Raw genomic sequence first — 144,179 nt, forward strand, 5'->3', positions numbered from 1 at the left:
TGTGTTCTGGCTGCACTGCTTCCTTTCGGCTCAGTGCAGATGCCCACCTGCTTCACCTCTTCATTACCGTCCTGAATGCAGTGACCTTGTCATCCTGCACGGTCCCACAGGCTTCGCTGAGGTCCGACGACTGCGTCTCTACTTTGCCACCAGAGAATCCTGCACACACCCGAATCAAAGCACATCTTTCAGAAACTGGCCCACAGGGTGCAGGCTGGCACTATCTTGTCACTTCCTAACCTTAGAAATTATATTTTATCTATCCAGATTCACAACGAATAATGCTTTAACATTTTTGTCAAAGCTGATGTAATATATACTGGTTATTTCTGTCTGTGTGTATAACAGGGGAAAGTTTAAACCAGATTCATCCCTTATTATAGAGTATGTTAAAAATTTAAGGAGAAGTTCACAAACCTTCAATGGCGGAGTATTGACATGTGTCTTGCAGTGCAGCATAGGATGAGCAGTGCAGTTGGAGGCCCTTGTGACTGTAGCTGCCAGTGCCGTAGACTTTCGAGTGCAAGGATGAGCCCTCAGAAAAGGGGCTCTCAGTGTTGGTGACGCTGATGGCTTCATGGAGGCCTCTCATACCCCCACACTGTCCGATCGGAAGCCTGGGGCTCTGGAGCTGGCAGTCCCCGATTGAGCTGCCTGTCCTCAGCTCGGAGCCGTGCTGCTGAGGGCTCAGTATGACCCCTGAGGCCGCCGTGCGAGCCAGAGACCAGATCCGCGGCTTGTCCGATGCTTCAAAGTGGGACAGGGACACAGTTCCTGCCGAGGGGCTGGTCGAGGAGGGTGCCTTGGACTCCACAGGATCCATGAAGTTGGATGGGAGAGGAGGAAGAGTGGTGAGGCCTTTAATGGCACAGGGGAATGCGTGGAAGCTGTTGGCTAAACTCAAATGCAGCTCAGAGTTGCAGTCTCTTTTTTGAGGGACTCCGGATACTGCCATGGTCCTTTGGAGGTCATGCTCGTCTGCAGCTCCCTTTTCAGAGTCACTGTCCAGCTTGTCACAGTCATCTCCGTCCATGTCGTCCAGATCACTCAGATGCAGATCCTTTTCATCCTTGCAATCACTAGGATCTGCAGGTGATAGAAAGTAGATTTTAAGGCAACACATTTCAGTAGATTTATTATTAATGTACTTTGCTCAGAAACCTCTTTGCTACGGCACCTATATTTCTCAAAGTCACGTGAGAAACCAAAGTTCTATTTGGACTTGGTTACCTTTGGTGACGCAGTCTTGGTCGCTTTTCATGTCGTCCTTCCTGTCATCACCGGCCTTATTCTTTGGTGACCACGTCATCTTGTTCTCCTTCTTTAGCCTCCTCCTGGCGTTGGCGAACCAGGTGGACACCTGGGTGAGGGTCATCTTGGTGATGATAGCAAGCATGATCTTCTCTCCCTTAGTGGGGTAGGGGTTCTTGCGGTGCTCATACAACCACGTTTTCAGGGTGCTGGTGGTTTCGCGAGTCGCGTTCTTTCGTCTGGCCGTGCCATTAAAGTCTACTGTCCCGTACCTGGACACAGAAACAGACACATTAGAGCGGTTAATGAAGGATATCAGACTACTCACACTTCTCTCCCTGCAGATATCAGTATGCGGTTACACTCTGACCTTTGAACTTCATGTGGCACAAGTGAATGGCTGCTTTGATCATTGGTGAAATACTTTTTTTTACCAAGTTCACTCAAGCTGGTATTGCTCATATTTTTAGTTACCACAAAAGACCAGTCCTTACCTGTCGTATTGATACTGTCCCAGTGATGGATCATAAGGGTAGTATGCAGCGGTCTGAGTGATGCCAGAGTGTAAAGTGGATGTGCTGTCCTTGATGTCATACTGTGGATTCTGTCAAATGGAAGGAGGGTTGTTATAACAGTGCAACAAGAAATGTGACTGCAGGTTTATTGCTCAACATTCTCATGATTTTTTGATTTACATACATTTCTGACTTAATTCTTTTAAACCAAGTCTCACTATCAAACTGACATAAAATCGCAGGAATGACAAACTTTTCATTGTTAACTATAATTTAACAAGTTTAATATATAATATACAAATTTATATTTGTATTCCTAAGTTATTTTCTGATTATCCCAACACTTTTTGAATTGTTTTAAGGTCAACTATAAGCAGCCTTTTCATGGACAGTAAATTTCAAAGTTTAAAAAATACCAAAACAATTAAAGAAAAGTTTCAGCTGCTACCAAAAGCCCATTTAACAAGTCATCTAGTCCTTTATTCGCATCACAGTGAATGTGGAATCATTTCATTTTACTTTTTCCTCTTCTGCAAAAGACACAAGTGTAAATATTTTTAAACAAGTAATAAATGAAGGAGGCGGATCACTCTCTCATATTCACATGTCATTAGATTGAAGAGAGAAAGTTCCTTGGTATTCTTTCTACGATTCTGCCCTTCACCTCAGTGACAGTTCCCTTTCCTGTAACTTGTTTCAAAGAATAACAAAGACACGACTGGCTGCAGGATTAAACGGCTTGTCGTGGTGGATGCGTTAAATTGATCCAACAAAAAAAACAAACACTGTTGATCGATCAGCCCGAGCCCCCCTCCTCTCCTCCTCCCCCCCCCTCTTTACGCATCAAATCGAGGCTGAAGTAGGAGCCCACCAGAGAGGAGTAGATGGCGGATGGGTCGGCGCTGTAGGGGAAGTAGTTGGCGTAGTTCTGGCTGGCGGCGGCCGCGGCGGCGTAAGGGGAGCCGTACATCCCCAGCGCCGCGTTCAGCTCCGTCCGGCTGCTCGCCAGGAGCCGGTTCTCGTAGGACGGGCAGCAGAAGGAGGCGGCGGCGGCGGCGGCGGCGGCAGCGGCGGTCTGGGAGCCTCCCGCCGTCCCGTCAGACACCGACCTGGAAATCGAATCGCAGCAAGTCGTACTGGGGTTTGCCGACACGAAAAACTGCATGAAGAGAATCGTGGACAGACATGGTCATTGGCTGTGCCGGCTCCTATATCTGGATGTCTGTGACAAGCGCTGAAATGAATGTGGCTGGTGCGCTGCAGAAAAAAAAAGGTGCTCACATCTAAACAAGTTGTGCTGTCAGTGGTGTCGAGTCTAAAAACGATCGAGCGAAGACATGTGAAGAGAGTTTGTTTGTTTCTTATGCACATGAGAACGATTAGCTTGAATCAGGTGTCATTATTTTAACTTGTGACCTGCCTTATTTCAAGGTAAGTCACTTTTTTTTAGATGATCGTGGATGGAGAGAGATACTATCTTGTATTGGAAACGAGTGCAATACGCGATGCCACAAGATTAGTAATTTTCGTGTTTAATAAAAAATAGTACTGCATATGAAAGCAAATTACATCATATAATGGACATTTTTGAGTGAATGTTACGAAAGGAGATGTGCGTAATCCGTGCGTAAAAGTGACTTGTTCATGTTTATAATCGCTTTCAAAGTTCAACTTCTGGACTGGATGAGAAAAATATTAATCAATGTCATTGTCAAGTAAATTTCCAATGTGTTGTGAATTTAAAAGATCAGAATTTTACATTCTATCTTCTAAACATTAAAAACATTATCGGGATAAAAGTTGGCTGAGAACTTTGCCAGCTGTCCCCCCTTATCCACCTCAGCTTCTTCAAACTTGTCATCATGCGCAATAAACGTGTCTGAAAATCTAAGAAACCTATTTTAACAAGTTTTAAAAGCTATAAAACCAATCCAGTGTGTCTACATGTCCCAGCAAATTTCAAACAGAAAGTTGGCGGTTGTGTGTGGCCACAGCACGAGCTACAGCCCAGTTACACCTCGCAGTGCGCAATAGGTGACATTCATCTCTATTGTCATCAGAAAAAAAACACGTGAGTTCATTCATAATTCAGTGTAATTGGACACGGGCGCGTGTATATCGATATTTGCCTCAACAACAACTGCAGCAGGCGAAAAAAAACAAAACTGTCAATCGTGTCACAGCAGTCACTCGTCCACACATGTGTCTTACAGGAGAAAAGTGCTCAGGGAAAATAAAAGAAAACGTGCAAAAATAAACAATGTATGTGGTTACACAAAAGTTAGTAGAAATAAAAAAAGCCGAGTGTCTTACCTGTGAAGATGCATTGTACGGGTATCCAAATTGCGAGAAAGACATAGCTGCTTCTTTTGTTACCATCAGCAATATTCTTCGCCCTTGATCGATTGCAACCAATTTCTACTTCAAGTCCACCGTCTTACACACATTTCCACGCACGGCCTTTCGCTCAATAATAGATGACTTCACTCACAGGAGGGAGACTTTTGGGCTGGCACCAGCTGCAGATTGTTTTATATGAATGAATAATCCCCCCCAAAGGACCCGATAAAGAAATGAAATTAAGCGTCATTAAGTGCAAAAAAAAAAAAAATTGTTGTTGTTGTGTTAGCTGAAGGAGGCTTAAAGGATAACGTAAGACTTGCAAGATATGGACTCTGCTTGTGCTATTATTTGTGGCTCCATAGTTCTTTAGCATTCGTCCATGCAAGGGTATCAGCGTGACGTCACTGTAATCCCGCAACGGCAGGGTACCAAGGATAGAATAATGTCTTTGCCAATCACGTCCAACGCAGGGTTTTCTTAAGGTGCACTGCGCTCTGCCGTGTCTCGCTTTTATAACACACTTCTCTCCCTGAATTGCCAGAGATACAGACAACAGTGTTAGAGTTGATCATATGGAAATCACTGTGTAGATAAATAAATCAGTAAAAACTGCAGATATTTTAACCAGTATTATCACAAACAAGTCCAAATTTATTTATTTTATGGGCAAATAAGAATCTCCAAAACGTCTCTTGTGTATTATACATACATATTTTCGTTTATAATCACTTCTCTTATGTCCTACATATATTGCATATATAACACCTCCTGTTTTTTATTGTCGACCCCTTGTTTGCCTCTGGCACTCATGGCCAGAGGTCCATCCCGGAGTTAATGACGATGATGTTTCTATCTTTCTCTATTAGAGAGAAGGGGGGGGGGGGGGGGGGGGGTCCTGTAGCAGGGGAGATTTAGAGAGAGGGGGTGGGGGGTTATTTGGCAGGTCAATAGACCAGTGATTGATGCGCGCCAGGAGACCTACGTGACCATTACGCGTAATGCGTAATTGTATCAATTAACAAATGGATACATGCCCTTGTTTAACCAACGAGCTACAGAGTGAAAATATGCCTTAGAGGTGAAATCCGAAGAGCTTGTTTTAGAACAGGGGGAAGAAGAAAAAAAGACAGTGGAAGCCCTGCTCTTCGGTCTAATTAAATATCCGTGGATGGGGGCGACGAGAATTGCATTTTAATTGAATGAGGCTCACTTGAAAGATGGCTATAAGAAATGGTGCTGCTTCACATAGAGAAATCATTTTAAGCCTTATTAGATCAGCAGCTCAACCATCACCGTCTCTCTCCTATAAACATAAACAAGCGGAGCCCCCTCCTCATGCGATGTTGAGCACAGGGAGGGATGGAGGGGGGTATTATTTACCCTGTATACATTGGCATTGACAGCTATGATCAGTCTGAGTCATGTGATCTGCCTTTTTTTCCTTTCTGACTATCTGGGGTGGTGTAAGGTTTCCCTTGTCACTATTGATACCATGTGCACAAATTTTGTCTGGGCACTGTCTCTCCAAACTGCATACATGGAGCTTCCTTCCTCCCCCTGGAGACGCTGGTGCGATTACAGCCTTTCTCTCCGAGGGGCGCTAAAGAGCCGCGTGCTGGAGATGAAGATCTGTCAGAGAAGAAAGTGGACAGAGTGGTCGTGGCCCAGGCCCAGTGAAGTGCCATTTATTTTAAAGATAAAATACAATACATTATGATACAATAATCTCTCTCTCTCTCTCTCTCTCTCTCTCTCTCTCTCTCTCTCTCTCTCGCTCTCTCTCTCTCTCTCTCTCATTCTCACGCACACACAAACACACACACCAGTGTTTTGGGGTCCTGAGAAGTGCTCATTGCTTGTGACAGGCACCTAAGATACAGGAGGGAACCTGTTGGACAGAACATCCTGGTGCTCGACAGTGAGAATTATTCACTCTGTTACCAAACTGTACTCAAGCTTTAATGTGGCAGAAGTATTCTTTGAATAAAATATGCACTCTTCCAACTTGTTGATGCTTTCCACCTCCAGCCATCTCTCTTGTAGTCTCACAGATATAGATTTCTCTCCTCAGAAACACGGTCTGGCTGCTCCTAATTTATTTTCAGTAAAAAATTTCACATCCAAAAATAGGGACAGTGTAAATACCTGGAAAACAATGTGTACAAATGGACGTACATCATGATAACATGACTCTGTTTTAATTTCTTTTCAAATTAAAATAAAGCATGGCGTATACAGGCTAACTGAAAATAAAACAGCGTTACCTGTTTAATATTTGTGGTGTGTTTAAGATAAGATATCTGAACAATTAAATACAATATAAATGTCATGTTTTCATTGCACAAGAAAAACAGCATTTATTTTCATCAGCTGCTTAAACTTTTAAATTCAGTTCATCAGAAAAATTCAAGACTACAAAAATTCTCATTCGGTTGTTGCTTGTCGAAAGATGTCAACAGTAAGCAACATTTAACTAGCTTACCATTCTCTTTCCCATCAATGGTGCATAGATCATCAGAAGGTATTATCTCAGGAGGAGGCACATTGTCATGCCTGTAAACCTCTGTTACATTGGAGGATGCTCACTCGGAGAAGGCTGAAAAAAAAGCTAAATGTAATTGCATGCCGGTGGTCGATGCATTTCTACAAGGGCATGCATGATGGCTCAAGTGCATATGGACAGACTCATGCATAATGCATGTCCAGCAGTCAGTGCAGATCTCCCTGAATCAGGCCCAAATGAACACTAATTGTAATGGCAGACCGACCACGGTGCCCTTCCCCAGAAACTGTATGACAACCTGACAATGAACCATTTCTTTACACTGTTTTGTGTGTGTTTATTCATAATCTCATTGTAACAAGGTTTTAAAATGTTTAGGATGTGTCTGTGGCTCTTCACTGTATATTTAACATTAAGTAAGTCTTTCATTTAAGGGGTGTTAAAGTGTATTTTAACATTTAACAGGAAAGGCCTTCTGCACAGAAGCTACGCTGTGAGTGGGCACGTAGCCTATATGCAATTACACCGTCGAAACACTACTGGCGGTAAAGTTTCTATGCTGGTGTGTTCCGGTTTCTGGTCCGCTCATTTACAACTCCTCTGGCGTCTCTGTTTACTTTAGAACAATGGCGAGTGGATCGTGTCGGAGTTGGGCTTTAGCCATCAGGTCTCAACCCAACCACCCTATCAGCAGGCACCACCCTGTGTTTAATTTATGCAGATTTGACAAGAAGTTTGCTATTTAGAAAATGAAATTCGGAAAGGGGATGGAGTTAATCGAGGATGGTCAGAGGGGCCACTGCCAAGCGCACAAGGGAGCTCAGAGAAGAAGAAACTATTGCAAGTAAGTTCTCATGATACACAAAATTACGTTGCCTCTCTTCAAAACAGGCTGCAACAAACTCCGCCAGTTGCAGTTGTAGACCAACTTTCGACCCACAACAGATCCTGGACTATCATTTAACGACTAGCAGACAAAGGCATTCACCCCTACAGTAGATTCACTCGTGTTATTTGAGAATAATCAAGTCCAACCTCTATTATTTCTCATTCTAAATGATCCTTGTGCCTCCCAGTGAGACTGAGTTTTGCACGCAGCCTCCGTTAAAGTATCGCTGAGTGGAAGAGGAGGAAAAAAAAACTGGAAAGGTTAAGTCAACACTCAACAGCTCCCGGCCCTATTCTCCTACTTAATACATTTCCTATGCTGACTTAATGAACCACACAAAGCCTTCCTGTTTTTTCATCAGATGGGGGGTGGAGGAGGGGGGGTTTACGAAACGGTAATAAGGGCAGACAGACAGGGAAACGGAGGGAGAACCTCGAGCCGAGCGGAGGGATGATGCGCCACCTACCTGGAGGTGTCTGATCTCATTAAAGCCAAATTGGTATATGCCAATAAATCCAGGGCACTTGTGATGTGGAATTATTACGCACACACACACACACACACACTGCATACACACACAGTTCCCCCACCAAGAGCATTATTAGTACTGCTAAATTATCCAAAATGGAAAGAAAAGTAATAAATATTGTAATGAGAAATAATAGAGCGGTGGAGGATGCGGCGGTCACAGCAGTGGCCGGCTAACACCAAAATAAACATCCTTGGGGCTGGTGAATACTTAGGGCGCACAGAGGGAGTCATTAGAGTTTAATCAAACGGAGAAATAAGGGAGAGGGCGAGTATGGCGTCAGGGCGACTGTCTCAATAAATCAATCCAGTGCAGAGAGAGAGACAAAGATAATTGTACGTGATGCTAGTGTACACGTTGCGCCACTGTGCCGCGGTACGCTTTGAGTTTGAGTTTAAAAGACAATGTGTAATCTGACAGAACATAATTACAGATACTGTGGGGTATCCAAAAGTCTGAGACCACTTGGACCCCGCTGTATATCCCTTTGGTTTTGTTTCCCCACAATTTAAACACAGATCCGTACATGAATGGACAGGCATAATTGCTGTTTCATTTGTAACCCCGTCACTTTGATTGCTTGTAGTCAGATGTTTAACTCAAACAAACCCTAGGCATTTTGTGTTTTGGGAGCGGCGTATCCCAGAGGCCCCTGGGGCTCCTGGGAGAGCGACTGGGACTCACAGAGGAGAGAAAGGCAGGGAGAGAAGACGGCGTGTGCGTGTGTTGTTTGTGTGCGCTGGCTGGCAGAGTCCCCTTGAGGCTCTACTGTAAAGCTATCATCAGTGGTGGTGTCAGGGATTTGTAGCTTGTCACTGAGAGAAAGAGAGCGCTGGCAGTGACTCTGGGAAATAAGTGCTTATAGAGAGAGAGCCTGGCTCCCACAGCTTGTGTGAGTGTAGGTGTCTTTAAGAGAGAGTGAGAGAGAGGGGGCGAGTGACGGTTTCCTCCCCGGGGTGTGTGTTTGCGTTTTGTGTGTGTATGGACAAGTTGGTTGTGGGTTGATCATGTGATGTGTGGATCCATGTGCCGCCTTTTATATCAAGGCCTCAGGCTCTTGGTCTATGTGTGTGCATGTCAGCGAGCGGTACATGTCTGTTCTGGGCGCGTCAAAGCTGCGGCGGTGGCATTGTGTGTGGAGCTCCTCAAGCATTAGCATTCACATTTGGACGTGAGCGTGATCGAATATGTATTTTCACTCACCCGCATTAAGGAGCCTGTGTCGGCTACCTCCCTGCTACTACACCCGTGTTTGTCTATGTGTGGTCCTCGCCAAGATGGATGCTGACTTCAAACCTAACTTTCCCTCAAGGCGGAGCGCCAGCAGCAGCAACAATCTGAAAAAAAAAACACAAAAAAGAACAAGTTCCTCTGCAATGACGAATGGAGCGCTCATTTAAATCATTGACAACCATGTATTTCTGAAATCACATAGTGGCAGCCGACCAGGTTTCAAGGGCCTCAGGGTCATGAAATTGACTCGACTCCTAAATGATCAGCGTTCAAACGGAGGAAGAGAAAGGAGGACGAGGAAAATTCCAGTTACATGGTTTCCATCCGACTGCAGCTGCTGAATCCACGGCAGCATTGTGGGCCATCTCTACGGCCCGCAGAGGCAGAAAGACAGTTCCTATTACTGTCAGTCCAATTACCGGCCACAGCACAGCCACCGCTGTCAGCACCAGACGGGTCATGGTATGTATCGGCATCTTTTCTCTCATGTGTAGCCATATTTTTCGAGACCAGGGAACTTGAATGTTATACAGCCCAACTTTGAACTATAAGCACATGATTATCAACGTTTAACATAATGCTTTATCATAAACGAGCCGTGATGTGGGGTCAACAGTTGAGCGGAGTAGGGAGTAATCAAGGAGTATACTTGAATTACAGCCTGCTTCATCGTGCTCCTGCACTACTAACATGTACAAATTAGCGAATAAAATATTATGACACCATGCAATACAGCAATGGCAATATTTCCTTTGTAGCTTTATGTGTCCTTGTGGAAATCCCACCACACTTACAGTATACACCCAGAAGTGGGGAATGTGTTGAGAAGTGGTCTAAATATTGAAACTCGCTCTGCTACAGAAGACAGTGCCTCGGGTTCAGCGTGTCTGCTGCCTCCATGGTGTTGCACCACACTGAGAACGAAATGGCCCGGCCCCATCTGGTCTTGGTTCAGTCTGGTTTACTGGAGAAGGGTGCCAATACAAATAACTCAGCTTGATGTTTGTTTGCATAAATTGTTTTGAAAGGCTTCACCAGGAGTTTTTTTTGGGGGTGGATTATGGTGGGGAAGTTGGGGAGCCAACCGTGGTGGAATAATCCTCATTGAGCTGACAGTTAGATTTGGTCTTCTTTAAAAAAAAAAAGAAAAAAAAAAAAAATTGTTTTGGATTTTTCTTCCCGATTCCTGGCAACGAGTTTGGACTCTGAACTTTTCAGTGTGTTGTGTGTGTGTGTGTAGAATGTGGCCTTATGATGACAGAGCACGCTGAACAGCTCTCTCTTCTCTCATAGCATAGCAGTGTCAATTTCGATAATATCAACGTAGCGTTTAACACATGCTAAAAGTTCAGTTAAAAGTTCAGAGGCCCAATGCAATGAAGGGAAAATGTCTCTTTTCCTAAAGCCCTCACATATCCACTTTGATTTTTCTCCCACAGGTCAAGGCAACACTACAGGAAGGAAAAAGTTATGTAGTGAGGTGAATTAGGCTTGTGTTACACAGAGGGAGAAAAGTCAGTAAAAAATGTATCTTCCATTACTGCAGGCACTTTATTGTTTTGATTGCACACCGCCATCCTGGGGGGGAAAAAATGACATAGCGACCAATTGGTAGTCACCATCACTTAGCTCTGGATTTGCTTCAGGTAGAAGAAAATTTACCTGATTGATTTCATGTCCAGGTAAGTGTCTCTGCTTAGTGCTAACTGAAACCAGACAGGTTTTTGTCAAAGTTTTACAGATACCCAGGCCCCTTAAGTCTCATCCAGAGGTCCCGATAGGATGAAATTGCTGTTCTACCAATGACAGTTCAATCGTTCGGGCCCTCTGTTCTTCATTTGCTGCTCGGCCAGTGGAGGTCCCTCCATGGTCGACTTCAAAATGAATCCAGATGGAGCTAAAGATATATTTTTTTGCTGCAGCATTTGTCTTTTTCTTCAGCTCCTCTGCAGCCACATTGTGTCAGACGGCAGAACTAATGATGGTATTTTGTCGTCCACGCACAAATACCTCATCTTTCTACTCTGTCTTAACCCTGGTTGCAGCACATTCACAGGTTTGACAAGTTCAGCAATCAGAGAAGTAAAAGTTGAAACAAGTTTGACAAATTGCCTTTTTTTCAAATGTAAGTAATTGTGTGTTTAAGTCTCAAGGTTGTAGGTGAAGTGAAGAAAGAAGGAGTCCTATCTATTCATAGCACATAGCTCTGACTTACACAAATAAATCTCAGTGTCAACCGTCACGATGTTATGCTTTTTGCTTCCTAAAATTTCTGGCCCATGAGTTGGATTTCCACTCCAGCTCTATCAGCGGGCCTGAGAATACATTTTTTTCCGTCAGTCCATCCAACCTAGAAGCAGATGTTACATGGTTGCCAACATCAAAAGGTCCTGTTAACTGTTGAGAAGGTGGAAGCATAGACCCCTGATTAGCCTTTTTTACTGGTTAATGTAAACAAGCTTAGTACATGGTTGCCAAGTGATCCCTGACCTTGGCCTCATGACCAATACATCATCAGATTACAAGGAAAAAAAACACACATTTGTTTCAACTTTGGCATGTTAGGGCTAATTTCTGATTTGCAGATTGTCAAGCTTACTTTGGAGAAAGCGAGGGGAACTGGATCAGATCTTTGTAAGACCCCCCCCCCCCCGCTCTGGAGTAACACAGACGCCTCTAAATAAGGGGGCAGTGTGGTTGAAATACAACTTGGCTCCTGCTCAGATCCTCTCTCCCTGCTTAGATCAAGATGTTTTCCATTTTGAGGTTTAGATATACCTCCTATTTATCTCAAGGCTATTTATCCTGAGGAAGATAAGGGGGGGGGGGGGTATGGAGAGAAAGATGGTGCATGAGGGGAAGGCAGGGCTGATAGCATTCCCTTAAATATATGGTGAATGCGGGTCCTTCAACAAGTGTTGTGTTTACATTGCTTGTGGGAAAACAAATCGACACAGGCGGCGTCTGAGGGAGCCGTAAAACAGCTCTTTAGTAGGGAGCATGGCTTAAATTCCAAGCAGTGACATCCCAAGGTGTTGAGAGTAAATATGCGGTGTTACCTTTAGGCTAAATAGGAGGGAAAAAACACACAGAGATTGAAGTGCACATCACTGACAAGGTAGAGTGAGTGTTTTGCTTCGGAGCAGCAAAGAGGAGAACAAGTAATAACACTTATTTTTGCTTCACTCCTTTACATAAAGTACACACATTCAAGGGCGTTGCACCAGTGGGGGCTTTGGGTGTTGCAACATCTGCATTGTCACTCCCATCCCCCATCTTTTTATGGAGGAGGTTGTTTATAAGATACAACAGAACGTTACATTTATATGTATAAACCTATTGGTCCAATCAGATTGATGGAACATACTTTCCGATGAGAACAGCCATTTGACCATCCCACCAGCCCAGAGAAAAGTAAATAGTTGAAGTACGGTCAAGTTACGAGCGTGCATGTGAAACAGCCGGGGCTGTCACTCATCGCTGATTAGGGAATAAAACATCAAATGATCTGTGGTCAGATGGTATGGTACATGTTTATTTAACTAGTGAGTGATGAATGCAGTAATATGACAGAAAAGACGAAGTAGACAGCTTGTGACAGAAGGTTTGGGGATATGTTTGAAAATGTGCACAGAGTATATGTTAATTCCGATATGCATGGTTTTATGTTAAAAATAATATTAGTGGAATTTGTTTTATCCATGTAAAAAGCTTTGTAGGGCGTTTCTGTTTGGAATTAGGGCAAAAGCTGGAATATTTTCTCATGTAAGTGGAGCAGTCTGGAGCAAGATGTTGGACGAGCACTGTGATTGCACACTGCCAGGATTCTTTCCACAGTACCAAACAATAACTTAAGCAAATTAAACCCTTTAGCAACAGGTCCAGAGAGCAGTTCGTCCTGTCATGACCGGGCTCAAATTCATGTTACTGTTGGCTTCATTAACTTGTACATCTGTATGTGTGGTTGCTGTGTTTTGTATCTTTGTGTGCGTCTGTGTGTGTGTGTGTGTGTCTGTGTGTCTGTGTGCATACACTGCAGCCTGTGTGGATGGAGTACGTGCTTGACCTCTGCCCGTCAGAGAGCAACTGCAGTGGAAGAGTGATACCACTGTGTGCTCCTCTAATCTGTTCACTTAGCCCCGGCTTTGGAGCTCGCTTCGCTCTGCTTCATCTGAAGCTCCCTCATCACAAACTGTTGGCAGGGTCCACACAGACCAGTGCCCGGCTGCATTCACACACACTTTGTCCTGTCACTGTCTTTCTCCGTCCCCCTCTCTGTCATTGTCCTTTTATTTCTGTCTCTCTTTTCTGTTCCGCTCCCTCGGCTGTCCGTGCCACCTGACCTGTGTCTTGTGATTTGAATCTTTTGTGAGCACTGCAGCATTTCCCTTTTACACTCCAGATGAAGTGTTTGTCTCTGGGATGAGACTGACTGCACTCACATCCAGCTACTTGACTTGTTCTCTCACTCATCTCTTTCTGCTTAGCTTGTCTCAATCTTTGCAATCTTACAATCTATAGAGGAATAGATCAGTGCAGATTAAAAGTATTTTCACACCTGAAAGTTCAGACCCTGGTTCATGTTATGTTGTTTACATTTGATGCAGTTACTTTTGGTTTCACATTGCTATTTAGAGAGCGGACTTAGACTCGTGTATGGCATACCTGCATCCTGCATGTCTTGGACTGAGTAACCCAATACCTGACTGGTTTGTAGATGGGTGTTTTTTGTCCGATTTATTTTCTATAAAGTGCATAGAAAAAAAGTATTTCTAATTTGATTCAAGTAAATAAAATATCGCCACTGTAATATGACCACTGTTGTACTGCCAGTGAAATTAATGTCCTTATATGAACATTATATCTAATATCTATTTAATCCTGTGAGCCTCTTCTTTTTCTTCTTCTGCAATTGGTCCGAAAACCTGATCTCTCCAAAAAAAAAAATTCGAACCGAATAATAGTTCAGTTTCGAATAAACTTTGTTCTGTTGGTCTTGAATGGGGCCTGATTCACCATTCACACCTATTATTTTGGTTTGGACTAAACTGAAGAGTCAGAGGGTCCAGACCAAACAAGGTATGTGTGAAAGCGCCCTGAGTGTATATCCTGAGTCGGTCCCTTACAGACAACTGTATATTTTCTCTCACTGTTCGCTCAGCGGTGCTCACTGAGACGCGGCCTGTGTCAGCAACTATCCCAGACAGAGTTTACATCTGAACTATCAACAGATCCTCAAACAGCCGACACACTGTCACCTCAGTGGAGTTGATATTGAAATGCAAACACACTGTGGTGTCGTTGTTAATACATTTTTCATTATTAGATGACAATGATAAAAGAATGAAAATGAAACTGAGGAAAGATGGGACAGCACTGATGCTTTCAAGGGATCACATTTCCTCTGAAATTCTACCTCTCAGAACTGAAGCCTTAGAAGGTGGCACATTCCTTTGTCACCATGTCTACACACTAACCCATATTTATGTTTACTGTGTTTACTCATTTCAATCGTTAATTACATTAATTCCTTATTAGTTTTAGTATTGATATAAAAGCATAATTTCTTTTTTACATATTTGTGGATCGTTTTAATTACATTTGATTAATATAGGGAATATTTTATCACAAAATAATCTCTTCCAAGAACCCTTATGATATAACTACAGTAATATTAATACTTCAGTAAACTATATCCCATATTTGTCAAATATTACAGTCAAATACATCATATACATAACTAAACTTGTCATAGACACTCCTTCCATTTTTCGAGCGGGTGTTCGTTAGCGTTCTTCAATATCTGATGCCTCCAAGTGTTTTCTAGAAGAATAAGCTTTGAGTGCTTTCAAATTTGAATCGACTAATCTTAATAGTGAAAATTAATTTTAAAATGTCACCTCTATGTGTAGAATGAGCTGCAGACTCTCATCAAAACAAGAACTCCTGTAAACTACCTTTTAGTCAGTTATTGCATGTGCGTATTGTCTTGTGCCGTGGCAGTGTTGACCGAAGTGGGGAAGGGTCATCGGGGACAGTGGTACAGGGCTGAATGCTGAGGCTGAAGTCTTGTAGCCCCCAGTCCCCCCCCAGGGTGAGGGGGCCCTTGCCAGGGGCTTATCGCTTTACACACATTGTCATTTCCTCCCCTCTTTCCCTTTCTCATCCTACATCCCCATCCTCTTCCTTCCACCTCCCTGCAGTTCTTCCTCTCCTCTCTCTCTCCGCAGTACCTCCTCAATCTGTCGGCACCCTGGTTCCGAGGGTTTCCCTTCAGGAAGCAGAGGTCCGTGCTCCGAACACAGACTGATAGAAGAAGCCCTGATAACCCCGAAGCCAAGTGCTGCACTGCCAGCTGACATGAAGCAGATGTCTTTCTCACCCTTTTTCTCTTTGGGCACAGGACACCAGACCACACTAATACTGGGGCTTGGTTGTCAGCAGAGCCCCTTCGCTATACTCACCTGAGGAGGTGTCGCTTGATTCTTCAGACTCTATCAGCTGCAGGAATTGTTTCAAAATCAGTTGAGTGTTGTATGTCTTGTTCTATAGATACTATTGAAGACCAGCTTTCGATTACAGCATCAGACACGAATAATGAAAGATGTTTATTTAATAGTAAAGAAAAACATGTGCAAAATACTTTTCATATATGTGATTATTACTACTACCATATTTACAGACTCTATTTTACTGCTGACCAATTTTTCATTACCAATAAGATTGAAATAAGAGTTACGGAGAATAAAAAAAATGCTCTAATTAGAGCACTTATTGTTTCTGGTGTGTTAAATGAATGACTTTAGTTTCCTGAGCTTCCAAAAAACATGTTGTTATAGTTTAACATTATTTTAACCTATAGACACAACAGCTGTCCAATGAAAACTGATACTCCTACTACTAATCTCCACATTTTTGCAAATACATTGTCACAAAACTGACAACAGATCTGTTTTTCTTAGCTGGTGAAAAGCTGATGTTTTGCAGACAGAAAGATGCCACCACTCATGCCACCACAGTTTCTCATCCACAGTAGCAAGCTCAGACAAATCCAGCGGAGTGGTGGCGTTGATTGTCACATGCAGTGTCAGGATTATAGAATCGTCAGGAAATGATGTCATGTTTGTCACCGAGGCTATGTTATCTCCCACACATAGACACACACAGAGACAGCGGTCAGCCTCAAGGGGGAGAAAGGTGGAGTTGAGCCTGCACAGAGAACTTCCAGCTCCGTGACCTCATAGCTATTCAGAACCAGTGGTGAGAAGACGAGCAGTGCTGTGTTCCCAGTACAGCTCACCCCCAACGCTATAGTAGATGATGTGCACGAATGGGTGTGGGTGTGTGTGTGTGTGTCTGGGGGGGGTGGGCTGTCGCTTCCCCTGAACTCCACCCCCACCACTGCTACACACACACAAACTCATACATACACTCACTTCCTCCAGGGAGATAGGAGGCCTCTGCTTTCTGTCAGGGTGTCCTCGGCAGCAGACCCCTGGGGCCTCGCGCTTGGTGGGAATCTGGTCTTCTCACTCCACAGACAACCCCCTCCCTGCAGATGAGAAGGAAAACAAGACCTGAGGAAGACACTGCAGCTCCTCTTCTGCTCCCGTCTCTCCTACATTTTCTTTGCCATCTCTCTCCTGCGTCCCCGTCCCCTCCTCTCGTCTTCCGCTCTTTCTTCTGTCTTGGCGGTCGATAGCGTTAATTGGCTCACTCAGTCACCGGTACATTGATTGCGGTCACTAATAAAAGGGCTATTGATTGGCACTTTGTTTAACACTGGCCCATGCAGTGAGAGCTGCCCTCTAATACCATCCTGACAGCAACCTTTTCCTGTTTGCCAGTCTCTTAATGTCATAAATTATGTCAGTCGATTAAGGAGTTACTTTCCTCCGTTAGTGTGAGACCACCTGAAAAGAGCAGTGAGAGAGAGCTGAAACCCAACATACTGAGTAGGATGTCTGTTTGCTGTCAAACGCATCCAGTTGTCAGTTGTGGAGATTAATATCAATAACTCGCCTCTTCATCTGTCAGATATTTATCACGGCTGAAACCTCACAAATTGTCCTTTGTAAACTGTAGAGAAATAAAGGAAACACCGGCAGAGGCAGTTAACAGTCCCAGCACATTTCTTGTTCCACATTGTTGTATCTGTTTATTCATTTGCAAAGCACCTCTGCACAGAGTCTGCAGCCATAACACTGTTTTGCGGACTACTAAAGCAAGGGTATTGTTCAAAATGGGTTTTACATGTAATGACATGTTTAAGTTATTGAAAAATGTCAAGGCTCATTCCACTGCTTGCAACTACACAAATAAAACAGATTCTGAGTCACTGCTGGAGATACAGAGGTTCCATTGGAAGTGCTCCTGAAACACACATTGGAAAAGGGAGTTGTACATTTTTTGACAGGATATGTAACAAGGCAAATACAGGCAGGCTACAGTGGGACCTCAATAGACTAGATGCTAATGTCCTCAGCATTGCCTTAAGTTATGTTTTTCACTTTGAATGTAGTTTTGTACATTTGGTTACTTTGGGAACAGCGGTTGTATGCACACATTGCACATGTACGGGATGCTCTCTCAGCAACAAGCTTAGCTCATATCTTTGTGATACCTGGTGATGGCAGGGATTCCCTGCATAGCTACATGGGACTTCTGCGGTTCAGCTCTGTCAATTAGACCAAAAAAATGACATTCAATTTTGCTGCCATGGACAAAGTTCAATACTGATGAACAATATTTTTTTTAAACTCCAAGACAAGTCTCTTCACCGACGAGGAACTCACAGGTTAACTGCAAACAATCAGTACAATACAGTACATGAACTCAACAGCTAGTTATGTTACAAGTCGCCCATGGCTCTTCTTCACCGAGCGGTCCTGAAGATGCAGCGAGTCAAGGGCCAGTCTCCTGAGTGAGGCGATGAAAACTGGAAATGGGGTGTAAGTACCACCAGGAGAGATTTAATTACGCCATTAAATATTCAATGATCAATAGAATTTGTTTTAGCCAATCAATAGGTGGTCGGGCCTGAGAAGGACAATGTGCATAAGTTGCTATTTGCATTTCAAAGCAGCTTGTGTCACGTGGCCCCATTGGAAATCCATACCATTTTGTTAGGCTGTATTTCATATTTAGCTGCTTTATCCCCTTATCACTGACTGCTATCGATTCCCATCCCTTTATTTACTGCCTGCAAACTGCCTCAGGTTTAAAATGGCAAAATGTTTTTAGGGAATCCGATGTGCTTCCATCTGCCATTGTCATCTCGTTTCTACCTCTTTATTACCCCCCCCCACACACACTCTCTATCTTTAATTCCCTTGTCTCTCTCTCCTCTCTCTCTCTCTCCCTTCGCTTGTCTCAGTAGAGTTGGAAATTAAACCCTGTCATCTTCCCACCCGCCGCACAGATCTCTGCTCACTCGGGTGTGAATCTGCACATTATTCAAATAAATATCTCCGGAGTGTCAGGGGAATACTCGGAGCCACTTCAAAGACACCCACCTACTACCCCCCCGCCGCACTTCAATGTTACTTGTTCCTGCTGGGGTCCCATTTTGTTTACCTGAACCTGCTCTAATGGCTTGTTTTTCCCCGGCACCTATCACGCGTTCAAGAGCAACATTTAGCCAAGTTCAAGTGCATGTGTGTTCAGGTCTCACCCGGGCTTTTATTGTTTCTCAGCACTCGATGTGATGCCGTTTAAGTTTGGCCCTAAAACATTGTTTCGCTGCCGTCTTTCATCTGATTCTTAACCCTGTGTTTCATTCCTCTTTCTAGCTTTGTGCCTTGTTTCTTCCCCCACTGTTTTACTCCTCCTCCCTTCTCCGCCGCCTTCACTAATGCAGTTACGCTGTATTCCCCATTTTGAATGTTGTTCAAATATGCCTAGGCAGTGTTTGAGTAAGGGCAGGCCCTGAAGAGACAGAAACACTGGGGATTGGATACCATGCAAACACAACACAGAACATGGACATGTGATACGTGTGATACTCTGTAGCAGCAACGGCAAGGACTCATCCACGTAAGTGACGTTTGTGATCAAGACATCATCGCAATCATGACATCATGCAGATTCACGACACAGGCAACAACAACAGCCTATTCTCCAACTCTGTTGAGTTCAGCATTTGAGTCCAGTTCACTGAGCTTTGAATAAACAGGGGAACAGCTCTTTGTGCAGCAGTGGTGGTGCAGCTTCATGGCTCTATGGACTGAGTTCACTAGTCTTTATTGTCACTTTAACAGTTTTATGAAGAAAGTTTCAACCAGCATCACCGCAGGCCGAGCAAACAGCAAACGGCACATTGCACTAATAGCAAGTAAAAAACAAATTATAACAATAAAAATATTGTAAATAATTGAATTCAGTTATCATTAATCTCATATATCATTCCATTATAGTAAACGTACATAAAAATACACAGACTATATTAGGTATGTGCATATGTGCCAGACAAATTGAAATCTGTTTCTTTGCAATACGTATTACCTTGGACTACACTGTACAGGTGTTACAAGCTTAACATATGGGAGAATTTTAGCTGACAACTCAAACATTGATTTGGGTCATGTGAGCAGCCTGTTGGTCCTCACACTGAGCAAAATCCGAACTGCTAGAATAGAAAATATTGAGCTCCATCCATTATGAAATGTCTAACAATGGATGGATGACAGCGCTGTGTGCTCTCTTCCTCTGGACTATGTAATGTAGCACAGCCGCTCTATCTATCAGCCGCCCACAGCAGAGGGACCACAGAGGTCATGGGAGTTAACCTTCAGAGGCCTGAGGGCTGCATGGAGCATCATCAGTGCCATCAGGATACATGGCCTCAGCACTGCTGCACAGCTGGGGTGGGGAAGGGAAAATCTGGATGGCCCATTGGGTGTGTATGTGGACATGTGTTTACTTGCACATCTGCAGGTGCCTGCGTGCATCTGTCTCAGCAGTGTTAATATGAGGGTCATGAAAGATGGTTTGAATATTGCTCTCAATAACTTCAAGAGCTGGTTAGAGGAGAATATGTGAGTCTGCTGAATACATGATATTAATTTAATATAAAATAAATAGTGATGCTTAATATGATGCGGTAGTATCACTGACATTTACTTTAGCTTCCCTATCAAATATTTTTTTAGATTTTTATCTAATATAAATTAAACTTTATTTTATGTACTACTTCATGCAATGTCTCATTTGAACACCCTTTATAGATACACAATATCTGTAATAATAATAATAATAATAATAGTGATTATTATTATTATTATAATTGTCGGTTCATTCGGTCATTGATGAGAAACTGGGTGTTCCTCTGGTTCAGATTCCTGCAGGTAGTTTAATTATGTATTTTATTTGATACTATTTAAATTTTAATGAGAGAAAATGTGTACAAGTAAAACGTTTACACATCAGGACTTATAGTGGTTTTTATACAGAATCGATACAATAATAAAATAACACAACAAAATACAAATGATTAAAATAAAACAAACAGAGCAAGTCTTATTAAGGCATCATCACTCACTCCAGAGAAGAAAATAAGAGTCAAAAGCAGCCAGCAGTGACAATTGCTCCGACATGACGTCACTTAGAAAAATCTGATCACGCAGTGGATAAACACAATCCTCACGTGAGGAACGTGACTCACACATGCGCAGAGCGTCCCTGATGATACAACAAACAGGAATCAGCAGCAGAGCTGACCACGTGTTCTACCAAAGTAAGTGACAGTGGTACCAACTTTGTACACCTGCAGAGGAGACATTATTTTACTAACTCACCAAACAACAGAACTACTGACCTGACCAATGGAGACAGACGCTGTGTTTGTAGCTAACGCTGCTAGCTGCAGCTAGCTAACCTGTGTGAAGTCTAGTTGTCAAAGTGGCTCTATTTCTTTGAATATCGACTAGAAACAAAGAGAAAACATCATTAACTGTCCTTTGTACTCCACTGTAGCTATGATTAAAACATCTGTTAAACGTTTATCTGATAATATTTCAGAAACAATGACCAAGTCTTTTTCTGAAATCACTAATCTCTTTATCATCCACTTTATAGTAAGTTAGCTATTTGTTATGGCTATCACAATGTTTAAAGATCTATTTTGTATTCCCTATATAGTGGACTCACAGTATCCCAAAATGCATCATGAAAATCAGTGTACAACTTATGAACACAAAACGAGCAATGTATACCATCATGCATTGTGCTTGCGGCGTTGACAGTTAGAAAAACAGTGTAGCGATGAGAGGACAGAGGGCAACATGTCTCAGTCATTTGAAACAGTCTGTTATAATGTAGGTCCATAATATCTCTGATGGTGTTTGTTTAATTTGAATGACGGTACAGGCCCAAATGTGTGAAGTGCATCGATAAAATGAGCAATGAGAGCAGAGCAGATCGTCACAGAACTAAACAGTTTATGTCTTCATTTAAAATTGCTTGTTCAAAATGCTGTTTACCAAAAATATGTATAAAATAAACATTTAAACTGTGTTATGGGAATTTGCACCGGTTGTTGTACCTGTGTTGTTATTGTATTGCATAAACCTGCGACTATGACAGCACTCATAAAGTCACTATATAGTCAGTAGGGGGGAAGTGACTGAGTGGGTGAATCTGGAGACGCTTCTTCAGTTAATATATCAGAGCCAAAGAGCCAAAATGTTGTTATAAATCGATATATCCTTAAAATTGTTGTAATTTCCCCTTCTGTATCTTGTCTATAGATATTCTAGTCTGTCCAGTTATTTGAAATTCCATGATCCAGATACAGTGTGCCTCTCAGAGATGCACGGCGTTGGTGTGATTATACATGGTGAAACCCATCACTCACGAGTGGCCGGGACACTTCAGCTTGTATGTTTAAATTGCTCCCAGCAGTATCTTTAATCGGCGTGGAAATCAATACGCCTTTTACTGTCACACTGGATGGGCGGGGGCCGTGTATTGATGTTCAGATGTCATTTCAGAGGGATTTGAAGTTTCCGTCCTCTCTTCAGTGAGGAGATGCCACCGTGGATCAACTGATGGTGTCTGCTCACTTTCTCCAGGGTTTTACTGCAGCCCAGTGAAGCTGTGGAAGTAAAATTGGGACTGAATGTGCGGAGCTTACAAACAAACAAGAGGAAAATGTGTCAATGATTTTCCTTTTTTCAGGGAAGCTACAGAATTTGATTAGAAACCTGATATTGAAATGGGATTATCATTTTAACCTCCAAACAAACACAAACATAGGCACCACTTTATCCCTCTGTCCATAGAAATGTTGTCTCAAAACACTTTTTATGAAGCATGGCATTTTCCTACTGTGTTGTAATAGAGATGTTATGAATTTATATCAATGTTGGATGTAGATGTTGGGGTTTATAAATGCACAGATAACAGCAGGATGTTGATAGGAGAGAATGTTGAGTAAACCATGGTGCTAAGACTGGAGTTGGGGTCATGGGAGGTAATGGATCAACCAGCAGAAAGTAGCAAAGGGATTAAAGGCAACTGTAAAAGTAGGGGAGGGGATGATACTGGTATTTGGTCCAACTGAGGTCACTTCATGAAGATTGTTCAATTTTGTCTGTTTTTCCTCGTTGAGGAGTGAGTGGGGACAGTGGAAGGAGCCACAGAAACCTGGTAACATGAAGAGGAGGTGCAGGTCTTCCCGGTAAGCAACATCTCTTGCTGTGTCATTTCTGTCAGCATCACAGATTCTGATCACGGCTGCTTGTGGAACACTCTGCACACTTATCACAACTCTATCAAATGTTTAGATTAAGTACATGGGTCTGAAACTTTAGGGTATACATTTAATTTATGCTGCCTTTACATACAAAAAGAGATCAGTGTCAAAAGATGTTGCTGCAACCTGCTCACATGCTTCCATACATCCTTTACGTTGACGTAGTTGTAAAGCAACGCATCCATAAGATGGCAGCACAGAGTCCATAGTTTCTGTGGTGTTGACAGGGGAGGAGATGTGATTATGTAAAGAGGCAAAAGCAGCTGTTTGTCCCTGTGCCGGACAAAAGTAGCATCATAGTTTATTACCTACTCTTAAAATCTATCCACAAAAAGTTCTGCAATAGTTGAAATTTCGTCCTGTGTCCAATGATCCTCTCGCTCGCGTCGTTCTCACTACACTGCCCCCTACGATTTCTAGTGGTACTGCATTGTTTATTCTGTTGTGTCCATATCCGTTTTCAGAAGACATGCACAATTATAGACAAGATAGACTGTACAGAAGTCTTCAACCGTTTCCATACACGTTTTCCATAAATGAGCCTTAAGTGTCTATCTCTATCTTACCTGGCAACAAGTGATAGAGGACAGTCTTGCCTTGTTACAGTATCAAGCACAACTTTATTTTGAATTGTAGGCAACAATAATGTGACACTTATCAGAAGAAGAATTGTTTCCTTAAATCCCTGCAGTACTTTGTGCATAATTGTTTTTGTCAGCTCCCCATACCTATTCCTTTTAACTCCACAGATAGCAGCAGATCTTTCTTTATGTTGCTCTGTTTACATCTTCAAGCACACCTGCTTCCATCTCTCTCTTCCCTATTATATCTATAGGCTTATCTTTCTGCTGACTGTCACTCATCCTACCTCTCTGTCCCTGTCCCGCTCTCTCTCTCCGAGGAGTCCTGCCTCCTCCCCAGCAGCCTGTGAGCCCTAGAGTCACATTTCAGGCCTGGCTGCTACTTAAAGGCCCATAATCTGCTTGGCAAATGGCTACAGTGCGGCGGCCTGAGCGGAAGCAAATTATTCGCTTTAAGGACTCCTGCTGCTGTGGGACCCGGAGCTAGTGCCTGGTGCCGTTAACGTTAACACTCACACAGTGCACAAGCCGTCATTATTTATTTAGCCCGTTAAGTGTTTAAAGTGGAAGGGTCCACAGGGACAGAGCGTGGTTGATGAAACTATTCCCATATATATATATATGTGGTTAAATCTGTCAGGGAGAGGATTAAGGATACATAGAAATATCAAGACATTACTACATAAAAAAAAAGAAGCAAGTTCTGATAACATGATAACACACCGAGGGTGATCGTGTGCTTGGCCAACATGATAGTATTAGAGACCTCACAAGATCTGAGTTCACTGGGATGTGTGTAATGATTCCTGGGCTGTGTGCGAGAGATAGCTACACAGCACGTCTTTGTGTCAGACGAGAGTTGTATGCAAGTGTTTGTCTCGTCTGACACAGTTTTACCAATTCTAATCAACCTCAGCTGTTTAGGACGCCTTGGCTGACGATAAATATCGATATCTTTTAGCATTTACAATGTCACAGGTATCCTTGATTCACCTTTAGCGTGTGTGTGTATGTGCGTGTGTGTGTGTGAGTGAACACGCACTGTAGTTTCTATTTTGCTGTGTCCAGGTGCATCTGTTTGATCACAGTAATAGACAGAGGGGATAGCATATTTGTTTTCTCTATATGTGTGTGAAATAAGGAGACCTGGCATTAATAAGTAATCCCTGGATGTTGTCCCTCCCATAACATGTTGAGCCAGCAGCACTTGCCCCCAGTAATGACACTATTACAGGACTGAAGTAGCCAGCAGTTGTGAGTTCACCTCTGGGAATCTAATCTCTGTCTCGACTCTGCCTCACCTCCTAGACGTACGGGCTCGGAGCGTGTGTGTTGCACCTGAACTTGCAGTGTCCAGCCCTTCATACAATGTTCGTACGATCCAACCCATCTTTAAAAACTACCAGCATGTGGATGTAATCAACATTTTTGGAGAATGTGTGAATGTTTTTGTGAAAGACAATATCCCCAAATTGTGCCACTACTTATGAGATAATATAAACTATGGTGATGGGAGGGGCACAGAGAGGGGAGGGGGGCTGAACAGATTGAATGGCTAATGAAATGGGTACCTCCAGGCCTGAATAAATTCTCTGGTCTGGCGATCCCCCAGGATGCTGGCCTCCCAGGGAGATTAATGACCAGTGGGCCATGGTATAATGAAGTAGTTTGCCTTGGCAATGTGCTTGTGAATTCATCACAGTGTCCACAAGTGGGCTGGTCGAGCACAACATCTTTATAAATCCCCCTCACTCTTCTTCACTCCTGCTGCTGCTGATTTATGGTTCCGCCACCCTCAAATGGTTTCGCCCCTCTCAGCAGACCCCGCCCTGGCTGACCACCACTATTCCGCCGAAATCCAGGTCACTGCACTGATGGGGAAAAAATGGGAGGCTAATCAGATAATGGGAGGTGAAAATGGGAACTGAGTGAGTCGGAATCTTCAATCTCGACTGCTGCTCTGCCCGTTTGTGTTTCTCTGCATCCCTCCCACATACCTCACATCGTCTGTAAAACGTGATTGACACCGTTTTCTTTGCTGCATTTGTTGGTTTGCTGTCTGACTTAATTTCTTTTACTCTATTTAGTATATTCTTTGTCTGGGAATAGATGATACCTGATGAGTGCCTAGATTGGATTAAGGATATTAGGTTACCATTGATCATTAATTAAAGTTTGGCATTTTTTTAAGTTAAGTTGAAACATCCCCTGCTCTTCAGCCTTACAGGGGTTTATTCGGTTTTAAAAAGTCTGAGTTGTTACATCAGCGACTCCACCTGGTGGGATGGGGCACCTGGGTGATAATCTGGGAGAGGATGGAGGTTGAACCTCTGCCACAGCATGCATTAAATCCTCCTGCACAGTAACAAACGTTTGCAGATTAATGAGAAATAGTGCTGCACGATATATCGAAAATGTATCGTCATAGCGATATCAACATGCGCAATATCAACATGCGCAATATACGTATGGCAAAAGTCTGCTTGAACTGCAATAAATGGTGTTCCATGTGCCATGCATTTACACTCTTAAGTGTCAATATATTTGGCCAATCAGATGGAGCCCTAACAACACACAAGTGCGTTTGTGCGTGCAGCCACTTGTAACACACTCATCTCAATGATCTTTTGCAGAAGTTACAAATAAAACATCGGTTTGCATTGAAAAAATGGCCATAAAGAGAATGAGATGCCAGTTGCCTCAATAGTGATGTTGTGAGACAGTGTAACAGCAGAGGAAGTGTGTCATAAACTGTGTGACTTTGATATCCTGTAATCCAGACAGATATACAACCACTAGTCGATTCCCAGTAGTCGTTAAATCTCACAACGAACCTCACATTAAAACTTTAATCAACCAAAACTCTCATTTATACACGAGATGGATGCTTTTTACACTGAGTTGTTGATAGAGGCTGACTATCTCCAGTGAATAGCTGCATTCCCACCAAGCACCAGGCATTCGTTACAGGCCTGTGCCCCCTGTTGCTGAGACACTACCAGCCTGTTAATGGCTGAGTACTGATGAGCTCCAGTGTTGTACAACTCTGTCGGGCTCATAAAGCCTGTCTGCTTGATAACTGGAGCCCCATATGGAATAGTGGCGAGGAAATTAAAGGAGAACAATAAAGCATATTGAAGGATATTTAGATTAAAATGCATTTAATTGGGTTCTCTCCAAACACAGTCGAGATGTGTTCTCGCATCGCCGTCCTTTCTGCGTGTGTGCCCTTTGCTTAGGCTAAATGATGCTGCTGTCACAGTGTTTGTAGCCTAACCTGGTAAAGATGATTATTAATGAGTGCAATAAATCCAAATTGCATAATAGGAAGTTATGAGAAAAAGAATGTCAGAGTTTAGTCTAATGAGTATTTAGTTTGTTTACCGAGAGCAATTGTCACCCTGTGCCATGTGTACTTAGTAATTGTCAAAGGCTTTACATCCCCATTCTTTCTCAAGATGGCTTATCTTAATCGACAGTGTCTTATTTTTCTTGGAAAGGGATGGATGAGTCGAGTAATTGTACAGTTGACATCGGCTTAGACAACATCATCCCCTTAGTCCCCAGCTAATCCTACAGAGTGATAACAATAATGGGAAAAAAGAATGGAGATATTTTTTTTCCAAAAGCAGATATAGAGTTTAATTTGTAATTAGCTGCAGAGGTCAAAGACTTGATCCGCCAGCTGAAGGTTATCCTCCCTTATTTTTTTCTTTCTCTTTTTCTCTTTCCCCTCTCAGTAGTCATGCTCTGAATCTGATTATGACCTTGTTGTGAAAAAGTCAAGTGTTTAATGGTGTGTGTGTGTGTTTTAGTGAATAAAAATGTGAACGTTTCCCCCTTAGTTGCTCGACAGTTTGAAAAAGAAAGCTGTTTTTTTTGCGTGTGTGTGAGCACATGTTTACTGACGATTGGAAGTGTAATTTATTTTGGGCGGGGGTAGTGACCCCCGGACCCCCATCCACTCCCCCTGTCCCATCTGCCCTGCTTCAGACAGCTCTGTGTGGCCCCTTGGGGACTTTGAAGTAGCAGGGGTTGCTCTTTTTGCCTGTATGTGTTTGTGTTGGTCTATGTGCAGAAAGTAAGACCTTTTTCCTCGTGTGTGCATGTGTGTGTTAACATGGACGCGTGTGTGTGTGTCTGTGCTAGTATTGATCCCCCCTCTTTTCTTATAATGAAGTGGAACTGCATCTCCATTACGAGCCGCTCTGCCATTGGCTGGAGGTAATATGAAATTAGCCAGCGTGCCTTGAGCCTGTCAGTATTGATTTCACTACCCAGATTACTTGTTACAAAGGAATAGAGCTGTCTGTGGCATAATTGAACAAGTTAACTCCTTGTCTCATAAAATGTAGGCCTGTATTGATTGTCGGAGTGAGGGCTCTGTGATATGCAGAGAGAAAGTAAGTTGCATGGGTGTTAACCGGGACGAGGTGCTGATGGTTTCTTTTCTTCGCCGCCAGTGTCACCCTGACACGAGAAACAAGGCGTTTCTTGCTGACTTGTGCGATTGTGAGCAGCAAATGAGTTGTGTTCCATCAGCTCCGCGTTACACACATTTCCCGGTTTTCCCCTCTTTTTTGTCATTTTTCATTCCATTTGCCTCGAGATTTGCCTCGGCCCCATTTACAATTTATTACCATATGTAAAAGGTGTCAGAGCTTGACATTGTCAGAGCAGATTTACTTTGGTTTATCTGGAGTGACCTGTTTGTAAGTAGAGCAGCCATTGCTGGATTTGTGATGAGGAATGATGATGATGGCTGCAGAAGCCTCTCTATCTTGCTCCTTTGCTCCGGCGCTGAACTGGAGCATGCTGGCCCTGTCTAATCACACTTGGCAGATTTGTGCCAGGGAAAGTGAGGTGTTTAACAAGCGTCCCGGTCCATTAATTAAGAGCCTCCTCAAGGAAAAAAGGGAGAAAGTGTATTCAATAATTTACATGAGCTAAAGGCAAATAGAAAAGGCTTTGCCCGAAGAGAGAGGAAAAATATACTGTGGTCTCTTAGCGGTACACATGTACGAAGCCAAATGGATGGCTATACAAACATCTATATGAACACACGGATAAACACTCCTCCACCTGCTGGGTAGAGGGAGCTTTTAGTCTGTTAACCCTGGCCCGCTTCCTCTGAAGCAGAGGGTTTGATGAAGCCTCTGGTGAGGGCATTTTCTACCCTCTTATCTTACTGAGAAAATGAAATGGGGCTCAGTCAACAATAAAAATGGATGGTTTATTCAGACAAATTTCCCGTAATTGTTCACTGAAGGGCTCAACAAAGTGAGGGCTTCCCTAACCAGGTGCGGGCCAAATGAGGCAATGATAAATTGTTTGATGTGTGCATGATGCTGTTGTCCCTGAAACACACATGTGAAGGTTCCCCCCCTCCAACAGGGTGAGGGGTTAATGAAATGCTCTTCCACGCGCTGATTTCCTGCACTCCAGTACTGAGTGATAAGTAGCTAACCAACGAAGCCTGTAATTACAATCTTACAGAAACCAGCCTGATCTGTATATAAATCTCACCATCCAATTACAAGATGTAATAATTCTGCACTCAGGCTGGTAATGAGGTCTAATACTGGCGCATGTGATAATCCCCCCTGGATGCGGGCTTGATCAGATGTTGGCTTTGTAATTAGACTGGCAGAAAATCATTATTTCGTGTTCGGGAAAAAATGAGGTTGGTGGGAAGTTAATTTTCTCCCCATTCTCTGAAGCGCAGACAAGAATTTAATGATTTAATCATGATTGTTAGCTATTTTGCAATCAATTTGTAATGATTGTGTCGCAACAGAGGCTCTCAGGGAGAAGGGCCTGTAAAGATTGAAGGTGTCATTGATATGTCATGACTCTGTCAATAGATCTATACAGTGTAATGCTGATACAGTGGAGGATACTTACATGTATTCATGGGAGTGTATGTGTGCATGCGCACTTCTGTCTTTTCTGTGGTATTTGTAGATCAGATAGGAAATCTGATAACACTTACTGTTAATTGTTTAATTGTTTAGCATTAGCTGAAGATTATTACCCTCACGTCTTTGTGTCAACTGCAAAAACATGTTGTTTTTAAAACAAGGTTTTCCTGGTGGACTGGTGCACAGTTACATTTCTTATTCACTTGAATAAAAGTCTTTGGTTCAGCCATTAAAACTTTTAAACAGGATGCCATTCTGAATTTACTATGAAAGCTGAGAATAGAGAGGACAGTAGGGCTAAATGATTTGGGGAAGTAATCTAATTGCGATTGCGATTTAATATGCACATTTTTTATTCCCCCCCCCCCAATACAAACCCATAATGAATGATTTAAATATGACCAATACAATATTAGATGCATTTACTGGACAATATTCTTTCCCACATTTTTATTTAACGGCTCATTACAGAAACAAGAACAACAAATCAGTGTGCATTTAAGTAATTTAATCAAAGTCATTGTAAGTATAAACAAAAGGCATGCACTTTTTATAACCTGTGTGCAAAATTTACTATCTTGAGAAAAAATATTTTTAAATTATAGGTGTCTTACTGCTCCCAAGTCAGTAACATTTCCAGTGTTGGGAAGGATACCTTCAAAACGTATTCCGTTACAGAATACATGGCCAAAAATGTAATCTGTAACGTATTCCGTTACATTAACTAATCTGAGTAACGTATTCTGAATACTTGGATTACTTCCACATTGAATTGCATTTTATAAGTGCTGGAATGCGGCGTTGTTATAGTCAGTGGAGCAGCAGCAGTTTAAACTCTGTCCGCGGCGGGCCAGCTGGATGCGCTGGAAGGGAAGCTTGCGGATCACCAGCTCTGTAGATTCCCGTTCAAGTCCGGATGGTCGTGCAGCGGTATGGAGGCGCCGGGCCTCAGCAGGAACACCCCCATGCTGAACACCTCCGAAGACTTTAGGACCCTGTAGGTGATGCAGGCTTGCTTCGCTCTCTTCTTGATCAGAGGATTTTTGTGATCCCGGGACGACAGCAGCCCAGTGCCCTACTCTCTTTCGCACTTTTTAATCGCGCACGTTGCGATTAGAAGATCGAATTTTATTGCAAATGCAATTAACCTGGATCCAGGTGGTGGTCACCAGGGACCAGTCTATTATCACCAGGATCAAGCCGACAACCTGGGGACCAGTCTATTATCATCAGGATCAAGCCGACAACCCGGGACCAGTCTATTATCACCCGGATCAAGCCGACAACCTGGGACCAGTCTATTATCACCCGGATCAAGCCGACAACCTGGGACCAGTCTATTATCACCCGGATCAAGCCGACAACCCGGGACCAGTCTATTATCACCTGGATCAAACCAACAACCTGGGACCAGTCTCTTATCACCAGGAACAAACCGACATCCAGGTGCCAGTCCATCATAACATGGATCAACGCTCCAACCTGGGACTCGTCTATTATCACCTGGATCAAACCGACAACCTGGGACCAGTCTATTATCACCTGGATCAAACCGACAACTTGGGACCAGTCTATTATCATCAGGATCAAGCCGGCAACCCGGGACCAGTCTATTATCACCCGGATCAAGCCGACAACCCGGGGCCAGTCTATTATCACCTGGATCAAACCGACAACCTGGGATCAGTCACTCATCACCAGGAACAAACCGACATCCAGGTGCCAGTCCATCATAACATGGATCAACGCTCCAACCTGGTACCCATCTATTATCACCAGGATCAAGCAGACAACCAGGTACCAATCCATCACAACATGGATCACCTCGATCAAGGCGGTGGACACCAGCGACCAGTCTATTATCACCCGGATCAAGCCGACAACCAGGGACCAGTCTATTATCACCTGGATCAAGCCGACAACCTGGGCCCAGTCTATTATCACCCGGATCAAGCCGACAACCAGGGACCCGTCTATTATCACCACGATCAAGCCGACAACCAGGTACCAATCCATCATAACATGGATCACCTCGATCAAGGCGGTGGACACCAGCGACCAGTCTATTATCACCAGGATCAAGCCGACAACCTGGGACCAGTCTATTTTCACCTGGATCAAGCCGACAACCTCGGACCAGTCTATTATCACCAGGATCAAGCCGACAACCCGGGACCAGTCTATTATCACCTGGATCAAGCCGACAACCCGGGACCAGTCTTTTATCACCCGGATCAAGCCGACAACCTGGGACCAGTCTATTATCACTAGGATCAAGTCGACAACCTGGGATCAGTCTATTATCAGCAGGATCAAGCCGACAACCTGGGACCAGTCTATTATCACCAGGATCAAGCCGACAGACCGGGACCAGTCTATTATCATCCGGATCAAGCCGACAACCTGGGACCAGTCTATTATCACCCGGATCAAGCCGACAACCTCGGACCAGTCTATTATCACCTGGATCAAACCGACAACCTGGGATCAGTCACTCATCACCAGGAACAAACCGACATCCAGGTGCCAGTCCATCATAACATGGATCAACGCTCCAACCTGGTACCCATCTATTATCACCAGGATCAAGCAGACAACCAGGTACCAATCCATCACAACATGGATCACCTCGATCAAGGCGGTGGACACCAGCGACCAGTCTATTATCACCCGGATCAAGCCGACAACCAGGGACCAGTCTATTATCACCTGGATCAAGCCGACAACCTGGGCCCAGTCTATTATCACCCGGATCAAGCCGACAACCAGGGACCCGTCTATTATCACCACGATCAAGCCGACAACCAGGTACCAATCCATCATAACATGGATCACCTCGATCAAGGCGGTGGACACCAGCGACCAGTCTATTATCACCAGGATCAAGCCGACAACCTGGGACCAGTCTATTTTCACCTGGATCAAGCCGACAACCTCGGACCAGTCTATTATCACCAGGATCAAGCCGACAACCCGGGACCAGTCTATTATCACCTGGATCAAGCCGACAACCCGGGACCAGTCTTTTATCACCCGGATCAAGCCGACAACCTGGGACCAGTCTATTATCACTAGGATCAAGTCGACAACCTGGGATCAGTCTATTATCAGCAGGATCAAGCCGACAACCTGGGACCAGTCTATTATCACCAGGATCAAGCCGACAGACCGGGACCAGTCTATTATCATCCGGATCAAGCCGACAACCTGGGACCAGTCTATTATCACCCGGATCAAGCCGACAACCTCGGACCAGTCTATTATCACCAGGATCAAGCTGACAACCCGGGACCAGTCTGTTATCACCCGGATCAAGCCGACATCCAGGTGCCAGTCCATCATAACATGGATCAACGCTCCAACCATGGGCCCGTCTATTATCACCAGGATCAAGCCGACAACCAGGTACCAATCCATCATAACATGGATCACTTCGATCAAGGCGGTGGACACCAGCGACCAGTCTATTATCATCCGGATCAAGCCGACAACCTCGGACCAGTCTATTATCACCCGGATCAAGCCGACAACCAGGGACCAGTCTATTATAACCTGGATCAAGCCGACAATCTGGGTCCAACAACCAGGGACCAGTCTGTTATCACCAGGATCCAGCCGACAACCTGGGACCAGTCTATTATCACCCAGATCAAGCCAACATCCAGGTGCCAGTCCATCATAACATGGATCAACGCTCCAATCTGGGACCCGTCTATTATCACCAGGATCAAGCCGACAACCAGGTACCAATCCATCATAACATGGATCACCTCGATCAAGGCGGTGGACACCAGTGACCAGTCTATTATCACCAGGATTCAGCCGACAACCTCGGACCAGTCTATTATCACCCGGATCAAGCCGACAACCAGGGACCAGTCTATTATAACCTGGATCAAGCCGACAACCTGGGCCCAGTCTATTATCATCTGGATCAAGCCAACAACCAGGGACCAGTCTGTTATCACCAGGATCCAGCCGACAACCTGGGACCAGTCTATTATCACCAGGATCAAGCCGACAAACCGGGACCAGTCTATTTTCACCTGGATCAAGCCGACAACCTCGGACCAGTCTATTATCACCAGGATCAAGCCGACAACCCGTGACCAGTCTATTATCACCCGGATCAAGCCAACAGCCCTGGACCAGTCTCTTATCAGCTGGATCAAGGCGGTGGTCACCAGGGACCAGTCTATTATCACCAGGATCAAGCTGACAACCTGGGACCAGTCTATTATCACCAGGATCAAGCCGACAACCTGGGACCAGTCTATTATCACCAGGATCAAGCCGACAACCTGGGACCAGTCTATTATCACCTGGATCAAGCTGACAACCAGGGACCAGTCTATTATCACCTGGATCAAACCGACAACTTGGGACCAGTCTATTATCATCAGGATCAAGCCTGCCCGGGACCAGTCTATTATCACCCGGATCAAGCCGACAACCAGGTACCAATCCATCATAACATGGATCACTTCGATCAAGGCGGTGGACACCAGCGACCAGTCTATTATCACCAGGATCAAGCCGACAACCTGGGACCAGTCTATTTTCACCTGGATCAAGCCGACAACCTCGGACCAGTCTATTATCACCAGGATCAAGCCGACAACCCGGGACCAGTCTATTATCACCTGGATCAAGCCGACAACCCGGGACCAGTCTATTATCACCCGGATCAAGCCGACAACCTGGGACCAGTCTATTATCACTAGGATCAAGTCGACAACCTGGGATCAGTCTATTATCAGCAGGATCAAGCCGACAACCTGGGACCAGTCTATTATCACCAGGATCAAGCCGACAACCCGGGACCAGTCTATTATCATCCGGATCAAGCCGACAACCCGGGACCAGTCTATTATAACCCGGATCAAGCCGACAACCTCGGACCAGTCTATTATCACCAGGATCAAGCTGACAACCCGGGACCAGTCTGTTATCACCCGGATCAAGCCGACATCCAGGTGCCAGTCCATCATAACATGGATCAACGCTCCAACCATGGGCCCGTCTATTATCACCAGGATCAAGCCGACAACCAGGTACCAATCCATCATAACATGGATCAAGCCGACATCCAGGTGCCAGTCCATCATAACATGGATCAACGCCCCAACCATGGGCCCGTCTATTATCACCAGGATCAAGCCGACAACCAGGTACCAATCCATCATAACATGGATCACCTCGATCAAGGCGGTGGACACCAGCGACCAGTCTATTATCATCCGGATCAAGCCGACAACCTCGGACCAGTCTATTATCACCCGGATCAAGCCGACAACCAGGGACCAGTCTATTATAACCTGGATCAAGCCGACAATCTGGGTCCAACAACCAGGGACCAGTCTGTTATCACCAGGATCCAGCCGACAACCTGGGACCAGTCTATTATCACCCAGATCAAGCCAACATCCAGGTGCCAGTCCATCATAACATGGATCAACGCTCCAACCTGGGACCCGTCTATTATCACCAGGATCAAGCCGACAACCAGGTACCAATCCATCATAACATGGATCACCTCGATCAAGGCGGTGGACACCAGCGACCAGTCTATTATCACCAGGATTCAGCCGACAACCTCGGACCAGTCTATTATCACCCGGATCAAGCCGACAACCAGGGACCAGTCTATTATAACCTGGATCAAGCCGACAACCTGGGCCCAGTCTATTATCATCTGGATCAAGCCAACAACCAGGGACCAGTCTGTTATCACCAGGATCCAGCCGACAACCTGGGACCAGTCTATTATCACCAGGATCAAGCCGACAACCTCGGACCAGTCTATTATCACCAGGATCAAGCCGACAACCCGTGACCAGTCTATTATCACCCGGATCAAGCCGACAGCCCTGGACCAGTCTATTATCAGCAGGATCAAGCCGACAACCTGGGACCAGTCTGTTATCACCAGGATCAAGCCGACAACCCGGGACCAGTCTATTATCATCCGGATCAAGCCGACAACCTGGGACCAGTCTATTATCACCAGGATCAAGCTGACACCCTGGGACCAGTCTATTATCACCAGGATCAAGCCGACAACCTGGGACCAGTCTATTATCACCAGGATCAAGCCGACAACCTCGGACCAGTCTATTATCACCTGGATCAAGCCGACAACCAGGGACCAGTCTATTATCACTAGGATCAAGTCGACAACCTGGGATCAGTCTATTATCAGCAGGATCAAGCCGAAAACCTGGGACCAGTCTGTTATCACCAGGATCAAGCCGACAACCCGGGACCAGTCTATTATCATCCGGATCAAGCCGACAACCCGGGACCAGTCTATTATCACCCGGATCAAGCCGATAACCTGGGACCAGTCTATTATCACCTGGATCAAGCCGACAACCTGGGACCAGTCTCTTATCAGCTGGATCAAGGCGGTGGTCACCAGGGACCAGTCTATTATCACCCGGATCAAGCCGACAACCTGGGACCAGTCTATTATCACCAGGATCAAGCCGACAACCTGGGACCAGTCTATTATCACCCAGATCAAGCCGACAACCTTGGACCAGTCTTACATCACCAGGATAAAGCCGACAACCAAGGCAAACCACACCAAAACGTATCTCAGCCTTTTCTGTCTTCGGTAGCTTCTCGGAAAACAAAGAAACAGACTGCAAATTTTGAAAATAAATCTAAAATCACATAACTGTCAACCCCAGCAAACCCTAAACTCACAAAGCCAGAATTCATTAAGCTGATCGGTGACAAGGAGTCAGACTTATCTGTACTGCTGATACTGAAAACTGAACTTACGAATCAGCTACAGCATTTTGGTTCTCAATTAACCAAGGCAGACCACGAAAGAGCTGTTGGTATTGGTGAGCTGTCCGATCATATCAAGCTGGAACGGAATACTGCCCTAGAAATAAAAAAAACTGGAGAAAGAGCTAATTGCTCAATCCGACAGGAGGAAGAAGGCTGAGGCATGCCTCGGCAGACAGGTGGAGGAGACTTCTAAAATCAAAATTTCACTGACCCAGGCTAATCATGCCCAAGAAAAATCAAAACGTCAGTGGGAGAGGGAACGGTCACATATCCTCTGTGAACAGGTCCAAGCAATCTGCTGCCTCAAGGTAGAGAAGATGACGGTGCAGGAAGACCAGAACAAAGAGACACTCCAGTGGCTTGAGAAGAGGTCCCACCTCCTGGAGTCTCTAAATAACACCAAGCAGGCTCTGGAGGAGAAGAAGAAAGGGAGAGAGATAACACAATCTAAGTCTGAAAGTTTGAGGACATTGTTGTCCTAGAAGGTGAGACTCAGACAAAACCAAAGATGGAATGGAAACAATCACTTCACTTCTTTACCAGATCTCTTTTAGACTGTGTAAAAACAATAAAAGATTTGTGGGGGTAGTCCGCCAGAGCACCTCCAGGGTAACCAAGGAGAGTTGATTGACACAGCTGAAGTTAGTTGGCCAATGAAGTCTCCCTTGATACATGAGAAAGACACAGAGATGCAGGAGAAGACACAAGCCAGAGCTGAGCTGTCATGACAGGCAGAAACTGATAGACAACTTATGTTTTGTTGTGTTAATGTTAGCTGTTTTTCAATTAACGTACTGAAACGAGGAATGTTCATCTCTGTCTGTTGTTGGGAGACCCCGGAGCCAACGTCCATTGCCACAGTTTCTCTTAGATTACTGTTTCAATTTATATTTTTGTAAAGGTTATATATAATAAAATTAAAAATAATGTTATTATGCACATTTGTGCATAATAACCTCTTATTAACAGATTGTAATGGTACAAACCCCTAAAAATGATCTTGGCTCAGCAATATTTTTTCAATTTTTCCTACAATAGAGATTATATCAGGTAGGGGAGAGCGGGGTAATGTGAGATTTTTTTTTACATTTTTTCCCCTCTAGGCGAGCTCAAATGAAATATCGGTCAAATGTACACATTTCCCATTAATTCAGGATATTTCCTAGCAATGGAAATGATCAGGATGTCTTCAGCACAAAGGGCAGTGAAAATATGATTGTTTTTAAAAAAGTGGTCTTGTGTCTCACTTTACCCCATCCTAGGGGTAAAGTGAGACAGACCAGAGAAACCAAGGGGGTAAAGTGATCCACTACTTTTTCTACTTTAAAACTATCATAACAACACATGTTATAATAGTTCAAATCCTGACAGCTAGATTGACAACCATACATTCCAAAACTAATATCGGAGTAGTAACAGAATCATGGGGATTGGTCAATTAAGCACATTTATGATTATTATGATTCATGTGATCTCTTGCACACCCTAGCTTACCTGCACATTGTTTCTCTGTCCAAGTGGCAGGAACAGGGATATTGTTTTTCTCTGCGTATTCAAATGCTAGTTCACGGCACTGGAGCAAGGCCATGGAACTGGTCAGCTAGTTGTTTCGAGTGTTGGGCAAGCTCCTCCTCCATCTCATTGGGAATATTCTCTTTACCGCAGCTACTGCACCCCAGGCTACTGATTTTACTTTCCCTTTCTCTTTCTTTTTATGAATCTTTTGAGGGTTGTCTTATCAATATTTGTATCCCATCCAGCTTTTCTTAAGGATATCTTTCCTTGCATGACCTCAGCGGCTGCACTCTCCATCTCTGCGAGGGGTGTTTGGCCCCAGGTTGTATTCCTGGTAGAGCTGAACGATTTGGGAAAATAATCTAATTGCGATTTTTCCCCCAAATCCTCTTTCCCCCCCCAAAAAAAACCATAATGAATAATTTAAATATGACCAACACAATATTAGATACATTAACTGTACAATATTCTTTCCCATATTTTAAGTTAACGGCTCATTACAGAAATAAGAACAACAGATCAGTGTGCATTTAAGTAATTTAATCAAAGTCATTGTAAGTATAAAAACTTTTTATAACCTGTGTGCAAAATTTACCATTTTGAGATTTTTTTTTTAAAATTATAGGTGTCTTGCTGCTCCCAAGTCAGTAACATTTCCAGTGTTGGGAAGGATACTTTCAAAACGTATTCTGTTACAGAATTCAGAATACATGCCCAAAAATGTAATCTGTAACGTATTCCGTTACATTAACTAATCTGAGTAACGTATTCTGATTACTTGGATTACTTCCACATTTAATTGCATTTTATAAGTGTTGGATTGCGGCGTTGTTATAGTCAGTGGAGCAGCAGCAGTTTAAACCGCAGTCTAAACCGAAACCAAGGACAGCTTGCGGATCAGCAGCTCTGTAGATTCCCGTTCATGTCCGGGTGGTCGTGCAGCGGTATGGAGGCGCCGGGCCTCAGCAGGAACATCCCCATGCTGAACACCTCCGTCTCGCAGATGTGCATGTAGGTGACCGGGGGCCTCTGGAGCCCCGCCGCCCCGGAGCACGGCTGGCTTTTCCGGGGAGCGATTTTCAGGTCCGCCGCCCTCACCGGGCAGCAGCGGGATGAGCTCGCTCTGTGAGTCCGCCACGTCGGCCGAAGACTTTAGGACCCTGTAGGTGATGCAGGCTTGCTTTGCTATCTTCTTGATCAGAGGAGTTTTGTGGTCCCGCGGCATTCTTGCTGTTGCTCTTGGGGTGAGGACAGCAGCCCAGTGCCCTACTCTCTTTCGCACATTTTAATCGCGCACTTAGCGATTAGAAAATCGCGCTTTATCGCTTTTATCGCAATTAATCGTTCAGCCCTAGAGGAGAGTGCCTTGATATTTCTTGGAGATTCTTTTAAACTTTCTATATTAAATTTGACATATATATATGTGTGTTCTGAAAATGCATTTTAATTATTTAAATTGAAAATTTAAGATTTTTATTTGCTAAACAATGACCTATTTTGTACAGTTTATAAAGCTCTTTGATTCTTATGGTCATTTTGGGACAGAAAAATTAAGAATATGTTCAAGATAAGGTTGTATGTGTTTTTGCTAAATATAGAGATAATGCTATGAATAGTTTATCTGTCCAAGTTGTGTTCCTCAGAGAAACCACAATGTAAGAATGTATTTACCAGGAGTTAATACCCTGATATAGATGTTTTTTAAATGACTCAGTAGCCACAGCAAACAGTGTTTCTTCATGACTGAAAGTCGATCATGATCCATGGCCTTGTTGATTTCTCTGCACTCTGTTGTACATCTCAATCCAGTTTCATTGTCCTCCTCCCAACCCCCCCAGACTATATTGATTGATTTGTTACAACAACAGATGCAGAGCGATTGTAAAAAAGTATCGCGCCACTTCTGAGCTCACATGTTTCAGTCATGGCTGGAAAGCCGTTCTCCAGAGGTTCACACTGTATTAACAGCTCCAGCTGGTTTTATGCTGTGTTTGATTGGAATACCTCCTGTTTGATCATCTGAAGCTACTTAGTTTACTGGAGCATCCACCATGCAGTAGATTTAGGCAGTCCTTTGGGTTTGCACTTGGCTCATCTCTCCCTTAATCTCTCGGCGATTGCCGCTGAATACTTTATTGAGAGAGAATTGACTCCACTCCTACGCGCTGATTTCTATAATTGATACTGTTTGAAGTTACTCCCTGAGGAGCAAACGTTCAAAGGCTGGCTGCTGTTTTGATCAATTATATTAAAGTGCAAACTTTAAGAAATCTGGATTGCGTCAATACTGCCTTCCAGTCTGACTTTATTCAGCAGTGGTCTGCAGGTCTTGATAAAAACACAAGTGTCATAAGGACTCATAAGGTAAGTGTGGTCATTACCTTAGAATGGATTAATATGCAGTATATTTACATATACAAATATTGGTAATACTACCATTTAATTTTTGTTCTGATTTACATAAAATAAACTATAAACTTAAATAACTGGAGTGTTCAACCAAATTAGAAGGTATTAGAATGCTGCATTTTCCACAACACAAAGGGGAAAAAAGTCACTTTTGCATATTGTTCCCAAGATTTGAAAAACAAATCATGTGCAAATGTTCATGGTTGTTTATGGCCAAAAGTTGAATGCGCAACATAACTTTGTGGAGAAAAGATGCAGTCTAGAATGACGAAGAAAAGAAGAAGAAAAAGAAGAACTTATTAGTGCATTGATCTGAGTTGAGTCTTTTCGTTGATTTTTGATCAGTGCTGGAGCTGATAAAAACCTGTATCTGCATTTGCCATTTGACGAAGGAGTAATTGATGATTTTATCCATTCCCCTTGCAGACAAAAGTCGGATGATAGTGGGTATTAATGTTTTTTTTAACCATTGGAAAAGGGGCTTAAAAAGAAAGTAGCCTAACCCTTTTATATCACAAAAGTTGCTTGAAACATAGTGAAAAATGGGAATCAATACAATGGATTATTATCAATAGATATATTTATATACAGTATGTTTTATAATGGAAAATAACATTGTCAAATGTTTTTATATAAAGAAGGAACTGTCAAAGTAGCATCTCTTTAAATATGAATCAAAGTTGTTCTCCTTTTTCGGAGCGGGATACTTTTTAGGAAGCCTTTGTGCTTCGCCTTCATCCTCGTTGCCCGACCTCACGCCTCCAATTTGCACCTCTGCCTGGCTGAGGGCTCCTCAGAGACTCTTGGCTGGAGCTCTGGGCCACTGGGCCTTTGGACCTCTGAGCCTGCACTTCTGTGAGTTGGCTGGAGAAAGATGGAGCCGCTTTACCCAGCCCTGGCCACTCTCAGCCCCAGTCCGCCTTAAACATACACTCCCACCTGCTCTATACCTCAGAAGAGCTTTCAAGTGCTCTTTGAAAAGAGGGGAAAAAAAGAATTCAGAGACTGTGCTCTTCCAGGCGCTCAATAGCATGGCACTAGCCTCTCTCAGCTCCCATGATACCACTCTACTGCCCTCCTCTCTGTTCCTAGGTTTTTCACTCAATTTATTTTTCAGTTTTTTCCCCCCGTCCTTCTATCTTCAGGTCTCTTATGACCCCATCTCCCCCTGACTGCCTTAGTCTAAGCGTTACCAGGCCACACCATAAACCAGGCCACTAGTTTTGCAGCGTACATACAGAAGGGGGAAAAAATTGGAGAGATGACAAATATGTGTATGCAGAATTATAGTAGTACAGTTACCTTTTATATTTAAGTCCAGGGGAATGAATACATCACATCTCTATATATCGCTGTTGTCTCTTTTGCACTGGATGGGGAGTCATAGCTGCCACAAAAACCTGCTCAAGCCCAAGGAGTAAATCTCCTCAAGTCCACCGTCCACAGCGAAGGTCCCAGAGCTGAAGTTAAATAAAATATTGCCTTCAGGCTATAAAGATAATTAGTCTTGTCTCATCTCCTCCCTCCCTTGCAATTAAATGTGACCCCTTTATGTTTTATGGATGCCAGCATAAACCCCTTCACTGTTAAAATACCATGTAGATATGAAAGGGGAACTATATAGTAAACTAATTGCACCATCTTGGACGGAAGCCACAAGAGATGATATTGTAAGTTGCTGTTATTGATATCACCATTGGCCGTGTGTAATGAACATTCATGCATACACACATGCTGCGAGAGCATCGATGAATGTACACTGTCGGAGCTAATTCCCATCCGTGTAAAATCTTCAGTGTTACAAGAGACAGTGCTTGGGAAAGCTGTGATTTGAAGACATAAGCCGCGGGCTCTTCATTCCACTCTGACTATGAACTCCCCACATGCTCCCTGATATCGAGACGCATTATAAGTCCCTCCCTGTAGCTTTTCTCTTATCTCCGCCTGCTATAAAACTATCTCGGAGAAATAGGACAGGGTTAAGGTTTGAAGTAATCTTTTCTTTTCATTCTTCCATGAAACATATGCCCACTCTGTAACAAGGGGGAAACTAATTATAGACTTGTACCATAAAGATAATACAGTTGTAGCGATTGCTTTGTACCCAGCGCTGGGGCTGTGCGTCGACAGTGTATTTGTACTGTAATGACAGCTTTATCTCACCCCAATATTCCTATACAAACCTACAAAGCCCTGTAATTATGTTGGATGCCCACAGAATGGCAGACGCACACTGGAGCACCGGCTATTGTGAAGGAAAGAAGTACCAAGCTTCTATTAAAACTGTTTCACTCTATGATTGTGTTCGCTACATAGGTTTCAGCGTGGGCAGCGCCATGCTTGACTGGATGGAGGCATGCACGCAGTACAAACAAAGCAAACACAAATGCACACATGGAAAGGTTTGTTTGCCAAGGCTCATTGGTCAGATCCTCAGTGCAGCAGTTTCCACTCAGCAGTCCTCGCAGACTGTTTACACATAGGTGGATGGCTTCAAAGCCTGTCATTATGTCCGAAGACTGAGTTTACATGTTGAACAATGAAAATACACAAAATGCAATTATAATACATGCTCAGATTACTGGAGTTTTGTTTTTGTTGACTTGAATAAGGTTGTTCATGTTGTGTCTTCATGTGTGCAGTGGGTGACGGCTGCGTTGCTGGACTGCTGCATCTTTCTCTCTGCTGTGTGCCTGCTGCCGAGCTGCTACATGATGTTTCTGTATTTCATTGAAGGAAGTCTGCCCGTGTACTCAACTAAAGGCAGGACATAATGGTGTGAAGCTTTGTATCTTCCGACAATAACAATAAAAACCTTTTTAAAACAAGTTAATGAATTCAATCCAGAGAAAAGCCAGAGTGCTTAATTCTTTGAAATGGGTACAAGAAGTGTTTATTTGACAGATTTAGACATTGAAACTCTGGTGAAAGATCATTTTCACTGTCTATTTAATGCGGAGATAATAGGTGAGACTCCGACTCTCTAGAGGAGATGCGCAGCTCATACTGGGAGTCTATCTGCTCTAATCTGATAACATGGACGGCGGAATTAAAAGCAAGACTTTCGTGCCGCTCATGCATCCAGTGCAGCAGGGGTTTTACAGTCTCTTACAATTTTTCTATGCAACACAAGCAATGTGCTTCTTCTAACTCCGTATCTTAGCATCTCAACCATCATGTAAGTGTCACGACAAAACTGAATAAAGTTAGAGATCCTTATTGTGAGTGCATGTTTTGTGTGTCTTTTTTTAAGGGCACGTGACTAAATGTTAGTGAACCTGTTTAAGAGGTGCACGAATATGCTTTGACTGCACATCTCAAACAGTCCATGCAGGTGTTGTTGTTCTCTGGACTCAGGAACATTTTCCTTGAACCCTGAGGTCAACGAGAGATGAGGAGATCTCTCTCTGTCTCTCTCACTTCAACCTGTTTCCTTTTTTCTCTGTCTCTCTCTACGTCCCACATATCGTGAGTAAGGCAGTGCAGCATCATCCAGCCGTGAAACCATTTGGCGGAAAGGTGAATGAGTGGGCCAGCTGAAGGTCAGTCTGAAGCACAGACAGACAGACATACATACAGTACATACAGAGGACCATGCATCCATTAGCATGGGGGTGATACGCCAGGGATTTGGTGGCATATGCTGTAGCCCCTGGCAGCCTCGTGACAGAGCACTTACCATAGAGACGACCGGCTAAGGCCTGGTTGTGGGCCACCCAGCGGCTGTTTCCTGAGGCAATGCCACTGGGCTTAAATGGACAGTGGGGATGATTGGTTCTCTGGTTTATCTTCTGTTCTTATACCGATCTAAAAGCATTTCATCTTTTTTTGTACCTATAGAGAAGGCTTCGGACTTTGGGGAACACCTTTCTGTCTTCACGCTACAAAACCCTGACTTGTTGGTGGTTTTGTAACGATGTATAAAAATTAAAACACTATTGGTTCGAGAACAATAATATTCAACTTCCGTGCAATTATCTCCATTAAAAGTTGACGGAAGGAAGGTTTTATTGTAGTTTGCGTGATCAGTGGTGATTATTGATGATTCTGTTGATTACAAAAACAAGTGTGAATTTGTTTTACCAACCTCCAATTTTATTATTCAATTATCTAATGAACTCCTTAATTTCATGATGCGATATTTCTCTTTGAGGAACATTTAGTGGGGAATATCTAAATCTGCGAAACTCTGTATCCCTACGTACAAATGCACATTTAATGACTTAGTTAAGCTATGTCACGGTTATGTATTATTAATGAGATTATAAATTTCGTGTCACGTTGGAATCGCTAACCATACCAAAAACCAAAGACATCATGATTATGTCATTATGACAGGACATTGTTACCATATCAAAAGGTAGGTGTCTCCCGATTGAGGTATATCTCACATATGCAGATGATGCATCATGTCATGAAGTAGTCTATATGACAAGAGGCATATCCTGAGTGCTGCTGTAGTATAAACTGAATATGTGTATATGTACTTCTCTATTCTCCGTATGTATCAGCTGTAATTTTCTTCAGCATTTGGCCTGCAGCGTTGTGTCTGCAGCTGAGTTACAGTCGAACAGTAAAGCAGTGGTCCCTCTCCTGTACACCTTCACACTTCATGCCAAACATAGTGAACAAAATGTGTTGTTGGCTGCCCTGGTCTTACAATTGGATCTTCCTTTGCTCTTGTTAGCGGCGGTGAGTGGGCAATCTTCCACAGTAGGAGAGATGGATAATAAGTGTTTCTGCTTTTTAGCTGGGCAGTTTCAAGACAACTCAGTGTGAAGCTGTCTTCATTAGGACCTGACTGACTGACAGACTGGCCGTGATGAGGCTCCATTAAACTGCTGCACAATTCTCTGCGGGCTGCCTATTTACTGAAGGGCACTCTCTCTCTCCTCCTTGCTCCCTCTTGTTCTGTCTGACCAGGCTAACCCCAGGAGCCCCCTTAACCCACGGTGGTTGAGAGCCCAGTCAATCAGACGCAATGATGTTAAACTCCTCTCCAATGAATACCTTTCAACAGTCATCAGAGAGATAGTCTGTGTCTGGCGGCTGATTAGGAGTTCATCTTCGAGTAGGTTCATCTCCATTTACAGTCCGTCTGAAGAGAGGTGGTTCCTATTCTCCATAGCTCTGTCCTCAAGACGCTTACGTTACCTTGGACTAGACACCTATAATGAGATAATAGCATGGCTTACTAACTTTCAGACTGTCCCTCTCTTTCTTTAACGATTTAAGAAGGAAAGAAAAAGAAAAGCTCACAACGATATAAAAGTGGTCAAACAAATTTCCTGGCATATGTTTCCTGAATGTTACTTGATGAAGCTGCCCTTAGAAGTTGTGGGATTCTTTGGACAACATCTCTGTCTTGTTGTCACCATTAATTCTTGGTGAAATAGAACACTCCTCCAGGTTCTTTTCTTAGTGTAATCACTCACGAAACATTTTAATTTCCCTGTGAAGAACATGCACGATAACATCCTCTCTTCCAAAATTGTACTATCAAATTTAAAGGTTAGTTCATATGAAAGTTTCGAACAAGCCTTTTATCTATTAAACCCCTTGTACAAATGTCAATGTACAACAATGAACGGCTCATTTCTGCTCACAGAGACAGACTCTCAAACGGAGGTTCTTGTCAAGGTTGTACCAGGACAAGTTGGGAGGTTTTGAATTGTCGGCTGTGACACAATTTCGAGGTGAGATGAAAATGGCGTATATTGCATTGATCTCCAGTATGCATTGCTATGTGTCGCCAATGGGAGGTGGCTGCGGCAGGCAGGTAATCCCAGGAGGGCCTTGGTGTAAAGAGGTTAGTAGTCAAAGGATTTGATCATGTTTGGCCATTCGGTTAAGCGTTGATGGATGTTGCATGCGGCGCTGTCAGCCACTGAGTGCCCATCAAGCCAGACAAGTCAATAAGCCCCCATCACCTCTCATTGGTCGCCTGGAGTGATGCGCCATTTGAGAGACCCAAACCACGGTCTGTCCCTCCCCCCTGCCTTTTCTATCTGTCAAGTGATATAGAGGCTAGAGGGAATCAGCCTCTCCTTATAACACTCAACAGTCCGGCCTGGCAGCTCTTTCATCGACAGCCTTCAAAACTCCCCCCGTCTAAAGTGTATTATCACTCACGTTGATGTGATTGTGGGCTTCTCCTCAGCTGTTTATTGTGGTTTCTCTCAGGTAGCTGCCTCACCGAGCTCTGCTGTATCCCGGCAGCTGGGATTTGCCGGCAGGAAGAGAGCAGCGCCTGACTGATCACAGCTAAAAACACCTCACAGCAAATAAACCATCCTCGGGCGCATGCTGTCGCTTGTGTTCACCTAAGGCCTGCAGTGCTGCATGGTCAAAGAGGATACACATCTAGTACTTTACTCTGAAACATCTACTGCTTAATCTGCATTGTCGCTTGAGCAGCTTAATTTACAAGGAAAAGACAAACGATATTAGTTTTCTATACAAAATTAGTCTGCATGTTTTAGGAATACAGTGCAATAATATCATATTGATTATATATTATTTCCCCTTTATTAGTGGTAGCTGTCAGCTGGTTGCACATTTGAGCATAGAAATTCGTGAAATGAAAGCTGTATCCACCCTCTCTGTAGATTTCTGGAATGGCTTTTTAACATTTCCTCCTCAGATCAGAGAACATGAAATATATGCTGAAGAAAAGATATATGACCCCACTCTTTTTATTCTCCTCCGTTGCGCCCCTTCTTTCTCAGTATCTCTCTCTCAGCTCTCATCTTTAATTTTTCCCACCCCTTTGTAACTCCTTCCCCCTCCTAGACTGCGCTTGCCACATACTATATGTGAGATAAAAGATGAATTTTAAAAAAACCATCTCTCGCCCAGACAGCTGCTTTCTTTATACTCTTCTTGCTGCTTGGAGTTTGGAAGAGGTGGAGAAGACGAGACATAGAGAGAGAAGAGAAGAACAAACAGTCGGCTGTGATAGTGAAAGCAGACGGTCAGACACTGGCTCCCCTGCAGGCTCTCTGCTTTGTTGTGTACTTTGGGCACTTTGGGATCAAGCTTGCGAGATACCATTGGATACTCTTTTAACAGGCTTAAACAAGACTCAGTTTTATGTGGAAATAAAAGCAGTGACTGTAAAATCCAATTTTAAGACATCACAACATAAAGAGTGAATTATAGGGCCGATGAACGGTCAGACAAGCGACAACTGCTGTCCCTCAGCCGCTCACTTTTTTTCGTTAGTTTGTCGACAGCATCTATTTTATTTCATGTCAACTTACCAAGCATAGTTTTTTTAATAATCTAACTTAGAACGCATTATATGGAGCAGTGCAAAAAATAAGTAATATAAGTATTAAGACTTGCATGCAGCACCTACACATGGTATGGTATTGGTTCTTAGACAGCTGACCATACATGTTTCTGTGAAAGCATGCTTTAAGGGGTTGTGATAGATTTCAGGCAACAATAATCTATTAATTCATTAAAACTGATATTTTCAAATAGAAAGATGAGCAACTACAGTCTTGGAAGGAGTGTTGAATTTAGTTTTTTTTTTTAACCTTTATGTTGCTAAGGTAGTGATTGTTTTTTAAGTCTGTCGATATCGAGCCTTTCTGAGATAATCAGCCGTAAAAGTGTTGGGTTGGTTCATTTGAACCTGCAGGAGCTTCTGAAAAGCTGCTGTAGTATGTTCTGCTTTCAGTGAAGAAATAAATGTTTGACCAGTGAAGACAAGTTCTTAGTGTTGTTTGACAAGGAATCATGTCTGTCACAGTTAAAAGCTCAAAATGACTGAAGTCTGAAAAATGTTAACTATCAAACAAAATAATAATTATACAAGAAGAATGAGATTGAGGAAGGAATTGACTCACTTCAGTTACTCAGCTGGAGAGGGGCTAAGGAAAAAGTGAGACAGACGTCCAACCAAATAAAGATTTTGGTCGTTAGGCAAATGCTGTAAGAAGATTGGTGATGGGACAAGAAGAAAACAATATATCAAGTCCATTCACTATAAATTAGGTCAGGTTTGGTTAAGTAAGAAATAGGCATAGCAAACAAGGGAACTTTATCAAGTTATGTTTGAAATAAATGAATAATATTCAAAAAGGAGTAGGAAGAAGTGAATACTTATTGAATCAAACCCCCTATTTTTTGATTTCATCAAAAATTTTTATGAAAAGCCATAATATCCCAACTTAAGTTCCATCCATCGCAAAGATGTGACGATAATGGTCCGATATGATGTGAAAATGTCTACCCAGTACAATATGTGGTGTTTATTATGGATCCATGAGGATGATATTTATTTGGCTGTAGCTTTGATTCCAAAACTACTCTCTCCTGGTCAGTCGCAATGTACTTTTTATTTTTTCACATCCTTGTGCCTGAGACCATATGCTGGACTGAACTCAGTGCTGCATAGCTGGATGCTGCAACACACATGGTTGTGGTTTAGTTGCGTCACTCCCAAAGGATCAGTCCCATACATCTTTCTATGGGGGAATCATGCAGGGGTTAGGGCTCTAAAGCCATCTGATCAGGTGAGATGTTAAAGCTTAGATCTGCAGTGACCCAGGACCGAGGAATACATTTTTCTGCTTAAACATTGCATGTCCTTTGTAGCATTGCTTGGTAACACTTGATCGCCACATTGTTCATATAAAGGGTGAGAATCTAACGCTTTTAAACTGAAATATATAAGAATAAATCTTACAAACTTCCCGCCTTGAAATAATAATTTCTTGAACCTCCAATTCATCAATGTAAATGTATTGATCTACTATATTCTGTATGAACATGCAGTCGTACATTTCTTTATGCATGCTCACAATGCAGAAAGCACATCCAGGACACCTGAGAGCAGGCTACAGGCGAAAATGTAGACTAATGTATTTTTAACAACTGTAAGCCTCTAACATTGACAACCATTGTCCTAAAATGTGGTGGATGTGCAGCGAGGCCATTTCAGCTGCACGTTGAAATGGCCTCACATCAGAGTATGATGTGAACATCAGAGGAGCACACTGTGTTGCTATGTAATTCTGGTTTGTGACAGTCCCAGGGCGCAGTGTCCCAGAGCCACAGGAGCATGTGCAGAGAGGATTAAGACCTCTTTGACAGACCCCATCTTGTGGTGAAAAACTCAATTACAATCCCCTCTGTACTCTTAACCTCACTCTCACACAAATAACACCCCAAGCCGGCATCAGCTCATTGTTTTTTTACATTAAAATGGGTCAGAGTATGAATGTTATAAATGTTAGACGGTAATATTAATATTAATCATCCTTTCTTTTGTCCTCCTGCTTTGGACATTTACCCAACGTACAAAAGTATGTTATTTGAATGTCTTTCATAGTTTTCATCATGTGGGGTTGATGAGAAGAATCCTTCCTATAAAGTATTGTACCAGAATTTACAACAAGAATTTTACAACAAACCAATGGAATTGTGAATATCATGAGTTCGCTTAAAGTCCCATGGGTTGATTGGGTTTCTAGAAAATATTGTGCGTTGTCATGGGGATCAATGAAAGCGTGTCAAAGCAGCTTCCCAACTAGGTTTGAATAACATATCTTAACAGCTTTGTGTTATTGGCTGACTTGCATGCAATTATAGGCGGTGATTACTTATACACACACGCACAAATTACACAAACACACAAACACACACTGAAGGATGCATGTCCTCTTAAGACCTGGCTGTCTATAAAGTGCATTCCCAAAATATAAAGTAACCTACATCTACCATTGCTCACACTTGTCTTTGCACCCAAACTATAATTGATTATTAGCCTGGCTTGTCCAGTCTTATCTTGTCAGCTGCTGTATCATCATTTAGTATGTGTGGTGTTGGTCAATGTATGTTTTTGAGTCTTGCTAATAGGGTTCACTCATGAGCTCTTTCCCCCACATGGCTTCTGTGGCTTTTGTTATGTCACCACCAGTGGACTAAGGATCATTCCAAACTTTGACTTGAACCACTAACAAGTGATTTTGATGGAAACTTAATCATGTTGCTTTACCTTCTCTTACAGAAAACTTCAGCCCATTTAGACGTCTGAGAATTGTTCAGACGGTCACAGTGTGTGTGGTGACACTATGTCTGAGGTTAAAAGGCACAATCTTCTCCTGGAGATCCAAGCGAGCTTCCCAGCGGCCTTTTAGTACCTGTGCCTCTTCTGGGATCTCTTTGCACATCAGCATTCAGGTCCAGCACCTCAGCCCCTTCTCATTCCATCCAACCTTGGATTTATTTTCATACTATGGGGGTATGATAGCCACTTAATAATTCATATTTAGAGTGTATACCCATGCACTGAGAAATTCTGATTCATCCTCCTGAGTAGCTGCCCACCGTCTTGCATCATTTAAGCCGCCACGTTTTAGCTGTGGCTTATTCTCTCAGCCTGTGCAATGCTCTTTGGAGTAGAGCTGTCAAGTTTTTTAGCATAAGGGGGAAGTTTCTGTGGGTGGACAGCAGTGTCAGTTCTCTTTTAGTCAGCATGCCTCTTTAAAGAGCAACAGGAGTCCAAGCAAAACCAATCTGAGATCAACTTTTAACTGCTCTAAGACACTCGCTCTGAACCAGCAGGGCGGCATACAGCGACACGTCTGCAATCTGACTGAGACTGAAAATAATCTGGAATCCTGTTGCGAACCCCCCCCCCCAAAAAATGTTTTATTTGTTTCTGTTCATGAACCAAAAACAGAATTGAAAAACAATTTTTCAAATATATTTTGTTTTTAAAGATCTGAACAGTCAATCAAGCATTTCATATGAAGCTCCAATAGTTTTAGAATAGTATATATTTCTCTCCTGTTGTTTTGGTAAAGGTGGCGGGCTGAAGAAGATAGTTTAATTTAGGAAGCTTGATTATTTAATGATTAAGGACCATATGGCCGTTGTAGGAATGTGAGCAGCAACTGTTGATGTTATGTCGACTTTTGGGCAAAGAGCGCTGCAGAGGGCTACACTAAGTCAGAGATCTTCAATGATATTATAAGACGTGTAAATATAAAAAAGAAAAGTTTGCCTCTGTTTTCAGGTATTTTACATCACCTCCAAGGCTTTTTGACTGGCAGTGTTGTAAATGAAGATCAAAGTCGCCACTGCACGCTGGTCCCATAGACTGCTAAAAACAAAACAGTACATGCTTCTTGGCTATAATGAAGAAAATGGCCCGAAATTTTTGTCCACCTTCCAGGTTTCCTTCACTGCTGATCAGCACTGGAGGCGATAGAAACCAGCGACTACTTCAGATTTGGTTATTAGGTTTTATGTTTAGATCTTACCAGAACTATCTGTATTCTGTTTAATGATCTGTAAAACTGGCACGTAACGTTCTAAATCAAATCTGTATTTGTAACTGCTGTCTGACAAAACATCAGCAGGCATGGCATCAGCATCAGTGCTAAAAACCACATACTGCCAGAGCCCTCAGCTATATGAGTCCTGACTGACTTGACACCCAGCAGTTGACTGATCTACTGTTCTGGAATTGAGTGGAACAAAATGTGAGAACAAAGAGTAAAGTTTGAAGTAATGTGGTGAAAGCCAGTGTTACCTGGCCGCTCGCTTTGTTACATGTGGTGTCCAGATCAAAGCAACATGATGGTTTCAGTTATGTGTGACGTTGAAACTTCAAATCATTTATTCAAAGACATTTTTGAGGAACAGTATGCTCCATCTTGGGTTTTTTATCACCTTTGTATGTTTTTTTGTGCTTGAGCATGTGTTAGACATTTAACATTGTATTAAGTGTATGTCTTTGTCAACAGTTTGACCAGCTGGCCCTTTTATGAGTTCCAATTACATGCCTGTTAAAGCATTGCATGAGTAATCAAAACATTGGCTTATGGATTTGCAGCAGTGAATATATTTCAGTCTTACAGTAAATTGTTTGACTCTGAGAGAGGGAGCTAGAGAGGGAAGGCTTTTCACATTTTGCTCTTTACACTATGTTCTTTTTCAAGTCCCAGGCCCAAGTCAGAGTGAAAAATATAAATATAGTTTAAGACAAACCAAAATAAATGGGTGGGTTCAGAAATGGGCAGAACAACAAGCCACAGAGGAAGATGCGGCCGACACAGGCCATATACAAACAGCCTGCCTCTGCCACAGAAATAGACGCTTACTTGGAGAAAGAAAATAGTTGTGACACTGTCACAATACGTAGAGCTGGAAATGGTGTCGAGTGTGGTTGAGTCCTCTGAAACAAACCTGCCTGATGTTGAAATCTGAACTGAGGCTCTCTTTGCACTTTTGACTGTGGAAAAGTTTAATTCTAATATTTAACTTTCTAGTCAACTCATAAATGGTTGGCTTTATGCGAGTTAAATATAGTTAACAGTGACACACACAGGCCACTTATACTAGAAGTGCTTTATTGCAGAGCTACATAACCATTTGTTTTTAGACTACAAATCAAACACTGTGGCTGGAACTGTCAGCCTTCCTTCAGATATTTTGGTATTTCTTTTTTTAAATTGCAAAACATGCCTGTGAAGTAAAACGACTATTCCGTGAGAAATGTAAATATATCAAAGGGACATAAATACATCTTTTAATTCAATTCTGATAAAAAAGGGTAATTTATATTTATGCAGTTATGGTGCTATAAATTATTTTAAACACTACAAAGAAATGGATTTTGGAGAAGTGGTTTAGTGAATGGGAGAACAGAGAAGAGCTGTCAGTTGATAAGGGCAGAGACTGAGATTACTTTCATTTGAAACAGTATTTTAAAATGAAAGCGTATTGGTATGGATGTATCCTAGAACACGACTATTGAACACATCATCTTTCATGACGGCAGAACAGACGGACGAACACCAAGAGTGTACACATACAGGTTTGAAATACTTCCCTAACTTCCTCCATCTACAGTTTTATGACTATTCAGTACAACAGCAGAGAGTCTGCTGACAGAGGGGGAGCAGGAAGAGGAGAGGATGGGAGGTCTCCCAGGAGAGCGCTGCCCGGAGGAGGCACGATTAGGAGGTGAAGCAGTCAAACGCTCACACCAAATGTGCTGGCACGTCATGATAACCCCAGGCTGTTCTAGGGTAAGAGGACTGACAGGCCGACTCTCCTTATGGCTGACTTCGGCTGGATTATTTATCATCTCCTATAGCCAGGACTATGATGGGGCCTCTTCTCTCCTCCTGCTCATTTGGAGCCTGCACACATGCACAAGCCTGTGCACTGACACAAAGCCATGTAGTAAAACTCAGCCCCCGAAAAACAGGCGGCTTTTACAGCATGTTTGCTGAGTGAATCCACTTCGGCTTCATCTCTGATCTGAAGATCTTTGGAAGAATCTTGATTTTCTCTCTTCAGCTGTTAGTAACAAGAAGAAATGGGAATAATAGATCTTTGGTGCTGCAGCATATTTGATAGACCAGCAAACAAATGAAAAAATGACTATTCTCACACAAAGAAGATTCACTTTGTTTTCCAGCATCTTCTATCAATAGTCAATTTGCACCCCGGTCAGTATGTATTCACTTGGTTCTGTTCCTTCACGGAGCCACTGTTACCTTATTTCAGTGATATTCCAATGGGTAGTTGTTTTTATGCCTCCACAACGGCGACCATCACTGGCCTTAGGCATCGTGTTAACGTGCAGATGTTTGCTGGTCGGTTCCTCCAATTCTTAGGCATTTCTTAAAATTTGGCACAGATGTTTATTTTGATTTAAGGATGAAATACGATTTTGGTAGTCAAATGTCAAGGTCATTGTGACCTCTCAAAGTACTTCTGAAGGTGTAATCTCTGGAACACCATAAAGGAAAGCTGTCACATTTGGCAGAGACATTCACTTGGACTCAAGGATTAAACCATTTGATTTTGGTAGCGAAATGTAAAATGTCAAGGTGGCCACACAAAGTCTGTTTTTTCTTAAACGTGATATCTTAAGATCAGCTTATATAATGCAGAATGTTAGGAATCTACGAAGGGAATATCTTTACATGTGGCCCAAACATTCACTTAGACTCAAGGATGACCTAAATAGAATTTGGTGGTCAAAGTCACTGTTACCCTGCACATTTTTCGCCCTGCGAATGTGATATCTCCACAACGCCTTGAAGGAATTCTTTTAATTTGGCAAAAACATATACTGGAGCTGGTAGCCAGAGGTCAAGGGTTAAGGTCACGGTGGCCTCACATAGAATGATCATATTTTCCTACCGCAGTGCTGTAATTCTAGTTGAGGTCATGCTACCGTAATTCAATTGTATATAGTTTACAAACCATGAGAATGTGTAGTCACCGAAATACACCTCTGTTTTTTAATCAGACAAATATAACAGTCCTACTAACCCTCTCTCTGACTCTAAATATGCACCTCACCATCAGTGAAATCAAGTCAGAGCTATTTCACTTTCATTGTTAATTGAGTATTTATCTTAAATAAGCACTTTCATGCACACACATACACCTATGCTGAGTTTGCTGTGGATAGACTTTTGGGAAATGGAAGAAGCACCTGGGTGCCTGCGGTGGTTATCTTTCATTCCATTCAGCAGCTTGTGTCAGCTAACAAGATGGCCGTCCCTATGAAAACACCTTGGGTGCTGCTGCTGCTGAATGGCTCCTTTGTTTTTGCATTCTTCTGTTGTGTGAACACTGTTATGGTTTCCTTGGCTGATAATTACTGAAGCAACGTTGGCTTTTCTTGCTGGCTTGCACAAACGCCTGCCGGGCCCGTAACCTGTGTCTCTCTCTTTGTGTGTGTGAGTTACGAGTGCATGTTTTTGTAGACCTTCACTATAATAGTACCTGACACCTACTTTAGTACCTTTCAAGTATCTTTCAAAGAAGCTATCTGCCAAAGTTTTTTGAAGAACGATTGTCTTGGAATAAATGGATGAGGGTTTTGTTTTCCCAGAGATAATTTGAAGCAGGTCAAAAATGAGAGCATCATAATATGATTGCCAGGTGAATTGAATAAGGCCCATGGGCTGGGGGCCCTGTTTGTTTTTCCAGCAGCAGTGGCTGGGAGCATTTGATGGATCCTAATTGAACACATATTTATTGTGCTAGGTTCAGCTGGAGTGTGACGGGTATGATGATGCCTCAATTAGAACCATTAACAGGATGATTGTGCTTGCTTTTCTGGAAAGTTTTATGGTGAATGAGCAGGTTTTTTTTTTTTTCTGCCACTGTGATCTTTCTTTCAAAGCACAAGTGCCCAGCGGCCATCTGGGAAAATCGCCTCATGCTTTGACGAAAAGGATGATGGAGGCTTGATTCGTCAGTTGTCGTAGAGACACAATGCAATAACAATCCTTTTAGCGTGTGAAAGAAAAATGTCAGATGGTGTGAAACAGCCAGAACAGTGAGGAAACTGCCCTTTGAGATGTCTCTCCAAGAGCCAACGATTGAACACAAAGTTATCTTCACTCCTGTCTTCAGGGCAAAATGTGAGCATTCACGGGAGACATGCTAGAGTGTCAGGAGCAGTGGAGAACTTATAGCTTGTTTAAGGCTTAGGAGAGTGTTGTGACCGTAGAGGCCTGTGTAGCAGCTGATGGTTTGAGTGTGTCTAACCCTGTGATCTGTGTGCTAACATTGGCCTACTGGGGTAAGATCAGTTCCTCAACTCTCTGCCTTTGTCCCCTGTGAAGGGAGGCTTACCCAAGGACCCCCTGTTTACTCTGGTCTGCACAATGGCGAAGTCTGAACTCCCTTTGTAGGATGGATTTAGGCTAGATTTACTTCAATTTGATCTGGGAGGGCCCCTTTTCATCAGCCTGGAGGTCTAATGCCCTTAACTGGCTTAACCTGGCTCTCTCTGTGAGCCTCGGGTCCTCATGCCCACAATCTCTTGCCTCTTTGCCACTCCTACTTATCCCCCACTCTCCGCCTCGCCCTCAAGTCCCCTGAGAATCCTGAGCATCACTTGTGTCTGACTGTGGCAAAACATACTGGGTTATGGTTGATGACACCTGAAACTCATGTTTAACATGTCATAAGCATACTAGGCATCAGCATAAACATCAGCATGAAACACATAGTGTGTCAAAACAATGTGAATAGGTCGATTGTATGGACTCGTCCATTTAGCACTTGTTTAAAATTTCAAGATGCTGTCTCAGGATAGATGCTTTTTTCTCTGGAATTATTGAAACTCTTGAGAGTTTAATATCCACCCTTTTTTACTGCAGGACTGGCAGGTGTCCTAGACAGGAGAGTGCTTTCTCTTTTAGGCTACTTTTGCAGAAAACAGGTTTGCAAGAGAGTGTTCGAAAGTGATAAAAGTGTGTATTGTGGCATGACTTTTATTACAGCTGTCAGGCATCATCATGGGCTCTGTAGGGTTCTAACTTCCTCGACTTGTTATTGTAGTTTTACAGGTGGAATGTCTACTTGGAACACATAGAACTTCCTGTTGGCTTGAAATGGGCTTCCTGGTTGACTAATAAAATGTTATACACGTGGAAAAAGCACACCACAATTATATTATTATTTTCCCTGATATGCCACCAGTCTTTAGTCCTCGTATTAGTACATAGCCAGGGGTGGGCTAACCACAAAATGGTCTCCCGTTGTTGCCATGTGCAATTTAAACCCTGCCTCCTGAATTCTGTATTCATGAGCCGAAAAAATATTCTTTTCAAAAAGTTGTTTTGAATTGCAAATTTTCCCAAATCAGCACCTAGCAGAGCACAGTGAAGGAGAGTAAATGCAGGGACAGTATGGCGCTTATCCTTACCCCCTGTAAGCTTCCCCACATTGACACATTGGCTGCCAGACTGTACTCTGACATGTGTGCCCAAATTGTCATGGCATAATTATGTAACCTAGGCCATCCAGATTATTCAAATACCTCCTGAAAGTGTCATGCTCAGTGCCGGTGAGGCTCTTCAGACCTGTCACCTACTGAATTCGAAATGGTTAAATTTTGAGGATCGGTCTCTCTCTCGCTCTCTCGCTCTCTCTCTCTCTCTCTCTCTCTCTCTCTCTCTCTCTCTCTCTCTCTCTCTCTCTCTCTCTCTCTCTCTCGTTCCACTGGCTCTGTCTCTGTCTCACTTTCTCTCTCTCTCTCTCTCTCTCTCTCCCTCTCTCTCTCTCTCTCTCTCTCTTTATCTCTCTCTCTCTCTCTCTCTCTCCCCTCGAGCTTGGCCTAATCCAGAGGCACAGCGTCACTGCAGCATCAGTGTTACCTTTGATGGGCCCGGATTAAAGCAAATCTCCATTCCTTTGGTGGATTTCAAACGCTGCCTGAACAATGATGCCAGCCAGGGGCGAGTTAATGAGCCCTGCAGTGGACTGGCAACGAGTGACTTTAAAATCAACCTGATTAGAGGCATAGATATTATCGCTGCACCACCCTCCTCCCTTTTTGGTCCTTCAATCTCATTCTGTGTATCTGTCTCTCTCTTCCATCTGTCCACTTCCTGCTTTCAATTTTTCTAAAGTCTTTTCCCCCTACTCTGCTCCTCTCTCTTTCCCTTTTCTGCTCCCTAGTGAGTGAGGCCTGACTTAATTAGTGGGGTGGAGTGTGAATGTGCCTTTCACAGGGTGTTAATGAAAAGCTTTGCGCTTTCCCTTTCAGTGTATTAGTGAGTGACTGCAACCTCCCCACACCATCTTTGCCCAACTCCTCTCCTCCTCCCTCTTCTCCTCCCTCAACTTCTCCTCAGCCCCTCGGACCAGAGGGAGCTCTTATTACAGGGGCTGTTGACTCTGTGGCTTTAGGTTTTGGGTCTCTGTTGTACTGAGTTGATAGCTTAATTAAACATGCAAATCGGATCTATCGAACACGTCTTAACAACCATTCTCTGTGTAGCTTTATGTCGTTTCAGATGGTCTTTCTTTGTGTTGGAGACTTTTTTTTTTTTGCAAAAAACTAATTATACGATACCAGCTCGTGTGAACATGCTGTTCCACCTCAAGGTGAATTCAATTTAACATATCCCTGAATGATTTTGGTGAAGTAGACGTGTATGTACAACAGTTCTGGTTAATTTTTAAAGGGCACACTTCTAGTTTTGTCATTATTCCCTTTACTTTAACTTACTTTGTTAAATTCTCCTCGGATTTCCTCTGTTGGTTTCACTTTTGTTTACATGCTTGATCCATAATACAAGTCATCAGTGAAGTCTGTATATTGTTCAATATGTAGTCAACGTATATCTACCTTTTTTATTTTTATGGCAGTCAATTCTTGACAACAATGTATTTAGACGCACAGCGAGGGCAGTAGCACATTTTAAGTCCCACTGCGTGTCACCTTCATTCCAAGTAATCAAACCGTGAGAGCCAAAAGTCCATAACCAGACAGTACTACGACAGTAAAATAAGCTAACATATACATCTGTCACCAGCAATATTCATGTTTAAGCACCTTATGTCAGTGCTGCTGTCTCCACAAGCTTGTGTAATGGCTGCTATGCAGACATGATGAGAAGTATTTCACTGGGGGTTAAACAAACATTCAAGATAGATTGATGCTTTTTGGCTACTGCAATGTTTGCACTGCAAGTAATGATGAATTGAGGACAACTTCTCCGTCCTGTTGTCTACACCCCAGGGCTGAGACACAGGGAATATATAATCTCACCTAAAATACGAAGGATAGCTTTACACATGCATGTTGCTGTATCAATTTTATGTGTTAAGTTGTGATGTATCAGCTCTTTCAGTTATTTCACATAAAATAGTATTTGGCTTTTCTATTTCTTCAACACATCACCCACGTTTTTAAGCTTTTTAAGTAAAATTAGATTAAGAGGGCAGATTTTCTTCCCCCCTTTTTAGAATATTGAATGTTCAGGTGTTTTTCAAAATGTGGGTGAATTTGTCGAGAAATAATACAGAGATTTTATATGAAAAATGTTGGTCATATTTAGAGGACTGATATCTAGGAGTGTTTGCAATTTGGCAGCGGTATAAGCTCTACTGAGTGCCATATTAATATCGTATATAGAATGGACTACAGACATATTCAGTCAATGGAGAAAGTTGGGATTAAAGAGGCTAGATTTTTTGTGGACTCGTGGTTATAGTTTTTATTAACATGAATTTATTAATATAAATGAAACGTACCATTGCTAACTTGTGTTTTAAATGTAAATAATAAAAAAACTTCATCAACTAGAATGTACCAACGTACCATCTTGCACCATCTCTTCTTGATAATTGGTTGGATTGTTTTAACGTCTACAATTTGTGTAAAGTGGAGCCACATTTAGATTCGAGCCTCATATTTATCTATTTCAGCTTGTCAGTCACTGATGTTTGATGAAGCTGTCTCATCCACATACTGCCTCATGGCAGCTCCCAGCCAGGCAGCAAGCTAATCCTGTGTTTCAGGGATGTATAATGATATCCCAGGGCGCTATAGGATGTTTCTCTCGGTATGGTGCCATCTTCCTGGGCCTCTGGTGCTACTCTTTATGGGACCGGGCCCAGCCCTGGAAACCCCAAAGCCAGCCCAAAGGCTAGTGGCAGGTTTTGTCGGGCTTTGCCTTGTCACTTTCAACAATTGCTTGGCCACTGCTTGTTGTCAAGCTGGTTGAGAAAGGATGGTATGTTTGGAGTCCGGGGATGGCAGGCAAGTGCATGTGGTGGAGGGGGGACTTCTTGATTGGCAGTTGCCATGAGGGAGAAATCACTACTTGTGTGTTTGTGTGCATATATGTGTGAGTGTGTATGTGTCTGGGTCTGTTTGGGGGGATAATCCTGGAGAATCTCTCTCTTTGAAGGGGAACAGATGTAGATTTACATATGTGGAGGGTCCCCAGCCTGTGATGAGATTAGCTGGTTGGGATCTTTCTTCACGGCAACTGGAAGGTGCATATTTAATAAATGCCTTGAGCTAGTCTGGGGCGTGCGGAGCTTGGCCCTCAGAGAGCCACAGGACAAAGGCAAACGAGGCCCATCTCAGGCTGGCCCATATGGGAACAGGGTTGCTTACAGATTGCACTGGCCTTTCATTGGTTGTGGGACAAGGCTTTAAGGCTTTATATACAGAGCGGGGAGCACTTGGCGGGCCACTTCTCTATCCTCTTCACAACGAGAGGTAATAAAGAGATTTGGAGCTTGTAGTGGCTCATCTGTGTGCTTGTTTGCTCACTAGGGTGCTTGTGTTGGAGAGCGAGAGAGCACTTTGCTTGTGTGAGAAGGTAAATGTGTCTGCAGATGTGTGTACATGCAAGTGTGTTTGTACATTTGTGAATACTGTAATTAAACCAAAAGTACGCATACAAAAATATCTTTTTTATGTTAATGTCAAACATGTTATAAGATTAAATACAGCCTAAATAGCAAACTGAAGATAATGACATATAAAATGACTATATCATTAGATATGAGCATATTAGAAATTATTTGCACTTGTTGGCTCATAGCTATTTATCTCCGGCAATAAGCAGCTCTGTTACTGAGTTTCTGTTGCACAGTGCGTTATCCCTCTGTGTGTGTCAGGTAAGGTTGTCATTTCTTGTTTACACAGAGAACAAGAAGAACAAGTGTCCCCAAATTTCCCCAACTTCCCACTGGACCACTACAATCCATTTAAACAAGCATAGAGTTCCATTCCAGCAAACCACAATATATGCGTATAAACCACAGCAGACAATTCAGCTTGTGTACATCTGTTATGAATTCCGACCTATTAATGGAGAAGTTGTCATGCACTGATTCCAGTGTAATGCTTTGGCAAGTTGCTGTTGTTCAAGAGCTTTTTTATACAGAAACCCAAGTTGGTAAGTTTTAATCCCAATACAAAGTCACAAGTGTAGTACTTTTCTGAACAAGTAGCAAGACATCTGTGAAAACTCCACTTCGGCTGGCCTCATTGTTATCTTTGTCTTTTTATCCTTGTGTTGCTCTATTGATTTTTTTTTTCAATGAGAGCATAACAAAGATAAAACATATCCTAGAAATCCTCACTCTTGTTCTTAGACTATCCCAATGAGCTGTTCCCCCGTTCAGTAGGGAAGCGGCTCATCTATGTAAGGGATTGGGGAAGAAAGGAGTTTTGGGGGAGTCTGTAATTTCCATCTATCTCTCTGTTAGTCTCTCTAGGTTTTTCCCATTCCAGTGTATGCAGGGACTGTGTCCACTCAGCATTGTTTGATCATCTCTGTCTCACAGGGGAGGGAAAAAGTGAGGCAGAGTAAAAGATGAGAAAAGGGAAAGACTGTAAAAAATAAGCTGGACTCTCCCTGTGGTGCAGTCTTCCCCGGCACAGCCCAGCATAATACAAACTTGTGTGAATACGTAGCATTTTACCTCTCCAAGGCAGTCACTGAGGGTAAAGTGTAGCCCCAGATCCCAGCTCTTAGGTCTCTGGCTTGTTGTCTGGCTAGTGTGGAGCTGGGAGACAAGGTTCTCTTTCCGCATCTGGAGGTGCATTAGGAAGAACAAACATATAGGGGGGTGGGAGGGAGGTAAATGGAGCTTCTTCACTGGAGAGGAGGAGGAGGAGGATGATGATGAGAGGATAATATGAGTTCACAGGAACCTACAAGACAGTAAAGTGAGGTTTTGAGAGGGGTTAAAAGAATTGCAGAGAGGAAAAATATGTGGGTGATAATGATGGAGAAACTGAAGGGGTAGGATAGATAGAGACAGAAAAAGTACACGGGAGGGCTTGATTGGAAGGGGGGGGGGGGGTATGGTAGTTGCGGGGGATGGCTTACCGAGCATCCTCAGTGGATGTGGCATCCCTCTGTGGACCTCCTCACACAGACACCCTAGCTAATGAATCAGACCTGGTTTCTTCCAGTCAGAAGAACTCCATCTCTACGTCTGCGCTCGCCAGAACAAAGCACACCTCCATTAATATTTAAGCGCTCTTTTTATCTCAATGCTAACACCGCTCAACGCGATTTTTGTCTTGGAGACGGTCAAAGAGAAATATTGGGAAAGATGGAGAGGGGCAAAGAAGGAGAGTAAGACCAAAAAAGACAGTCAGAAAGACCTTGTGTTCTCAGGATTTCAACTTGTCTGGTGTAATAGTCCCATTGGTAGAAGAGTTTCTTTCTGTGTGCCGCCCAGCAGGACATGAAAGAAAAAATCCCAATATCCAAACCACTGTACACACAGTAGAAACATTTGCACAAGTCCAACACAGGCAAAGCTGTCCGTATGATTACATTCTTCCCAGATATTGTACTTGTCTGATACATAAAGTATTTGACGGTGCTAGTATTTACATGCTTTTTTTAATGCAGTGTATGACTTCTACTCTTAAAAAAGTCAGTCAGCACTCTTCATGACGTGGGTTTCAACTGTTAGTTTTCCACAGTTGTAGCCTTAACAGAGGATACTGTTCTATATTTTGAGGAAGCTGATCTGAGATTTCCCGTCACTTACTCTGATCTCTCATCTCACTCTTGTCTCCGATCTTTTCCCAGGCTATACCGTGGGGGGTAGAGCTGATACTGTTGGGACTGCCGTCTCTCCTCTGCATTGTCTCTTCTTCTCCGTCTTTCTGCTTGAGAGGCAACTGAGAGGGTTGCAGTGAGATTCCCATCTGGCCTGTCTCCGATTGTAACCACAGGAATATCTCATAATTTTCTCTTAATTGAATTATCACACTACGCTCCTCTGGGACGGCACGCTGCTCTAATAAAGTGGAGCGAGGTAATCCATAAGAAACTATTGAGAAGGGCTGAGGAGACGCTTAGCGATGCCTATTACGGCCACAGACGTTAAACACACTTAATCTACTATTAAATGAAATCTATTATTATTTTAAACACATCCCATGAGAGCGTACCCAACCAATTTGTTACCACCTCATAGGTAACATTAGCCCCCCCCCCCCCCCCCAAAAAAAAGAGAACAAAGTCATTACAATTCAACATGTATACTACACATTACAGTAATTACTGGGCAACAATGGGCCCCGGCTGTCCAAGTCAGCTCGACAGAGAGAGATCCACAAACACAATAGGAAGGCCTTCCCAGACACCCTGTCTCAGACACGTAGATTAATTGCTTCTTTGTACCCAGAAATGGAGGCGCAGCGCCTTTACCTGCACGCTGCTGCCAGGGGTGGTTGGCCCAGGGGATATGAGCAAAGGCGGAGGAGGAGGACTGTGGTCGTATGTGTGTCTGGTGGTGGTGGTGGTGGTGGGGGGGGGGGCGCATCAGGAGGGTCGGCGGCCTGTTTTGGGGTGTTGCATAGAGCCCGAGGTGGATTAGGTGGAGGGGTGATAGTGAGGGGGGGTGAAGGGTGCCGTCAGGAGATCCCGGGGCAAGCGGCTGTGGGCATTGGGCTGTGAAAAGCCATTCAGAGGGAAAACGCCGGGCATCCTTTATTTATTTGTGTCTGAAATATTTATCTGTCACGCGGGCCGTTTTATAATGGGGCTGTCAGTCTCCTCTGCCCACTCAAGGGTGCGGACATGTTGCCCTGAGCACCCGCTGTGGATCTCCTGTGAATAATTGCTGGAATTTCACTTTTGGGAACGTTGCTCTCTGACCCCGAAGCTTGTTGTTTTTCTGCATCAAGAGGAAGGTAGAATGTTTTAAAGTATTTACCTTGGCTTGGCTTCTTCATCCATCACAAACACACACACACACACACACACACACACACACACACACACACACACCCGCACATACTCACATACACATTCAAGTCGGAAAATAAATAATTCATTCCGTTACTCCAAGATGAAAACCCAATCAAGCTGAAAATCCCTGTCTTGCTGCACCTCTGAGCTGCCAGTGCTGCCGGTTAATGTGATGCTCACTGTTCTAATGCGCTGTTGTGTCAACGCTCAAAGCAGAGGCCTCTTCTAAAGGAACGTGCACTCCCCAACATTAATGGAAATTTTAATCTGGTGTAATCGCCTAAATGAAAGCCTACTTGTGTGTTTCACAGTGCGTCGTAATGCTGAGCGAACGAGGAGAGCTGCCATCTTTCAAATTGTTTCATCACCGCCGTCTCTTCTGGGAGAGATGTGCGAGTTTGAAACCCTGTCAGGTGGATAAAGAGACTAAGCAAATAACAACGATACAAATATGTGTTGTCGAGAGCTCGCAGCGGAAGTTGGCTCAGATGGGGGCGGGGGGGGGGGCGGGGGGGGGGGGGGGGGGGCAGGTGGGAGTACCTTCATGACACTCTGCATCTCATCTGTTCACACACTGAATTGGCTTAGCTCACGGAGGCTGGCTTTCACGAGCCTCGTGCACATTTAACTCACCGTTTAACTGTTAAATTGAAACTTATTGTGGTTTGTTCACAGATACAGATAATATGAGATTATCAGACAGGCTTTGTCACGGATGCACATGAAAAGCTGCAAGGTGGACAAACAGAACAATGAGATACGATAAACAGCATACAGGTGAATGCATGGTTGCTGATTGTTTGCATACAGACAAACAGTATGGTTACTGAGACACTAAGGTATAACGATGATGCTACTCACCCACATATAAACACTCACAATTAGGCAAATAAGCACAAAACACATGTGTACACACATACACGCACACACACACATCAAAATGTGATGCCTGTAGTCTGAGCATGCATAATTAAGGTGTCCCTTGTTTGGAGAGAGTGCATGTCGCCTCTCGATGTGCACACCCCATCCCCAGAAAGAAGCTTTGAATAATGAAAAGTGTCACCTATGCAAAATGCAGGAGATGAGTGTGGCTGCCTGTGAATGTGCTTGTGCATGTATTGTGTGCACACTCACTTGTGTGTATGTGCGATTGTGTCTGAGAATGTACGCGCGGGTCCGTGTGCGTACACATCTGCATGTGTGCAGATCTACAGACAGACAGGGGTGACTGTAAAGGTGTGTCTGTCTGTGATGATGAGGAGGAAGGGCACTCTTTGTCATTTAACATAGTGCTACCAGGACACTGAGCCATATGTGAGTGCATGGAGCAGACAGCTGAGGCCCAGTCCTCCCTTGTTCACCCTCCCATATCCTCAACCCCAGCCCCCCTAGCATCCCGTCCTTTCACTGCCTATCCTCTCTGACTGATGGCTCTTGTTGTCCCTTGAAGCAGACGCACAAACACAGACAGGGTCCGGGACGTCTGTCGACAGCCATGTCTTCATCACAGTCTTTGTGCTGATGATGAGCTCTGAAGGGGATAGGGTGGAGCAGGCTGACACTCACATGCCCACATCACATTCAGTGCTACTGATGTGCTGAATATTTTAATGACCCTGATTTTAATTAAATGTGTTATCCAGTCAGTGCAGTAAATACCAAACTGCAGGACATACTGAGAAAGATTCAATATTAATATTGTCAACAGGGTTAAAATGCAATGTAAATGTAATTTATTTTTAACCAGACCTAAAAGATACAGCCCTCGTAAAATGCACCTCCAGGGTCAGTCAATGACAAATATATCAAATTGTTTAGAACACCACCATGGTGTCATTTAGTCTCAGTGTGAAACTGAAGGTATTTTGTCAAACCCAGTCATTGATAGGATCTGCCAGTGATGAGGACAATGTTCATTTGGGGGCTACTCAAAACAAAAGTGTAATTTACTTGTTTACATTTGTCATTAGTGGTCACTGAGAAGTGCCTCATTCATCCACTTCCCATTTCACATCATGCAGTTCAACCAGTAACACAGTGTAGATACCACCTGTAACAAAATACTCTCTGTCATATGCTTGTATCAATAGATCCAATTACTTTAATAGAGCAAATTAGCTCAATAAATGGTAGCTTATACCTAAGGGGCTCAGCATCAGCCGGTTTTCACCATCCTTGGTCCCAATGACAAGTGGTCTTCTGAATGGCCAAGCCACAATTGATTGCTTGAGGCTTAATTGTCCTTAAGGGACATTTAAGTTTGTGCCTGTGAAGTTCAATTGATGGAGTAGCATAGTTGTATTCACTAGACCTGTTTGAAGCTGTTTGAAATATAGTATGTTATTTGTCACCAGTCTTGATACCATGATGCAAACAATGTCATATGTCTTGCATCTTTGGAATCTTATATGAAAATTAAGGCTGGGAGAGTGATCTGCAGTGATCATACAATTGACAATGAGTGACGTCCGAGATGAATGGGGACTAAGCCTGCTGGGGCAGAAGCAGGACAAAGAATCCACACAATCAAATGGACATGATCTGTTTGTTACAGGGAGTTCAGCAGTGCAGATGGACCTGAGAATGATAGAGCAGGAACGGGAGGTAGATTGTGCCCTCTGTGTTCAGAGGTCCAAGTTGGCCCATGAATAAGTAAAGTAGAAAAGTAGGTAATCGTGTTCAAGAGCTGCTTCCAACATGGGGATAAGAAGAGAGGTGAGCAGAGAATCAGGTAGTGGCCAGTGAGAACTCCATTTGACTCGTACTGTAGGGAGAACTATCAATCTACACACAACAGTCTTTATTATCTGGTGGGTACAGGGTATGGTCTCAAACTTGTGGGGGGGGGGGCTCTACTGTTAAGGGTTTTTCTACTGAAGGGCAGTATGCCTTTTTACATTTGGAGGATGAGTGACTTCAACTTCCTTGTTTTGGAATCAAGCTTTGAAACTACAGAGTTTTGAACATATTTGTCCTTCAATCTTCACAGATGCCAAGTGAGAGGTGGTTGGTGTCATGATATTAAAAATCATAAGTATAGTATACAATGTTTTGCTCTAGAAAAAAAAGCAATGATATGATACATAGTAGGAAGATAAGGCCATGCAATATCCAGCAATCAAAGTTCACAAGCATTTTTTAGTAAGTAAACCAGTTCTATAGATGGTTGTCTAATTCTATTTGCCCACACTGTTTATTGGTAGTAACAATACAATTCCTTCAGACCATTTGGGTATTTTACAACGGGGTCTTTTCATGATTGCAATTGAATTTAGATTTTGCTGAACAGTCTAATGATGAATGGCGGATGTTTACTTCTCTCCGTTAGTTCGATAAGGTAGAAAGAGACATAGCAAGCTTCTCACAGCCCAAAGTGTCTTTTTGATGAAATTAGTGTAAATGTGTATTTTCCTTTGCTGTGCCACAAAGAGGGGTTAATTGTAATTAGTTCTACAAGCAAATCAGAAGTTAACACTGGATGATAATGAAGTGGTGTCCATTTTAAATAAGATACTGACCTGGGTCGTACCTGCAGTCTGTAGACTTCCAAAATGGAAGTGCTAAATTTTGGAAACGGAAAATTGTAACGGTTGTTTGTCTTTTGTTGAGGTGAAACCTTGTTTCTTCACCTTCTGATGTTTCCTGATTTACCTAAGTACACAGCCCCCATCGCTCTCTCCCACTGACGACAACTACCTTAAAGCCCCACCCCGTAGGCATGGATGAGACATAATATCTAATTAAGTTTCAGAGCTGCATTTTTATTTGTTAATCACTTAAGTGCTGCGAGGATAACCTGATATCCAAAGGTCTGGTCCCAGTAGCCCAAAATGTCAAAATGCAATTATATGCATGATTAGCCTGACCTGTTTCTATAACACCCTCCCTCCCTGCCTCTCGCTGCTGGAGGAGCTGACAACTGCGGGCATGTTTATTTTGATGAGATTAGGTGTGGAGGAGGCCCCCACTGTGTGCAGCAGGCATGGCACCCCCATCTGGCCACTGGTGGAACTAACAACAAAAGCACCGGAAAGCGAAGGGGAGATCTGAATTAAGGGAGAGCGAGTGGGAGGGAGGGAAGAGAAGGCATTTACTCAGGTAGGAAGATAATCTTTCAATCTCTGTTTAGCCTGTGGAGGAAAAAAAAAACATAGAAACAAAGCAGAAATAAATAAATAAAAATAAAACAATTTATGCTTCTTAAAGGATAATATGATCACAAACTATTAATCAAATCATCTTGATCCGAGAAAAGTGGGTGGAGGGGTGGGGGGTCCTTACTTTGTGGTGCTTAGCAGAGCAGCAATCCTCTCTAATCTGATTGTGTCGAGATAAGGCGGCTTTAGCCTCGCCATTGTGCTACTCTGATTAAAGAGGGCAGGAGGCACACTGCGTTCCATGGTGGTCATGGAGACAGGTGACACACACACTCACACACACACACACACAAATCCCAGACACACAGACAGACACATGCGGATGCTGATACTGACACAAACGTCCAGTCAAATACAATCAAGGACTTGCACAAATGCGAATAAAGCTCATGTTCAGTCTTGGATTAACACAGGCAATTATTGTAATTATGTCTTTTCTAGTAAAATCAAACTTTGCGCACCCAAAGAAACTGGCCAATACAAACTTCCAACCTGCATAAAAGGTATTCCGTAATTGTCCAGGGGTGGGGGGCACACAGTGTGTATTTCTCTTAATTTGATAATCATTTCTCTTGATAAACTTCTGTCGTTTAATCCTGATGAGCTGTCATTTGAATCATCTTTCACCACATGGTCACATACCCTTGTCTAAAAGACCAACTGTAATACACAGTAAATTTACTCTTACATACTCACATGTCATAATAATAAGCAAAAAGGCACTCGCCCCTACACAAGCATCATCAGAACTTTCTCATGCCATGTGTCTGACGCAGTTCCTATGAAGTTGCTCCGCTTCGCCTAATTGGGTGCGGATTTGAGTTTGGTGTTAATAGATTTGAAAAGGAATATCTGAGGAAGTGTGCATTTTGACAAAGGCTGCAGGCTGGGATGTATGGAGCCCATGTGTCTCTGGAGAGTGGTGTCAGGTCCCCTGGTAGCCCATTAGAGAGTGTACCCCCTTCCCCGTCCATCACCCCCACCTCCATCTACACGGCTCCCCATACCGGGGGAAACCACAGCCAGACCCAAAGCAGAATATTCATGTTACAGCGTGGTGCGTGTGTGATCCGTCAGTCGACCTAAGCACACACTGACCTGCACACGAGCATGCACACGCAGACAAACACAACACTCGCCCAGCCACCGATACATTTGCACGCGCGCAAACATGAAACAGCCTCAGCGCCTCCGATGAATGTTTGAAATGAGGAAAACCAGGAACAAGCTAAGTCATTTGAAACATGAAAAAAATGTGAACTTTTGAATTACTTTGCATCATCTCTTTGAAAGAGTACTCAGAATGTTGAAACACATAGGAAATCACCCTCTGGTTTCATCTGGGTTTGTTTTTACGTTACTTCATACAGGCAGAGTTGGGCAGATGAGGCCAAAACCAGCATGAACATACACGGATGAACCAGTCTCTCAAAAAGAGCAGGCGCTGAGAGGTGTCTAAACAACCGCAGACATCTTTCAGTGCCACATCACAGGGAAAAGTGACATGGTGCATTTTCACCTTGGCACAAACCTCCTGGAAAAGCCTTCAGTTGGTGTCACCTACAATTTCTGCAGCTTCCCCTGCCTATAAGCAGTTTTCCCATCACTCAACTCTCAAACAAACCACAGTGTCCTCAGGGATACAAATGCTGAATGTTAAATCCCGTTAATTGTATTCATGTTCTAAGGCTTTTTAGTGCAGTTTTGGCATGGACATTAAAAGTTTGATTAATTTAGATTTTGGACAAACAACATTTTGGACAAACCTAATGAAACAACAAATTAACTCCAAGCTACTGTAGATATGTAATCGCTTAAAAATAAAATTGGCACAGAAGAGATCAAACAAATTGGCATCATAAGGTAATAGTCTGTTTTTGTGACTTCCAAAGTGAGTCTCCACATATTGGCTTGTTAAGCACTGGTGAGCAGCACTGATCCAGAAAACAGAAAACCCCACTACCTGTAGAAGATGAAATTCATATTAGTCATCATCTGCCCCCCCACCCCCCAGCCCGCCACCCCAGGCTTGTGTGGACTTGATGTTTGCTCACAGATGGGCTGGCAGTGCCAGGAGTTTGAGGTGCTGTGGGCTGCGAGTCTTTTGAGTGTGACCTCATGTTCCATTCTGTTTCTATGCTGCTGCGCCTCGGCTCTCCGTCCTCCTGGGCTGACACTTCACTGCAGCTCCAACAACTGCTGTGGGACATTGAACATCTGTAAGCCACCGCTCCTACTCACTCAGCCGCCTCTGCACTGGGCACATGGTCTCTGTACAGCTGCTTCTGCTCCGCGTGTATGTGTCAGTGTGTGTGTGCACTCCAGCACACTGTGTGAGGCTGTGTGTGGCATACTTTGATACTGGTCATATTCTGTACACGTTGTGAGCCAGTGTGTGTGTGTGTATGTGTGTGTGTGTGTGTGTACGCAGTGTGCCATTGCGACGGGGACTTTTTATGTGTCTCGTAAAACTAATTAGAAAACGAGTGTGTCAACTACAGTGAAAAAAATTGATTTGAGTTTTAGTGATGTGGGTTTGTGCGTTAGCCACATATCTCCTCCGAGTGCACATGCATACTAAAATGTGTCTTTATTGAGGGTCTACCATGCCTTCACTTGCCCTCACATTTCCTGCACTCTCACCAGGGCAGGCTCATTCCGACTGAAGGGGACGTGATGGTTGCCACTCTCAGCAGTCAGTCCTGTGACTCAAGAGTTCTCTTTCTTTTTGTTGTGTCGTTTGAGGGGGGAAACAGTAAAACACCTTTGTAGAGAATTCAGCAGAAAAAAAGAAAATGTTTTATTAAACGCCTTATGTTTATTGACTTCTCTTTCATGTCAGTTCTTTTGTTCTGCCTTTGTAGTGGCAAAAGATCTCTGTGCATCATCATTTGTGAGCGATCCGAGATGTCAGAGGTGTCCTTTTGATGTGGAGTGCAGACCTCATACGAGGCGCCACCTGTGCAGCGTTCATAGTGAGTCTGCGGATGTTTGAGTGCGCTTGCATATGTGTGAATAGCTGCGTGTGGGTGTCACTCTTTGTGTGTGTTTGTATTGGAGACTGCCTGTGCATGCAATTATGAGTGTGTAATCAGCCACCTCCAGCTCCTGTTCCAGAGGGAGCTGAATGGGTGTTGAAACATCGCTGTTGTTCTTCTCTTACTGTACCTAATGACTCGGTAATTGTGGCAGTCTCATTCTCATCGGCAGTTTGCCTTTGATGGTAGTGTTTCCACACACAAGTTTAGCAAACACACTGTTTGTTACACAATGACGCTGCAGAAGAAAATTCGGGCCGGATATGTCAAAAAAAGACAAGGAGGATTTATTCAATTGTATAAAGAGAAAAGAGAAAGTGAGTTACGTGACCTAACCACACAAGTGGGTTGGTTCTGCATTTTGAGAACATCGCTGAAATGACGAGACAAAAGTTCGACCTAACTCAAAGCATATCATAATCCTAATCATATCAGGGATAAGTTGAAATGTCGAGAGTAAAGGTGAACTTTTGAAAACTTATTAAGCCGCTTGGGTGAGTTCACAAATTCCTTAATTAGATGAATTGGCAAAACTGAATCAGTTTTAATAACGACGACATTTTTTTCCCTTTTAACACAGCAAAAAGGAATGCTGAATTTGAAGAGACTTCTACCATGAAGGCTTGGAAGAAGAGGCCAAATTTGTGAAATCTGAAAGAACTGGTAATGGACAAATGGAAGAGTTTTGATGGTTTCATGTTCACACTCCAAATATATAAATAGATCTTATATCTCAACGTGGACTGACGGACCACAAGAGTTTACCTTATGCTCAATATTTCAACTTTATTATTGAAATGCAAAAAAGACGCTGTGTGCCATCATACATTAAGCACCTGACCTCAGTGATAGCCAGTGAAGACGGAATGCAGCCAATGAGCACGTAGAATTGACCAAATCATGTCAGTGAAGCTGTTTCTTTCGTCAATGTCCATATTATGAGACCGTATCACTAGGCATCGGTGCTACTGCTTTACAGGTGATTGTAATGAAAATATCTAGTGTCTCAGATAATTTTCTGTTATGTACTAATTCAATGATATGTCTGATTGTGTTTGCCTTAAGTGGCTTGAGCAACCTTGAGTTCCAATCCCAGAAGTGACTCACTATAAAACATTGTTTTACATAACTATATAAATAAAGAGAAACATAAATAGAACTCAAATCAAGAGAAAAATAAATTCTAATGTAAAGTTTGAACTAACATTTTCCTATCCTCAGCAATCATAAGTGGTTGAAAGTTGCCAATAGGGCAACAAAGAATATATATAAACTTGCTTTCCCTTTACTGTTTAGTTTCCTGTTCACCTTACAAGCTGGCACGTCTTTTCGACTGTTAATCACAACTAGGGTTTCAAAGAGGCGGAAAAATTTCCAGTAAAATTCAGGACACTTTCCGGAATATTTCCATGGGAAGATAAGCTCGGGAATTTTGAAAAAAAACAACCTTATCGATTATTCCTGTTAATTCCCATATATTCCTGTATATTCCCGTTAATTCCCATGGAAAGTTTCCAACTTTGAATATTCCCGGAATTTTGCAACACTAATCACAACACACGTAATGTGAGGCACCACTGGCCCACTGTGTTGTTTATAATACTACTTAATTTATGTTAAAACACTGCTTACATCATATTTGAACCTAGAAGTCAATCAGAATCAAAACAACAATGTTTAACATGTAATCACTATTTCTTGCTAAGTCCAGGGATGTTTTGCTGTTGCCAGCGTGATACGTGATAAATATTTAAGACTCAAGAGAGACACCATCCATCGCTCAGTACATTTGACAAGTTTGTAACTCAGAGAGGGGTTTATTAAAGATTTTTTTAATAGTATATCTGGGTCACCCTTTTATCCCTGTCCCCCCTTCAGTGTCCTCTGAAAAGAGGCGACAGCTTTTTCCCTCACTTATTAATGCGTGTTAACTAATTACTTTTAATTATCTTAGAAAATCCCGGATAAATAAGAATACTCATATATTTATAACCTGTTTTCAGCACCATGTTTGCTCGAATGCAAACAGCCCTGAAAATACACTATGCCTTAACATTTTAAATGAGGCTGGTTTGTTTGTGTTGAATATCTACAAATGATCTTTTAAACATGCAACAGAACTTCTCTAAAGTCACTCCAGAAAAAGACCCGGTACAGGCTACCTGGGGACGGCTCCTCGAGTGCCGCTAATGAACAGAGGGAGTGTGACAACAAACATATTTCCTTCTTTAATTCCACTGTACGTTTGATATATGATGCATGCCAGCACATCTCGTGGTTTGGTGCAGTGCGGAGGGGAGACTATAGCAAGAGGACTATTAAGCTGAGCTTGTCTTCAGTATGCATTCCAAACTAACTCTGTTACACATTGTCTCTTCGCCGGATAGGGACACAAAGCTATAGCTAAACCTCAATCTCTCTCTCTCATCCATCTAAAAACTAAAGATGTGAACTCAGGAGAATGTCCGGATAATGCCACCTGTAGTTTCTCCTAAAGTTTCCTTTTACACATGAACGCCACAGCAGGAGATTCTCCTGTCCAAAACTCCAAAGAAATCTGTGGAAGGTTGTTAGGGGCTGAAGCAGGTCGTTACATATACAGTAAATGGCCCTAATCACCATAACCCTCAGGGAATTTCTACTGCTACTGCCCCCGAGCTTGCACCAGGTCTTGCCCAATGTCGATCATTTTAAATGATCTATATAATATTTAAACATGCTTTTAATAAAGCTTGCTGTCCTATGATTCTGTTATAGCTGATCGTTATTTTACTTTGTCTTTTTCACCTCAACTTCTATGTATTCACATTTTCTATCGTTGCACATCTCATCTTTTGCCATGATTATAAAGCACTTGAGCTAAACTCCCGTGGATTTTAGTGTGCTATTTAAACAAATCTGACTTTTTGCCCTACTGATCCTGTCTTCATAGCCACCTGCTCAGTTTGAGGGTGACAAAAGATACAATCAGTGTAATTTCCCTTGTATACACATGTATGTAAATGTGTTTATTGATTAATCTCTTTCTGACTGTTTGTTGCCAGGATTTTCCTTCGTCATTTGTCAGATTAAGCCAATATGACATGTTAATTATCGCTCTCATTTTCTCCCTGAATCTCTTATTGCTCTTGTTCTCCGTATCTACATAGTGGTTTTTGGCTTCTATTAGAAATATGCTCTATAGATTCCCCCCCACACACGCACACACACATGCACACTCGCTCAAGCTTCTCAACTGTCACTCATCCTTCCCCATCCTCACGACTACCACCTCCTCTACCATGGGGAAAAGGTCCTGCTGATTAGAATAGGCCTCTCACTGAGTGCCATCCATCATTATGTAAACTACCGGTCCTCCCTTTTGATTACAATGTCTCTCTCTCAGGCGCACATATAAGAGTGGCATAAACACACACACACAACCCTGTGCACACACACACGCACCATATCTGAACAGCTCACATTGATCGAATCAGGATTAATTAGCTATGAGGTAATCATTGGCTGCAAACAAGGCTGTATGTCTAGAGAGTTGACATTTAGTCGACACGAGAGAGAAAGAGGAAGCGGGAAGTGTGTGTGTGTGTCTGTGTGTGTGTGTTTGTGTAATGCAGGGAAGTATTACTGCTGTTTGAAGCATTACATGGAGTCTGCTCCTTCTCCTCTGTCAGATAGAGGGCCTGACTGAGGCCTGTTTGGTTGTAAAAACAAGCTGACAGCTTTGTTAACAAGTCTGAGCAGATGAGAGGGATTATTTAATTCCATGGCATGAGGATGGTGTTCAGCAGACAGCCCTCAGTTAGCTTCGGATTTGTTGGCTTCCAGTGATTCACTTGTGATTTATTTTTTGTGTAAATTTGCCTTTTGCATAGTATTACGCAGTTCTATGTCATCGTTATGGGAGCTGTGCTATCAGACAGGTGATGCCACATCATGAAGGGTTTACATTCATTTAGTTAATCTACATCTCAAATTAAAATACTGTTGTAGTAATGGATGCGCTGGTTTTATAAAATGACTTTCATATTTGGAGTTAACCAGCAGTGGCTTCTCTACAAGTGGTTGGCAAATGCTGTCTGCCTTTTTATCTGGTCCTCTACGCGGCATAGTGTCTGTATTTTTCTGGACATATTTGCCTCCATGTTGGGTCAGTTATTTGGTAAATTGCCCATCATTTTTGGGTGGTTTGTTAATGTTACACTGGGCCTCACTAACACATCACTAACGTGTTTAGACTATAGTAAAATAAAAGAACATTTTCCCTTTGAAAATGACCTCTGTCTTTGCTATTGGTCATTTTTCAAGTTTTCCACTCACAGTATAATACCAGAAGAACCGCACCAACATTTGATGATTGCCACCCTGAACCATAGCACGTCCTTCCACCAAGTTTCAGGGTAATCCATTTTGTAGTTTTTGCAAAATTCTTCTAAAAAACAAACACAAACAAACAATGGAACAAGGAAAACATTACCACTTTGGTGGAACTAATTATGATGGGGATTGGGTATTTTTTTAATACTAATAGAAGGGAAAAAGTGAATGAATTTAGACACGTAAAAAAAAGGTTACTGTTGTGTACATTGTGTAGTAGTGTTTAATATAGGAACATTACATCACAAACTGCATCCCTAGTTACAACTGGCTCAAGTGAGTGATAAACATTATAGAACAAATTCTATATGTGGGGGCCCAGGTTTTGATACATCTGTCCTGGGTGCCGTTATTTTCTGTTATATATATATATATTCTGATAACAACGCAACCACACTGAATAACAGTCTGTGTGCGCTGCATGCTTGGTGCAGGTCAGGTGGTATCTCACTTTGTTGCCATCACTCCATTTTCAGTGACTGCAGGGATCTACTTTCCTGTATACCTGTGTAGTACATGTGGCACATGTTACCTACCACCATTTTAACAATACCACAACCACACGAGTGCAGTGAGTACTGTAGTTTTAGTCATATGTAGGTTTCTCTTGTGAATTAATCATTTATTTGATCAGTCACGTGTTCTCAAAATTCTTTATGCAAGTTAGTGTGTGTGTGTGTGTGTGTGTGTGTGTGTGTGTTTGTGTCATGTGCTCCACCATGTTCTTGATACAGTCAGTCACAGAAGTGGGTGAAGGTAAAAGTCGTGTCACTGAGCATAGATTAAAGCGATAACGCATCAGAAAAGACAGATGACAGATGGTTCTTCCTACGGCGCTTAAGGATTGTGATAAGAAAAAAACAACTTTCCTTACATTTTAATCATAATTAATGTATCACAGTATTTGTTAACTGAACATGCAACACAAGGTCAAAAGCCCTTTTTTTTCTAATACATTTCAATTATACATCTTCTGAGATCTCTCTGTGCCTGTGTTTGACATTTTTCTTCACAGCAGAACATGCTTCTTGGATGTGCGGGAAACGTGGTAACACAATAGAGCACCAAGCTAATTATGTTGCTGTCAATTATTCATCGGTGACTCAGGTTCGCAGGCTTGCAGACACACACACACACACACACACAGTTTCTTCCTCAGCCATTGTGTCTTCAAGGCTTGCTCACAGGGACCACAGAAGAAGTTATAGGCATCAATATTTCATTGTTAATTATGACAGCAAAGCCACTGACTTTAATATTCCTGGAGAGGCGATTGTGGTTGGTTTCTGCAGTTCATTGTTGTTAGACACAGCAGGCTGGAGGAATGCTGGATGAATTAATAAATATGGGGGGAGATATGGAAAGAGAAACCACCCCTCCTCCGCCCAATCACACATATGCATGCAAACGTACATGAATAGATGCAATCACAAACACACACACAAACACACACACAGTATGTCAAATAAGTGAACCTTATTAATAAAGCACATTTAAAAACACAATACACTGACAAATGTCCCGTACAAAGGATATTTAATTATAAATGAAAGTTTAACACAGACAATCACTTGACTTCGACAGTAATAATAATTAACAACCACATTCAAATACAGAATCAAGAGAAATGAGGGCTAAGATGCTAAACCCAAAATTTTACCTGAGGGCTATGCTGCCCATGTGTGTATATAGTGCTGTGGGAATGGGTGAGTGTGGCGCAGAGTGGACAATATGAGAAAGCGCCTATACAAATAAAGTTTATAAAAAAAAAGATTTGTATCCTTAACTCTGATCAAAAAATAATTATCTGCAACAAATATTGTGAGAAATACCAATCAAATGTATCTTTCTTGCTACATCAATAATTTTCAAATTTGTTTTTGGTATTCAAGTAAGCAATACAGAGCTTCTCTTAATTCATGCATCTCAGTGGAACACAGTACAAAAACAAAACAAGATTTATGAATTTCACCCCATTGTGTGTTTGTGTGAATTGTTCCCCCACCTGACTCCACCATTATCCCCAGGGGCAGAGCTGGGTATTGGAAGTGGGTAATGTTAGTTTAGTCCCGCCTCTGGGACTAATCACCTAATGAGGGCATTAGAAGAGTGTTAGGGTCACAGTGATTTGTATTAGCGTGTGTGTGCAAGTGTATGTGAGTGTGTTTGGTGCAGGTGGTATCCCCTGACATCGAGGGACCCCCAGGGACATATCCAGGGGACCGGAGCAGGCTCCAGGGCCTAAGCTGTGCCCAGTCGAAAAACTGCTTCGACGGTGATGGATACCTTGCCCCAGGGAGAATGGCCACAAGAGCACTTAACCGTAAACATGCACAGACAAACACTGACGCACACATACACACACACAAATGCTCCACAGACAGAGCGAGATCCGTGCCCCAGACACAGCGCACAGCGAGGTGGAAATGAGATGTTTAGCTTGATGATGCGTGACATCTGTAATGCATTCTAATTCTCCCCATCGGAGCACTAGTCTTTAAGAATGATTGATGATGTTGTTTCATCGTCTCAGTAAACACAGCTTAATAAATGAAGACCATGTCTGATCATCCTTGAATGGAAACACCCCTTCCATGATTCAAACTAAATTCAACATTGTCCTAAAACTATAATAGGATCATGTAAATTTCACTAATTTATGATTTCCAGGAAATCTCAACCCCCCTCTTCTCCCTGTTTGATTTTGGGTGAATCGTTTTTTGTTTTTTTCAGTCATACTTAAGCAGCATTTTATTATATCACTCTGCTCTTATGTATGTAAGTCTGTGAGCAGTGTCAGTGTCTGTCTCTGTCTTCTGCTGCCTGACAGTCAAACTGCTTGTTTGACTGTTCAGTAAACGCTGCAGAGGGTAGTAATTTAACAATCATCACATCACGCTTTGCAGACAGCGTTATTACAGATGTGGTGTGGCCAACTCTGCTATTATCATTACTTAACCCCAGTGCAGTTGCCCTGAACATAAGCCTACCATTAACATTAAATGTTAATCACCCATGCAAACCAGCCAGCTTGCTGTCTCGCCCGGCTTCACGATTGTATTCCAATGTTTCCTGCAAACATCGGACAGCGTGACTAATTTCAAATCAGGTATAGCGGTGGATGTTTAGAAAAAGTATGGCGTGCAGACTCAGACACAAACATGGAGCTGACACACTCCATGTTTGTGTCTGTGTGCGAGTCCTTTCTTGAAAACATTTGCATCCTGGGTTCTTTAAGCCTGTTGTGTATTCACAGCAGGCAGCCTTCTGAGCACAACTTCAGCTGCGCTTTTCTATGTTAAATTCATCACATGCTGTATACAACTCACCCCTGTGAATTTCCTCTGCGGCATTGAGCTGCTGCCGTGCATGCTGCATCATCCATGCAATGTATTCTCAAGGTATTGATGGATACAGTAGGCACTATGCACTACAGTACAACAGCAATGTGTCAATACCCCAAGACAAGAGTTGACATATACACCGTTGCAGTGAGCAACTGTAATACTCAGGGGAGAATACATAACACCGCAGCAGCCGGTGACATCAGAGGGTCTTGTGAGTTCCTCCACAGGGGACCGTCACCGCTTGGGAGCCGGGAGATTAGAGTTAAGGTGTAGCATCCAGGGTAGGGCTGTATTTCCTCTATCTTCTGCATTTGGTATAAGTAGGGGTTTTGGCCATCAGATGATTTTCAAGGCAGCTTTGCACATGCATCCTGATAGTATGTGGAGCCAAGTCTCTGCTATGGCTTAACTTTAGGTAGAATGGTAACATGCAGGTAAATATAATGTGTATATATACTTTTTATTAATACATAGCATAATGGGATTTTTCACCGGCACCTCAACAATTTCTTAAGCACTGTTTGAAGCACGGTTTTTTGTATTGTTCTGCTAATTCATTTAGGAAGAAAGGAGTAGAGCCATGACACCCCCAACAGCGGAATCTTCTCCTTCTATTTAATCCACTTCCTTCAACCACTCCATCTACTGTGGTTTCCATCAGATGTCCTTAATACAGTGTTGACAAAGGCGCAGACATCTTTTGTTGTTGTAAGCTTAAAGAAGGGAACTGTGCTAGTATGGTGCTGACAGCTGTTAAACCCACGCACAATCACCACAAATACACCAGTCCTACCTAGCCACAATCCTGTGATCGCCATAATAGTGTGGTCCGCAGCAAATTACAGTGAGAACACCGTCTCCTATAAAGTAGCAAGAGATAATTGGCTGTTATTGCAGGTACAGCTCTGTGGTTCTTAGTCATGGATATCCTAATCATAAGTCATGACTACACAGCTGAATTAGGGAACCCCTCTTTTTTAACAGTGCTATGCAGACTATAGCATTTACAAAGTTTTTACCAAACAATAGCAGACTGTGCAACTTCTTCTCTTCACCTGTTTTAAACCATGTTCATAGAAACCATCAGATGAATGAGGTTTGATATTTAGCTTTTCTTGTTGACACAGTGTCACATTGCTGGTATGCGTATTTGCCCCAACGTGTATCTTGAACAACACATGCATCTACATTTTTGCAGCAACAATATACCATCCATTCAGACACCTAAAATTACCATGAACATCAGTTTTCTTCCTATTCCCGAAACGTGTATGAATCCACATGCATACTGTTTTATCCAACGAAAGACTATTTGTGTATGCTGCTCTCCTAAAAGTATTTAATCATCCTCATTGTTTAAAATTTAGGCTGACACAGTCTTTAAATGCATGTTAATATAGAAGCTGCATACACCCATCCAATGTAGGGTTTAACAGATTGTTAGGAAGTAGCTTTATCAGCAGTGTGAGTTGCTTCACAATGATACAGTTTTCTAGTAGAATGTAAATAAAAAATAGCATAGAAAATGGTATCAACAAAAATGTCCTCTGTCCTCTTTGAAAAAGTCTGTAGAGAAAATTGTGTCCTTCAAATACCAAGAAAACTGTGAACAAGCAAAGGCCAGTTCCAGCACAATGATTTGATAACTCACTGAGCTATTCAAAGAAAAGTTCAGCATATTCATCATGATCCATCCTCAGTGGTTGTCTTTGTTTCATTTAGCAACTACTTTCATGTGGTCATGCACATTATGATTTCAATCTGATCACCCACAAAAAAATCACATTGTAACACCAGGTAGGAATGTAGTAAAGGTTGCAATCCAACGATCTTATGATAAAACACATTTTAATTAAGAGAATAATTTTGCTATTTGCAATTTGTTAAAAACAACTGTGTTACAACACGCCACACTCTGTGTGGTTGCATAGTTATTAATCAAACATCTTAAATCTTTGCCTCTTTGTGTGAAGATAATTAACAACATTTATTCTGTCGTGGCAAATCATTCTGAATTAATGTTGTTATCTAATTACTATATGTGTACTTTTTGTAACCAGGAGATGTACATGCACACACATGAAAATATTATGAATACTCTTGGTAAAGGAAGGAAAGGAAACTTACAACGCTGTAAGAAGAGCAGAAAACTGCTGTGGTACAAAACTGACACTGTTTCAAAAATCACCACCTGCCACTGGGACTTTCTCCGCTACAAGGTATATACACTAACAAATTAAAGGAATACAGAATGACTATGTGACTACACATTTGCCTTTAGTGTCAGTTTCTTGGCCCAAAGCCCAAAATGAACAAACTAAGGAAAATACATGACATGAAAGTTCAGGTTTCACAGAACAGTGGGTAGCTTATTAAATCCTTTTTGATCCCGCTGTCTTTGATATCTGTGCTCTCATAAAGAATTCACTTTCAGTAGTAAATATAGGTAGTTCAGAGAGACATCGTGACACACACCCCTCATTCCCTTACAGTTTCTTTAAATTATACAAAACAACCTGTGAAAATATGCAGGTCATAAAAAAATTCAGTTCCTTCACTTGGTTACATTTGGGATCTGGGGGAGATGCAGGTTATGAGGGTAATGAGGTGTTGTGATAAGTTCAGAGCAAGTGCACTTGAGCTTTTGGTTCTTTTATTAGCACACTGAATGGGTCATGTTAAAATCTAGTTGTAATAAAAAAGGGATAGAAATGTCCACAATGTCCAGGCTGGTCAGATCATAAAAGAAAATAATAGTATTCTGCCTTTTACTATTCTTTGTGCCTGTCACACAAGAGGTCGAGCACTGTCAAAACAATACTGTGTCCGTTATGTTACTATTCCCACAAAAGTTTTTTGTTCCATTAACTGCATGTGTCCTCTGAGTGCATGTGTCCGCACTATTTTGTGGCTCAGTTGACAAACGTGGCTCGGATGAAAAGCCCTCTGCCTGTGACCTCATACCGCAGTTGCCATGGGATCTCTCTGTTTGTAATTGTCCCAGTTTTCTGGGGTGAAAATAATGAGCAGCATCTATCAGAGGATGCCATCCCATCCCTGTCTTGTCCCAGGCTATACCCTGACCCGGCAATGCCACCCTGCTGAGCCCACCTTGCCCCGGGGCTAGGCCTGTTTGTTTACCTTGCCCAAAGGATGACACCGTGCCGTGGAGAATGAAAGGTCGTGGGTGCCCCTGACCCGACCTCTCACCCCTCCTTCTGCTTAATGCCATGGCGCTGGGGGTGTGACGACTGGAGAACACACATTTACTCACAGCTAGATAAATGAGCGTGCACACAAGTATTTCAGCAGGTAGACTTTACACACAGAAGAAACCACATTAACCCACTCAGTCGAGCAATGTTAAGATTTTATCTTTCTGTGTCTCAGTTTCTTGCTCTGCTTCGTCTTTCGTCTGTTTGAAGGATATAGGTGTTCTAGTCAACATTTGCTGTTTTTTGTCTGGAATACCAACAACAAACAAGGTTTCCACAACAAAGGGATAATTCCACTTGATGTAGAAGTGAAAGTTGACTTAATTGGAGATGTAATCTGGCATGTAAATGGAGCCAGAAAGATACACCCCCGCGTCCTCATTAAAAAAAGTAGGAGTCTTCTTTGGAGCAGTAAGTTAGAGAATTGATTAGAAACCTAACACCTGTTGTTATATCCATTTCTTTCAATGTTCTCCGCTGGCTCAATATCACAGTTATTCTCTCTGTGCATTCCAATTGAGATCAAGAAAAGGGCCAGATTAACTAGAGAAACCTTGCTAACACAAAGAGAATTCCTAACTTAACAAGATGTCTTTTCTCATTCATAAGCCCAGTCAGAATGTCTGCGGCTTCCCTTTCTGAATAATTAGGAGGTTTGGATTTGAATAAATATACAGAGACTTCAGGAATTGTTAGCTACAGTGCGCAATGCTCTGTTTAATATTTCACAAATTTCCTCCTTCAGTCAAGCCTATGAATATTTGTAATAGGTTCTTTCAACTTCCCCTTTCAAGCTCTTGCTCAAAAACATTAGGTAGAAAAAGTTTCGGTTTATCCCGGTTTTATATAATGTATAACAGGATGGTGCAAGCGGTAGAAGTCTTCTTGACTTGCAAGTTAATAATTAAGCATAGTTCGTATGTTGCTGTGCACTTATTTAAATGGCATGTCAACCCTTTTCTTTTCATAGGAGTTTTTTTATGTTAATATTACAATACAAGGTTGAGATTTTGTTCCTAAAGTTTCACAGAGCTTTTTCAGGCGTTTCTGCACTCTGCACTTCCTCTCTGATCCGGGGCTGTGGTTGCCTCTGCTGCGGTATAATCAGTGTACTCTATTTATTGTCCCTTGGAGCCACTGGTTTTTGTTAGTGGCGTTTCGACCTCTAATGGGCATCAGGAGCCACCGGAGGCAAAGATCCACCTTATTAGAGCCACTTACTTTCATGTCGTTCACTATAGACTAGTCTCTGTGGAAGATTTGGCCTCGCAAAGTGCCTCACTAGTGTGCATTTTAAGTGTGATCATTTAGGCTTGATCGGCCTTAGTCGAAATGAGGAGGGCTCTTATGATAATGACCATCACCCTTCCCCTGTATGCTAAATGACATTACATCTTTTCCCCTCAATTTGAGATTTAAAGTCCATTAGTTTGCCAGAATAATGTCTTATAGTAATGGAAACTCTTCAGAGGCCTGGCTGAAAATACACATTCACACACAGGCCCACACACACATACATCATGTTATTATCACACTCCAGGGGAAGTCTTATTAATCTACAGACTTTTTTCGCCCTTCTTCCTCATTTGGAGGCAGCTCATGAACAATTCAGCTTTTGCCTGCTAATGGTGTTTCACAAGGCTCTGTGGGATATCTTTTATACATCAATAAGGGCAATTATCAGCTTAACTGAGAAAGCAGTGTCCCCAGCTCAGCCATGCCCTTCTCTGCTGTGCACTAAACCCGTGTACCGTCTTGACACGCTTTAGCAAAGCACTGGCACAGCCAGAATACAGGGTTTCATTTGCTACTACTCTTAAAAGCAAAGCAGAATAAACTGAAATATCTTTGTAATATTTACAATTCATAATAATTAGATACTAACTTACAGGTTAAACATGTAACAAATAATATGTTTAATGTATTTACTGTATTGTGACACACGACCCCTCCATTTATAGTATTTCAATGTTTAAGCTGTGCAAAACTACGTTGTAAATTTGAGAGTAGATGTTACTGTAAATCCCTTTTGAATTATCCGGCTGTTTATTACACTGTAAATGTAACTAGATAGATATCTTTGTTGCATTTTTTATTTATTTACAATGTTGATGTTAGTTATTTGTATGTTGCCACTCTCTCGTACAGTATATCAAATGAAAACCCTTGGCACAAGAGGGCACTACAGCCACGCTTCCCCCCCGGGGATTTCAGTCCAGCCCATCCCAACTGTCCTAGCCCCATGTCGTTCTATTGTTCAAAAGGGATTTCTGTGGAGGGGGCAGCCATGCACAGCTGGCAGCATTAGCGGCTTAACCCTTGATGCTAATGCTAATATAGGATAGGGCATGGAGCAGACATTGTGAGCCATATGACCGCTGGCGGGCAGGCGTAGGGAAGGGCGGGGAGTTGGTGAGCTGATCCAGGGACGGATTAGTGGGCAACATGGCAGTGTAAGTTAACTGGAGAATGCCACCACTTGGGTTCAACCCATGCTTTGCTAATTAGATCAAGTCTCAGACATCATGTGTTTTGGAATCAAGATCATTATCACAATCAAAGTCTGTACTGTTGGGCTGATCAGTGTTATTTTCTTGTAACATCTATAAAATGATTGCTCTCCGAGGTTATGGATGTTTTATTTTCTTCGGAGATTCCATATCCACATCTACTCTTCACTGAGTCTCTCAAATGTTGGCAAAATAATCCTTGAGCCTTGTTTCTTTTCAACAGCTCAGCAGAAACTCCCAGTTGAAGTAGTGCCCTGTGCCCTCTATCCACTCTCATGCTCCAACCTTCATATCTTTGCCACCATCTCTGCTGGTGCCAACCGTTGCTCCATCCCTCTGTTCTGTTGTTCAGTGCCCTTATTTGCTGCCCAGCCATCCTCATCTGGTGAGACACCACCAGCTGTCCAGACAAACCTGAGGTAGTATAGTGGCTGTGGAGCACACTTGCCCTCAGAGACCCACAAGCCTTTGTGCTTGGTTCCCACAGGAGCTCCAAACCTCTGTTTATGAACAAGAGGGATCAGACCAGGGCTTATATTTATAAGCACACCACCATGACCGCCGCCGCACCATCGCAGTAATCACCACTGTGCATTGAGCCTGAGTGGAGCAGACACTTGGCCCGCTCCAGATGGGCACTGGCCAGCTTGGCCCCTCGGCCCGGCAGCTCTGAACTGAAATCATAGATGGGCTTTGCCCCTGCCAGCTCTGAAATGGCAAACCAGTTGTTCTGATCTAGGAGAGGAAAAAAACTGGGAACATGATGATTATGTTTCAGCTTAATTATTTTAAAGGTCAATTTTGCTTTGTTCCCTGTTGTGTTTTGTACAGTGATTTGTGAGTGCAAGGCTTCAAATTGTTGGACTAATGTTCTCATGGAGAGCGTCTGTGTCATACATTTTGGCAGACTGTATGATTTTGTTTTAGACGGATGAATTAAAACGACTGCCAGTAATGCTATTTATATTTCCAAACCGGAGAGATTAAAAGGCTTAGTGCTAGTCAGCTGTTTTTATTTTTATCTCATTCTGTGTGGAACTACTGATCTCTTCCTTTGTCAGCTACTTCTGGTTTTCTCTTCTCTTTCCGAAATCTCTTTATACAAGGCTTATTCAAGTCAAAGAATTTGTCTCCAGACGTGGGTATTTTACAAGGTCCTGGAAAAACATTTATTTTCCCACTTCTGTTCTTTTCTTAACCCCTGGAAAGATGCTTTTGTGGTGGGTAGAATGGGGTAAAGTGAAGCCCAGTCTCACCCAGACCACCACAACAACCTGAGAATACTTCAGTTCCTCACAGTTAGTGATCTAAACGACACATCTAGCCGAGGCATCTCTGCAAACACATCCCTTAAACCATCTCTCTGCATGTTGAGGTCAGCTTCAGTGGTCTTGAGGTGGAAGAAAGTACACTCCACTGTGCCAGTTTAAACTTAGCCCACACTGACCATGCCCATTTGAGGTTTTTGGTTTCAATGATTTTCTGCGGATGCCTTAAAAAAATGCCCATGGGGAGAATTAATGGTATCATTGGCAATATAGTTGAGCCACAAGAAGGTGAAAAGCAAACAGACCGCTAGCTCTGCATTAGGCTACATGATGGTTTTGGCTGGTGTCCATGAAAGGCAAGATTTTTAAGTTATTGTCTGTGCAGACCGTGTGAGTGAGAAACGGTGGGGCTAAGTTTGTCTCAGTTGTTCTAGAATGGCAGAGTTCATAATGATGTCATTGTATGGGCTCGCTGCTTGAGTCGTGCATGGGTTCGATGTCAACAGCGATCTCAACTTTACTATCAAAACTTGAACTTTCATCTTCTCAGAATTGCCATGTGTTCTTTTGAACCAGAGTGCAAACACATTTTAAAGCGCAGACACAAGGCCTGAAAACCAAACCTGCTAAGGATTAGATTGAAGGCTTAGAATAAATCCCGTGGGATTGACTGGCATCAGTCAGACTGTATTTCTGACTTTCAGGAACTTTGAAGATACAGTTCAAACTGGCCATTGTTCCTCCAATTGTTGTTGTCTATGGAGTACAATTTAGCATTCCAAAAAAGTATGGCTCAGTATATATTTTGCTGTATTGTGACTTTTTGTAGAGAAATTCCTTTTAACATTCTTTATAAAGTTATATTGTCTTTAGACTGTAAGCAGAACTTTCAGCCTGAATTGGGATGATTGGTAAAGGCAGACGGTATATATATATGGAAAACAGAATTAGAACTGTTTACTTGTCAATTACCTTAATTCAATTAAATTCTAATTTAGATGAATCTTACAGGTGAAATTAACACGAAAAATCATTGACAAAGTTGTGTTGTCCAGACCGGTTTTTGGAGATCGAATGTACAAAGAAAGTTTTCAGCAAAAGTAGTCATCACTTGCCACATAGACCCTCCTTATACACCAGCAAAATAGGCAAAATTGTCATCTACAGCATTACTTTCCAGTTCATTTTACCTTAAACTGATTACAGACTTGCCTTCTTACTATTTAGTTTGTCTTGTATAATTGTATATTTCTATCAGATTTCCACAGTCCACTTACAGGTCCACCACTGTCATTTCTAGAAAATGTGTGTCCACATTGTCAAAAGCTTTTCATCATGATAGATGAACTAAAATAGGAGAAACAAATATAGTATTAGAAAGAATGTAATTTGATTATTGGGAGGCTAGAAGGTCAGTAGGAAGGCAAGTGGTGGCAGAGCCAAAAAAGTGGGTGTGAATCTGCAACAATGGGTTTACAAACAATCCTCTATATCTGTTGTCTGTAGATTTGGGTATGCCTCATAATTGCCTGTCTGGGAATGACAAAGGCATGTACATGGATGCAGCCCAATGTCCAGTTGTCTTGTCATCTGTCATCTGTCTATTGTGTTTGTGTGTGTCCGTGTCTGCAGGGTTTGCAAAGCTTGTAGCTTCAGCGGTCATCCTCGATGGGGTCCAAAGCTGGGTCCTAATGAAGCAAAACTTTAGTGAGAGGCCTGGTTTAGGTAAGCAGTAAGGTGTGAATCGAGGTAACGGCATGAATTGATAATGGTCTGGGTTAGGGTTTAACTCTCCACAATGAATGGAAGTCAATGCCAATCCTCAGCAGTATGGGTTCACAAACGCGTGTGTGTGTGTTTGAATGAAAGCGAATAAGATCAGGTTACACAAGGGATAATCCTCCCAAAGGCGTTTTGTTCAAGTCTAAATCACCAGGTATTACCCGACCCATAAGTGATTTTAATTGGTTGTCTCATATAACAAACACACCCGCCTAACGCTAATGCCTCCCTGTAATTGGCTGAAGGCTGCCTCTGCTTGTTAAGTTCATGGGACAATAATGGTTTAGGTGGCAAAGTTCCTGGATCTTGAGAGTGATCAAAGGATCAGACTCTTAACCCTTTCACATTCATTGTCTGGCTTTGGTTCTGTTTTGGGATTGTTCAATCAGTGTGTGTGTGTATTTTTACGGGACATACAGTCCATGTGCAAATGTCTGCATGTTGTGAAGAGCTTGTGTTAATTATCAAATTCATTGCTGCCTCACTTGTTGGGCTGGAAATAGCAAATTATTTTTCGCCACCCACCTTTAGGAGATAAAGGTTATGCTCTTCAGATGTTTCCAGATCACTCAGTTACCATAGTAATCATGGTGGCCACAGAAGGCTGTAATGCTTCCACCTGCATTCTCCTGAAGATGTCATTGACCACATCCAGCCGTGGGATTGGGCCGGCCTGCCTGACTTTGGTGCAGGCTGGTTGGCGACTGGCATGTTCAATCCGCAACTTCATTTTTTTCATGCTCTTGTTTCAGCATGAAGAGTCCAACACATCCCGATATGATTTTGTAATTCTTTGGCCCCAACTGTTCCACCACCTTTTTGACTACCCTAATTCGAAGGCTAAATCATTCGGAGGATGTGCAGGGTGAACAGAAAGGACACGGTCTCGTCTACGTAGAATTTCTGTGATTTGCATCGTCAGCTTGTTCTGCCCTAACTGCTGTCACCCAGCTCCAGAGATGAGTCACTTTAATTGACCTTTGGTTTTTTAATTCTGATACTAAAATTTAAATATGTAAGCATCTGACCTTTCGGTCTTTTGGATTGCCACCACCATTATCTATAGTTTTAAAAAACAGTTTGTCATTGTAGCCCAATGAATCATGTGACAGGTTGGCCTAAGCAGGATCCACCCTTCGTAACTCAGGAATGAATAAATTACTTTGTCAGTTGAATTCTAAGGGGTCGCAAAAATGACAGAGTTGAGCTGTTGTTATGCAGAATGTTGAGAACAAGTGTGTCCTAAAAAATGTCCTCTGTTGGTTATATTTTGGAATGTTTGGTATGTAAAAAACACATTTTGTACTATTCTCAACTTTAAAGTGACAGTAAAGAAAACTCTTACACTTACAAGGAGACAGTTCATCTTTTCCTGCCTTCACTCTGAACCCTTTCAATTGTCGATATGTTGCAGACATAGCTAGAAGCATCCATTTATCTCTCATCCCCATTAAGAGTTTTGTACCATTTATCTTTGCGAGGCCATTTGTCGCAGACAGTATGCGTAACTCCACTAGACTGGTTGTATTGCTAATTGAAGCACTCGCATGATCCCCCAGCGACCCACCCACACAACAACCCCAACCATCGCACAGGTGCATATGTGCATACCCTGACCTTGGGAGCAATGCAGAGCTTGTCTTTATGAGGCCTTGAGACATGGCATTTGTGGCATTTAACCCCTTCATCACTCTGTGACCCCCATTCACCCCCCTCCCTCTGCTTTGTACTGTCATTCTTTTACCACCCTCCTTACTTTCTTCCCCACTCCCTCACATTAACATTACTCTTCCTGCATATTCATCCTCCTTCACTTTCCTTGCTTCCTTGTTAAATATCCTTCTGTCACTGACTTCAGCCCTTTAACCTGGAAGGTAAACAGCCATGTTCCATGTGTGTGTGTGTGTGTTGGGGACAACCAAACAGCGACAGAATGCACTGCCTTCTCTAACACACTGGGCTACCTGGGAGAGGGTTACAGAGATCTTGACAAGGTCAGTGAGCTTTGTAGCTCATAATTACCAGGTCTGGGTCTACAGTAGATATGTCAAAGCAGCCGAGCCATTCAGGGTTCACACAAAATGTAAGAAGAACCTGTAATCTCTTAAAAGGGATCAGTGGATGGATTTTAGGCTGTACTAGTACTGTTTTTCATTTGAGTTATATCTTTTGCTTTCTTTTAAGTAAAAAGAGTCCAATCTGATTCGGACCATTCCTGCATGCAAAGCTAAAAGTCATTCTAATTAAACATATTTTCCATCTGATGCCTTGCATTTTAAGCACCTGCTGTAATGGGTGATAAACACATTTACCTAAGCCACAATAGCTTGGTAAAGTTTAGGTAAAAAAGTGACTTGGTCAGAGAAAGATCATGGTCTGGTTTAAAAATAAAACCAAGGACCATTGTCATGATTATTAAAATAGTAGCTACATGAAATACATGTAAAATGTCTTTGGTTTAAAGAACTGATTGCCAGTAGGAAACAGGAAGTGGCCTCCCATGTTAAAGTCCCACATTTTGTCAAGCTGATCACCTTAACGTCACTTTGTGCTTGTTTAACAACCTCATGCTGCTCTTCTTGCTCTCAATAGAAAAGGACTGTAATTCCGGCACCTGCTAGAGATCTTTGTAACATGACAGTAAACATATCTGTATATTTGGTGTTCGCAAAAGCTGTAAGCTTAAATGTACAACTCATAAAAAAGTCACTGATGGATGTAACAACATAGTTAATTATAATTAATTCTGATATCTGAGTTATATATTGTTCCAAAATTATCCCAGAATTAAGTGAATGTTGCTGATGTAGGAGTTACTTGCTGTTACCACTGTTAAGTCAGTCCAGTCAGAATATTTTCTCATTAACTACAGTGCAAACTGTGAAAATGAATCAGGCATTGACTGCTGAGTTCAATTCTGCTTAATTTCTCGTTGCTAGTCAACAACACTGCTGTGGTAAAGTTTTCTTTGAAACGGGTTTGTCACTGGGGAGAAAAGTTTAAATCCATTCAGAGGAGAGGAGGAGATTTCTCTCAATCTGGTAAAGGTTAATGCCTCCATAGTATTGCAGGTGCTATCAGAGATGTGTATCTGATTGTTGCACACACCTTCACTCGCTGTTGTCTTTTGTGGATTCCAAGTAACACAGCCCTCACTCACCTGATGATTAACTCGATTTAAGATGGAGAGAGCCTCATGGGGCCTCATTACCATCATAAATACTTATCCCACTGTTCTATTTTTTCCAATTTTCCATTTTTCTATGGCACGCTGAAAAGAGGAAATTGGTAGAGAGAGGGTTGGGGTAAAACCCAAGATGTGTAAGAGGAGGGGAGTTTATGGTGTGTTGGGAATGCAGAACCCCCCTTCTCCTCCTCTTTTCTCTAAGGTTGAGTCCCAAGATGTAATATTTCTCTCCTCTACAGGTTCCCCTGTGGGCGCTACAATGGCCCCATGGCCCCGATGCTTCCAAGCTCCATTTCTCTTGGCACACATTTTTACAGCACCTGCAATCATCCACAGACACAACCACTAATGAGGATCTATAGACGCTGCGGAGGGGGTTGCTCAAACAGGAATGAATAGAAGAGTAAGAGTGTAAGAGACTGAGTGAGACACCCTGAGCTAATCATGAAACCTCTTTGAATCAGAGGCATATTCTGAAGTATAATTCAATAGCTATAAGACTTCCATAGTTTTACGCTGCACTTCATTTTATGTAAACTTTGCCGAGCAATGGTGGCAAAGAATTTATTTCTGGACAACTTTTTAAAACTTTCAATCGTCAGAAGTGGTTTGAATGAGGGGCAGACAACCCTCCTCTACCCTGTGGTTCTTCACACCCGTGATTTCATGTCACAGTCCTGTAAATGTAACAGCACCAAAGGGAACAGCTTGAACGAGCTGACGTGAATCAGGCTGCAAATAGATGGGTGAAACAATGGAACTTGAACAACATCTGATACATAGTCTCCTGACTTCCTCTGTGATTCCACAAGATGCCATTCTCCATTTTTCAAAGGGAATACTCAAAATGGTTATATCAGGATGAATCAAGTTAAAGCTACAACATGACTCCTGTATCCAGGACTCCACTTTCATAGACATGGCTGGTGTTTTGATCTTCACTTGTATATCCATGTATTTAAAAAAAGAAAAGACTGTAAAAATATATATTGTTTCTGAAAGATTTGATAGACAACCCTCATTAGACCAATCCTATGATTTGCAGTTAACACAGAAGACAGACAAATGTCAGGTAGATGGTTGTGTTTTTGTACTCATCTCTCCATCCTTTTCCACACTCTATGACCACATTTCCTCTTAACAAATAATACAAGGTGACAGCACAGATATAAAATGACACATACCCACAACATCATATTGCCTGTTACACTTTCTTAATCATACTCTTTATATGGCTTGTGTGTGTATTTGTGTGACACACCAACATATTCATCACTATACACTTCAAAATACCTACATCTGTGGTCTTGACAGTCAGGAGAACAGCAACTATCTACCTGCATGCCACAATTTAAAAGATGGTTCACTCTTCGTTTGGATTTGGGTAAAACACTGGCATTACAAATACCCAGTATCGTGTCATATTTTAATTAAACAACCGACCTCTTCCACATGTTGACTCTTTTTTTTCACCATCGTCACCCCAGTGTGCTCATGTTGAAGAGTGTGGTAAACCATCAAATTGATGATCTTTTTCACTGATACCGATGCAATACAAACACTTTGTCTCTTTGGGGGGTAGGAAGCCTAAGGCTGCATCCTGTTTGGGCAGCTGTAAAGATAGAAGTGCCTCTTCTTTCCTCTTCTGGCACTTTGCCTTCTGGGGGGAGAAGCTAGGGGACAGGTGGGGACCGACTGGCCCATGCCAGCTGACCTGTCAGCTTTAGACCCTGTATGTTTGAATAAAAGTAGGGAGATGAAGGTGGGGGGAGAGTTTGGTGAGGGGATGATGGGGCCTAGTAGGGTAGGTTGCAGTGTGTGTGTGTGTGTGAGAGAAGGGGAGAGTAAAAGAGATGGTGGAACAGAGGATGACAAGGGAGGGAGACAGAACAGGATGCTACTGCTGATGGAGATGGGATGTGACAGTTCTCCCTGGGATTGTGTGATTAATTGGGATCAGGTCACCTCTTCAATGTCTGGACAGTAATGCTATGCAGTCTCATATGGCTATTTACATACACTGGGCTCCCTGGGCTCTCCGCACACACATGCACACACATGCACACACACAGACGCTGGGGAAACAAAACACATACTCCTCCATGTGGAGTGCTGTCATTATTTTTAGCTCAAATACTAGTCCAAGTTGTTGTCGTAGCAGCAGTGGAGCTTTTTGGTTTCCATGTTGTATTCAGATACAACTTTTTTTCTTGTTTTTCTTTTTCATATTTTCCTTGTGCCGGAACAAATATATGTACTTGACAAGAGCTCCTACTAAGAAAGTGGTTGTCGGTGCTGAAGTTCCTGTGTTACCTTTTGCAAACTCTGTCTCAAAGCACCAACCCTTCTTTCAGAAGGGGGTATAAGATAGCAACCCGATGGAATGCACAGATACCAAGAAGACACATGGCACTGAATAATTTATGGCCCAGCAAAATAGAGACAGCCACTTGAAGTCCTGAGTAAGTAGGAGATATAGACAGTGGTGACATATCAAGCCACAATAAAGACACAGGGAACAGTGGAGAAGGCAGGGGGAAAATGTTCTATGAATTTCCCGAGTTAAGAGTTTGTTTTGGTTTCCCTGCACTAGCTGCCTCTCTGTTTGAAAGTTGCATTGCTCTGCCTTGTTTACCAAGTCCTCTTGCTGCTCGCTCTGTCACACCGGGGATAGTACCCAGGTGAGCGCTGCTACACACAAGGAAGACAGAAGCCAGTGGCCCTTTGATTCTGGGCCGCTGGTTCCCTCAGATTAGCTATTCTCTCTATACCCTGACGAATCCACTGGCAGAGCAGCCAGTGTAACGGAGAGAGACACTTCCATCCCAATCGGGTGGCAGAGGCATGATGGGCTGCTGGCTGGCTGGCTGACTAGCAGCCGTGCTGGCTGACTGGCTGCTGGGCTGCCAGATTGGGTGCTGGCTGCTTGCAGGCCAGGTGCCTATGACATGTAAGCCTTGGCCACTTTTGGACACCGAGACAGACACCCCAGACGGCCGTCGGAACTACCAGGCCCCTCCAGTCTCTCCCCATTACATACACACTGATGATGGCAGGTCGCGGTGGAGAAGCTGTCCTCACGCTGCCCGTCACATCCCCGCCACTTTCATCCCCTAGCTCACTTCAAAAGTGACATCTGTCATCACTAAGAAGCTCGGAAGCGCTGTGTTCCTGCGATGTGCGGCTTTGATGGTGATTTGGCCCCAGGCATTTGTCATACATAACTTAGGTGAAGAACAATGTGAAATCAGAATTGGATTTTTAAGGAGAAAAGGAGTCTGAATACACGACAGGCGGGTAAAATCAAAATCGCTCTAAGCACTGGAGGGAGGGAATCAAAGTGCAGAGTTAGCTGGTAGAGGAATCGCTGGTTGCTCGTATCACAGTCTTGTCAGTTTTCTTCTTGTTTTTCTCGTTACTGTGTCCCCATCCGCCGAGTGAAGCAGCTGCAGATGGCAACCAATCAGCCGGGCGCTGTAACTATGCTCCAATTGGAGAACTCTCTGATTGTAGGCTTTTGGTGTGCACCCACAGCACACTTATAGCGACTGACAATATAATCTACAATAACTCAGCTTGGCAACAGGGTGTAAGGATTCACGCTACACTGAGACATGCCGCAAGTTCATTGTGAAGCCCATTCCTCTGGGTTAAGCAAGTGTGTGTTGGCTACTTGTTGGAATACGAATCAAAAGTTGCTTTCAGACCTGCACTGGACTAGGCTGTTCCTCAGTATTTTCTCTGGAGAAGGTGCATGTGTGAACGGAAATGTCAGAGTGAGATGCTCCGCCGTTTCCACAGACTTTCCGCCGGGCCTCCTAGTATGAAATCCAGGAGACGTCGAGGGGTGAACAAAGCAGGGGATCCCCCTCTAACTTCCCTGCAAGCGAGTGGGGGGGATTATGACACGTCTAACATGCGACAGACCAAATAAAATCAAAACTCCCAGTAAAAAAGTAGAGCCACACATGTAGAAGACCACATGAAGATTTAAAGAGAGTTTTTTGGTGATAAGAGCTGACGATGGTGTCGGGGGGCTGTGAACAAAATCCCATTATCTCTGCAACAGAGTTAACTTCCTGCCTCTTCCTGCTGCTCCACCTCTCGTCTGAAACAATACAGAGGATATATGCGTGAAAGGTAAACTGGGTCTGTAGCCAAATTCACTAGATTTGACCCACAGGTCATGTCTGAAAACGGCTATACTGTTTTATGCGATTGTGAGAGACCTAAAGAATTGGTCTTTGTTAAGCGATTGTGAGAAGCTCTGCAAACGTATGAAGGACGCAGCAGGAGATTGTCTTGGTCAGACACGTAAACTGCACTGTTTTTGTTTACAGCACATTGACACAGGTGTTGGCCCTGATCCCTAAAAAGTCAAATCTCATTGTCTTTACACGTTTCTTCGTTGGCGTCTTCTATGTTGTAGCATCTCTGTTTATTCTGAGATATTTGTAGTCTAGCAGTGACATATACATTATCAACATATATTTTCTGGAGCTTTTACTCGGGAGCCAGTAGAAAAAGTTCAAGAAAATGTCCACAGCAACTGACGCGAACTCTTGCATACTCATAATTTTTGCAAGATGTCCGACCTTCAATGCATGTCTGAGAGCAGATTATGTGTAGTTGCATGTGCAGCCGTGTGGCTGTTTGTGAGGTGTGCAGTGTAAATAGCTTGTGTGTGTGAGGTCCTCTACTTATATACCCTTATAAGCATAGTCCCTACAGAGTAATGACGTTTGACCGTTCCTCACTTTTTTAAAGGGCTTGGTTTTAGGGTTCGGAATCAGAATTATGGTTAGGGTAAGGGGCTAGGGCTGCATTATGCCAATGATTGTCCTCACTAAGATATAAGTACAAACTTGTCTGTGTGTCTGTGTGTGTCTGTGTACACATGGCTATTTGTTAAGTTGAGATATGATGACCCTGACAGTGTTTTTCACCAGAGCTGTCAAAAACACACCCCTCTAACTGACCTTGTTTTGGCATCAGTGCTACTTGACCCGCCATCTTTAACAATCTCCTAATCAACTTCTGTACTCTTCATCTCTGTCTTTGTAACCTTTAGACTCAGCTTCCCTCACTGTCTTTCTCAACCTCTATCTCTCATTGTCTCTTTTCCCATCTTGTGGTCATTCTCTCCCTGCGATCTCCCTCTCTCTGGGGTCAACCCAGAGTTCAGACATCCCTCTTTCTCACCTCTCTGTGACTGACAGGCCTGTCTTCCAGATGGCTGCCAGATTGCCAAGCTTCTTTTCAGTTCATATTAAGCTTTTTTTGATTAATGTACAATTTAAGGGCTTGTTAAGTTCTCCTCCACAAATCTGTATCCAGTTAGCACTTTAGGGCTGTGCTACATCACCAACTAACTATTTATTGTTGTTGTGTTTTCTTCATTGCTCTTTTTTCTACTTATAGCTTCAGCTGGGGTAAAAACCCTGGTGCTCCACCTTTCTCATCTCCTCCTGTTTTGTTAACACAAACTGTCAGTGGAACCGACGCGGAACAGGATGATTAAACTTGTTTACTTCTCACTTTTGGATACACACATATTTAGAGGAGACTAAACATTTTGAGCATGCTTGTTTATGTGTTGCAGCATGTGAGACTGTGGCAAGAAAGCAGGTAATTTGATCAAAACAAGGGTTGGACCTAGAACCTCAGATGGCTTTGTTTGGTTTTACTCATCTGAATTAGTCTCTTCTTGATATAACCTCACAACAGATGTCCTATCTGTTGTAAAGTTATATTAAGAAGAGCTTGAGCACCATGTTTCTTTATAGAGCTTGTGGGCAACAGGTGGGTGTTGTAGAAGTAGTATAAGCAAAGCAAATACCCAAATAGCATAAATCATCCTGCGGATCAGAGTAATTGTTTTTATTTGTATTTGTTTTCTTCTTCTTTTGACTATGCTTTAACAGTGTGAGAGCAAAATGTGTCTTTCTGTGTCATGGAAGCTAATTAAACCTCCTTAATGTTTTCATTGCCTTAAGCCCCTTGGTCACTTTGCAGACTTCATATAAAGTTCTCTCAACAGGATTCAAACACTCAACACTCAAACACTGCTCAATTCCATAAAAAGTAATGGAAAGGTAGTAAATGACCCAGTGGAGAACCCAATGATGGATTGGATCTGGATATATGATAAATATTTTTTTCAACACAGCAAGATAGGGTGTTAGCTTTTGCGGAGGTATGTGCAGGTACCCTTCTAGTTAATAAAGTAATGATTTGGATCCTTTGCAATTAGTGCAATCACTTACTATTGACATGCATTTACACAACACAAAGATCATTAGGGTCATTTGTTTGACAAAAGGTATCAAATAGTATTTCTCTCAAAGTATATCAGTATTAAATTAGTTATAAGTTATTTAATTAAACTACTACAACTGTAGGGGGTCCTACTTTGCTTGTCTACTCTCGTAAGCATCCTGTGTTGAAGTTTTGTATATTTTTTTTTGCTATAGACCTGATGCTCTCCTGAAGCACACCCACCACGGTGCTGCTTATTTATTTGTTCCTGTGCAGTCACTCCAGAGAAAACAGAGGCTAGAGACAAAGAGCTGACACCATCAGCAGCATATAGATCGTGAGACAACGTGTCTTATGTCCGTCTCTCCTTTAACCCCTTCTATTTATCACTATTAACATGTCTTATTTCAAAGATGTGAGCGATGTTCTCCTGCGTGCCACTGTGGGTCAAATTATGTAGAAATATTGGGGAATGACTAAATGCAAATGGTAGGAAAAAAATGTTTGATACATTGATAGAGGATGAATTATTAGTGTTTCAGGTTTCAAAGTGAAAGTGGCAAGGGGATGGAGAGGGGACCAAAGGCAGGCCAAAGTAAACACAGTGCCGCTGGGCTTACAACACACTGGTACCTGTTCAGGGCAGAACAGCCTGCAGGTAGAAAGTGGGAACAGTACACTAACACACACACAAACGCACACTTACACACAGACCATGACACTTTCAGCCAATGCATTCTCTGATACCTTCATGCTTAACTTGCTGGTTTTATTTTGCCCTGTTGGAACTGAACAGATTTTCAGGACCATGCCTGTGAGGGGATTGTTATAGCTGTACGTCGGTGGTATTATTAAAAAGTATCACTGTCTGTGTCCACAATGCCTACATAAGAATAACAACATGTTTTTGTGAATGAAGGCTTTAAATGAAAGTGAATGATACGTTAAAAGACTTCATCTACTGCTTCAATTACAAAGTCTAACCCTAAAAGCTAGAGTCGAGCAAAATACCTCTCTATGGTAATATCTAGTGGCTGTTTACTGGGAAGTCAAAGAAGGTGACATTTTTACTGGAACAGTAGCTCTAAGTCTATAAAATTTACTCACATAGCTAATTCTAATGGGATTAAAACCACAATGCTGTTACATGCATACACCTCCACTCATGTTACACATCATGAGTTATTCTTCGCAGAGATGAATCATTCAACTCTTGCTGTATAATTACAGTGACTCCAAATTGCATCGAATACAGTCACACAGAAATAAATATTGTGTTACATAATCCCATGACACACCTATAACACCCAATCAGCTTGATTCAGCTGAAAAAAAAACACAATTTGGCTACATGGGGTGACTCGATGTAAATGTCCCATTCCCAAGTCCTAGCTCATCAAGTTCGGCGCTGGTGCACGAGGGAAGTGGGGGCCCGCTTCAAACCAATCCTGCTGAGCCCTGATGAAAGCGTCGCCTCGATGGCACAAGCTGCAACTTTCATTTGTTTAGCAAGAGCGCTGACGGATCGATCAGTCATAAATATCCAGGAGAGAGTGATGGAGGACTGAGGAGGGGAGGAGAAATGAGGGAATAACAGCGCGGGAGGGAGGGTGGGACCTTCAGACATTTATAGTGTGTGTGTGGGGGTGTGAGTGGAGTTTTCTCTTCATTAAAACAGCACCGCTGCTTGTCAATGCCTGAATCCATCATTGTATCTCCAGTAGCTGTCAGTGAGATGTGGCCTTACGAATGAGTTACACACACACCCTCACTCATTGCAATTGTCATATAAGATTCATTTCTACACCCACAGTGTATGTGAGAAAACCTGCCCTACACACACACACAAGCACACACATGTCCCATGCCTTATCCACCCCACCCCCCCCCTCCCCGCCCTCTCGCATGCCAGCCGCACAGGGCAGAGAGGCTGCAATTCCAGTCGTACACATCATGCATCAATGATGCATTATGTGCCGCTCGTCTTGGGAGCAACATATTAATCAATGATAGAAACACAAAAACATTATTTTGTGCTAATCACCAACATTGTGTTTGATCTACTGAGGGCTTTAATCTTGTCTTATGAGGACAGCGCGGTGCCTGCAGTTGAGCACGAGGAGTGGTGTAGGTGCATCACAGCCCTCTTAGCTGTGGACAAGTTTACACTGATTGTTTCATGTATCTAGGCCTGGGCTCCTGACGCCTGCGATGCTTTTGAACCTGGCCTTTTGTGTCCTCCAACAGAGCTTTTGTTCTAGATGAAACAGACTATGTATGGTCAGCACTGAGCTCCTGTACAACTGAGTGTCAGCTCAGACACGTGCACATGTACACACACACACATTGCATTTGCAGAGATGAAGGCAAACACAAACAATTCTGTTACATTGTAGGCAAGATGGCATGAGGACCCGTGCTTGTGTACAACATGTAAACCCATGCACACGCATAATATGTATAGTGTGTGTGTGTGTAGGGGGAGAGTGTGTGTGTGTGTGTGTGGTGGTGGACAGAATATGTTTTTTCTCAGCAATGCAACATCCTACAAGAGCAATCTCAATTACAAGAGAGACTCGAGAATTAAAGTTTCATCTTACTGTAACGCTGTGGCCTCTCCCAGGCACATCAGAGCGCTGCTGCTTTCTTTTTAACAACACCACCATGTTTGCTCCCTCTGAGGGATTAAGTTTACTTTTATTTAAAAAGAAATTTAAAGTAGGGTGGAAGTTGGTGAATATATATATTCAGTTGTCCACACAAACACCAAGGTCTGTGTGTAATGCTTATATACTCAAATCCTGTGGTTGCAGAGATAGACAAAGAAAGCTACATTCCATCCTACATTGCAGGTATTTTACAGTCTCTCATCCAGAGCGACTTAAAATGGGTGCAACGGTAGACTGAGTTTTAATTTGTATATGCAAACAATAGTGAAGTGTGTTAGGGTCAGTGCCACAGCAGCCATATAACAGTTGCGAGACAACAAAGTAAAATAAATCAGATAGAGCCCAACTGCACCAGAAAATAAATTAAAGATATTCAAATCATCGATGGGCCTGTCCAGGGTTTTTCCTCCACAGAGAATTGCAAGCCACCTTCGTCTCCCACCAAAATTATAGTACAGTGGAAACTGCAAGTGATCACGTTTGTCCCTGGCCAAATTGAGTTCTATAAACAGTTCAAATTCGAGAACCTGAATGAAAGGTAATGGCACACACACATACACACACACACACACACACACACACACACACACACACACACACACACACACACACACACACACACACACACACACACACACACACAACCTCTAAACCGTTGCTCTCTCGCCGCTGTGCGCCCTCTCTTTTCCGGCTGTGGAGCTGTCCGTGGTACCCGCGTCCAGCCAGGTGGAATTTATTCAATGAAACCATGTTGTTGGAATTAAAAGAATTTGTTTTCATATTGTCATTGCTGCATTCAACAACGTTATCGTATATATTGCATTTTTTCTTATATCTTGCAGCCCGAGAGCACATGTACAAAACACAGGCATTGAATTATCTTAGTTATTTTTGCATTGTAGATACATAAGTAACTAATAAGTCTTTCAAAGGCGTTTAAGGGCGTTTTCACAACTTTAAACCAAGGTTCATGTCTATGTTACATTGTATTATTTTCATTCAGTTTTGGTTTAACATTGCAGTATAAGGAATGCACTAAAGAATTTTGTATGACGTATGTGCTGTTGTCGTCACCTACATAGGCTGCGTCAAAGGGCAAAACAGGGAAAATACAATCTGTCATGGGCTTTTACTTTGAAATTCTACATCAGAATGTCCTGATATTGTCAGAAAGGAAGTGGTGAACTGTCATTGTGAAGTGAAATTAGTCTGTGGACACAGGTAGTTTTTCAATACCAGTCTTAATTAAAGTTTTATTTATTACAAAGTTTGACAAAATATTCACGGAAATTACATTGTTTTTTTATTCCTATATTTTCTCAAAAAGAGTTTCACACGGAATTTAAATTTTGTATTATTAATTTGAGCTATTATTTATAACACTGAATTCAGATTAGATTAGATTTTGCGAAGAAAATCCTAATTCATTAGTTCATGTCTTCACAAACTGGACAAATGTAATGTCCAGTCAACAGGAAGGTCACTTTTATTGCTCGTTATTAGAAACTGGCAAAAATGGTGTACGCAAGAAAAACAACCTGAACACAATGTTTACTTTATAAATCACAGTGCACCTGGAAATGTTTGTATCTGTATCTGTTTCAAAGTCCGCCCCCCACACGCCTAAATTCAACCATAAATGGTCAATGCAAAGCACCTCATGAAAATAAATTGGGGAAGAGTGATTTTATAGGACAGCAGTGATTTCATTGATAAAGAAAATACACTGCTGCTGTTGATAATACAGTGAGTGAGAGAGAGGACGATAGAAAGGTTCCTTAAATGTATATCTAATTCAAAGTTGGAGGCTTCACATTGTGAGGGAACTTGTTGTATCCACCCCTCGTATTTTAAGCATCCAAAGCTGCAAGATTATTAATTTGAAAGACAACCGTGATGTCCCCAATCTATCAAATTTAACAGAATTATCATTTTATGCTTGTTTTTCTACTGGGATGGTTCGGTTCCGTCCGTCAATCTGTGTGATACTGGACTCAGTTCAGCACACAGATCACAGATCGATAGAATCTATAGAAGCTGATCAGTCATCGTCATGGGATAAAATATGTTTGAGATCCCTAAACTCTTGTTTCCTCCTCATTCTTCCATTCCTGTGCATCCATCACACAGCATTACGCACGAGTGTGTCACCGCAATATTTACATAATTAGAGCAATCAGGCAGATTACTTCAAACATCAGTGGATCCTAACCTCCACTCTTGGATATTATTTGGAAATAGAGGTTTGAAATAGTTTTTCTTTAGTTTTGTAAGTGATCTCATTTTCACAATGTAAATGAACAAAGCAATGGTCCAGTTGGATCCAGCCTGAAACCCCCTCTATTAGTCAGACTAAATTGTGGTCAGTTGTTATGGACTGTTGTCCGATGCACTTTTCACACCTGTTATTTTTTATTTTTGCTCAGTAGTGTTGGTCGTGGTTTAATTTCTCTTGTCATGCTGACATGCCAGTTACGGTTCCCTGTGAGCAGAATTTTCCTCATTAAACACAGAAATATATACATTTTACAATTTGAAAACTAGGGTTCTTTACTTCTGACGGGGTGGTTCTCTGTCAGTTTATTTTTTCAAATGTCCTTTAAAAAACAAAATTAATTTACTGCAATAACTTTGAGACTCTAAATCCACCTGTTCTATACTGAATTAGCACTGTATCCAAAAGCCTGGAAACAGAACCACTCAAACATTAGACTCTAATGAGCACATTCCTTGGCCTCAAAAGCCGTCTTTTAACAGTCTGCATGTGGGACAATGACAATACAGGCCTTTGGTTGTTTTCTTTTCAGATGTGGCAGAGTCTTGGCCACACTTGTTCAGATTGTAAAATCTAATACCAGGACTCTTTGTGCTTGGATGTGTTTGAAGTAAAAAGGAAAGAAATGGGGGCAGCAAGATTCTCTCTTCAAACACCAGGGTTGTGCTTTAAAAAGGAAATGAGCATCCTAATATAGGGGTCTCTTAATTTTTCAAGAGATGTGATGAAGTGACTTTTGACTGATGTTTCCTGAAAGTGGCAACACGTGTCCCTCTTACTCGGCTGGTGCAGTCCTCTCGTCTACAGATGCGTCGCTTGATGTACCCATCGAATGGCACACTGCGACTTAATAAAATATCACTCCTGTTTTGACAGGGAAGCTTTAATTGAGTCCCTTGTCAGTTTTATCAAACTGTGTGTTATCGTCGTTTGAAACTTTTCTCCCTCAGCCTCTCTTGCTCTTATGGAATATGCTAGCAGTCGAATCCAGTAACCAAGAGAGAACGGGACGGAGTTGAAATAAAGGGAAAAAAGTGAAAGAGAACAACACTGGGATCGAAAGAGAAATAAAGAGCAAGAGTAAAAGTGAGCGAGAGTCAGAAACAGATAGGAGGAAAAATAACCAAGAGACGTGGTGCGGAGAACGAGCCTTCGGAGGCTGTCTTGTCATTGGATTCATAATTCAGATTCATGATTTTAATTTCCCTCTGTTCTTATCAAAGGCCAGTGGAGCGGCAGGGGAAGGCTGGTAGTTAGTTGGATAACTGCATATGAGATGAGGTGCAGCAGCACTCCGTCGTAACGCCTGGACGACATAATAGGGATGGAAATGTGCCGAAAAGAACAGAGTATCCAGTCACTCACTGTGACTTCCTCTTTCAACCAGCGAAAACCCACAAGCACGTGTTGTTTACAAAACCCCTTTTTTGACATCATCTCCTTCTTTCCTCAGAAGCCATAAGCAGTCCCTTGTCCCCCAAAGTACATTCAATCACACACACAGAGAGAAAGACAATATGCTTGTGTAAAGCCTGCAGATGAATAATACATTTTGTCAGTGTTGGATAAAGTCTTTTGATTTTGATTTGAACATTTTCTTGTATGTCTGTAATAAGAAAGCCCGTTCTTTAAAAGTGTATGTGTTTACTGCATTGTAGGCACACTGTTACAAAATAACACAGACATTGGGCCAGTGTTTCAGGGGCTCTCAAATGTGTTGTGGACTTTGGTCATAACAGTGTATCAATTTTTACAGATATCAAATGAGTACAAACTGAGTAATATCAGCGAATGCCACCACTGTATTAGGCATTTGCACAAACTACTCCTAGATTTCCATCCTTTTTTCATGCTCACTCCTTGTTTCCATTTGTCGCTTTCTCTCTATCCTTATTTCTTTGGCTGTGGGGCTTACCTCACTCTGCAGTGCCACTGTACTTCACAATGAGCCATTTGATCATTAATTTATCACTGTTTCAGCAGTTCTTTTGACAGGTGCGGGTGCTTTCATCTAACAAGTGCTAGGAATTGCTGAATAAACAAGCTAATCTCAACCTAAATGTTCAGTAAGCAAGTGAACTTGGACTTGAAAGAGGCAATAGGTAGAGCGACTGCGTCGAACATGATCCTACTTGCAAACTGGCAGGTGATTTGTGCCAGTAAACCAAGATGGCTTATGCCTGGCCTACATGTCGCATGTTGAACCTATTACAGCAGAGAGGCAGCTACCCCACTAACACAAACATGTCCAGTCCAGGTGGAGGGTCTAGAAATCGACTCCTTAGGAAAAGTGGATTTTAATTACCACTAAGCCTTACATGCGCACAAAATACTATCAGGCAAAATTTGTCTTGTTGCCAACAATAAGAAAGAATGTGGGCATAACTCAACTGAGATGGACTGATGTACAGATGTACTGAAGTCGTGGATCAGGGTTGTCAGTCATTGCAAATCACTGTCTCAACAGAAAGGGCTGCACTCTCTGCGTCATGTCGCTTCCTTGACTAACTCATTATCAATGTAGTGGCAAGATTTGCTCTCAGTGAATGACGACCTCTAACTCTGACACATGGAACAATGTTCTTGAATGTTCTGAGCATCCTGGTTCCTTTAACTTCATCAAGTGCCCACAGTTTCACTTGGGGCTGGATTCGGGGGAAATTATCCAATGGCAGACCTTACATTTGGCGACCCCAGGTTTTCCAGCCAATGAGAAGAGAGTCCTCAGACCTGGGGGTCTGAGTTTAGATACACATGACCACCTTAATGTTACACCCCCACAGCATCTCACTGAGGCAGTCCGTCTCTTTATGCTTTCCACTCTCTCCAATTTCAGCTACAGATCAGTAAAGCAGAGCCTCTCACCTCTAATCTTCAATATTTGTCTGTTCCAAAACTCACCACAAATAGTATTATTGAATCAGTCTTTTTGTTCAGGTGCCATAGGTATCATTTTTTATATAATATTCATATATATGAATCTGGTGCATACTGGATGGTATGAAAGCCCTGGGAGTCCAGGTCCTCAGAGGGGATAAGTGTGTTATCGTTCCTTTAAAGCTCCTTTACACCTTGCTTTTCCATCTAGTCCTAAAATATTAGACCTATTTGCCGGTTAAGATTTAGGAGCATTGCCAAAGTGGCACATTGCAGTGTTGGAACAATCATTCAAACCCTATACACTTTCCCTCTTTCATTCTTTCCTGGTAATAATTCTAGTTCTCCTGTGTTTTCCAGCCTCTTTTTTCCCCTTTCCCTCCCTCTATCCTCGAAAATAAAGGTCTGCTGGGGCATTTTTAAGACAGAGGCTTCCTGGACTATTTTGGTATCAAAGCTTTGAGGCACCAAGAGGCATGCTCTCTGAAGTTGACATGTAAGGAGAGGAGGGCCTTCCTCTCTCACTGGTTTGTAGGGGGCAGTGGGAGGGTGCGGGAGCTGGGAGGGGGGGCACTCAGTAGCCCTGCCAGGAGGGATCCCTACTGGGGATATGAGCCTCAAACAGTCTCCTTCAAGCCCAGAGCCTCCCCAGCCATTGTGAAGGCTTACTTTTTATACGTTTGGTGCTCGGTTGACTGTATATAGATGTATGGTGTTAGGGTGGCTGTGAGTGCACAGCGGGGGGGGGGGGGGGGTGTTACATTTTTGCCCGGGATGTAGCTTTTCACTTTGAGCGCCCCAAATGGTAGCAAGATGTTAAATTGTTTTAAAAATGGAGAAACATGATGTTTCTGAATGTGACGGTGATGAAGAACAGTCTGAACTTAAATTGTTTTGATAGGAAAAGATGGTGTGCATGTGGTGGGCAGCCAATCCAGCTGTCTGGCCATTTGTGTTTATGATCTTCTAATCAGTAAAGACTTTGATATTTGAGTCCAGATGCTCGATTTATCACATCTGCGTATGAACAAGGCTTCATTGGTGACTGTACCTGACATTAGAAATTAATGTGGAGAAAAGGGGTTAAACTTCAGTCCCTCAGATGGGAATATGGAAGTTTGGTTTAGATTATTAGATGACGCTTTTTAACATGAATGAAATCTTCTCTGAAGATTCAATGTGAATCAAACCAGCTCAGCTCTATGTGGTGGACTGCTGTCCAGATGACCTCCTCCTTTTTTCCCTCTTTATGCGCAGGAAGTCCGGCCGACTGAGGCTCTGACTGTGAATCGTTTGACCTGGCTAGGCTCTCCACCAACACACTGCTCCCTGATTCATCTGCTGCCAACCCCTTCAAGTTATTCATCTGGAAGAAATATGCATTCATCATTGTATTTTTAATCACACCAAATAGATAGACAAAGAGAATGCCTTGGGGAGAGGGGGAGCAATCTACAATTCCCAGAGCTCAGATGGTATTCCTGCCCTGCATCGCCAAACATTCCCCAAATTGACTCTGAATTAATTTATTTTTAATGTGTGGAAGATGCTCTGCCACCGAGAATAGAGATGGTGTGTCTGTGTTAGTTCATGTGTGTGTGTGTTTGTGTTCCTCTCTGTCTGCACTGTAATAGCATGCTTCTGTGTGCATTTGCCTGTGAGCCTGTGTGTTTTGTAGCAATTGCACATTGTGTATACATTTACTTGCTATCGTGTCTGGATGCAAGGTGCAATGTGCACACGTTTTTCTGGACTATGAGCAAAACAATGAACAGGGAAGCAAAACTAGATTGTGACCTAATCCGGACATTTTTGTTTCTTAATATTGCACCTTATGAAACAGCAACGTTTCCAGAGTTGCTCTGCTCACAAACCAACTACAAAGACATTAAAGTCTCCCTCACAATAATCCCTCTCTGACCCATCTCCTTCCCAATCAAAGCCCCCTATTGTAGTGGAGCTCTTTGGCCCAGCCAACCCCAAAGAAATGAGCAAGCTCATCCCTCCATCCTCCACTCCATTGTATTCATTAATAAATTAATTTATCAGCTCGTCTTGGTTCCAGCCTAATTGAGTCCCATTGCAGCCTTCTAAGTAGGACACGTACGGATCCGACAAATGGAATGGTATCCGGCCCGCAGTCCTTTGGGCTATGTCTTGGCCCAGTACCCTGGAACGCACTTTGTTAGCTGCCGCGTGTGTGTGTCTCTTTGTATTTGTGTTTGAGTGAGGATAGATCTGATAGCTCTTTCATCTGCTTTGAGCTATCTGTTGATTATCTCCGTGCGGTGTGGTCACATTATGTGTTAGCTGGGACAGATTGGAAGGTGGGGGGCGCTCTGGGAAGATAGAAGTAGAGGGAGGAAGGAGGCTCCCTGGTACCACATCAGAAATGAGCTCCCACTGTGTTGCGTCTCTGCATATACACATACACAAATGCACAAGTTTGTGCATAAATATGTACACACGCAGACACACAAAAGACGCAAACAGATGTGGGCTCTCAGAATAGGGCGGGTCTTCCATAGCTTAATGCCATTACATTAAATTTTAAATAATGTTATGCAAATCAGAAATGACAGGAGATTATCTCCTTGGGACCTTGAAAGGGATTCGTCAGTTCTTATTCCAATAGCCCTGGAAAATAGCCCAGACGTCCTGAGTGGAGAAATATGGAAGGGCGTGACGGAGCCTGCCGCTGGTGAAAGAGGAGACCGTGAGAAAAGGCCCCAAGTGTTGGCTATTAAAATCAATTTACCCAGAAAGTCAATGAAGAGAAATCCCTTAGTAAAGGCACCTCCCAGGACAGCTTGGAGGTCCTGGAAGAGGAGCACAGATGAGGAAAGAGGGTGCGATCGCCGCATGCAAAGGTGAAAGTAACTTCCCTATACCAGAGGAAGGAGGAACAGCTTTAGGGAGAAACTGTCTTTCATGTTTTCCCCTTGTGCCTGTTGTATTTTAACAGCCCTGCCGTTTGTGCAAGACGGTTTTAGAGAGCGTGGCCTGGTGTGGAGGCTTCCTGCCTGCTATGGAGAAGGTCTTTGTTTCCAAGAGTTGGATGTAGAAGAGAAATGACTGCACTGTACGAGGGCGACGGAGGTCTCAACACTTGTTATCCTACCAGTGCCAGCACTGCCAGTACACCCAGTCAGTCGAGTGCTCATCACGTGACTCCTCCATTGTCCTTCACCACCGTCAACATCTCTCTATTCAACTCCCACTGCACGCCAGGAGTGCGGCAGCCATGCTTGCATAACCAGCCTCAATACTGTGTTAGGTACAGAGCCATCCATTACTGAGCAAACAAAGTCTTGTCTGTCTCCAGTGCTTAGGGCCAACAATTAAAGACATCCTGCCAGCACAGGGGCACTGGAGGGATGGGGCTGGCTGGTGAGTGGGTGTATGGGGGACCAGACCTTATCAGAGCCATTCCATCAAAAATTGATGAACCCAATTGAGGTTTTTAGGCACTACAAGCTTCCTGAAGAGTGTATCTGTTTTTATGGCAAATTATGGTTATGGTCTGCTGGCACAGACGGCATGAGGAGTGCAGTCTTGTGTGTAAATTGCATGTTATGAAGACTAACTGCAGGCAGTCGCATGTTATTGAGATGGAAGACGAGGTCGAAACTTGCACCAAGGAAATTCTTCTCTCATGAATTGGAAAGTATGTCAATAGGAAATTATTATAACCGACACTCTATTATTCCTCAAAGAGAAATGTATAAGTGCCTTTGAAATTATGATCATCTCATGATATCTTTATTCTACTTCACTTATTGTATGTTCTTTTACATTCTGGTAGAAAACAGAAATATCATCCGGGCTTCCTTTTGTGTATATGTTATTCTGTCTGTCTGTCTGTCTCTCTCTCTCTCTCTCTCTCTCTCTCTCTCTCACTCTCTCTCTCTCTCTCTCTATCAGTCATTTTTGAGATAATGTAGGATTATGTTTCAATCTTTTCTTTGCTTGAAATATAAAACTTTGCTGCTGCAGTTCTTATCCGTCTCTGTCTCTCGGCATTCTCCCTGGTGACACCAGCCTGAGAATGGCAGCTTTAATTTGCGGGAAAACAAGTTGAGAATATTGATTTCAAAAAAGTACTCTCTTCTCCATCTCGGAAAAAAAAGAAGAAGAAGAAGAAAAAAACTGTCTGCTATGTGAAAATCTGTAGCCTTCAATTAAGTGGGGCTTGTAGGTGTGTGTGTTTTCATTTGGGCACGGTGTTCACTTGAAATGATACATTAAAGGCTGTGTTTTACTTCAATCAGACTGTGAAAATATACACACAGACCTAAGTGTCTCTTGAAGGGCTTCAGTGTTGGCACACACACACCCCACCACCATACAGCACCAGACAGATGGGCGGTATTTATCTTAGAATAAGAACCATGTTCTTCTGCTCCAAGAAGGGAAAACACTGCCTTCCCCACTTCTGAAGACGACACGTGTCCTGGAATTCAGGTCAGCTGATGTTCACAGGTCTCAAGACTCACTTCTGCTCCCAAAGACTTTTTGTAAAGCACAATAAACGCACCGGCCTTTTTTCCCCCCACGCACGGAACAGAAACCGGAGCTTTGCTGCTCGACTCTGTCCCCAGATCGGACTGGTGAACCCACTGCGTTTATATTTATTGCGACTCACACAAAAAAAAAGTACAGCAATTCATTTGATCTTATTTGGTGAATAGTCGGTCTCTGTGGTAAGGCTTATCCCCTTTAAATGCAAGGCCTATTTGGGGTTCTGATCTGGTGCTTAGGGCCAGGCAGAGTTGGGTATCAACGCAGGGAATGACTGGAGCTGGTGGTTGTAACACACTATCCCAGAGGCTTTGGAAGTCATCCCACTAATACAGACATGACTAAAGCTCCCTATCATCCCCCACAGAATGACACGGCACGGCTCCAAGACTTAACTCTTACAAAGAGCTTAAATATCTTAGATGTGTAATGCATAATGGAGGTGTGTTCTGTACTTTGGGGTGCAGAGTATTCCCATCGCTATACTAGTCTGTACTACAATAGCATGCTGGCGTGTTCATCGCATCTGCACAGCAGTGTCAACAGTGAGAATCGCATGCGGATGGCTGAATAATGTGAGGATGAAGGCCACAGTGATGGTAAAAAAAGATGAAGTGTGTCTGTGCCCTTTTTTGTGTGTAGTTTGTGATGATGGCAGTATCCTCCCTAGTTGAGACACACAAGATCACATTCATTCTCCTTTTCTCTTTGTTTTTCTTTTTGTCTTGTCTGTGCGTCTGTGCGTCTGTGTGTGTGTGTGTGTGTGTGTGTGTGTGTGTGTGTTTGCATACACTGTGCGCTCAAGTTTGTTTAAAAGGGGGTTGGAAGCTCCCCTAGTGGCTCCTCCAGAGAATTACCTTAGAGAGTACTGCTCTGCTCAGCAGCAAACACACTAATGGCAAGAAAAATAGCAAACACATTACTTTTTTGTTTCAGTATCAGCAGTCCAACTGTGTACCTTCTATTTTAGTTTGCTTACATATATATGTAGAGGGAAAGGCTTGTTTGTGAAACATTGTGTTAGCTCAAAAAGGGTGTAGGTATTTAGTGTTTGCAATTCAAGTACAATGTTCTCATCAGCTACTACTAAATAAAATAAGAGTGATAAGGGAGAGTTGTTGCAAGATGATATTTTGTTTGCCTTCACTACTGCTCTGATTCAGACTAATCTATTCTGTTGAGGACAGAGAAAAGTCGGCTGCAGGATGGGGCCCTGGAGAGTCGCTTTTTTCCACTTAGATATTAATGTTCCACAGTATTGTGGGGACGGAAACATACTTACAGGCCTGACACCTACAAACAAACTTAATAATTAAATCTAGATGAGTGATTGAGGTCCCAGTGATGATGCGGTAGAAAAGGAAAACTGGATCTCCGAACAAGTGTATGTGTCTGACAGCAGATGGCCTCCCATTGAGCGTGTAAGTTAACATGCCATCCGATAAGTGTTGTAAAAAAGATACTGTGAGGGGAAACATAAAGAAGATGTATGTCAGTGTATGAGCATGTTGTGTCGGCTGTGCAATGCATCCTAATTGAACTCTTGTCTAAACATAAGCTGTTATAAGCTGACAGAAGAAGCAACCGTTCTACCTCGGCAGGACGAGGCTGATAAGGCTTGGTGGCTCGTTATCTACACTTCACCTTTTCATTTGTTTAAATCTGTGAGTGAACTCAACATCATATGAGTGTGGGAGCAGACGGGAGCTGTGAGGAGGGGGGGTGCATGTTTTGTCCTGATGTGTCTGTTCTAAGTTGATTACCTGCTTCCTACTTTTTTCCTCATCTTGTTCTTCCTCTCTGCATGTGCCGTGCGGCTGGCCAGCTGATTGTATCAGGAAGCGGTCAGCAGCCCAGGATATTTCAATTTCATTGGATTTAAAGTGGACAGGGAGGAGGTGTGCACATTAGCGCCTCAACACAATCGCATTTGTCAGCATGATCCCTTTTAAGTGCATTTCAATTAAGCTGTGATTCTTTGATTTTATTATGCCGTGGCCTGGCCGGCGAAATGCTCGCTGCTGGTTGAACACGGCTCTGTCTAATGTACACAATTTAATTTCCTTAATTGAGCTAACGTGCTTTTCATATCCTAATTCCTGGAATAATCTTTGATTCCTGCGTCTACGGTGGCAGGCTTTTAATGAAAGAGGGCAGCCTAAAAACATCTGTTAGACCCGTGATTAAATCATCCGCATAACATCTGCATTTATGAGGGTGTTAGCATGCGGCCTGGCCCTTTATCTATTTTGGGCAATTATCTTGTGTGACTGGAGTAATATAAGATATTAATATAGACGTGTTTGTGCGGTTGTACCCCTCTCCTTTGCAGTGATGACTGTCATCGGGCTTTGTTTCCATAGAGAACGCGGGCTATTGATACAGTGTACCAAAAGACTCTGTTAAACAAAAGGAGGGGGAGCTGTGTTCTTTGTTCGAGGTGTATGGATAAGCTATTTGTGTGGACTCCTTGTCTAAAAGGTGGGAGGCAGGGTGAACAATCCCTGTTTCCTATTCGGCTGGTGTTTATGTTGTTGATTAAGCCATTAAATGCACACACACACACTTGGATGTGTTACAGTGCTTCCATACCTGCTGGCTTCACACAGTGTCGCTGGAGTACCAGCAGAGAGCCTTCCAGCCCACTGCAGTGTGAAGCAGAGTACGTCTTCTATCACTCCTCACCCCCCCCCCCCCCCCCCCCCCCCCTCATCACCGTACACCAGGCCTGCTTTTATCAAGAATCACATGGAATGGGGTATCATATGAAAGCCATCACTCTGCTTCCTTAAACCTGTCTATCTTCTCCTTCTCTTCTTCTTCCCCACCCCCTTCTCCTCGCTCCTTCTCCTCCCATGTCTTCCCAATGGCGTAGTTGCTGTCCATTCGGGGGGGGGGAATCACTCTCCGTTTCGTCCCCTCATCATATGACACGCATAGGCACAGCCACGGCTGTCATCACCTCCACCATAGCCTGGATCAGGTGACTAGATAAGCTCCAACCGCCAGCTTCCTTTTCCCCACATTCTCGCTCCACATAAAAACAAGACACACACAAATCTAGATAAAACCAGACAAATGGTGTTGTGAAGTAATACTACTTGTCAAGCCCATGGCTTTTCTGAGCTGAAAACTGTGTTGATTGGGATGTTGGCCGGGTGGTGAAGAGACTGTTTGTTGTCTGGAACACAACTACTAGCTGAATGCCTTCTATTAACTCAATGTCAAGTACAGGTAGACAAAGCCCTCAAAGTTAATGATGGCAGCACATCATACAAAATTATATTCATGCTCCCTAAATTGCAAACAAAGACAGGAACCTTTGTCCCGAAAATTCTCAGTTCAAATGTATCCAGATATTACACACAATTAATCAGCTAACCCGTCAGTCTTCAAATTATAAACAGAGAATCATGGAATTCTGCTCCAACAGACTTTAGCGGTGTCTGCCAAAAAGAAAAAATTGAAAAGCCAACCCAAAGTAAATGTGTCAATCTTAACTTTTCAAAATTAACATTTGACCATGCAGATGACATTAAAATGATATATTAATCCAAAACATTTCATCTTTGACTGCACTGTGCCGTTGATTAAAGCCTTCTTCACGACCTAAATGTCAAGTAGAGGGGTCAACAGAGAGGCAGGGAGTTGTCTAAGTTCAGCCAGATGTTGTTTATTTTATTGTGTCACAGCAATGTTGTGTCATTCATTATACGCTTCTGTGGTCATGGATAGATGAGTGTCTTCAGAGCATAGCCACACCCATGAACAAGGCTAATTGATGTTGTACCGCCATTGTCTGAAAGCCCCATTTTGTGGCCGCTGTGCTAACTGTTGCAGCAGCCGGGGACACATGGATGCACACTGGCAGCGTCCTTCATGTGGTGGGCACCAGTTTTGTTTCTGATTATGGGACATGATTTTTGTTTTTTCCCTTTTGTCATCTTGTGTTTTTCTTGCTGTCTCTCTTTGCCTGGTCTGTTTCAAACGACTTGGGTTTGGCTCCCTGTGGGCGGTGCTGTGTCCCCTGTGGCAGCACAGAGGTTGTCTGGGCCTCACTGGTGCTCACATTAGGGAGAAGAAACAGAAGACGAAAAAACTTCCCTTAACCACTGAACCCACCCGGAGCCCTTTCTTCCTCTGACTCGTTTTCACCTCAGCGACTGACTCTCATTCAGGGAGCACAGAGAACTCAGAGCCAAAATAAGAATAATACAGCAATATCACCTCAAGGTAGGATAACTGACATGTTTAAACAACAATATATCACTCCGAAGAATTCTCGTTAAATGTGTTTGGCTCTGTGTGGTTCGCACTGCAGTGGAGGAATTATCTGCTCCGTCTGGTGTTTGATGGTGCACGTTCCCTCAGGGCCAAGCCTGTGAGAACTTCTTTCTTCCAAACTCCTCACTTTAATGTGTAAAATGTTTCTGAAAAAATGCTCCTGTAAAAGTCCAGTGCCATCGACTCGCTCTCCCAATAGATGGCTCCCAGAGCTTGTTTGTGCGGAGAGAGCTCGAATCCTTGACCTACCCCCTTCCTGTGACCTCTCCGGGTGGAGTGGAGTGCAGTAATCTGACCAGTGCACTCCTTGCAGACACTGTCGAGTCCCCACTGTTGTGCTATTATCAGCTGAGTGTTATTACCCCTCTTTGCACAGGAAAATCTGCCTTGATTTCCATCGACCCGTCCCCGAATCAATGCTTTTAAAAATCTTAGACACCTTTTACTTAAGAGCAAAAGCATGCATTTTATGTTTTGACATGGTCATATTGATTGGGGCGGTGGAGAAGCGGGGGGGGGAGTGGGATGGAAAGGGGGTGTGGTAGCTGGGGTGGGTTGGGGTGGTGTTGACCTCTCCCTCGTTCTTTTCTGCCTGTCCTCCAATCTTCGCGCTTCCCTGTTTTGCGCTCTCAGCCGCTCCTGCCAGTGTCTGGTAACACTGCCATCCTTAATGGCTTTCCTGTGCTCCATCTACGCCTCCCCGCCCCACGCCCCCCCCCCCCCCCCTGCTCCTCACTTCCCCCCGCTCAGCCATCTCTCTCTTGCATCCCCTCACCTCTCTGCCCTTCCTTCCCCCCCCTTTTCTTCTCTGTGGAACCCCCCTCTTGCGCTGTGCACTCGCCCCCCTCCGCACTAATCAATACTCTGTACTCCCCCCTGTCCACACTCCACGTCACTCACATTTGGCCCCAGATAAATTATGGATGGGGGCCTCTCACATCACATCTAAAATTTCTATTGTGTTTGTCAATGGATGATCGATACTTCACCTCGCCTCATCCTCAAAGCTCCTCATGCTTCTGCTTCTGTCCACTTTCATCCCCTGTCTCCTCTACCGTTTTCTGTTTGTTTATGATTTCTGTTGGCTGGAAGTGCTTCTGGTGTCGGGTCCTCTGGGGCTGTAACTAACAAAAAGGTAATCATCAAATAAATGCATCCGCCCCTGCACTTTCCTCGCTTTCTGGCCCTGCCACTTTCATCGCTTACCTCCCCCTTTTCTCCCACTCTTTACCTCCCCAAAAGGTCGTTAACATGTGTCGGCACCGGGTTCAGACCAAACACCACATCGTCCTTCATCTTGCATTCTCATTGGCAGCCTTTATCAACCCCCACACCCCGAAAGTTGTGAAGGCAAATCAGTTGAAAGAGAATTTGAAGAATGAGAAGGACTATAAACAGACAAACATGTCCCTAGCCGTCATTCCGTTCTGGACTTTATTTAGCGGTCAGTGTTTTTGCCTGAATGTATAAACAATATATAGACGTCATGTAACCTTCACCATTAAAAGAAAAAGAAAACCCACACCCGCTCACAGGCGTACTCCTTCACACGCACTGCACTTTCATCCACATGTTGCAGCTTTTGTTTCTCACACTTATACCCTCAACTCTCCCTCGCACACACACAAACCATGCAGGGTCAGAGTGGTGCTGGGGGTGTAATTTAAGTGGCATCGGGCTTATCCCAGCCTAAGTTTCAGCTGTGATCTCTGGCCCTGAGCGGCACCTGCTCTTCACACCAGATCTCACCTCCCACCTGCTGACGAGAGAAACTATGCTGCCTAATAACACCAGCGGCGGCTCTCTGCCTCCTTTTTCATGACCACTTAACCCCCTGACACGGCCTTTTGAGCGAAGGTCTGGTATGTGTCTGCCAGCCTGGCAGCCGAGCATTTGTGCCATCACCTTAAGTAACACGCAGTCAGCAGCCAGGCCAACAAACTGCTTCTCACTACTACACTGGGGGAGACTTGTTGAACATTTTCCACGTATATGTCCACGATGATTTGATGGTCTGGCTCAGTAGTGATCAATTTTGTGTTCACATTAGAGTTTTCTGGCCTTTGTTTTTACTCCTTTGGGCAGCACAGAAGTTACATCAATCATGGCAGGCAATATAAGAAATATAAAAATGGAGTGAAGCCAAACACACAGCAGACATATTTCATTCAGAAAAACTAGGTAATCCTCACCGTTGCTTTTCCTATTTAGTTTGCATTGCATTAAAGTAAAAAAAGGAAACAAGTTGCACATTATGAAGTTAAAGCTTTGAAGGTTTATCCATAGAATTGTATGAATTAAGAAGCAAGTTCATAGTGGGGAGGGCTGACGCTGTTGGGGCTTGGGCTCTCATAGTCTGATCTGCTTTATGTCTGTCTGCACCTCAGCACCCTCTGCATCAGCGCCACTCCATATGCATTCCCATGTCCATTCCCATAGCCCTCCCCCTACTCACACACACAAACACACACACACACACAAACACACGCACACACAAACACTTTCCAAACCAGGCAAGGTGAAAATCTGCAAGACCAACTTCCATCTTCAGACTGCCTCAGACATGCATCACCGGCTAACATGAGGAACCCAAGTTGACCCTCGCTGCATAGATAGACACATGCACAAATGATCTCGTATAGACTCCTGTGTGCACGCACAGCCCCACTGACAGACAAGCCGCAGAGCAGCACGGCACGCCAGGCGGGAACAGAATCTCCCCCTGAGCAGAGGTCAATGGCCTTTATCTTTAGTGTGTCTGACCTTAGTGAGGGGCTTATTCATCACACAGTCTCACAGTTCACCAGTAGATTGTTAATCATGGGGAACTATTTCTGATGGTGAGTCGGGCCTGAAAAGATTACCATGTAACTAATACATTGAGTAAGACTGATCAACCCACGTGTTCATGTTTACCTCGTTTTTTATGACTCTTCCCTAAAACCCTGCTGGATCACTCACTGTCAAGCAGTAGAAACCGTAAAACATGTTTATTCAGAGATAATATTCCAGTTAATCTATCTAATAATATGTCGGCCTGTGTTTCACATATCTCAGGAACCCCTCATCTTATTGGCTTCACACTGTAATTAAAGGTGCAGTATCAAAATGTGTGTGAGTTGGACAATTATACTCAAAATGAATAAACCTTTAATAAACGGTCAACCAGCACTCTGTAGCAGTGGAAACCAGGAGTCTTTAACTTAAGTGACGTTGTCGATTAGAACAGCGCGTTCATAGCCAACAACTGATTCTCCAGTTCTTGGTTTTGTGTACTGAGTCAATCTACATGGAAACAGCTGAACAGCTCCTTGTGCAGCAGCGGTGGCTCTGCTTCAGGGTTCTTTAGACCGAGTCCTGCAGCATTATCAAAGGCTAAGCAAACAGCTCATTTCAAACTGACCGGTTTAGAACAGGCACTACACCGATATTATATAATGTTTATGAAGTCCAGTTTGAAAAAGAACTGTTCACATAATGTGAGGTAATGAGGGTTTTGTACCATGTATTCACTGGTGTATCTCATCTATTCAGCTATGATTGGAGAATAATCATACTGAATACTTCAATTGTGTTTGACCTCTTTTGAAAAGGCTGACATTGCTCCATTTAACTCTTCCTATCTGTCCCTCTCTCCCATTCTGTTTTCCATCTATCTCCATCACTCACTCGCCAGACGCCTCCACCTCCAAGCCTGAGTTGTGAAAAAGACGTGGAATCATCCTCCGTTCTCAGCTGTCGTTTCAGATTTACCTCTGCGCACAGCGAGACTTCCTGATTTGTGTGACAAACACAAATGCCTCTAAATTCCCACAGCCCTGGCTCCTTACCAGTCTCATACCTTGTAATGCATTATTCACATCCTCTCTTGCTTACCCCCCTCTCCGCCCCCAGACCCTCTCGCATCAGGAGAGGGACAGCCACACACGACTTCACTGGCAGAAAATCCATACGGCCCTGACGTCTTCACTTCACGCAGGCAATTAATAGAAGTGCGAGCTGAATCTATTTTTTCTCATAATTTCAGATGAAGGTGAGGACATAAGGATGCCATTAAGTGGCAATGGTAACTTTTTTGTGAAGAAGACGTTAATCTTCGAATTGACGTAGCATTGATTTTGCAGAGTCTGTAACAGCCACTTCAGGCTGCTAGTTATGAGTTGCTAAAGCTAGAAAGATTACTTATACCTACTTATACCAGATAGTGATAGATACCCATCATGTCCTTAGGGATTGCATTGCCCTCTGACATTATTTATACGAGTGGAGACATATTACATATTAAGGTAATCGTAGCTGTAAACCCTAAAGTACTCTTTTGAATGCTTGGCATGCAGTACTTCTAATAAATGTCAACTGGGATTAGAAGTACATATATTGCTGCGATGTTTCTTACTATCCTTTCTCAAGGCACAAATTAACAAATAAAAATGACACTGGTTTTGCTCTTGGGACTTTTATGTGATGGTAGTTCACCTGTCAGATTTGCTGTCCTTGTTGACCATAGGTTCAGCTTCGTCAACATGGTAAATATCCTCGTGTCAATCATGTGTCGTGCCAGCAAATAAGCAAGCCAAGTGTCCCAGGCGGCGGCCGCGGCCTTCGCAGTGTAACCCTGTCTTCCTGCCGACTCACTCCCATGTGCGGAAATCCCACTGCAGCTGAGCACAGGCCCGTCTGCTTCTTAATGGTGAAAAACGAGAGCTGTCATGTCGTAATCGTGTAATAACCGTGCATGGTGTCACTTTCCGCAATTAATGGAGACGCCGTGACTGGGCTGCGTAAATCCTGGCTAAATCGGCTGCGGCGGGGTACAGCCGTGGAGCAAAGTCGGAGAGGCTTATATAAGGCTCTGCTAGTTTATTTGTCCCTGCATGGGGGAGAGGTACAGATTTGCATGTGTCTGTGTAGTTTTCAGTGATTGTAAATTTGATAGCAAAGAAGGGATTAGGTGTGTATCAGGGAATATGAAGTGATAATTTGCGTCCATCTGTTTTGCTTACACTGAAAGAAGAAAGGAAACTGCACAACAGTGAAATCAGTGGGAGAGTGGCCTGGGCATGACTTTCAGACTTTTACGATGTTACCCACTCTGCTCTCGATGTCAGTCTTCACTGTGTACTGCGTAAAATCTGCAAAGCTCTGCAGATCGGGGGAGGTCACAGTGGAGACAAATATTAGAGGGTGTAAAGGTTAGGCCTTTTCATGCCTCTGTGTCGCTGACAGCCATGGATGGATGTGACATGTTTGCTGGTTATCTGTCCGGCTATCCCATTTTTGTTAAAGCGGAATCTCAGAAATGCATTAAAGTAAATTTTTTGCCAATTTGGCACAAATGCTAATTTGGACAGTTAGATCATCTGATTAGACTTGAGTGTTATAAGGTCAAAGGTCAAGCTCACCGTGATGGCGCAAAACATGTTTTTCGCTGTAACTCAAAACTTCATGCAATAATTATGACAGCATTTTATACAAATAATGAAGTGAGGACATTTTATATCTAAAGGGTCAAAGGTAAACTTCACTGTGACATCATAATGTTCAGCAAAAACACTCTCCTGGCCATTAATAAACGCCATAACTCAGGAGGAGAGGAGGAGATGGTGATAATGTATTTTCTACAACTTGACGGGTTGACAAAGGTATACAACCATGAGCTGCTAATTCTGGTTAGGCTACTCTTATATTATTCTCCTCGAAATCCATCACCAGCTATCGTGGTTGGAAATAAGTATATACAAATATAGTATTCACACCTTGTTTAAATTGTCAGAGGAGGGTCCAGGGGCCCTAGGAGTGTCTGAGGGGTGTGAGAAGTGATGTGAGGAGCTCTGAGCCGGCCCATAAGGCTGTTCTTTATAGAGGAGAGACGGATGAGGTGAGCAGGGCAAGCTGTCACTGAGACTAGAGGAATGACTGGAGCAGCCTGCTCCTGCCAAACCCTCTGATTGTTTAGGATTTATTTGGGTGTGGGCAGTCTCTGACTTTATGAGGTGTTGGGGTAACATTGGGTTTATGTGTGTGTGAGTGACCATGTTTGTGTGTGTGTGTCTGTGTGTCTGTATATATATATCAAGTATACACATATACTTACGAACGCAAATAGATATTTGTGACATTTTTCAGTTTTGTATATACATGAGCTCCTAACACATATACTGGCATGTATGTTTGTGTCAGTAAAGGGAATCGAACAGTCTCACTATTGCCTGTCTGTACTCTGGCACTCACACTCGTTGGTCTGAATCTCTTTTGGTTTGCGCGGAGAGCAGATGTCAAATTCTTCCTTCCCTGCTCTTGACACTTTAGGATCGACTTGGATCTTTTTCTCCCTCTGTCTCTGTAATACACACACAATCTCACACACACTCACACATAAACACACTGACATATGCCAAATCTCTCCATGGTATACGTTACACCCTTCTTGAGACTTATCACAATTTCTCTTTCTTCCCTCTGCTCATCAGTTTACTTACAAAATCGATTTTGTCAGAGTTATTGATGTATAATGCATTTGCACCAGTGAGTTTATTTTCACTTTAATAATACTGAAATCTTTTTTAATATTAAGTGATTTTGCACGGCTCATTGTGACAGAATGAAAGCGGTGCAGAGATGATCAAACAGCCACTTGTTTCAGGTCAGGTCTCCTCCGTCTATCTGTCAGAGCCACTCCAGAGAGGGTTAGGGAATGAGAGAGCACTACGACTGGTGGGAATTTCTCCAAAACAATGCCAAATCACTCAATTTCCTCTTCTTCCCCATCCACCACGGAGATGTGTCAGAATCCAACGTCTGTCACAGTATCCCAAGGCTGCATCCAGATCCAACAACGAACTGGCGCCTCCTGTCTTGTCACCTGTTATCTGTACCAGACGTGGAGTTCTGCTTTGGATCACTCACAGCTTTCTTTAAAAATGCAGAATGGGAGTTTTACGACATGGAACGTGCCGTGGCATCTGTTCAGATCTATTAGAGATGATGACCCATAATGGCTCAAACAAGTTCAATAGGAATAAGTCATCTAGAAATCAAACTTCTCTATAATCCTGCCAAGTTCATAGTGTAGTGTGTGTCTCAAGTTTACTGGATGCAAACCACCGACTACAAGAAATAACTATCTGCATTCAGTATTTAGTGTCATTGCCTTAAACAGAGGTGTTAATGTAGCAGACGAAAACTGAAACGTCTAAACCCAGATGTTGTCAGGGGTTGAAATATAAAGCCTGAATGAAAACTGAACCAATGTCAGCAAGCAAAGTCAAGGTTGTCAAGGCAATCAAGCATTTTAACTCACATAAACAAACTGACAAACTGCCGTGAGTACACAACTGCTGTGTTTTTGAACAAATCTGACTTTTTCACCAATTCATTTGCTAAGTTTGTGCATGAACCCAAAACAGTAAACAGCCAGTTGGATGTCCATGATTTTAGCTCTGTGAGCTTCATTTCATTCATTAGAGTAAAATGTTAAAATGAGTTATGAGAACATTTAGCCCAAGTTGTTTCTACTGGCATGTAGTGGAGGTGAAAAGCGAGGAGGCTGTCATAGTTTCTTGCGGGGAAGGAGACATCCTTGTCGCAGGAGTTTGTCCATGGCTCCCCCATGCTGCGTCCTCTTTTGGCATCCCTTCTGACAGGCAGATTACATTTGGTCTACAAAATCGTTGTAGGTACAAGCATAGAGTATGTACTTTGGATTAATAGGGAGTGATATATGTGTAAAGAGTAGTGTACCTCCTAAACCCAGAGAAGTCCTGTGGTGAGTGCATGGTACTCAAGGTAAAGATTAGCTGAGAGCTTGTGGCAACATAACATCTCCTACAGGTGCTGTGTAGCTAAGAGTGTGTGTGTGGGCGTGTGACACTTACTTACTCTAAATAGCAATAATCATGAAATAATATGCTATTTAAATTATTATGCGATTAGGATGTATTTTAGTTTTTTTTTCTCTGTCTGTGCATATTTTTGCACGCACCTCTGACTCCGTGTCAGACTGTCAGCATTTGTTTTGGAGTTTTTACACAATGTCACATTCCTTAAGTTGTCATATTGAGTCCACTGAGGTACACAGTAAAAAAAAAAGCTCAGAGACACCAATAATATCCAGCATGAGATATGACACTGACCTAAAATCAGGAAATAAAATGTCTATGTCTGGTGATATGATTTTCTTTCTTTGTTTCTTTGTTTCTTTGTCTCCTTTGTTATTTTTTCTTGCTTGCTTGCTTTCTTTCTTTTTTCCACTTTCCTACTTTCAGTGTTCCTGCAGATTCCCTTACTGTCGGCTCTCGTCACGTTCCCCCAATCTGTTAGCCTTCTGATACCGGGGCCAGACTTGAAAGGAAGTCTTAAGGACGAGAGCTTATACACTGTGCCAGATTTTGTTAAATAACTACGAGATGTTGGTGCCAATTCATCTGTAATTGTCCCTTCTGGCACTGTCTGTTGAAAGTCCTGGAGAAGCCTAAGCTCAAGATCACTGCAAGTGTTAATCTTCTTATACTTAAGGTATCAGGTTTTCTTTTGATGTCGCTAAACATGTTGACTCCTATCTCAGCGCAGAAGGCAATCCAGACATAGCTATGAGCGAGATGGGGGTTTGTCTGTCTTCCTTTTCCAAATATCTCATGGTTTATGTTTTCCTCTCCTAGCATTCATTATGATGCTAAAATAAAGCAACAACAAAATGAAAATGGAATAAAAGGAAATGGGACTAAAGGGATTGATTCTTTACTAATTGTCCCTTCCTTGGCACAATTTGGCTTGCTCTTGTACGGTGTAAATGGCCTGATTTATTTTTAATGAGGCGAAATCCTATTTCTCAGACTTGTATAGCCCACGGTTATTTCCAAAACCTGGTTTGTCAGTGAGCTTCTTTCAAGATCAGACATTTGTCAAAAAACATCAATGATTTAGTGTCTAATTAATTTTCCTGACCCCGGGGTGCACTGTATATGTTTTAGGTCGCTGTGACGCAGTTAGAGGTTGATCGTGTACTTAAGTGTAGCAATGATGACCACACAGATCCGAGTGCTGGGGAATCTGCCCCAGGGAGTCAGGTGGCCAAGCCCAAGAAAGGTGCACCCTCTTGGGGCCCGCAGTCCTTGGCACGTCGGGGGCCACCTCAGGCGCTCAGGTGAGCCTCGGTGATCAATCACTGATGCTTTTTGTCAGGCGAGACTCTCCCGTCAGTCAGTCATCCAGGCAGGGCCTCAGGTGCTGGGTGATAGTGCAGAGGCTGTGGGATCAGGGCGAGCTCCCACATGTACAACAACACTGATCCCACACACAGGTGGAGATTTGTCATGGGCTGGTAGGAGCTCATCTGTGATTGAATATGGTGTTTCAACATGTGCACACACACACACACATACACATACACAAGCACTGACATATACACATGCAGAGAGCAGATTCATCTGCCCCTGTGTGTGTGTATTCAATAATGTGTGAAAGCCCTCACATCTTTCTGTCTGAGCAAGTTTTCATGTACACATACACGCATACATATATGTATTTTATATATAAAGTTCAAAACTTAGACACAAAGTAGTTAACTTCTTTCGGCTGCAATCAAAAACAAATGTCTGCCTGCCTGGAGGGACTCTTTAAACATGAGTCCTGGAAGATTTATGGCAGAGTTTAGAACTTAATTGTGTGGATTTGTTATTGGAAAAAGACAGGTGGGGACGGAGCCGAGACATGTTGTATCAATTTGGCTGTGTGTCTTTTAATGTATATGAAGGTATTGGCATAATACAACCCGTGTTTTACTGTAATTTGTCTTTTGATTTATTGTTGTCTGTCTCTGGCAGGCAACGGGGTGAATGCTTCCTCTGTAAGGGCTGACTTGAAGTGGCTGGAGGTGATTGGGTGTTGGTGTGTACTGGTATGAATCAAGTGCGTGGTCAACTGGTTCATCAGTGTAAGACAGTGAGGGGCACTCACATGCGGGAGCAGTTCGGAAGATATTTCCATTTTCTGCTGCATCCACATCATCAAAATACTTAGGGATCATCCCATTTTTAGTATTTTTTTGTATTGTGATCATTAGGCATCTATATTTAAAAAATATATATTTACTTATTGGTATTTCTTATTGTGTAACTATAAAATGAAAAAGATGTGGTTGAAGAAGTAGCAGCCTTTTGGCCACATTCACACGTGAAAGGCCTTATACTCTAAGCCAATCTAGGCCGAACTCAGCTGGACAGAACCGATTACATAGCTCAAATGACGCTCGATGGGTAGACTGGCATCAGTCAAACCCACAGGCTGCCCCGGGGTCACGCCAAAGCTGGCACTTAGAGTTTTAACACACAGACAGCACACACATTATCCAGCTAATGACAGAATTACAGCACTGACTCACCGTGTAGCTACATGTAAGCGATGGGAGGACGGCAATAGATTATCGCCTGAAAGAAAAAAAGAGAGGAACTTTCCCAGGAAAAGCAGCTGTCAGCGAGAAGGAGCGTTAGAAAGAAATAGAGAAAGGAAGAAAGGTGGAGATGGACATAAACTCCACAGAATGGAGGTTTAGATGATTGTAATTATGACTCTTTATAAAACGCTCAATACTGTCATTATCATTGAGTCATATGTCCATGGAAGAGAAAGGGATGTTTAAAGGGATGTGTCATCAGTGTCTGAGGTTGAAATGGGTAGGACAGGTTTACACTAGGAAGGAATGAGATATACGGACTGTCCTTTAAAACTGGCAGATTCAATAAACACGCATCACATGGACGTAATGGATTATGGTAACTGAAACTAAAATGCTGCTTTATCCCTGCATGCAGATATGTGCATGTTTTCATTTGTCACTGAATTCTTCAGTCCTCACATGGACACACGTGGATATGTTTAATGGTTTTGTGTTTGTGTGAATGAGCACTCATGCTGTGGGTGGATGTGTGTGTGTGTGTTTGTATTGAGGCGAAAGCGCCTGTGCCTTAATACCAGGAAGCTGTAAGTGCGATTGCAGTGACTATAGGCGTCTATGTTGTGGTGACTCTGTATAAACGCTGCGGTTACTCTGTTTTCTTACTCTGGTTTCGGAGCGAATGTCTGAAAAGTTCATATTTTCAATGGCAGCTCTGAGGGAACCATAAATTCACAGGATGCTGTATTTTTATCCTCTTCGCATAATGAAAGTTCCAGAGGACAAAACAGTCCCAGTGAGGGTGGGGTGCGTTGTGAGAAAGCATTGTGGGGGTTGACTGTGGTTTTGGGGACATAAGAGAAGGGTGCAACTGTACTGGACATATAGCCATTTGGGAAAAGAAACTCTGTTCCACAGCCTTTGCTCTCTGCTCAGGAAAGAAAGAAAAAAAAACACATGCCTTTGAGCAAACAGTGTGTGGGTCTGTCAGCTTTTCCAAGTGAAATCCAATCGAGCCGGGTCTGAATATTCTCAAGCAAAATGGCTCCAAGTTCAATTACACATTACAAGCCGCATGACAGTTTCCATTGTGTAATACTCAATCTAACAAGACTGCACTAAATCGGCCAGGCACCCCTGTTCACACTGGAGTCAGTGTGCCGAGACAGGAGGGAAGGGCCCTCCACAAGAGGCCCTCTTAACTACTCTATTATGTTCATACATACCTGTAGAGAAGCAGACACCTGAGACCTGGAGCCAAGCTGCTAGAGGCAACTAGCTAACACTGGTCGAGCCTTCTTGTACTTGATTGTTGTCAAACTGTTATAGTTCTTGTGCTTTTGTGTCGATCTTGGGAGCCGGAGTCAGGAGGAGATTATCTAGGAGCTCTTTAGCCTTGGGGTTGGCTCTTGAAATGCATACAAAAAAGCCTTCCCTCCAATTACTGCTAAGAGAAGGAAGTTTGATTTGACTGTATGCCGACGATACAATACTCTCTTTGATAAATATCATTTAATCATCAGTGACACTTGACTGGTCCGACTTTTTCAAGGCTTGTTTAAGCAGGCTGTTCCAGAGTCTAATTCCCAGCTCATCCATGTAACCTCCTTTCCTTGTGGTGGCAGGGAGAGGGGAAAGAGAAGCCCCTCTCCTAGTTAGATCACTGTGGTGGTGGGAACGCTGTAACCAACCCTGTTAAAACTTGAAAACATTCCCTCTTCAAAACCGCCATGACTGAGTAGATTAGGCTCCCATCCGCAGAAAAACATTTTTATTTCCTGAAGATATTTGGGGCGTTTAATTCAGAAACAATGGCGGCTGGCGCACTGAGCCCCTTCATTGCATGCTTTTTTTTTATTGCCATTCTTGGAAGTTATTCAAATAAAGTAAATGAGTGGTTCCGTAAAATGTGTTAAGATGCAAACCAAATACATTGATGTCAGGCTTAATTATCCCCCCAGATGAGCCTTTTCTTGTGTCTACACCCATTAAAGCTGAGGGAATAGAATCAGAGAAACACACGTTCCTGTGTATGCGCTTCAGCCTTTGTAGAAACCATGTCATTGATGACACACGGCTATATACATATTTCATTGAGACATGCATATTTTACAGTGTAATCCTTGGCACACCACTGCTTTGTTCCCAGTATGTGGAGAGGCCTGAAGAGTGGGAGGTTTTCTTTGTGTGGATCGCATTGTATCAGTGAGAGGAAAATTTGGAAAATCCAAATGTGTTGTGACAGTCAGAATTATTTCAATGTTAGTGTGAAGTCTTGGATAGCCATGCAAGAGTCATTCTTAGATTGTTGTCCTACTGGTCTTTGTTATTATAGTAAATTATTTATATTGACTCTTTAATACCAACAAACAAGGTCGAACCGAACTTGAGTTTACTATCGTAATCTTTATTCAACATGTTTTTTCACAGCCCTCTTAATAGTTTGACACTATTGATATTACTGGAAGAACCATTTCTGTAATTCGATTTACCGTCACTGCGCTTGCGAATGTGGGCTGAAATGAATTGGCATCTCTAAAGAGCACTTACTCACAAGCCCAAAGTTAGAGGCTGCGGCAGACTATACAGGAGCCGTGCGAAGCCAAATGTGCTTGTGCTGCAAACATGATTGTATGTGGTAATTTCCTGAGCTCTGTCTGCATGGCGTTGCGGTCGGTGGAGTGATTATGCTGTGCCAGAGAAATGCTAATGTATGTGTTCACAAGAGACATAACATCCAGACACAATTAAAAGCACAAACAAGTGTCAGCCAGTGTTTGTGTTAATAACCGGGTTTCGGTGCAGAGGGGGCGTGAGGGTGAGAGACGGAGAGAGAGACAGCGAGTGCGGTCACACAACACGTGTTGCCTGCACTCGGCGGAGGGAAGAGTGGCAGCACTTATATGAGGAATCCAACTGGAAACAAAGAGGGGAGTTGTGTGGCCGCTGGGATAAATATCGACTGTTAGGCCATTCCTCCCAACACACACACACACACACAGCAACACACACCCAACTCAAGTGGTTCTCCCAAAGAACCCCCCACCAAAACAGCACCAAGCGTAGAGTCACAGCAAAGTTCACGGGAGGAACTTCAACCGTATCATTCACAACTAATAGCCCTGTGTACTGCGGCTACTCATGCTACCAGCATTTGATCATTGTGTTGTGTTGGGTGCCTCTGGTCGTGCTCCTCTCAGATTTGGCCCCTCTCAGCGGCCTAGACGGCGAAGACAGAACTTTACCCCAACCACTGGTCGAAAAAATGCCTGCGGTCAGAGTCGGCTTGAGTGGAAACATGAGATTTGGGACAAGTTGATACAAGAATAAGAGCACACTGAATACTATATGACTGACGAGGAGAGTAGGGAGGCTGAACAGATTTTTGTGTCTTAATTACCACTTAAAAGCAAAGTCTTTGATGCTTACATATCCCCGGCATGTTTTACAGTGTTCATATTAATTTGCTAATGTGTGTATTGTTGTAAAATGCACACGCACTTTTGTGTGAAGACACATGTCAACACGCACACAGGAGATCTAAGAGAGATCTTTATCAACAACTGACTGACCAGAGTCAGGGTTGGCTAATGACGTTGGGAGTTGTTCTTCTCTGATGTTTTCTCTATTGATCGCAGGCGAGTACATCTTAATTGGTCTTGGTTCCTCAGAACATGAACATGACTGATAAGCGTTTAATATATTCACACATAACTGCACTGATGTAAATTTTTAAGTGTGGCAACATATGTTGTAGCCAGATAAGAGAGATGATACCCAAACCTGAAAAGTGCTTTTTACCTGTGGTGTCATGTATTATCTTACAGTGACGTTATCCTGGGGTTTGGTGGTGACCGTGCCAGATGTTGGTGTCTGATCGCCTTCGGTAAAAACATGACACAACACGAATCAAAAACAGATTCCTCTCTCTTGAAACACTATTGCTCATTCATTCAGGGGGGGATCACATATCGTGTTCGTCTGTTGCCAAAACACAAAGTGTCTCAAACTATTCCAAGATTACAGCCTGAGATAGTGCTGCTTATCCATCTGTCACCATACAGAGAGTTATCTTTTCTTGTTTGAGTCACTCAGGCTCGACGTCAAATCTGAAGCACGTGTGTGCGTATGTGTTTTTGTCGCTTCCATACATGGTGTAAGCACTCCAAACAGGCTTTCTGCTCAGAGAGAATGTTCGGAACGGAAACACAGTCAAAACGTCAGATATTTATCTCATTACTAAACCCTTCTCCCAATGCAGGTGTCTCAGTCGACTGCATAGATTGTGAAGGCCAAAGTGAAATGAGACCATCTGGTCTACAGAGGCTTTTTGTGGTCGGTGTGTTGGACAAAACAAGAACGTATTGATGCACCTTGTTTTTTTATTATTTGTACTCTTAGCTGTTTGGTTGAGTTGAGGCCCAATACTTAAGCATTTGACGTCTTGTCCCTTGTTGGCGCCATTACCTCTTTTGAAAACAGTTCATCACCAAAGGGCAATGAATCCTGGAATAAGTAGAGCTGGTAAGGATCCACCCGTTACAGCTTTTGTTTCTCGGTGATGAAAGGACGGCTTTTGTTTTGTAGGCACATTTGTGAGACCCTTCGAAATGGGAAGGCCTAGGTGCGCTGTTCTGACACAAACGGTCTTGAATGCAGACAACAAAGGATGCAGCCCCTAAATTGAGATGCAGCCCAACTCTATGTCACCCTATACCTGTGTTTTCAGTCGGCCTTGTCCTCAAGCATCAGTGCGCCCTTTGATATTCTCAAGAACAAAAAGCTCTTCTTCACAAGGTCGAACACTTTACTATTGCACTGTGCTGTCGATGGCTTGTGACTTACAAATCATAAGTATTGATCATGGCAAGGATCACACTCAAGTGTAGGGCAGACAGTAAAATCATACCCACTTAGGCTTAATGGCCCACATTAAAGCAATTATGCACACAAACTAGGACTGTCTAACTGTATGCATATTATGCTGCTCCATTTATCTTTTTTTCCTTCTCTACTTTGAGTTTTTATCCATGCAATTTTGATAATGAATCAGGGTTGCACTTGTTATTGACTGCTTCAGGTGGAACAGCTGTAATTGGTTGAGTGACCTTTTGTCAGCTCACACCCTGTAGCCTTGTAGGTAAAACTGCTTTAGTCGATGACATAATGTGCATAAGGTTTTTATATGTGTGTGTCAATACTCATGTATTTACTAATGACAGTGCGAGCGCCGACTGGTGACCCCCTAATGAAGTCGGTGCATTTGGGAGTCAGTCAACAGGTCAAGGACTGGAGGGGAGCTTAACAGTCGTCCTCTGCTGCTGTGGAAGCACACGGGAAAAGCGGTTGGACCATTTTCGCTTTATTTCAGGCAATCAGTTGGAGTAATGGCTACAATGCGTGTTTTCATAGCGGTTATTCAGATTGAATGTTTGCCTTCGTCCCGTTATTGTTTGTTTTTTTATTCACCTGGAGCTGCTGCTGGTTTCTGTTTTGTTTTTAGGATTGCTGGAGCCACCTAATGTAACTCTCAAAGAAAAACAAGCATGCTTATCGATATTCAGAAAGCATCCTGACATATCTCAAATTATCATATGAGACAAGCTTCACCCATCTACTACCTGAAGATGAAAGAAAACCTGTAAAGCATGTCTAAATACTGTCTGAACAAGGTCTGCTCCACAAGCATTCATTCCATCCAGACAGACTCGAGCTCGTATATGGAAGCGTCGTTCATTAAAATTCCAAGATTCCCACAGGCGACAGACACTGTGATTAGAACTTATTGGTGATATATGCAAGGGAACCCGTTGACTGACGGTTCAGTGCATTTCTAACCAGGGAGGAATAAAATGTACTCGTGGCAACTGTGAAAACTTGGTGTGACGATTGTGACGTGGTTGAGAAATCCTACAAAACTGCATAATAGGAGGTTTTGACTCTTCCCACTTAGCATACTGTAGCAGTACAATATGCCTGCGTGTCAGTGAATTGAAACAGCTTTTGAAGCAAAGCACCCACTTAGAAACTTCATTCTTCACGCCATTTCCTCTCTGTTGATTCCCATCTTTTGTTTAATAACCACTTCCCTCGTCTCCCTTTTTATCTGCTTTACGATGAAAAGTGCTCATAAAATATTTAGTGCCGTGATCTGCATATGACGGTTCCCCTGATTGGGTAGGCGCCTCGTGTTTTGAAGGAAAGGCAATGAAAACAATATCAGACGGGACTGAGTGAATCTCAATTTCTCCTTTTGACAACTGCATTTCTTCTCCACCACGCCAGTGGATGAGGCTTTAAGAGCTTCAGCGGCCTACACCGAAACCACCAAATCACACAGAAAGAGGGAGAGAGCAAGAGAGGGCGATGAATATTTGAAGAACCTTAAATGGTAACATTTAATGTTAAACACATGAGAGGAAAAGCAGGCTTACATTTGCATGGGCTTCTTACTATGCTTGCAAATACATTATAGTGCTGCTAATTTTGACTATAAATAATGGGGTTATGATATTTGGGCAAATTACATGCATGTTATTTAGGAGGGAAACTGTGCCAAGTGTTATTTTGCTTCGGTGGAAGTGTGTATGCACACTAGAAAGAGACAGAAGTGAGCTTTCTCTGAATACTTATGTCATCAAACTCTCTCATTATCTAATGTTAACACTCCAGAGATCAACATGCCTAGAAAATATGGGGTTATAATTGCTTTTATTGGTTTATTGTGTGAGCGAAGGAGCTCTTTGATGTATTTAAGGGAGCAGCCATAATGAATCAGGGAATCCAGAAACAGCCTATCCGGGGAACTGATCTCAAAGGGAGCAATGGGGGATGTGTATGTGTGTGTAGGAATCTGTGTGTGTGTGTGTGTGTGTGTCTGTAGTAGTTGTGGTGGTGGGGTTGCTGTTGGGGTGGGGGTGCAACAACAATGCGTTCTTTAGTTGCCAGCAATGGTGAACAAGCAAGGACTTAATAAAGCACAGTTGGCCAAAGAGCAGGGGGTAGCAAGGCATGGGGTGTAATCAAGTGTAAACATCCTAGATAATGTTGAGCGGAGTGATGTGTGACCCCAGAGTTATGGGATCAGGCTGGATGGAGGGGGTGGGCTTATTTAGCAAATATGCAGAAGTGCTTCTGACCCCATAGTGACCGCTTCACAAGCACAAGCTCCCTGCCCTCTCAATTCTTCATCATCATTTGTGATGAGAGCGGGCCTCGTTGCAACAGAATAGAGCTCAACAGTTCCATCAACTTTCTGATTTTGATTAACACCCATAATATTTTAACGATCCAAAGTAGACTTACCACAAGGGGTGTAACTCAATACAACAATGTTAAATTGAAGAAGAATTGCGCTGGAAGTTGTAGGAGAGTTTTCATTTGTAATGGTTTATGTGATGCGTTCTTCATTCACCTTTTTTTTTTTCCATTTTCCAAGATTATTTTAGCTACACATCTAATTCTTAATGGACGTGATTCATCTTGTTCCAGACTTAAAACTCTTTTTATAAGGATATTCAAAAATTTACTTCCGGAACGAGAGCAGTTCTTGAATGGCAGGTCACAATTCCACTCTCTCATGGTATATTTGAACACCTCTCTCTAATTTTTCAACATAGCAGTCATTTCCCATGTTAATAGTCTATTTGATCTTATATAAGATAAAACTTTGTGGCAGCATCCATGCGTCCCCTCTTGCCCTCTTTGGTGCACAGGGGTCTGTGAGAGGTTGTTGTGGTGGTGGAGGGGAGACGAAACATCGCGGATCTGGTTTCCCCCCCGGCTCGTCCCACAAAAGTGATCAGAGGCTGAAAGTGGAGAGCATGTGTCCCTTGCAGCAGATTTACTTGAATTTCAAGTTTAACCTTTTTATTATACTGTCCATTGTGCCCCCCTGCTCGGCCACGGACCCTCCGCCACATTCTCATGCCCATCAGGTCAGTCAGATTAACAGCCACAGGGAGGTATCAGGGAGGAGGGTAACACTGTGTCATCCCTGCCCCTCTGTCGCCCCGGAGCCTGCGCAACACATTGGCAGAAAGGGAGAGAAGTATATACTACAACCGTTTGATGAGCAGCAGGGCAATAAATTCATTAATCATCATTATATGCCTCATCAAACTCTTTGCCAGCCTCTCCATGGGAGTTACACAAATTAGCCAGTGAAAAAAGCAGTAATTGTAGAGGAGCTAGGTAAGTGCTTTTTGATTGCTTTCTTGAACAATGCTTCCCCTGACAAGCTAATAAATCAGATCTTTCTATACTTTAAGTGCAGCTACTGTGAACCCAGTCTGAGTCCCCCCCCCATAACAAAAAAAAAGGGGGAGGCTTCGTGGGACAAGAGGTTTTACTACAGCCAAAGCTCTTTCACAGATTTGTTTTGGATTCCTCCTTTTTATTCTGCAACAAAGAGGCCCGGCTACAAAGCTTCTGATAACTGAATGAACTGCTGTTATGTCTCCAGATGCAACCACGGATTTTCTCATATTGGATCAAAATAACCTCATGTTTGACTTGAGATGAAGAGAAAAACCTGAGCCAATAGTGACCATATGGTGCAAAATTCAATTAGCTCGACTTTCCCCCCTTTTCTTTCCTTCTTTCTGTCTGTTTGTGAGCAAGTCTGGTTTTAAACGCATTAGCTCGGGTGGGATACGTACACAGACGCAGAGCTGCAGCTTGCACGCTTTAGCCTCTACAAGAGGATCCTAGCTGGCAGGTGATGCATACCTACTACAGCGATCATATCCTTCCATCCAGATGGCCGACCCATGCAAGCCCAACAAATCATCCATCAGACTGGAAACGGCTCCGTTATTGAAAACAAGGTCAATAGATGATTTGAGCCTGGTTTGTGGCTGGCCGTGTTTGCCTGCTCCAGGTATTAGCAGCTCTCGGTTAGTGCGGAAGATGGGAGGTCTCATGCGGGCAGGGAGGCAGTTGGAGGGGTTGGCAAAGGGGGGGGTAGTTAGGGGTGGTCTTTATCTGTTGAAAGCCCCTCTCTGATGAGATTACCTATTGGAGTTGGCTGTAAACCACCTTGTTAATCAGGGTGCAGCAGCCAACACACTCCCACTGGCATGCAGCCACAGTTTGATTTTCTTTTTCTTTTTTCCTTTTTTGATGGATGGTGGTGGGGTTCAGTCAAAAACCAAACAAAAACATATATCAAATATATTTCATCTGTAATTATCTGCTAATGTGTGACATACAAGTGTTAAGTGTAATGTGAACCAGCACAGACACAAACTACTGATTTGTTTTCCTCTATGATTACGCTCAGATTTGGCTTCCGTCTAACTTGTCTGTCGAATGATAAAACCCAAACGCTACCTGCATGTACCAAAACATAAACAAATATACAGCACCCTGGGTGGTGCTTCTCGATTGGTCGGTTTATGAGGTTGCATCCCTCATAGGCACTTTACTAAATTGGCACTGAGACGCCGTTGCACATGCAGCCCTTTTCATTGGAGAATCCTTGGTGTTGGAGCGAGGGCCAGTCCGACGCGCTTTGAGTTTTGAATGACTCCGGCGGCGGCCGCTTCTCCTCGGCCCTCCTCATTAACTTTCTCTCCACACTCTGCTGAACAGATCAGGGGCTCGAAATAACTTGTGGCGGAGGTAAAAAAAAAAAAAAGACATTGCCCCGTTTATCTCCATCTTGGGAACTGATCCAATTAAGTAAGTGCCCATTTGCATCCATCAAACTGCACCAAACTGGGAGGAAAAGTGGGTAAAGCTCGTAGCAAACCAAAAAAAAAAAAAAAGGAGAAGAAGAAAGGACCCGGCAATGAGAGAAGGTCCATTTGTTGTGCAAGGTGGTTTGGAGAGGGTAAAGTGTCCCAGGTGAGCGGAGGATAATGGTAATGCTACAGGCAGTGTGTGTGTGAGTGCTTATGTTGGAGCTCGTGTGTGAGCGCGGGCATTATAGCGGTCATTAGGACAGATATCTGTGTGGTAATGTGGAGCAGATGTTGAGAAGAAAGGGATCATTTAAAAAGGGCAAATGTAAATAAACAGTCAGGCGGCGCGGTGTACCCCTCCTCCCTCCCGGACCCTGTGAATTCACCGAAAGAAAACAGTTCATCAATCTTCATCACCGCCGCTAATATTATAACATTAGAGGGCCTTAGCGTACATAGATTTGAATGTTTCCTCAAAAAACCTCATCCAATAAATTATGATCATTTATCAAATTTAGAAATCACCTTTAGAGACACTGACTGGCCGAGTAGAAAGAAGAGATTTAAACTTAGAGTTTGTAATGCTCTATCATTTCTACTAATACAACTCCTGAAGAGACGATGCTGCATTGTGTGAAGTAGCAGGGTTGTGTCACAAACCTCCGGGCGTTAGTCAGTGTCTCGGGAGTGAAGCTGAACTTGCTCACCTTATGACCGGAGCGAGGGAGGAGCCAGGCGGGGGGGGATACAGGCAGGAGCTGTATGCGGCCGTCGCAGGAGGAAGAGCCTGCCGCTGTCTCCACCTCCGGACTGGATGAACACACTTACTGCTCTGTGGAGGTGCATACCTGAGGGGCTTTGGCCTGGAATACAAGTCCCTCCTGCATCTGTGTGTTTGTGTGTGTATGTGTGTGTTTGTGCACATCACCTCCTCCAGGGCAGGGCAGAAACCCCCTGTGTGAGTGCCAGTGAGCCCTTACACGGCCACTGAACACAGGCCCTTAACAGTCACCGGGTCAGAGGCTCACGCCATACTGCTGTCAGAGCAGATTGGTCAATGAGCAGCCCTTTCCAACGAGTCAAGGTGCTTTCAGAGTAAGGCTGTGCATGTACGTGCATGTGAGCGCATGCATGTGTGTGTGTTATACTAGTTTTAACATACAAATCAGAGAAGCAATTTTACGTGTTTAAACATTTTTGTTGAATACAGCCTGCACCTTAAATTTAAATGACCACCTTTTATAAAATGTTCTTAGTAAACCATTCATACCTAAGTAGAGTTATTATTTTTTGCCACTGGAACTGAATCCCTCAGTTCTCCTAACCCCGGCCCCCTGGCCCTCCCAGGACTTCATAGTTCATCACTCTTCCCTAATGTTTTTTTTTTTCTTCTCTTTCCTCCTTCATAGAAATGTTTTATTTATGTTGGGGGGCAGGTCACTTAAAACATCTCACAGCTGAAAATTACACGTGTAATCTGTCCCAGAGGACGTCTATGGAGAAATAGAAAAACAGTCCGTGAAGTGCAGAGGAATAGTGGTAAATCACTCTCCGCCACCTTATCTGGGTCGTTTTACAGAATGCTGAGGACTGTTAGAACTCCACTCAACATGAACGCTGGTGGCTTGAGACTCATTTTCTTTTTTCCTTTTTCCAAGGGCTTTGAAAAAAGGGGTTGAGACGCACACACAATTTGCAAGTCGGTTGTTTGAAGTAGGATAGAAGAAAAAGAGAAAGGAATTCATTTTACAACTTGTTTTATGCAAACATGGCACATATCCTGTTGGACTGTGGTCTCATGTCTTGCCAGAGGACTAAAGCTGAAGTGCAGTGTCCTTAATTAGCCTTCTCATTTAGCAAATGATGATGATTAAGTAGCTGCGGGGAAGTCAACTCCTCACCGACGCTCACTGAAGGAGAGTCACTTCTTTACATTCAGAGATGAATGGGAAATCAAGTGGGTGTCCCGAGTGTTGTGCCAAACTGTTCAAAGATTGAAAAACAAAAAATAAAGACAGAAAACACGGATGTCTAAGGATTTAATGGCTTAGATGAAGTATTCGAATGGGGGGGGGGGGGGGGGTGGTCTGCCTGCCTGCCATAGACAGCTCCACAGCTGGCCTCTGTGAAACACTCTGCAGTTTTGTTTGCGTTTGAAGTTCGAGGCTATCGCTGAAGAGGAATCGAGAAAATCCAGGGAAACACACTCGCATGCAGCAGCATCTCCACAGTCGAGTCACTGATATGAACGATCTCCTTTTTCCTGAAAAAGAAAAGAGAAACAAAAGCCACCCTGCTTTTATTTCAACCCTCTTTCATATCGCATTTTTGGCAACTGCTGCTCATACCCTCTGCGAATAATCCGAGTACAGCGGGTGTCTATTTACGCTATTTGAGCTGAATTTGACCCCCACTCAGTTATACGTGTTGTATATCGTGTAGACGGATCTTTTATTTTGTATCAGCGGGGGCCTGGTCGGTCCCTTGCTCCGGTTCTCTTGAGGGGGGAGTGTGTGTGCGTATCAACAGGTTTCGGTTTCACCTTAGTGGTCCCGACATGCAGCAGCAGCATCTGAGGGACGTGCACGGAGCCGCGTGTCCCGGTGGCAGGTGTCTAATCTGTGGGGCGCACACAGCTCCAAGTTGGTTCACACGAAAGTGCCCCTGCAGCACGGACCATACCAAACTCCTGGTATTTTAGGAGCCTGCAGCGTAGGTCCGGTTTGTGTGATGAGGAATGAAATGTTTGTGAAAAATATAACCAGTTACGTTGCACACAAAATTAATTGTGTGTTTCTCTTTATTTCACATGAATTCCTCTCTGATATGTTGTTTTTGCGTCAATATCTCTAAACGCGGGGAAAAGAAAAAACCTTTATTCTCTAAATATCTCATACACCCGAAATTCGACAACTAATTTGACAGTTGGGTGAATTTTGGTTTACGTGTCTTTAACCTGTGATCAACCTGCACTAGTCTGCGCAGGTGTAGGCCCACAGTAACTATAATACAGGGATTATACTGGGCTCAACTTTCCCTTCGTTCCCAAAAGTGTCGACAACAAACAAGAAAGCGCGCTTGGTTTAATCTTGTTCTTCATTAGTCTGATATTAGCAGTTTTTTCAGTCACCACACACACTCTCCCCGGTGACACCCGGCACGCTCAAGTGCGCACATAAATGTCGCATCTACTTTTAGAGGAAGCGTGTTTAAATAAAGCGCAATAAAGTAGACCCCGAAGAATCAGTCTTGGATATCTGCAAAGGAAAACTATTACACTGTCAATTTGTGTTTTTAGTTATTGTATTTGGTTCTTTTTTATTATAATTACTTTTATTATTAGTTTTCTTTTATTTAGCTTTTTAATAAAACATCGCCGAAATACATGCATGGGCCCATTATTAAGGCATTAAATCGTTTTGAGAAGTTTTAGTCAGGTTTATTCAGCAAATATTTAAAACGATGTAATGCATTATTTTTAATTGTCATGTTTGATTAGTGGCTTTTTTTTTAAGTTTGTTTGAGGAAAAAACTATTTATTTGAGGGGGACTAAAAAATGTCCTTTTTTCCTCAAACACCCCCTGGATGTGCCTCTGAACAGTACCAAAGTCGGAGTGAAGGGTACAGACCCTATCCTTCTCTTTTTCTCCTCCGCTTCTCCTCCTGTCGGATTATCCTCCAACTCACCCCCCCACCCCCATTCTCACACGTGGGAACGGTTTCACCCCTACTTAGTATTCTCGCACTGGAGAGATCCCAACAATGAGCCGACACGCCATTCAAGTGGAAGGGGAAGCCACGCAGGGGCCGAGTTGTACAAAGTTGCAGAAAGAGAAAGAGAGAGAGAGAGAGAGAGGGGGGGGGGGGGTGTATCTCCCCTTGTAGGCTCAGACTGTCGTGCCTCTGGTGGGTCTGCAAATATCAGTGTATTTATAATAATCTGGGATCGATTGACAGACTTTAACACAGCCGCTAAAAGTTCGAATATAATCAGCGACCAAATATAAATTCATGTATTTTAATATTGATTATTTTCATTGTTGAATGGATTTTTTGGATTTGCAATGGAGTTGAAATCCAGTGCACCAAGCTGTTGCCTGTTCCCCCAAGTGTTAAAAAAAAAAAACATTTTTATTTTATATAAAAATAAACCCGATATTTCAACAGGGACATAATAATAATAATGAATGGGCTTTATAATCAATACTAGTGCAAATGATTAATGCAGCATCATACACCTCTTGTGTTGTCTCGGATTTGATCAAATGCAGTGATGTGAAACGAATCTGAATGATAGATGTGAAAATAAAGAAAGACAAAAAAAGCACAAACACATAATAATGTTCGTATAACAGCGCTGTGCAAATAAATTGTGAAAATGTTTCAATCTATTGACTTAGTCAGACTTGTTTCATGTCGTCTGTAACTCTGGAGGCTCGAGAACTAGTCAGTTTAGATGATCATCGTGCTCCCAGTGCTTCCTCGTATTTTAATATTATGGAGGTTTATTTTGATATTATTATTGCCTCGCCACAAACTTACTAAAACAAGAAAAACTCCATAGAATTCACCTTTAGCCCAACACAGATGATTTGCACCACATAAAACACTGAGTGCGTGCGTGCGTGTGCGTGTGTTGTCCCAGTGAAACAGTGCTCCCTTCAATCAATTCTGGGAAAACAACGCGATTCCCTAATAAAACTCTAATACTCTCTTAGGGGACATTGCATCGAACAGTTCAGTTCCCCAGGGGGGGATCGACGAAGAGGGGGGGAAAACATAATTATGCTATTTAGCCGGCTGATGTGTCGCAATCACTGCTCCAGCACACTCAGTCAGATTAAAACAGAGAAGCCGAGCAGAGGACATTAAGGCTGGGGGAATTTCATGAAGCCCAGGGGACATCTCAAACTGCAGGAGGGAAAAGTAAACTATAGAGATTAATGGCTGCCATAAAAGCAGATCAGGCTGTCCCACTTCAGTGGAGGTCAAAAATAATAATAATCATAACAACAACAACACATAATAATAATAATTACTATTACTCGAATAATTATAATAATAATAATAATGGCAATACAACAGTAATCAAGTGTCATTTAAAGTGTTCTGTAAACGAACAAAAATGTAAATGTATACAAATATATATATTACTATGTATGTGTGTGCGTGTGTTATTGTGTAGAGGCCTGTGCCACTAAGGCTTATGGCCTACTGACTGAGCAGGCTTCAAAATATAATAATATTAATATTAATAATAATAGGCATTGTTCTTTAAATGTATAAATCGGGAGAAAACAAAACAATAAAATCAATGAATAAAGTAAAAAAAAAAGCCATATTTGTTGTCTCCACTGTGACATGCAGGCTTGTGTGTTTTTTGTTCTGCCTGTCGGATCCAAGCCTTTTGTTATCCACTTGTCAAGCTATAATCCTCATAATAAGTGTGATCATTGTGTGTTGCCCCGTTGGCTCCATGTCTTCTTCTCCTTCTTCTTCTACTTCTTCTTTTTTAACCAGGCCATTTGATCAGGGATGGGATTCCGTGTCGGATTAACAAAGAGTCGCCCTCCATTGAAATTAGGAGCAAGTGTGACACCTACCTGCAGAAGTTGGAAGAGTTAGAGGACAGTGCCTGCATGGCTGCCAGCTACTCACAGCATGTACGAGCGTGCGTGTGCGTGTGTATCGCAGCATTTTGCCTTTTTCCTCCACACAGAAATGTCTCACATCTAACGCGCCATTAAAAGAGACTCTCCATTAATGATATATATAATAGGCCAGTATGTTCTAAATGCATGGCCGCGTCCCTTTTAACAGCTTTGCCACGCCTTGGAAAATAGTAATGAGGTCTAAATTTGGCATAAAATCGAGCTCATTACCGGAGTTCACCACCTGATTGCTCTGCATAAAACACGATAGGTAATTGGGTTAAATGGCTGCGCCTCTGTGTTGATACTATATCAATATACACTTTTAGAAACGTGACGAAAGGAAAAAAAAAATACTTGCATATAGGCTGTATTTTAAAGAAAACGCACAAACTGGTGATAAATAAACCTAAATATACCTTTGTGTTGTTGCCAACATTTTCCATTCACAAAAAAAAAGGTATTCCAACATCCTTGTATTGAATGTGGGCCTTTCTGTCTCCAGTGTGTCGGGAGCTCTCAACACAATAATATTATGAAATGATAATTACCACTGAAACATATGTCACGGTGCAAAATTGAATTTATACCTCTTGTGTATATATATATATATATAGATCAACTGTCTTTGAAAAACACTTTGGGCACATCACATGTTTAAAGTCATTTCATCTGCTCCCCCGAATAATCGCTGCACAAGCACATACGTTTTTTCCATAATTTACTTCAAAGATAGTGTATTGTCCATTTTAAATACAAAAATGCTACATTAAATATACATGTTAGTCTTTAATACAAATAGACTCAGGCGGCTGCAGCGATTAAGACCATTCTTGTTACATTGCAGGATTAACCATTCAGAAACTAAACATTTTTTGAGGATAAGCATTTACTCAGAAAATAACTGTTCTTAGAATTTGCTTCGTCATTCTTTTTTTCTTTTTTGTTTCTTTTTTAATGCAACCACACAAAATAAATAAAAGTCCGAGTGAGTGGAAAATAGTCAGGTATTAAATGTTTGACATACCTTTCTTTAGTTCATAAGGGGAGTCTTTACAAAGATCTACCTGCGTTTGGCCTCTGACTTTCTGGCTCTCCCTCACCAAAGCCTCTGCTCTATTTAACACAGTCTGGTTTAATCCATTGAAATGTGCCGTGGAGCCCGTGGTCACCGAGCCGTGGTTACTGTGAAGGTGTCCAAAGCTGCCGCCATAGTTCGTGTAGCCGGGGTAGAAAGGGGAGGTGTAGTACAGCGGCCTGGAGAGGACCGTGCTGTTGGGGTGCGGGCACTGGGGGGAGGACCGCGAGGGGGACGCGCCGGTGCCCATCACCGAGCTCTGAGCCAAACCGGGACAGGTCTGTGGCGCATCGCTGCTGCTTTTACATCTGTCCGAGGACGTGGCGATCTCCGCCAGGGACCACAGCTTGGGTTTAGGGGCCGAGGGGGGCGAGTGGATCACGGAGGTCACGTTGCTGGTCACCGAGCCCGGTGCGTGGCTCAGGTCTGTGGGCTTGTCTTGTTGCGCAACGCTCGGGTTCCCCCGGGGCACCGCGGAGGGCGACGACGTTGTCGGTTTTGCGGAATCCGGCAGCGAGTCTGTAGTCTGCTCCTCCTGCTCTCTTAACTCCGAGTCGCTCAGAAGGGGCTCCGTGTCTTTGCCATGGCTCTCCTCTTTAAACCTGTCACAGCCAATGTCCCCTGGGTTCAGCAGTTTGTGATCTAAAGCGCAAATAAAGAGCGGAATTAGAGCCAAATAAGGGGAAACGAAGATAAAACTGGAACATGTGTTTGAGGTAATGGTGAACACCAGTGCGAGATGAAATCGGATCTATCAAAATAATCAGGCTACTTATGTATGGTCCCTCTAAAAACAGTTGTGTAATTGACCTTATTAAGATATGTGCCAGCGTAAAAATATGAATGAGCTCTACAATTACAAAAGAGTAGGAATATTGCAACACAAACAGGAACAATGTGCTGGAAATGTGAGTCTGAACACACAGCATGGGGACTATTTTGAATTACAAATAAATATTTTCTGTATGATTTTTTTTCATGTGAATAATTATGGTTATAAATATTCAAAAGTAGCATTTAATTATCATATAATGGCAGTCTCCTTTTTTTCCGGTGGAATAGCCGGCGCAGTGTACACCAGCTGTATCCTTATTATGCTCTTAAAGATAAATTGACTGCTAAACACTTTGCGTCACCAGCAATTTCAGCTCCTGAGAAGTCAAACGAGGGGAGTTCAAGGTGATTATTATTTAAAGCAATTGTCCCATTATAAATAATATACCACCATTAACCAGCAATCAATTTTGCACCCTGAGTGGAAACGACTGCGATGAAAAATTGATGATTCTTTTTGCCTGTGTTTTTTTTTTCTTTCTCTCTCCTCTCCTTCCTTCCCCCCTGCACAACCGACCTGCTTCCGTGTCTGTGGAGTCTCCCTTGTCCGTGGGCTTGCTGGGCTCGTCGTCGTCGTTCTTCTCCAGATCGATGTTCTCGTCCTCCTCCTCGTCCTCGCTGCGGTTCCGCGGGGTCCACGTCATCTTGTTCTCCTTCTTTAGCCTCCTCCTGGCGTTGGCGAACCAGGTGGACACCTGGGTGAGGGTCATCTTGGTGATGATGGCCAGCATGATCTTCTCGCCCTTGGTGGGGTAGGGGTTCTTGCGGTGCTCGCTGAGCCAGGCCTTCAGGGTGGCCGTGGCGTCCCGGGTCGCGTTTTTACGGTACGCTGGGTCACCGTAAGGGTAGCTGCCCAGGGGCGATCCGTAAGGGTGGTATCCTAATGAGCCGGCCATGCCCGTGGTGTGGTCGTAGGGAGAACCCTGTAATAACACAAAATGAAAAAGAAAAGTTTGGTTAAGTTCAATCACGGTCCTTTTTTAAACTCCTTCAGAATATATTAAAAAATAACCTCTGACAAACATGAACACGCGCGCACACGCACGCGCATAAGCACGCGTACACACACACACACACACACACACACACACAAACACACAGAGACACAGACACACAAATACACTGGCTGTAATCCAGCTCAAGTTTGACTGTTTATGGAGTTTGTTAGAACTTGGGCTTCAGGATATTGTCGCTGTCTTTATTTCGTACTGTTATCTGCGTGATGTCAGCCCCTCAGCTGCTTCCATTACTCACGCTATTAAAACAAAAACAATTCGCAGTTGTAATAATGTGTTGTCATTATGCACGATGGGCCCAGCGCGCTGTGTCTCTGTCTTTTCTAATGGGATCACAGTTTTCCTGGTAATAGGCCTGCAGAACCACGTCTGTTCGAATCACTTGTGTCGCCGCGTGATCGCTCACTGCGAACACAACTGACGCCGATCACAATATTTCTCTTGCCCTTTGCAAAAGTTGCAAAAATTCAAGGTTCACGAGCGGCTCCGCGAGCAGAGACGCGAGAGACAAACGCAGTGACCTAAATCGCCTTCAGACGCTGCGTTGTCGCCAGTTATGAGCGAAGAGACTTCGGCGAAACATGCCCCCCTCTTTCGTGTAGATAATACTGCAAATAACTGAAGATCCACACAATTGCTCATTAATCAGTTGAATAATTTCCATATTCACAAAGACGTGTTTCACGGAGCTGCCATTCTGTAATTTTATATCCCTGCACATTCATCATGACGCACAGTTCTTCCTAACCGCTGCGCTCCAAAGCGGACACTCCAGGCTGCTGGAACGAATTATACTGTCCTCGCGTTCCCCTCCCAACACACAGAAATAATCACCTTTAGTTTACTCACCACGTACGAGGTGAATGTGGCCGCTGCCGCCGCGTCTGCACTGTACGGGAGGTGGGAGCTGTAGCCTGGCGAGGCGCTGGAGAACGGAGTAGATCCGGCATAGGGCGCAAAAGCAGATCCCGAGGAGGATCTCCCAAGTTCCTCGGTTCTGGGTCCGGATAGAACGCCGGTGCTGTACGCAGGGCACGAGTACAGGGCCAGGGAAGCGGACGGCTGGTACAAGTAGCCCTGAGGATACGCCATGCTGAAGACCCGGAGAGAATAAGCCACTTAACTTGCGCACTTTTCTCCCCCGTTTATTTTCTCATGCGCTGCTGTCGGAGCGCATAGAGCCGTGGGTGCGTGCAGACCCGCTGCCTTTCCCCCTCCTCTCTAAATGATAACAGTGGAAGCAGGAAGAAAAAGTAGAAAAAGTGACTAAATAAAGCTTTGATTTTTTTGGGGGGGGGATGGATTATTTAGGTGTCGCTGCCCGCCAGCCAGTCACTGCGCGTCGGATGCTTATTCTCGTTATTTTTCTGCTGCTCCCTTATCTGAGTGGCACCGACGCTCGCATGCCCGTGCAGAAGTTTTTTTTTACCCGTCGGACGGGGGCTTTTGCTTGGGAAAATGTCCTGCCAAGATGCTAAGTTGGAAATTGAGGATCCTGACGCCTACTACGCTGCGCGCTATGCTCCTCCTCCCGGGGTGTAGTCACCGAAGGAAAAGGCAAGCTTATGTTGGGTAACCACAGCCCTTCCCAAATCCATGCTCTCTCTCTCTCTCTCTCTCTCTCTCTCTCTCTCTCTCTCTCTCTCTCTCTCTCTCTCTCTCTCTCTCTCTCTCTCTCTCGCCCCCGCTCTCCCTCCTCCTCTCGCGTTAACTAACAATCCTCATTCTCTATTTCTCAATTTTTTTCCCTTTAACAAGCCTCGTCGCAGTAAGTCTCAAGCGCGTCTGGCAGCCCCCCTTCGGATGGCGACATCATGCGAGTCTGTCAACTCCCAACTTTCTTCTTTTTTTCCCTTTCTCTCCCCCCAAATAGGAAGCCGTCACTTTCACACTTGATCAATAACAAATCGGCTGCTGTGTGCCAGGATATGGGCTCGCAAGATACCGACAGGAGTTTGAGGAGAAAAAGGCGCTCCACCGCTGTGCGCGCTCT

General features: G+C 43.1%; 2 protein-coding genes and 1 long non-coding RNA gene across 5 annotated transcripts in view; 1 reads left to right on the forward strand and 2 right to left on the reverse strand.

Annotated features, from left to right (window-relative positions):
- The window catches only part of irx6a (iroquois homeobox 6a), a 5,468-nt gene extending 820 nt beyond the window's left edge, over nt 1-4,648 (reverse strand). The window contains exons 1-6 of one of the 2 annotated variants that reach the window (XM_062393824.1): nt 4,080-4,648; nt 2,638-2,875; nt 1,746-1,855; nt 1,231-1,523; nt 418-1,086; nt 48-159 (exon numbers count right to left, since the gene is read on the reverse strand). In XM_062393824.1, coding sequence (XP_062249808.1) covers nt 53-159; nt 418-1,086; nt 1,231-1,523; nt 1,746-1,855; nt 2,638-2,875; nt 4,080-4,093 — 1,431 coding nt within the window. In that variant the 5' untranslated portion in view covers nt 4,094-4,648 and the 3' untranslated portion in view covers nt 48-52. Of the gene's footprint in view, nt 1-47; nt 160-417; nt 1,087-1,230; nt 1,524-1,745; nt 1,856-2,637; nt 4,060-4,079 lie in introns of those variants that run through there. The other variant, XM_062393816.1, reaches the window with a different exon arrangement.
- Nucleotides 4,649-20,932: 16,284 nt separating this feature from the next.
- Nucleotides 20,933-106,643, forward strand: LOC133951505 (uncharacterized). Its single transcript, XR_009920500.1, has 3 exons — nt 20,933-20,997; nt 22,873-22,941; nt 105,983-106,643. It is a non-coding gene; the product is annotated as an uncharacterized LOC133951505 (long non-coding RNA).
- Nucleotides 106,644-139,850: 33,207 nt separating this feature from the next.
- On the reverse strand, nt 139,851-143,701 carry irx5a (iroquois homeobox 5a). Of its 2 annotated transcripts, none has more exons than XM_062388836.1 (3): nt 143,021-143,701; nt 141,688-142,093; nt 139,851-140,978 (listed from the first exon to the last, which is right to left on the reverse strand). In XM_062388836.1, the coding sequence occupies exons 1-3, from the start codon at nt 143,276-143,278 to the stop codon at nt 140,269-140,271; spliced, it is 1,374 nt and encodes a 457-aa protein (XP_062244820.1). In that variant the 5' UTR covers nt 143,279-143,701; the 3' UTR covers nt 139,851-140,268. The 2 variants fall into 2 exon arrangements, with proteins under 2 accessions (XP_062244820.1, XP_062244830.1); XM_062388846.1 differs by having other exon boundaries at nt 139,852-140,978; nt 143,036-143,699.
- Nucleotides 143,702-144,179: the final 478 nt, after the last annotated feature.

This window comes from Platichthys flesus, chromosome 1 (genome assembly GCF_949316205.1).
Source record: "Platichthys flesus chromosome 1, fPlaFle2.1, whole genome shotgun sequence".
Lineage (NCBI taxonomy): Eukaryota > Metazoa > Chordata > Actinopteri > Pleuronectiformes > Pleuronectidae > Platichthys > Platichthys flesus.

What these genes read in the sequence shown, in the direction of transcription:
- irx5a (XM_062388836.1), bottom strand. Translation starts at nt 143,278, where the DNA reads ATGGCGTATCCTCAGGGCTACTTGTACCAGCCGTCCGCTTCCCTGGCC. An exon ending in ACGTGGTGAGTAAACTAAAG is followed by an intron (nt 142,094 to 143,020) that starts GTGATTATTTCT and finishes GTGTTATTACAG; the next exon opens with GGTTCTCCCTACGACCACAC. An exon ending in CTCCACAGACACGGAAGCAG is followed by an intron (nt 140,979 to 141,687) that starts GTCGGTTGTGCA and finishes TTTGCGCTTTAG; the next exon opens with ATCACAAACTGCTGAACCCA.